Raw genomic sequence first — 142,516 nt, 5'->3', positions numbered from 1 at the left:
TGTCTCTAAACCCCACAGATGACCTTACATTAAATTTCATTAAATGAAAGCTTAATGAACGTGAAAGTTCATGAAATTTCTCAGGTCACTTGTGTTCTGATAGCGTACCACTGCCAAAGCATAAGGAGAAAACCTGTTCTGCCTCAGAGGAAATGGGGAAAGTAAGTCCTTTGTCTATTTATATTGGCCAAGCTGACGTTTGACGACATCCAAGGCCAAATCCTGCCTCCCTGCACATACACAGTTGGATTTCGCATGCAGGAGCGACAGGCAAACTCAATTTCCTGCGCCATCATTGCAAAAAGAAAGTTTACTGGAGACCAAAAGCCTCTCCAAGCTTTGCTAAAGGCAAAGCCATTTTCTCCCGAGCGACTCTGCAGGAATGAATCTTCTTTTTTTCCAGCGTGACACTGCCTGAAGAGCCGCGGACCTGCGACTTCTGCACGCAGCCGGTCTGCTGTCGAGGCACACCGACACACCGTCACAGAGCAACTGCCGACTGTCCCTGCTCCTTAGCCTGCTTTCCTCTGCAGAGCCAACAGAACTATCTCGTTAAATAAGAATTCTGCTGCTATTCACATCTTATCTAAAGAAATGTCAATTCAGGTTGCCTTTCAGAATATTTAATGCTAGTGACAAATGAGCCTGAAAGAACTGTGTGTGATTTTTTGTGTGACCCAGAAATAGTTTAATGTGATTTTCTGATTGCAGGTTGCGTCTTTCAGGTCTAGGAAAAAAGTTGGGGGGAAAAAAAGTCTATTTTTAAATGGGTACATTTGATTTGGATCGGGGAGACAGTAAACCGTAACAGCACTCACACTTTTCAGAGCAGACATACTCTTTAAAGAAGTGTTCACGTGGCTTTCACCTGCTGTTCACAGCTAAAAAGAGACCTCACTTTATTTGCATGGATTTGACTCAACTCAGAATTCTTCTCACTGTTTATTAATAGTTTAACGTAAACCCAGAAGATGGATTTTTCTAAGAATGACTATTAAAATAGCAGTCTGCAATATTACAGTGTGCATTTAATTATTTGATTCAATGGGTAAAATATATTACTGTAGAACCTCATTCATTCACACTTGGACGGGAATACCAAGCACAGATTAACAATAAGTTATGGATTAATAAGGAAGACATCAAACACAATAAAAATAACTGCAATCCTTTGGTCTACTTTGTTCATTTCTTCTGACTAGTGTAAATTATTTGTAAGCATTTATTACACAAGGGAAGCCATTAAAAAGTCAACATTTGTCAACCGCTATCACCCACTTTCCCCAGTTTCTATTCAAGTACTCTTTCCCAATTTTATAACTGATTTAAGAAGTAGTGGGGGGAAGCAAATAAAAAATCTCCAGTAGCATTGTGATAAGTGGAGGCAAATACTGACTTCTTAGGGATGGCTCCCACAAATATTTAAACTACTCTTTTGTTCCCTGCTAAGAACTGGTGGATTTTTAAGTAAGCATTACAAGGTCTTTAGATAAAGAAAATAAAAGAATGAGGTTTACTGCAGAACAACAGACATTGCAGAGCTTAGTTTATAGATTTGGTAGCTGGCATGAATAGTTATGGTCAAGCCCTCATGAGTGTAGAACCCTCAAGAGTCCACTAAAACGCATAATTTTAGCGTATGTCAAAATTATAGACTTACACTGTAGTAAAATAGTCACTGGTAGCAAAAACATCAGCAGAATACCTGAAATTATTATTTTTCATTAAGATGATAATCAGAATTGCTATAACCAGCACGTCCATGCTTGGCCTTTTTATCTGCATCCTCCCTCTTTAATAATTTTGGGTTTCCTTCCTGTAAAACCGTATCTAAAAATGTTTCTAACCACCACATCTTTTGAGGCTCTAACCAAATTCACATTCACCTCGCAATTAGAAGCGGTAACGACTCTGCAAGCTAATGAGCATTCTAGCCCTGCTGCAGCAGTTAAAGCTCCTTTGATGGGCCCAGCATGCCAAGCTGCCAGTCAGACTAACGACTTCCACCCCTTTGCTAACAGGACAATATGTTCCTAACTACTGAACTCTGACAATAATATTTCCAGCTGTGCTGGTGAGATCACAAAAATGGCATTTTTATGAGATGTAATCAAAAATTACTACAATGCAACACCTTTCTCGCTCTGCCTTTGATGGGCGAGCGTGTTCCCCCCCAGTTGAGATGACAATAAAAACAAGGCATGCTTTAATTGTGCTTGAAAATTATCAAGCGTTTTTGAATGCTCATTTTTATGGGACCCAGAACTGATAGCCCAGCAATCACTATAGCCCGCGAGATGCTGAAAGCTGGACAATACTTTGGCAAACCCGAAGCACATCTGTGCTTCTGCTGTTCTGCAATCCACAAGGTACATTCTAACCTTTAAATAAAAAACAGCCTAGTAGTAAGGAGTTCTTCAGACAATATTTATCATGAAAAATTACAAGCAAGACCTGCCAATATGAGCGAGATTTTTTATTTTTTCTTCTGATTTTTCAACCCAGTGATGCCTATTTCCTTGCCACATCTTGAGGAACACAATTCTCACAGACAGAACAACATGGAGAACAAACGCAAAGCTTCCGTTTTGCTGGGATACATACTGTAGAAACGGCATCAGCACAATGCATGAGCGAAGAAGGGGTCTCCTCTTGATTTCTCTTCTGAAACACGCGTTTTGCTGGAATCCATCTTTGATGTTTAAGATATACTGATTATGCCAGGTAACAAACCGAACCTCTTTCAGACCCCGGCAGCTGGCTTCTTCTATCAATCTTACAACAGGCTGTTTCAAGAAAATTAAAACAAAAACATACACATGAAAAACTACATGCTCAAAAATTAACATTTTTGCCACAGACCTCAAAGAATCCCTCTCTCGACTCCCTTTCCCTCTCCTCCCTTTCCCCTGCTCTGAGGCACAAGTACACTTAGACCACTGAAAAATGTTCTGTTACCTGTTTGTAAGAGCTGCCAACAAGGCAGGTTTCACAACTTTCCTACATAATTGGTGCTGGTGCTATCGTATTTTTACACGTCCAATGTTATTCCCAATATCTAACCTAAAACTCCCTTGACACAAATTACTTTTTGTCTTTGCTTGCTGAATGTGAAAAGCAGAACTCTGCTGTAGAACAATCTTTAATATATTAATATATTCTCATCATTTTCTTTCTTTTCTACACTAGAGAAACCCAGTGCTTTTAACTTCTCCTCCCAGGTCAAACATCCTAAACTTCTTGTTATCTGTGGTGCTTTCTTCCAGACTGTCCAGTTCTTTTTTTTTTTTTTTTTTTTCATTTGCAAAGCCCCAGACTGTATACAGTGCTCCCTACCAGGTTTATAAAGTCAGAGTGACACATGAAAAAGATGAACGTGATCTAGTTTACACTGGTGGAGGTATTTCTGGCACTGCCAAAATTGTAAAACGCTGATGAGGTTTTATTCAAAATATTATGTACAGCTCTGGTCAGCCAAAGATGAGCTCTTAACTACCACAGGTATTTACAAGGCTCACTGGAGAGCTTACTTGAAGGAATAGAAGTATTCTGGTTTTGTCTAGCACAATCCTGTTTGACAGTGGCTGTGACTGCTGCGCCTGTCATTGGGGTTAAAGAGTTGGAAGAGAGAAGGCCTATTTAAAACCTGATATAGAAAACTGTGGCTGTTAAAGACCAAAGGGCGGTGGCAAAACTGGAACGAGTGTGCATAAACCATCGGTGAACAGATTTAAACTGGATGTTTAGGAAGAGGTCCCTAAGGAGCAGGGCTGGCAGCTGCAAGCCCGTCCAGCTGCAGCAGTCTGCAGTGCAGCCTCCGAGACAGCAAGGGGACGGGTCCAGCGGCTCTGGAAGCTCACGTCTGCCTTGCGGTATCTTTGGGGCTCAGTAAATAAATTAAAAACTACAAAGCTTAATGGTAGTGGCGTTAAAAAGGCTGCAGAAAGCTGTTCCCCCGACCTTAAAATGAGATTTCTAGGGATTAGAAAGGACTCTGTTGGTACTGACATGGGCCAGTTTGATCTCAGATTTGACAATTTTGTCAGCCTCTGTGTTTCCGATGTTTTCAGGGATAATTCAAGGTGCAGCCCAGCAGAGCAGAGTTCTCCTCTTATTGCTTTTTCAGTTCAACACTGGCCTTCTTGATCATCTTTCTCAACAATAACTCTAAGTATCTTTCCTGAATCAGAGACTCGTAGAATCATAGGATGGTTTGAGTTGGAAGGGACCTTAAAGACCATGTAGTTCCAACCCCCTGCCCTGGGCAGGGACACCTCCTACTAGACCAGGTTGTTTGAAGAGGAAACAGACTGAAAATGTATATATAGTTTATAGTATATACTGTACACAGAGTTTTGGGTTACAACCCAAAAGCAGGATTCTGGAACGTGTTAAATACCTCCGAGTATTCTCTCCAGCCAAAGTGGTCCCTGCAGAAGTATTTCCAGACGGTGTAGTAGTTGGAGCTGGAGCTGGGACAGGAAGGTGTGGACAGACGCCGCATTTGGTCAAACTCAACAGTTTCATATAATTTCATAACATTCAAATCCACCCAAAACTCATGTCCCCTGGAAACAACAAGAAAAACAAAGAATTCTCACCTTTTGTAATCCATTACAAAAAGCATTCAGAGGTAACAAAACAGCTGATCGGAACTACAGTTGGCATAGTCTTCCTCTGACAGACCCTCGCTCTGGCTGTCCTCATGTCACCCAGTGACCATGAGGATGTCCCCTGAGCTTGAATTGGGCACAACACAGGCGCAAGTGCAAAGAGCAAAGGAACTCCTCAAGGGTTTCCACAGACAGTGGTGAAAAAAACACGGTCTTCAGCACAGAAAGCCAACAAACCATACGCAGCAGTCTTCCTAGTCCAGTGGTATTTATTCAGTATGCATGAATGGTACAAAAATCAATATACGTATCCTTGACATTTTGAGCATACTAAGTAAATACAACACACAACCATATTTGATGAAGCAGCCACATACTATTCAAAAGGTTATTCTTGTGAAAGTTAGTGCTTCGGGGAAGAAAAGAAAATGTAAATGGCTCCAGATGAGGAGCATCTGCTGCCAATCCCCCATAGAGTTCGAGTACCTTTCATCACGTGCAGCAGAAGTGAACTAGCATAATATGAAAAGGAAACATGATTTCACAATTATGGAGCCTACACTGAGGAATACTGCCTTTTTTTTTGGAGTAGCTATATTGCTGCTACAAAAATCAGCACCACTATGCATCTTCACGTAAAGCCACTGGCGCTTTCAAAAGGACCTATCAACAACAACAGCAGGGTGCTGCAAAATAAGAACCAGAGTACAGCCTTTATCGAAAGGAGAAAATAAAAGTGCATTTCCCCTACACTTGACAAAGTCATGTTTAACAGTGACTGCGGAATGCCTCAGCAAACGGTTTCTAACGCTGTTTCATTAGGCAGTGTTAAGAGAGAGACATCAATGAAAAACATTCTCAAGTGAAGCACAGAGTTCTAAAGCTCTGCTGATCATTAGACAATCACTGGTTTATTAGCAATCAAGAACTTAAGAAATTCATAGAAATTGGAAGAAATGACAGTAATATTCATTCCCAGCCATTTTTTTATAACCAGGATTAACATATTTCCAAAATAATGCTGTTTACATAATTAGTTTTCTACTTTCATAATCTCTTTACAAGTTGTCAGCTTACTGGTATTCATTAACAGTTACTAATCTTTGGCAACTGGAAATGCAGCTTTTGAGACTATATAAAATATTTTCTTTGAATTCTTAAGAGTAAACATAAATCAAGCTGATACTTCAAATCTACAGTTTATTATTAAAACTTTGGCACATCAATACTGCAGAGATCAAAGTACTGTGTATGCAATTTGCCACATGAAGTGACAGCCATTCTAAACATCTGTATGATTTTATGAATACAGATTTGCTTGAGAATGGCTGCAATTTTGCTAGCTATTTCACACTGACTGGTACGGTTGCTGAAGGTTTTCTTATACTACTTTCACAGAAAACTACTGATGAGTTCCCACTTTGAGAAATGAAGGATCATTCCAGCTGATCGTCATTTTTCAACAGGAGGTACAGGTGCGTACCTGTTCTTAGTGTTTATCATCACCAATTAATTGCATTTGGGTCTGTGAAGTGCTAAGCACCGTTTGAAGTATTAAGCGCTGCCCATCCTGACACAGACAAAAGGACGATGCGTCTGTTCCTATGGACTCGCCATCGGGGGACCTGACCCATTGCTGGTTGGGTAAATTTAGATTGCTCTCTTTGTTTTCAGTAAGTTTTCATATAGACTTAAGATCCAGAATAGTCCCAAAAGTCAAATCAAATGTCTTAAAAATGCAATTCCATGAGCTACTTTTAAAATTCTTTGGACACAAAAGCATTCTTTTTGCAGCCCCCCCAGCCCAAGCCCAACCAGCACAGGTTTTGTCCGACCCATCTTGAGGACAATTCCCCTCAAGGGTGGCTGTCCCTGTCCGCACCAGGGACGGCTCCAGCCAGCTTTCTTCCCCTTCACACTGAGAACTTACTACCCAAAAGGAATGTCTTGCCAGTTCCCTGCACATGGTTCTCTAAAAACTGTCATAGAGCCCCACTAATTAAGACAAAAATTTTGTCAAGACAACATTATCACACCAAACCAGTCGAAGGTTTAACAGTGTGTTCCCTACTTGCGTCACTGGCACACAAAATCACTACGGTTAGAAGACGAGGACAGAAGGAACCCAGCTATTCTGCGTAGGAGGTGTCTTCTAATAACCCGTGTCTTCCCACCATAGCTGCAGCCCACCGCGAGGAGCTGGATACACTAATTAAAGCTGACATTCCACTGCCCACTACTGCTGGTGCAGCAGCATCTGCGCCACTACGGGAAACGCATACCACAACAGCCCGGCAAGACAAACGTCAGATACAAGACAGATGGAGTCAGAAGGAAAAGTAGCACTTACCAAAATAAACGACCAGTACCAAGGGACTGAAATTCAATGTAGGGCTTAAAAAAATATACACACTTTCCGGAGTGAAAAAAACTAATAAGAGATCACCCCACCTTCCTGGTATGTAGTCATTTTGTTCCATAACAACAAGCTACAATCTACTTTATTTGAAAACAATGTGTGAAATCATGAGGAAATCATCTCTCTGAAATACCAAGCTGTGCTATCACTTAAAGTATTTCCAGGCAGCACCAGGAGCATGATTTTTTGAGTGAATTTCTTCATTAATATATTTTTAATGCTGCTTTAGGGACATTTGCTCTTTCTTATCAAAACATAGTCTTACAATTCTGAATTTCAGTGCCTAACAAAGCTGTTATTTTTGAGAAAAGCATGTTTAGTGACTGATATTATTTATAGTATCCTTTTGGAGTGAGGAGTTGTACTCACTGTTTTGGAGTTATGTTGCACGTACAAATCCAAGTCCTGAATCAAGACCCCCAGACATGTGCTGCATATTGTATGAAACAAACACCCAAAAAGACATTTCTCAATACAAAGCCTCACAATTCGAGCGTTCATTCTCCCTTTGATCTCTTTTCAAGTCAAATACTCTAACATGGTTCTCCCTACTCCAAAGATCTGTGACCTCCAAGAAAGTGCAAAGAAATGGAAAACCTTTTCTGTATGAGTAAATTATTTTCTTTTAAAGGTGGTAAACCCCAGAGGATTATTTTCTTTTATTATAACTTTCTATGTTGCATGTGTTACAGTGGAAATTGATAATGCAAAAACATTTGCAGTAGTTCTATGGTAATGCAATACAAAGTAAAGAGGATCTGAAAATCAGGATACTCTCTGAACATGATAAAGATTATCCACTAGCATGCTGAACTCTTTTAAAAGTAATCCCATACTGGTTAATATCCTAAAAAGTTAAAGGTCTGTAAAATTTTGAAGATGGGAAAACAAATTCCACAGGCGCTTGAAATGTGGCTGGCTTCCAATATGTGACTCGGGTATTTCTAATATGGGCTTAACTGCGTTAAAACGCAGCCTCCAACAGCCCCACACGGCTCTGCAGCACCGCAGGGAGAATCAAAGGACCGCAACGGGGGGGGACCCTGTGGAAGGACAAACACTTTCGGAGATGAACACAGTATGAGACTGCTTTGCCTCATGCTCTTCATGCAGAGCAAGCAGACCTTCAGGATGAACTCCTAAACCTCAGGGTTAACAGTGCATATGCAAAAAAGGGTATTTGTGTGTAGTCGTGTTCTAATGCAAAACAGGTGGGGAACAGTAGGGTTTTTACACGGCTTTCTTCTAGTAGTGCTATAACAACATCAAAACTTCACATACAATTCCAGTAAAACAAACTGCGGTAAGTTTTTTCCTACAGCAAACAAAATCTGTGCACGGCTAAGTGTGCATCTACGTTATCTCCTAAGACTCTGTTTGAGATTTATAAGGCTGACAGCTAATGACAGCTTACCATGAAAATAGCTTCTCCGAAAGCTAAACATTTTTCTGCGAAACCTGTATAGAATGTGCCAAATTATTTCTCAGTACTGAAAAATGTAATGATTGTCTGCTGCTTGGAATTTTTTACATTTTTGCAGCTCACTGCTTTTGCCTCTTCTGTATCAGATTCCCCTCCCCTGCAAGCAAACAGAGAAGGACAGGATGGTCACCACTCATTGACTTACGCTGACAATTCGCTGTAACAAGAGCCCAGGCATCACGCACCGAAACAGCTGATTGCCACCCCTTCAAACACTCTTCTTGAAAGCCAATGTATGATACAACACATTAAGTGTTCTTGTTTTCCCATTCCTAAATAGAACTGCTCAGTCTGTCTGATTGTGAAGGTCACAACGTTTCTGAGTGACCCACGTTCGGTGCACACCCATGCCACAGAGCAGAGCTCAACTCCTGCGCAACTACCACCACCTTTCAGCTTGGTTAATACAACTCCATCACTCTTTAGTTCCAAATCCTAGAATCACAGAATGGTTTGGGTTGGATGGAACCCTAAAGCCCATCCAGTGCCACTCCCTGCCCTGGGCAGGGACACCTCCCCCCAGCCCAGGTTGCTCCCAGCCCCGTCCAACCTGACCTTGAACACCTCCAGGGATGGGGCAGCCACAGCTTCTCGGGGCAACCCAGGCCCTCCCAACCCAGGGGCTCACCGCCCACACAAGCAAGAATTTCTTCCCAATGTCTCATCTCAATCTCCCCTCTTTCAGTTTAAAACCGTTCCCCCTCATCCCATGGCTCCCCTCCCTGATCCAGAGCCCCTCCCCAGCTCCCCTGGAGCCCCTTTAGGCACTGGAAGGGGCTCGGAGGTCTCCCCGGAGCCTTCTCTTCTCCAGGCTGTCCCCCCCACCTCTCCCAGCCTGTCCTCCCAGCAGAGGGGCTCCAGCCCTCCCAGCATCTCTGGGGCCTCCTCTGGCCCCGCTCCAACAGCTCCGGGGTCTCCCCAGAGCAGAGCGCAGCAGAGGGGCACAGCCCCCCCTCGCCCTGCTGGCCACGCTGGGGGGATGCAGCCCGGGGTGCCGGGGGCTCGCTGGGCTCCAGCGCACACTGCCGGCTCACGGTGAGCTTCTCACCCCCCAACACCCCCGAGTCCTTCTCCTCAGGGCTGCTCTCCAGCCATTCTCCACTCGGCCTGGATTTGTGTTTGGGATTGCCCCGACCCACATGCAGGACTTGGCCTTGTTGAACTGCATGAGGTTAGCACAAACCCATGTCTGAAGCCTGTCCAGGTCCCTCTGGACGGCATCCCTCCCCTCCAGGGGACAGCAGCTCTGCACAGTCGCTACCTGGGTTTACCTAAAGTTTCTCTCAGAGTAAGCATTGCTGCTCAGAACCCCAAAAAGCTGTCTCTAATTATTTCATGAAGGAAAATGTAGTCGAGATATTTCTTGGTGTGGTATCCTCTATCCATTCCCCTTAGCTGTGAATAGCAAGAGGTTCAGCAGTTTCAGGATGTAACATAGCAGAGTTTTCCCAAAACTCAAACTTCTGTTAAATTGGGGATGCTTTAAAAATGGTATTTTTATTTTTCAACTTTGTAAAGTGTTTGGAATGCTACTTCCCATGAATTTTAATGGAAAATTAAGTGAACAAAATAGATGAACCCCCCAAAATCTACACAACTGTTATTTCTTCCCTGAATACTTTAACTAAAAACTTTTGAACTCCACACACGCTTTCTACCTAACAATAAATTATGTGGAATAACCCTGCATTACTGTATACAGCTGAAAATTTTAGACACATGCATTTAAGTGACCGCATCTGAAAAACACACTGTGTGCCCAAAAGTCTACCTCATCTTTTTTTCCTAATTATAACATTGGGAATAAGGAAAGATACTCTTTCGCAAAACACCTTGATTCACATAAAATATGTATTCCTCCAATGTTCATTCTTTACATTTACATTCTTTAATAGTGTATTTCTCTATTCAGAAGTATGAATTTTTTCAAATTACAACATTTACTGGCTTTTAAGCTCTGAAATCCTAAAATATATTTAGCAGAATTGTTTAATAATAGCTCTTCAGTTAAAGCACTTCCTCTGTATATTAAAAAGCCTATTACCAGCTTACATAATGCAAAGCCATGAAAAAAAATGAATTGTGATTACAGCAAGTGATTGCGTGATTACATTCCTGGCTTCAGCTTTAAGACACCAGTGATGAAAGCAAATGCGACAACTGCACTTCTTGACTGCCCGAGGCCTAAATATAGGCGAAAGACCCCAAATTTAGGGTTCAAGAACAGTATGAATATGAGATGGTCAAGGTTATGTCTGATATGTTCTTCAGCATAACATCACTTTATCTTCAGTACAGCATGATTTACTACTTCTGAGGTACGGTGTATACCATCTAGAGTAAAGGCTACCCTCCATAACGTGTAGATTATGGATAACATAGATTGGGAGAGGGAAAACCCAACAATACAGCAGCAAGGCACACATTGCCTTGGTTTGTGCCCAAAGGGAGGATGAGAGAGCACGTACCACATTCCGGGCACGTGATTGCCCGGCTAACCACCGCTGGGAGATGCTCACATGCAATGGCAATGAAACACTCGGCACTATGATGATGACAGAGGCAGAACAAACACACACAAACACAGCAATTAAAATCCTTTTTTGCGCACAGGGGTGAAACAGAGCCATCCCAACACTTCCTCCCAAAATGAGCTCCATGAATGGCGTCCACCGCTCTTTACACTTTCCTTATGGGGTTTGTGTTAAGGGAAAGGAGAGTTTTGTAGCGAACATGATAAAAACAAATCTAGTGTTGTTACTCATGGACTCTGAAGTCTTTGTCAGGAAATATCCGTCTGGAGAAGAGTGGGAAGGAGGTGATGAAGGCTACAGTTTGTCAGACGTTTGGGAAAGCAGGGAATGTATTCAAATACCTTGGTGGGGCACAGCGTTACTCCCACTGCCTCTCTGCATCATGCAGCAGGAACAGCCTTCAGCACAGCTTGAAACCAGTAATAAAAACAACACTGTTTTCTTCTACAGAAAAAAATTATTCAACCTCTCTGCAAACCTCTCTGCAAACACCACAAATCTTTGCCTCATCTTGCTTCTGAGGTAGAAAATTACTATCCCCATTTTCCCCTGGAAAAACAGATGCAGAGAGAGACTAAAACAGCTTCTACAAAGTCCCACAGAAAATCTGCAACAGAGGTGGGAACAGAGATTTCTTAAGAACTTCTCTTCACCAACTAACCAAATAAAGGTATCTATTTATAAAATAAAGCAGTTCAATGGAAGTATTTGCACTGAAAGAATAAGCATATTGAACTCTCTTAAGAACACAGCACACAACCCCAAATTTGGTGTTGTACAACAGCACAGTTCAAAATAAAATTCCACAAGTGCTCTCAATAGCAGAACCCGGTTCCTTGACTAAGTTACATTTTCTCTGTACCCTAAACATAAAAAAAACCCAAAACACAAAGCCATAATCTCTTCAGGACACTGAAGTGAGAGGGTACTAGCAAGTTACAACATTGAAGTCTTTTGCGAGATGAATGTAGCCTGCTAAAATAAGGGTATTTGTGCTCACTCTTCCTCACATCCTTCTGAAGAGCTTCAGTCTGATGTGTGAACCTTCTGCGCTCTTTCCATTCAGCAAGACAAATGTTTGCTAGATGTTATATGCAAACAGATGACTAGGAGAAATATTTTTTGAAAATGCTGTGAAAACGCATGTGGTTTCGAACTCTTCTCCCAAGTTCAGTTACATGTCATGACTCTTACCACAAACAGGGTTCAGAAAAAAAAGAAACGTAGCGATCAAGAAAGGTCTGTGCAGGAAATGAAACTCGGTTCCCATCAGAACAGCTGTGATACAGAGCAAGACTGAGAATTAAACACCACTTAGATGATGAAACTGTTGATTTTCTCCCTATGACTAAACCAGTTCCTCTCTGCAATAGCAACAACCTGAAAGCTGCTCAGGGGAACAAACGAGCTTAAAAGATCCAAACAGGTACAAAACCCTTTTGTACTTAAAGTTGAAAGATTAGTCAAATCAAACTCAGCTACTGTAGGAGTTATAAGTCAGGCATTACACGTTCTGGTGACCCAAAATCAGCAATATTTCATCATCTTTGTAGCAAACAGTTGTTTGAAGTTGCAGGCTGTAGTCCACCTTTGGGTGAAGGACCAAGTGTTTAAACCCCACCGTATGAACCTGAACTCCACTTAAAAAGAAAGATCTTATTAAGGGGGTGTATTTTAAGCAGAGGTACTGCAATAGGAACATCAGCAACCGAAATCTGCTCCCATCGAAACCAATACCATTTCCATAGGTAGTAACAGCACGGGCCCGAGTAACACTCATGAAGGGACATTCTCCAAACAGCTCTTCACACCACAGCGATAAAAATGCAGCCAAATATAATTGCTGTAATGAGCGTGAAAGAAAAACAGGAACCTTCCCTCACAGAAGCAACACTTTGCATCAGGGCAAGAACAAAAACAAGCTGGTAAACACGATCCCGCAGTCTTGATCGTATCAGTATCGCATCATTCTTAAACTGAAGAGAGGGGCAGCTGGTGACAGGGCAGGAAATTAGTTTCATATTTTACTTAATTTGTTCCCTCATCATGTCACGTTGCTTCTCTCTGCTGCAACCGTAAGCCATGCCAGAGGTGTACAGTGAGAACGACTCAAAAAAGAGAAAGGTGTTACAGAAAGATTTACCTTTACACTGAAAGGCTCCATCATCAGGGAGGAAAAAAAAAAATCAATATAGTAGCTTTACTATAATGCTTTTCCTATAATTTATTTTTTAAAGAAGCTGGAAAGGCAGGTTTTCTTGTCTTTACAATCAATGACTGGGGGTTCTTGAAAAATAATGTTCTGGCCTGACTCACATATTTGTAAATCCGAGACAAGTATTGGGATATTGGTCCAGATATACATACAGCTTAGATCGAATTGCGGCCCCAGATCTTTTCTGGAAAGGAAAAGAAAACAAATAAAACCTCCACCAAGCTGTCTGACACACAGGTAACATCTCTAGATCAGGAAGGCATCAAGGCATGACTGCTGGAAGACAAGAGACTATACGGAGAGGTATGTTTGTTCTGTTCTGCTCCTCCCAAGAAAGCCACCGTTGGCCACTTTTGGACATGAGGTATTGGGTTAAAATGGCCCTTTGGTGTGAAGTACTGTTAAGTTCCAAAAATCTGTAGCAATGAGGATGTCAAACACATTCAAATCTTTCAAGGATTATTGCAAGTACCACATTTCATAACTCAAATCCAAGTTACATCTTCTATTTGCAGTGGAGGACAAACATGGATGTCCTTGTCTGAGGTGGACTGCTGGTTTCAAAGGTCTCCTACCCACACTGGTTGGGGATATGTTTTGCAGAGAGTTTTGTCTGTTAGCTTTAATTTTTATATCGGTAGATGTTCTAGAGAGAGCACAAGCCCAGCTCTGAGTGGCAACAGAGCTGATATAGGACAGGGTTGTCATGTCACGAGAGAGGCATTCGCTTTCACAAAGCTGCAATGGGAACACTTTCCAAAGCGCTTAGATGGATGCCCATTTTCAAAGTCCCATTTTTCAAAAATGTTCTGCAGGCAGGCCTGGTTTGTTTTGTTTTTTTTTAATTCTGTCAAACCTCAGGACTTAAAATACCTCTGAGACTTATGATAAATAATGAAACTGCATCAATTTCATCAATGTTTTACATAAGATGGTCATATACAAGGCTAACACTCACTAGTGACCAATTCTGGATGTTTCAGTTTCTGAACGTTCCATCCAGTGTTTCATGGCACACCCTCCACGTCCAGCTTCCCAAAAAAGGACCTCTTTATACATTTTTCAACAAGTTCCAAATTTTGCAATTATTACTTAGCTCAAATCCCTACTGATTTCAACAAATACGTGTACCAACTAGGAAGGAACTTCACGATCGCTGCTCTTGCTAAGCAAATAATTGCAACAGACTCTTTCTGTTCCTCACCCGTACGGAACTGGGCAGGCAGACAATGCCACACCACTGTGCCTGCTGGATTCCCTGCAAGCAACTCTTCTGAGCAATCTGTTTCACCAATTATAAATCTTTGTTTCAGAACGGTTTTATTGCCGTAACTACACAGGGAACAGACTGACCTCAACCTGAAGCCAGGTGACAGCTGTTTCCAAAACTGTAATCTGTTTATTGACGTGAAACAAGAAAAGGGATATATGAGCGGTTGCCGATTCCTACTGCAGCTCAACATAACACTTCTAACTTCCCTAGATTTGTATAGCTAGAAGCCAATTAGTTTTATTTCATATGTAAATGATACTATAAAGCGGAGCAATAGGAATTCATTGAAGCGTACTATTATAAAGCACAAGGCAAACACTTCTAAAATCACTTCACATGCTTTTTATTTAGAGTCTCTGTCTTGCATTCCTTCTAGCAAGGAATTAAAAGAAGTTCAAAACCACTCAGCTGTGTATATTCACGAAACACCACACACAAAATCGCCAGGCACAGTGAATTTCAGCTGTTTCCTCATCTCCGGTGTTATCAATAACACATGAGTTATCTCACACACTGTGGCAGCTGTGCAGATCAGAAAGATAACTTCCGAAATTTAACTATTCAATTGGTCAGATGACCTGCAGAAGTCCCTGAACGAGTGAAAAGCTTCTGCTGTGCTCTACATGATTTTAAAATTATAGATGCATGTTCTAACAGCATCAGAGAAAGAAGTTATCCCATGAACACAAGAGCGAAGGAAAACTAGTTTCCTTTAAATTTATTTTTGTATTTACCTTTTGTATTTACCTTCCCAGGTGCCTCCATATGCCCACAGGGGAACACACAGTATTTACTCTGACTTCATCCAAGAACCACGTGTGTATACTGAGTAATTAGCTCCCAGGCAGAATATGTGCCATTGGAGGTCCACCTGCTTTTCCCAGACTGGAGCCACTTCATTTTGGCCTCTCTCTTCTAGTTAGAAGGAACCATTTCATAAAACTTACAGAAAGGAAAAAAAAAAAGAAAAAAAAAAAAAGAAAAAAAAAAAAAAGAGATCAAAGCAACTATGAGCGGGTGTTGTTTCATCTGAGTTGGGATATGCCGGGGTACACGCATTTGAACAGACGCTGCAGTTCCCATGGCGCACAGGGGTGTCTCTTTGCCAAGGGAAAAGGTGGAATTTTCAGCCAAGGAGAGGGAACTGATAGGCCAGGAACTGCAGACTGGTTTTTAAACAAATCCTCACTTAATCAGTAATGATGTTGCTTATTTTGAAAAGCAACATATGCATGACTGGACAGGTGTGTGCGTGGGGAAAACCTGCTCGGTTCTGCAGCCAAGTATTTCCCCTTACTAAAGAGCATCTTAAAATATCCCAGCTTGGGTACTCTCATGCTGGAAAGCAGTACTTGGCAGGGCTCTCAAACACTTCGCTGCAAGCTGGAACTTCTCCAGGGCCTCTCCTCACACGTATGAAGAAAAACGAGTGCTTTAAGTATTTTAACCTGCTTAAGTTCACGTTCCCCCATTTGCTTAGAGAGCTTGGTATTTGGCTCTATATACTTGATAGAATTAAGAAAGCAAAAATATAAACAACTTTTTCATAGGTTTGATATTCAGTTTGAGACCAAACTGCAATGAGTGTTGAGGCAGTCATATTACAAAGAAGTAACTAAACAAAGTTCACCACTTCTCCTACTTTAAGATCATGTTCCCTTAGGTGAAAGACAACAACTGAATGTATATTTTACATTACTCATCTCAATAATGTTGAGATGAAGCAAGATTTATATAAATAGCTACTTGAAGAACATCACATTTGAATTTAGAGCTTATTCTCTAATTGAGTCAATAGCCCAACGCTTTCTTGCACAGCCCAACTTTCTTGGAGCAGCACACAAAGGCAATATTATGTACGCAGACTGTAACGATGACTTACTATGCCGTATAAGCTGTGTTTAAAACAAAGGAGAATAAACAACTACCACCCACTGGTTGTCAGGCTGGCTTCTGCAGGGCTTTTCTTGGACATGCAAACTGCTGAACGGACATTTCGCTGTTGTACGCAATCTGTATAGATAGGCCTGTAAAGCTAGTCTGACCACAAGAGATTAATAGCTTTAGCCAAATAATGCGGTAACCATGTGAACGATGAGCTGTTCTAGCATGTTTGCGAGCCTCTCAGCAAGGTTCAACACGCTGCTATCTGCATCTTGTTGCCAGGAGACACAACATCGCCCAGGAACACGAGGGAAGGCAGGTTGCAGTGACCACCAGTGAACTCCATGAAGAGTCACACTGAGTCCAAGCAGTCCACAGCTAAAGGTTCAGCAGGTTCTTCTGATACAAGATGATGTTGCGCAAGAAGAAACTGGTGATGATACCTAGTGAAACCCCATTGCATTTCCCCCGTGCTTCAAAATCTAACTCAAAACCATGTTAAGACTTAGTTTTTCAATGTTTGAAATCAAAAGCTCTGTCTTAAAAGTTTCACCCCTAGGTTCTCACTGGTACTTATCCACAAGCACAAAGCTCTTCCAAGGGATGAAACACACGCAAGAGTTACAGAAACTGCCAATTTGTCATTCCATGGTAAGCATGTATTATAGATTTACAACAGCCATCCAACTTGGCATTGGGGCATGATTTTGTAGCACTGACTGGAGCAAAGATCTTCACGTCTTTTAAGAGAAGGAAGAAGAATACAGGCTATAGAATTAGCAGCTCAAAACAGAATGTAGTTAGAAAATATTGCTATTTAAAATAATTTTAGTCTCAGTAGACTACTTTTACCTGAAGAAAACACTTAGGCAGACACTCACGGGGCAGCCAGTTCAGCTCAGCAAGCTGAAGTCTAGTTTGTATTCAAAGAATCCGCCTCCACTTGAACAGCAGAGTTTCATGCCAACGCAGAACCAGCAGCAGAGCCCTGGCCCAGCACACCTGGGTTTTCTGAGACCACGCTGCGTCTCTGACTTCACTCACGGGAACAGAACGTCACGTGTCTGGCAGCACACCCGCTAAGGTTCTTCCCAACTGGTTCAGACAGACAGAAACTCTGTGTACCGAGAGACCAAAATACCCACCAGACTGGAAACCTGCAAAGTAAGTGTAAAGGCGGACAACGCTATTCAGCCAATTTTGCAGGCTGGAGATGACTAAGCAATTACGAAGCATTGTTTCTTTTAAAATTAATCATTCTTAACGCCATCATTTAGAACACATAGATCATGTGTGTAGCTATGGATTCTGTGATACAGGCTTCAAAAAGAAAACTTTTTGCTCATGTGCCCAGAGCTCAAATTTAAATTACTTGCATGGGCTTGTCTTATTTCTACATTTACTGTTTTGTTTTCAGAAATCATTTAAAATACTTGCAAAAAAATTGAAGTTTCTCTGTTCTAAAGTGCAGAACATTTTATCTGCTACGCAGTTACAAGATTTTATTTTTTTTTTTAATAAAATGGCATATTTTTTCAAGACAATTCTATAAACTGTGATTATTCCCTATTACATATAATTCTTATTTTCCTACTTCCCTTTCATTTTCAGTGTAGGGTATCTATATTCTGGCATTGCCTTTAGTAAAAAGGATGAATCCGTAGGCTGATGGAGCCCGAGTTTTAGTGCCTATTCTGACATCCAGTTAGGTGAAAGTAAAGACTCACATAGACTTCTAAGCATTAGATTGGGTCTCTGGTGCCTAATGAGAAATCTCAGCATAGTAACTGAAAATTAAAACATTAAGGAAGAAGGGATGTACTACTTCAGGAAGTGGAAGGAAGAAGATGGAATGAGAACAAATCCACAAGTGCTCAGATAGTAAAGGCATTTTGAAGTTTTTCCTACGCAACTACAGAAGCATCGCTCTGAACTGACCATTGCAAGAATGACTTGCACTGGGCTCACAGACTATGGCAGGGCAGATAAGATAAGAGAAATGTGCATTGTATGCTTCCTCCAGAAAAAAAAAAAAAAAAAAAAAAAAAAAAGCAGTCTACCCCCTGCACTCATATAAACGTGGACTTTATAGATCCGATGAACTGGTAAACATCAGCACGCCCAACTACTACTCAAAATGGAACCTGCATTATAAAACTTGAAGAAGTTTTCTTTTAGATCTCAGGTTGCAGGATCACGCCTAAATTGATAACATAACCAGGGAAACTTAAAAGCTGTTTTCTAATTTTGGAGGATTAGTAAACATGGCTATGCATAGAGGAAACAATAACTTCTAATAAATAGTTTAACATTTTTAGATGAAAATTTAAATGCATGATCAGCATTTCTGAAGGTATCGCTTAGGTTGTTCATAGTGAATTAGCTGAAACATCACCATATATTAGCAACTATACGAAATTTCCAGTCAAAGGACTTAACAGAGCACCTATCTGATTTTAGTTGCTTAGAGCATAATTATGAAAACTGTGCTTGGAGTGCATACAGTCAATCTGGTTTCACAGCGACAGAGAGCAACAGCTGTATCATTCCTGTTTCAATCGCTGCAAAGACTCATTCATGCTGCCGCTCTTTCTAATACAGAGAAAAGACTAATTAGGAACGTCAAGAACAAGTGCAATGTTACACAACAGTCTCCGTCAACTCTCTGAATTCCTACAGAACTGAAGTTTTCTTATTTCACACGCTTCAAAATCCTTCAGCTTCAAAGAATACTTTCCAAATGATAAACAGTAGTTTTAATAGGTGTGCAAGAATTTTCTGTTGTGGCAAACTTGTTAGGCGACATCATCACAGGGTTTGTAAAACACTCGTATACAAAACATCAGGAAAAAAAGAACGCACATTCCGTTACATTTCTGGACCACTGCTCAGTTAAGCACCCTTACTAGTAAGGGAGTAAATTCAGTTACCTACCGATACTTCACTTTGATCCTATCATTGTCAGGGTTGCAGTAGAGTCTTTCCAGATGCTCCTGGGAATCATTGGTCACACTTTGCCAACTCTGGGTTGCTGTCCTTCTCACTTGCCAATGATAAGGCAAGACTGTGTGATGTTTGGGACAATCGCTGCCATAAACACAAGTGCCCTGGAGAAAATCCACACAGATTTCTATTCCGTCTTCCTGATGGGTGTGATATTGCAGTTGGTTCAAGAGCTCAAATACCAGATCAAGAGAAGCTTCTTCACTTTTATCCTGGAATATCCCAGCACTGAATTTATTGCTTGGGTTCAAGTTGTATTGCATCGGACAGCTATTCTCGTGGAACAAACCAGATGTGTAGCTTTCCAGAATCTTGTCTGGGAACAAAGGACAAGCTGCACCATCACTAGCAGTTGGGTGCAAAGGATGATCCTGGAATGACTCATTGCTATTATCAGCAGCAGTTCCAGGAGTAGTTTCTGGTGAGAAGCCCTGCTCTCCTGACTGGATATCCTCCTCGGGATGCCCAGAAGAAGGACGAGCTACTGGCAATTGATTCTGTGGATCTGGAGCTGTTGGCATCAGCACAGTCACATTACTTTCTGGTTGGGGGCAAGAAGTACCGAGGTCCAGAGTCTTTTTTGCAGCAGATTCACATAAATCACTGTGACCGCCACCTTGGCCTCGGGGTACAAAGACCCTATCCAAGGTCCCAGCCCCCAGCAAACTGGTAAAGATTGGCCGCAAAGCCCGCAGAGTTTCTGTGTCCAGTCTCTTCTGCACTTGCTGCTTCTTCTTGAAGCAAGGCTTCACTGGTGGTATCTTTTCAGACAGCCTTATCTGAGGAGGAAAGTTCTCCGAAGGAGGGCCCTTCATTCCTGGGCAGCGAGCCTGCTGCACAACACACGCTGGCTTTGGTTCGGTGTCCATCAGACCCAGACTTTGCTCTCTCCAAATCACTTTCAAATGTCCCAGAGCCTCACAAGAATCAATCTAGGGCAGAAAGGAAAACAAGACAGTTAATCTCTCTAATTGCTCATGGTTGACACGAACAAGATCACCCCTGGAGAGGATTTTGAGCCAGCAACAGCTAACTCCTCCCCTCTCTGTGACTGCGGGTAGCCCCTAGGCACGTAAAGCATGAAACCAGCTAAACTCAGGCTAATTAATCCCAAACACACACTCATCGTCTTCTCACACATGAAATCTCAGAGACACTCAGGCACGCACGCACAGTCCCCAGAGGGGGGGGCAGGAAAGGGGGGGATGGTCTGATGCCTTTCTCCTCGTGATGATGTTTAATAATAAACAGCACTTTAGTTCATTATATTCCACAAAAGTGAACATTGCATTGTTCATTTTTATGCCTCCCTCACACACAGACCTGAGAACAGAAGCGTTAGCAGAGAGAGCCCTGAACGTTCCCACCACGCTGCAACAACATTCACGCATCATTTCTTCTCCCCCCAGATAAAGGGGCAGATGTACCCATTCCCATTCTGTTCACACGGATCTTCCCTCATACCATCTCGCACATCCAACCCGCAGCATCGCCAGAGAACTGCTGGCTTCACTTAAACAGAGAGCAAACTTCACACTGACTTCAGCGGGGGCCAGGATTTAATGTTTGGTTTCTTAGACACAGGAATTCAAGTGCTTACACCCTGTTCCTCCTGCGAGGCATCTGACAGTGACAGTCTGGGCCGTGTCCAGACACTCCCACCTCGCACACAGCCATCCTCACATGCCCACACACTCCCGCACTGACTCAGACCCACAGGCTGCGCTCCCTCACCCCGCTCTGACACACCAAGCTCATTTGCCTCTCGCTAGGCGAGTCAACAGGAATTAAAACCGGGCAGTGAAGAAAACAAAGGGGTGCTAGTTACTCAGGAATAGGGGGAAAAATAAGTTATTTGCAAGATGAAGATTTTTTTTTTTCTAAAGTACAGACAAATACTATGTCTCATACACCACCAGAAAGCAAACTCTACACCTTTTAATCAGGGATCTTGCAATATTTGATTACATTTAATTAAACCCTCTTCAATCTCCTCGCACGTAGCCTCAAAGCTCAGAGTGGAGCACATTAAGAGTTATTTCCTGGATAAATACATTCCAAGCAAAGTAACCTCCCATTACAAAACAGAACCCCAGAAAACAGATAAAATTTGGCAGTAATTTCTTACTACTGACGATTTGCTCTGGAAAATTTCTCACCGAGTCTTCCTTATTTTGGAACATCCATTTATAAGGCTTTTGCATTACCCTGGGGAACAGCACGTCAGGATTGCCAGGAAAAAGAAAATAAGTTGTACCTCTCCAGTTTCCCAGTTTTAGATTAAGTTTCAAGCAACTGGTATATTTGTTTGCCAGTTAAAACAAACTCCAAAATTATTGGTATCTCTGTTATTCTTCCCCAGACATACCAGGCGATTCTTTTTCTAAACCACCAAGGGTTCCTTAAACCTTCAAGTAACTTCAAAGGTTTTAAAATCCTCAGCTCCGAAAGGAATCCGACGCTTCCCTTCCCTGTGCCCAGGTTTAACAGCGCCGCGATACACAAGGGGATCTGCCAGGGTTCAGGCAGCCCTGCTGTGCCGAGGAGCTAAATAAGTAACTTAGGGTCATTTTTCAGCCATATCTTTCAATACTGGTATTGCTCACTTGATTATCATATAAGTTTCGCTGCTATTTTTGAAGAACTGCCTGACTGCATAGAGTTGAATCCCCCAACAACTCTAAACATAGAAAGCGGTGGGAACGAGGAATATCAGAATTTCGCCGGCATTTCCATTTCAGTGCATTTCAACACCTCCAATCGGTCGCTATTATTTAGAAACAGCATTAACCACCACCAAGAGCAATGCTCTACTGGCGCAATACGTTTCAACAGAGGAAGCTCTCGGTGGGAGATTTCGGTCCCTGAACACCAGCTCTCTCACGCGAACCATTCCGCTACCACCACCACCACCACCTTCTCCTCCTCCCCCTCCCTTGCTGAAGAAAGCAAGCCTAGGGGCCCTAAAATACGTTTTAAAAGACAGAAAACAGAAGCATAAGCCCCCAGCAGCAGCGGGAGCCCGCAGCCCCTGAGGGACCTCCCGCCTCCCCCCGCTGACACCTACCGGCTTCTGCTCCCCTCGAGGCAGATTCCTGCGTTTTGTCCCAATTTAAGAACGCCACGGAAACAAGATTAGCCTTCTGGTGGTGGTGGGGTGGGGGGGTGGGGGGAATAAAAATAATAAGCGAACTGCCTGCCGCAGCCGGCCGCCAGTATTTCCACCTTAAAAACGCAGAGCCGCCTGCCTCTCAGGTCGCAGGTCCCAGGCTGTTTCTGGAGTTGCCTTCGGGGTTACCCAGAGAGGGAGAGGAAGGAAGAAGCAGGAGGAGGAAGGCCGGAGGGAGGGAGGCCGCAGCCGAGCGCCGGCGCCGCGGGAGCTGAGCCGGGCTCACCGCCGCCCTGCCCGCCCAGCGCTGCCCCTCAGGCCGCCCGTCCCATCCCGCCCCTCAGCTCCCTCTGCTCCTCGCATCCTCTCCCCCGCCTGGTTTAAATATCGCTTCCCCGCAGCGTTCGGTGGCGGCGGCGCGGCCCGGGGAGGAGCCGGGCGGGCTCCACCGCCGCCCCCGCCGGCACCCGGCCCGCCCCGCCGCGCCGCCCTGAGGAGACAAAGGCGGCGGCGGGGCTGAAGCGCGGCCCGTCCCGCGCTGGTGACGGCCCTCCGCGGCCTTTCGCCTCGCCAAAGTCCCCGAACCGACGCCAGAGCAAAGTGAAAAGGCGGTGACGAGATCGTTCCCGACAGCAAAGGGATAAGAAGTCCCCTCTCGCGTTTGATTCACCGGGCATTAGGCGTTTCACCTCCGCAAACCGCACGCGTGCCCCGGCCTCTCACCGAGCCGGGTGTCCTCAAACGCCTGAGTTGGGTGTCTTCAGGCTGCCGAGCCGGGTGTCCTCAAAGCCCCGAGCCGGGGCCCAGGCCCGTGCCTGGGCGCGCCGGGAGAAGCGACGCGGAACACGCCAGCGCCTCGGCCCTCACTGCCGGGGGGGTCCTGCCACCACCGGGAACCGACCGTCGGCGGCAAGGCCAAAGGCAGCAGCCTCCACTTCCACACAGCACTGCATTTCACGGTGTAACTCACTCAAAGAACGCTAATTAATGACTAAGAAGCGAACCAGAAGTCCATCCTGGAACAAAGTCACGGTGACTCATTTTGTGTGCCCGCACAGCCGGAGCTCAGCCCCCGGCCCGGCTGCCCCTGACACACTCGGGAAAAGAATGCACAAAGTGCAGCAAATATAATGAATTACAGTAAGTTACTACTTATTCACACAGTGTATTTTATCAGTGGACTTCATTAAGTGCATCGTTAACTTCCTTCTGTCCAAAAGCCCGGCTGCGGGCTGTGCGGGTGACGGCTGGGGACACTCTGGCGAGCCACACGCCCAGATACAGTAGTCCATCTCCACGGGACACGGCCACCAATTCACACCGGCTCCACGCCACCAGAACTCAGTGCGGCTGCATCCCTAACTTGGCCAGAAAAAATAACTTACAAAGAGGTAAATAACTTCAGAAGCTAAAATTTATGTTGATGGAACACCTATTGTACTATTTGTGTTACTGTTTTCTTTTTAAATAAAGCCAGTCTTTCATTCCTTATGCTCAGTGATTTTATGAAATTACATATACAGAAAATACAGGCATCTGGAAAGAAACTGTCATTTTACGATAGCACAAGCTTTGGAGTGCGTTTTGAAAATGCTGCACAGCTGCGTTTATAATGCAGGGAGAATATGCCATTTCTACAAATTACAAAAATGGAGCTTCATGCAGTCGGAGCTGACTTTTTATCAAATGGCACAATGGAGGCTGAGTAAAGAAGGCATCTGTATCTACAGGAGCTGAAAACAAATTATCATCTGTAAATTAATTGAACTCTTGAGTGTGTAAAAGATCAGACAGGCACAGCCTTACACTGTCTGGACTCGACAAAACAAGAGCTTTACCGAGCACGGTGACTGGCAGTGTGTCATATCCTCAATTACCGAGAAAGAACTGGATACACGCTTGCATTTATCTTCTATTACCAGAACAGAAAGTATCTGTTTGGAATAGCTTATTTCACGCATGAGATATAAATAAGTAGCACATATGGCTGAACTACACACTAAGGTACGCACGACTCCCACTGCAGTGGGGTTGTGAGGACGTAACTGAGGTAAGACGGAGGCCCAGAATAACCATCTTTCTCAAAACAAATGTATAATTAAAGGAAATACATCACAGCACACCAGCAGATCATACACCCATTTCTGAGGCTACCCCACACAAATATATAAAGAAACTATGACCACCATGAAAGTATGATCTCATTTTTAAATACACGTTTAAATCTTAGGCAAGAGAAAGAAAGCTTTAATTATTTCTTTCAGATGGTAGACTGGATCAGAGTGAATGCAGTAATTTACAATTCTGACTTGCAAATAATGGAATAATCAGTATGCACACTTCACTTATTTGGTGATGAAAGAGGGGAAATGTCTTTGACTTAAATGTCCACGCTAAAAAAAAAAAGTTCTCAGGCTCCAACACATTTTTTTCTCGTGACAGCAACAAGAGCTCCTTGTCTACCTCAATACTTGCACAATGAACATTCTGAACTTCTTAAAACACATCCCATTACAGGAAGGTTAACTGTCCTTTTCTGACGTTTCATGCTGTGAAGTCAACAAATGGTGGGAACTGGGAGGATGCTGCGGAACAAGGCGGCACACAAAAGGTGTGCTGCATCCCCTCAGCTCCTCTGAAGCCATTACATCCCACGTCTGTCTTGCACAGACTCTTGCTCTCTGTGTTTTCAGTGAGAAGAAGGGAGAGGAACAGTTGCTGCCACAAGCTCTTATTTTAGCTCAATATATTTCTGCCAGATAATTCAGCAGAAAAGAATGCTGTTAGACTCCACATTCTCCGTTTTCTGCAACTTCTCCCCTCCCGACAAGTTTAAGAGCAGTATATCCCACCGTTTTAAAATCCGGCAATGGTAAGAAGGTTCCAATATAACCCAATTAATATAGAGAGCCAGAAATCAAAGTCTATCCTTTTCCATAGTTGTATTTCACACATTCTCAGGATGCCTCTACCTTGCAATCTGCCTCTTTGTGACCTTTGTCAGGCTGCTGTAATGGGGCCCTCCCTTTAAGGTACACATTGTGGAAGAAACAATGGGAAACTACTGTCAACTTACTTTTCAAAGGAAAGTAAAGGTTCCTGAAGGAAAGCTAAAAGAGGGCCATGGTGATGCTAGACGTGCCCAACAAAAACTGCTGGTGGTGGCTAGCAGTGGGTGTGGGGAAGCCCTCTCATTAAAGATTAAGAATTCCTGCAGATGCAGTTTTGAGGATGTGGGCTGACATTTTTTGGGAGCAAAAACAATGCAGCGTATAGACCAACATGTTTTAAAACCTTTTTCTCCTGATTCTTTGTAACCAGGAAAAGAAGTTAACGAAGCTGAAAATACTTCCCTGCCTTCAGGACTTCTTTCTAAACTGCATTATCTAGTTCAGCCAACTGTCCAAAATTTTTAACATGTTTACATTTTCATTTTCTCAATTATGGAGCAGCTGAACATTGAAACTACAGACAAGAAAAGGCAGGGTGTGATGTGGTGTTATGTGGCACACCCCTTAGTGTCTAAGGCAGCCTTTCCAGAAAAAGTGACTGAAGGTCATCAGGCAAAACCACCAGTACTGTGAGACTACTTTTCATTGATACTACAATAATTCATTTAATTGATAGTATGATAATCACAGACCCACTCCTATCACTTCAAGTTCTTGCTACTCAGCACAGAAGTTGCATGACTGAAACTCACGCTTACAGAAAGTTACATTGGTTCAAAGTTAACTTATTTTGAGATTACATGTAACACTGGTCTTCATTGATTTTAAGGCATCAGAAAATTCCTTCTGTGAGGAATCTCAGTGCCTCCAGTTCCCAACATGCCTACACTCTGTATGTCTAAGATAATCTACCTCACTCTACACAGCAAATCAAGAATGAAGCTGACTTCAGTAGTATGAGAGTTTCCTTCAAAAACTTCTCTATCATTTCTCCAATTCAATCAATCACTACATAACATTTTACACTTTTTAAAAAATTGCTTTTTAGCACTGGATTTTCCACTACATACAAGTAAAGAAATCAGTACATATTATTACTAAAATACTGAAATATACAGTTCAAAGCATTTTTTATTAATATCATCATTATTATGTAATGTAATCATATTAATATATTTTCTTAATCTTAATTGTCTGCTATAACAATTAAGCAAAAATACAAAGTGAGACATATCCAAGGTTAAGCAACAAGTCAGTGGCGACTGGAAGAGGACACAGATCCCTTGACTCACACAACAGCACCCGACACAGTGGATCAACCCTGTAGCACTTCAAAGTCAAAGAGAACATACAAATGTATATGCCTCTTTCTTTGCTATGTAGCAGCAGACACGAACGCTGAAAATAAGAAAAAATAAAGAATAAGAAAAAATAAGAAAAAGGAATGCAAGTTGTTATTCTTAAGCTACTGAATCATTATCATTATTTGCAGTTTAGAACAGGCTACAAAGTTATATCACCTTTATTTTAGTAAAAATACTAAACTTCTGACTTTGATTTGGTGGTGCCAATCAGTCTATTAATGTTTTACAGGACTGAACAAAAGATGTACGTTTATTGCAGAAACCAATACGAAACTCAGGAATTCCATTAAGTAGCTAATTTTTACTGTAATGCTTTAAAATTAACCAAAGAGATGGTTCTTTTCCATACCAATGCTTGATGACAAATGCTAATCACTTTCAAATAACGCTGTTCCGCCATGGACACGTGCCACCAAGTCAGGTTAGGTAAGTACCAAGGGAAAAGAAATGTCAATGATGCAGACATTTTGTAAAAGTTAACAGATGGGAAAAGGGCATCTCTGATCTGTTCACCCTGTTCTCAAGATGTGCTAACTCTTCCGTACCTATTAGACTTTTGCAATCATCCATTTTTAATCATATGATATGTCAACAGACTCAACCTATTACATATAGATTTATTTTTTCTCCCTTACAAGTTGCATAAATATAATATCCATAATTTTTATTCTCCTTGCTTATTTCTATCCTCCCTTTTAATACTAAGACTGGTTAATGTTAATTAGTTTGTTGTTGTTTGTTTTTTTTTAAAGTGAAAAAAGTGCTTGCTGTGTTTACATGAAAGTGAACTAATGGAAGCCAGTTTCCCTAATGAAGAGGAGGGCAGGAAAGGTTTAGTCCCCACCTGTATTCGGTAGCCTTCTCTGGAGTGACACCTAGTGGGCTACGTCTCGCTACGGTCTCTCCTGAAGATGAGGAGGAGGGCGGAAATGTCAAGGTCCAAACATGCTGAGATGAAATTTTGTATTAAAAGTCTCCCTCCACTGGAAACACTCAACACTGACTGAACTTTGGCCAGGCTGGTAGGCGTAACTCCAGGTCGGAAGGAGGAACTCCTGGGAGTGGCACATGCTTCATGCCAGAGCCTGGAAAAGAAGTTGGAACCCTACTTTGCTGGGGGCACAGAGAAGGGGCATCTGTGTTGTGTATCTATGTTTTTAAAAACGGCTGACTTCCACACACCGCCAGGATGAACAATTGCTTCTGAAAATTACATTATATTCAGAGCAAGATGATCAGTAAATAAATAATTATAGTAATTACTATTCCTCCTACCGCTATCAGATACAGCTGGGAATCTTAGATAACTCAGCAGCGTTGCCTATCTGACTGGTAGATGCATTTGGCTCTTTGGAGGACAGCAATGACCTAAAACCACAGTGTTTTTAAGAAAAACATAAACACAGATTATATTTCTGGTACCATCCGCAAGCAAGTGAAAAAGCAAACCCTCATCTGCTTACACAATAATCTAGAACTAGTGTAAATGGAAGAAGGTGGCTAGTTTATAGTCTTTAAAATAAAAATCTTCGTGCTAGTTAAACAACATATTCACTGTGTGGTGATGATTTTTTAGTAAAACCTCATATTCTTCTCTTTCACAATGCTCAAAAGAAAAGTACCAAAACCAGAGTAGTTCCAATTCATCAGTATTAGTAAAGGAAACCTTTTGAATACAGACCCAATGTTTACATTTGCAGCCAGCAGCAACAAAAATTAGTCTCAAATTTACCTTCTTTTAGTAACTGGTACTATTAATTAAAGGTTTTAAAAGCACACCATTCTGTTTCTCTTATTTAATAAAACCTGAAAGTTTGGCAAAACCTGCATTTCTCAGAAAAAAAAAATCATCTATTACACATATGAATAGCACCACACTTCTAGTTATTTTGCTGACTATCAGATAATCTTATCGCTGTAAGTGGTTTATGATTCATGTATTTGGACAGAGCATACATGATTCAAAAGCGGGCCTTTTTCCTGGAAAATTTGTTAGAGTTAATAATTTCTGCAGAGATACCTTACTATCCTGGGACTCCAGTCTTCGGGAATGGACCTAGAACTTTGGCCGACTCCTGCAGCAGAACACTTTAATGCTTTTAGCATATCAGTACAGTAACATTATGCAACTTTAGCTGAAGCATTACTAAGAATTCCCATCCATCTTATGAAACAAGAAATAATTTTATCACAAAATAGAAACAGAAAAAAAATGTATCAGTCATACTCAAGTCAACAGTCTCGCAAGAAGTCATCTTTCTAGGTGGAGTTTTCTTCTGCAGCTGTACTACCCAGTGCTGTACCAGTTTGAGAGGAAAATTAATGATGCTTCAAACCTAAAAAAAAAAAAAAAAAAGAATTACAAAACCTTATTCTTAAAATGCAAGTAGTGAGCATTTGCAGGGTATCAGGCATAAATTAGGAACAGGTAACACATTTCACTAAAAAAACTCAGAAGTCTAAATACCATTTTGTGACCGGAGTCTGAAGACAGCCTTTCATCAAGGTGAACGGGACTTCTGGAAACAGCGCCTCTCGTTCAAAATTAAACTGCCTGACTTGCTCACCCGCAAAGTCCCATGTATCCACTCATGTATCCATGACAGACCAGAGAGACGCTCTGGGACATTAAACTGATTAAATCATCCATCCAATTTTAAAGTTCATTTAGATATATGAGTTAATACACAAAATGATAGGAAATACGCCTACAATGGGGACACGTTCATTTGGTTCACATGGGGTTTTGTTGAACTGCTGCACCCTCTTGTGGAAGTCTGGTAAATCAGCGCAAACCATGCAGATTTAGTGAAGGCCAAGGCAACACTTAGCATGCATCCTTAACGAATTCCAGCAATACAGACTGGTTCATATAATACCACGGAACTTTTGAGGTTCTTTTGAAGGTTAATTCTAAAACGCTGATGATTCTGGAACACATGGATCCTGCCACAGGTAAGCAGTATTGTGTGGATGGCAGTGCTTTGTTTTCACTCCTTTAGGATGACTCCTATTTAAACTAACAGAATGGGAATGTTCCTTTATAATACACTGGTGGCCAATAAAATTTAAACAGTTCTAAAGTTAACAGCTAGTTCTAGCTAACACACAGGTAGTTTAGTATCTACATGCAAATAGCATCCAATCTTCAACCGAAAATTCCAACAAATTATAAAGGGACACCTGGAAGGTAACAGTACCATAGTATTTTACATCTGAAAACAGCTAAGAGCTGCTCACTACAGCAAACCTTCATTAGAGCTTTAGTTACCCAGTGAAACACTGATGCTACAAAGACCTGCAACACCCTTGAAAAGTTGAAGATGTGAACGAAGATGTCAGTAGACGCCTCTTGAAAAGGTCAAGTTTATAATATAAAGACAGATATTATAATTTGACTGCCTTTTCTCTGCACGATTCAAACAACAAGGAGGAAAATAGCTGCATTCACATCTTAACAAAAATAAAATAAGTGAATGGAAGAAATTAACACCAAATTCAATAAATCCTTTTTCTTCTAAGATACAGGAGATTAAGAACAAAAATCTGAAGCTGAGGAAATATTGTCAGTGTTCAAATCCTCAAACTTAATTGTGCCTCCTGAAAATGGCAATAATAATGGAAATTATTCAGAAACATATCACATGCATCCAAGGAGCCAGGCATAGTTCCAGATCAGCTGTAGCAACACAGTCAAGTTCTAACCCTGATTAATGATACAAGACCATCTGGAAGAAAATGGGATGAGTCCTTCATTTTGCCTAATATATATATAATCAACCAACTGGAAGAGACACACACATCTCTTTAGAAATCCTGCATGTCTTCTTTTGGTACAGCACGGCATACAGTCTGTCTCAGTGTTGACTCCCAAAGCCTCCCTGCTGTGGATATTGTAAGCAGCTGGATGCATAGTCTGCAGAACACACAAATAAAACCACAGCGTTAGATAATATCATGCAGAAAACAGCAAAATGATTGCTATATCCAGCAGATGTTCTTTGTCTGAAATAGCCTTAAGTGACTAAGAGTAGGAGACATGCTCTTCTCTGCATTTTAGAATGAGTATATGCATAGGAAAGATTATTTCTTTACGGAAGAATTATTGTGTGGGAGTACACTATAAATGCTTTACTTTTAGAATTCAGCAATCTGTGTGTTGCTAAATTCAGCATTACAGAAGGGTATAGGATACTGCCTCACTAAATTAATTCTGTCCATGAAGATTCCTAAGGTTTTTTAAATTAGAGAAAAAAAACATGGAAGATTTTCCTCTAACATATAGGTGCAGGTTGAGTCTAGCCATGACTGGCTAGCTAGAAAACACAAAGCTAATTCTGTTTTCTGTGGATGGATTTACCTCCAGTCTATACCAACATGGCATGAAATAAATGTACCTGAATCAATTCTATCCAGAGTGAGCTCAAATCTGCACTATGCACGAAATCATCACAGCTGCATCGGTATACTGCTGCTAAGAGAGTTCCACACAGCTGTGCTGCAGAAGTTTTGAATTGCTTTCCGATAACACAGCCTTTACATTAAGCTCAGTAGATCCAACCTGGACAAGAACTAGACCAGGGCAGACACCAGAGTGGCTGTCTGTAGTCAGCATGGCTCCTGTCCTACTCTTTAGGTTGAGCTCCGCACCAGGCTCCCCGGATCCCACACTGACGCTGCAGTGCACACCTGCCCATACCTCGACCTTGCTTCCCTGCGAGATACCCTGTGAGGGAGGGCCAGGCTGGACCAGACCGCTGTCCCAGCTAGGAAGTGATGCTCTTCTCAGTGCTAGCACTGCTACACCCAGCCTGACTCTTACAGAATCCTCAGTATTAGTATTAATCGGATTTCCTTTTATCCCCAGACTTTTCATTAAGTATAACTGAGCTCAGCCATTACCTAAAGTTCTAAAGCTGCTGGAAATGATTCCTATGTACTTCATTCTGTAGAGAACATTATAGTGAAAGGGGTATTACCATGATGAGTTCAAATGTTTGCGATGTGCAAGGCTAGTCTGTGTTACATATGATTACAAATAACCATTCAGAAGATGAAGTAGTCAGAAACATCCCCTTCATCCAAACATTCTTCACAGAATACTTCAGTTTCTAGTTCATCCTTCTTACTTTAGATATTAGCATTTTAGGAGCTATCAGCACATGGATGGCCAACTCTTCTGACTACACATTACAAGCTACAATTTTCCTATGGCTAAGATCCAGAAGATGTTTGCTGAACTCAAGGCTGCAGGAATGGGAAACCCCAGCAATAACTCACAGGTAGGAAGTGACACCAAGCACCATGAGGTCCTCCTACACTGCTAAAGGATGGATAGTGGGTGGGCGGGTGCCAGGATGACACATTTCAGACTCTGAAATCCCATCTGGCTGACTTCCTCCCACTAACAGGGATTCAGACTGCTGAACTGGACAGGTATAATCCCACTGCGGATCACCTGATATATCCCTAGTGTGGGGACTACATGTGAACTTCTTATAATCTGCTTGCTGTTCAAGAGACGCAAGCTGACTATCCCACATTTAAATGATTGTTTCTGATTGCCTGGCATCCTTTGTGCCCAAATATATACTCACAGGCAGTAACTAAATGGATGGTTCCAGACTTTGCTATGCAGCCAGCAACAAACCTGGGCCCTACACCAGTGCTTCGCTGCCTCAAGTCACACCCTTAGGTCATTTTGCCATCCTCCTGCCTACCAATTGTCTTGTCTTCCACATACACAAAACACAACGTGGTAGGTCTCCTATTAAAGGCTCATTCATTCAAATTCCTCAGCCTCCCCCAGTGCATTCCCTGTGCTGAAGCATTAATGACACGGCTCCCAAGCTTATTTACACCCCGTATTTCTCCACCGCATCATAAAAGGCCAGTGCAACCTCTAAGAAAACTTGCAGCTCCTCCATGTTAGGTGGCACACTCAGAGCTGCACGTCTAGAAGAGTCCTCCCGAGCAGGGGAAAGTTACAGTTCCCCAGTGGCCTCCACATGACAAACAGCTTGAGCGCCACCCTCGGATCACGGCTGGCTGGAAAGCATACATGTGCAGCGTCAGTCTGCACAAACCTCCACAGGACCCAAAGCAGGTCCTGTGCTTGACCAGAATAAAAAGTGAAAGATATGCAAAAGGATGAAATAAAATACCGTAATTTTGTATTTTCTGCTTTCAGAAGCTTTTATTTAGATTATCTGCAGGATATGCCTTCAGATCTCAAAGCAACCTGGGAACCAGACCTTGACGTTTGAGAAACAGATACCCCAAATATTGATATTAGGTTGACTCTTACCTGTAGAGTTTAGTTATTTTCCAAACATTGCATTTGATATTGCTTTTCAAATGTGTGGTCAGTTTCATGCTCTATCTGGGATAAATGCTGAGCAAGCCAGCCCCCTGAGAATCTATTAATAGACATTACTTCATTCATTTGGTCTACACGCAGAAGAACCTATCAACCAAAACCCTGAAAACGCTAAAGGAGGAAACTGGAGCAGATGAGACCATTTCAAGACAACAAAAACAGGTCACATATGCTACATAGAGCTCCCTTCAGATACAGCAAGTGTCACAGAAATCCAGCAATTTTCAGCTTTTAGAAATTAAAGGTGAGCTTAGCAATCCATTATTTCAATGCAGTGTTCTCAGAAGGTAAAAGAGAACAGCTCGTGAAGCACTGGATAACGCACTCTGCTTTGTTCACCTCAATGATTATTGCAACTATCTCCCCCTTTCCTAACACAGAGAAGGATAACTCGGACATTCTCCTCCCCTTATAGAGTCACAGATTCTTCCCAGATTCACACCCAGATAAGAACGCTATCCTCTCAAAACTGTGTCTGGAAACAACACTGGTTCAAGACAGTGCCGCTCCTTACCAGCCCCCAGACTGCCCCTCCAGCTGTGACAGTTGTGCTCTTTCGGGGGCTACATTCTCAACCAGATCAAGAAACTGATTTGGCTGAAAAATAATATAGCCGGATTATGCCTCCAGTTTTAAAACTCAGACACCACAGAATGCTTCAAAAAAAGCACATCACGCAGAAGAATTGAAAAGCTTCTCGTTCAATTAGTTCACACAAAGATAGCAGAAGCTGCTCAGTTTAGGAGTGTCATGCATGTTTATTCAAAGAAGGTTTTTCTTTTGCACTTCAATAATCCCCAATCAACTGATCCAAAACTCAGAACACTAATCCCTTACTGCATGATAAATTTACAACCATCCAAGTAAACACAGGGATTTCACAGTATTAAAAGAGTTCAATTTTGAACAAAGAGGGGTTTTTCAATCTTAACTATAGTGAAGCTTTTGCTCTGCTCGGATTTAATTCTAGGAAATAGTTTTAGTCCACTGACTCTGGAACGAATGCCATTGAGAAAGTTAGTTTGAATTTAGACTTAGACATGAATGTGAATACCTAGCAGTTTTCAAAACTACGAAATTTATTTCCCAACTAACAAATGTTGGGGAGGAGAGGGAGGATGTAAGAGCAAACACGGAAAGAAATCTGTCCAGATTTCTTCGCACTAGAATGAGAATACACAATAGACAGCTGCAAGATTGTCTTAGTCACAAACATTTCAGACTATATCTACAATACTAGGAAATGTTCTCAATTTCAGTGAATTACTTAATATAAACACCAGAGTAGACAGAGGTCTTCCAAATATGTGAAGTGAAATGGTTCAGCTAGAACAATTAAATAAGGGCGAAAGGAAGCGATCACCCCCAGAGAACTTGGTAGTGAAATGGTTACCAAAAATCAAATAATAGATATTGCTTCTGTGCTTAACAAAAACCCTTTTAGAGAAGCAAACAAAACCAGAATTGTTGGGAAGTAGGCAGCAAAATTAACAGTTGCAAGGTCAGCCAAGTTTATGCTTTACTTTGGATGTAGATTCACAATGTAGTTGCATATGGAATAAAAAAAGGTATTTTCATACGAGTGGGATCATTCCTCTGGCTGTGGTAAGATTTAACCTAAAATCTATATAGTACTATCATATAGATAATGAATTGAAAAAGATGCAAAAGACTGCACAGATGCTTCAACTCCACAGTAAAACATCACATTCAGCGTAAACACTGACACAAGGCCGAAGAAACAAAATGCTTTCTAGACTAACTTAAAAAGAGGAAAATATACCCCCAAGTATAACAGAATATACACCACTGGGACTATAAAAAAAAAAACCAAAACACCATGCACAAGCATCTGGAGACAACATCAAAGAAACGAGACTCTCCTCTTCTGAAAGACAGCTGGACTCATTGCTGTCTTACATTCCATATCCGGCTGAAATAAACAATTTTAAAGTATCAGGTATCTCAAATGTATCTCTGAAGATTTTCTCTGACAAACTAATGTTACAAAAGCAAAGAACAGAGAGGGTGTATCAAAGTCCACATTGAGAACATTTGTTTTGCTACAGAGATATTAAGGGTGTGCACTGTAATTCCACACAGCACACAATGTTCTACATTACTTTTACGAACGTGAATGGTACAAGAACACAGAGATCAGCTATAACCACCACTGGGGTGACACATATTTCAATCAAAAATATTTTCTGTGGGACTCAGAGGAGATTCTTGCCAGTTAGTATTTCCTTTTGATACAACTGTTGCTGTTGGAATGCAATAGCGATCACTATCTTGAAGAAGACACATTTCTGTCTGAAGGTTTTTAAGAATTCTTCTGCTAAACAAGATGTCAGCTACCACAGTAATTAAGGACAGAGCCAATCACTTAGCCGTAAGAAATACTGGAATGTCCTAACATTAACACAAGATGACAGCAAAAACGGTCCCATTTGGTCTGTTCACACACAACGTATTCATCTCAAGGGAGTTTTTTCCACAAGTTTTGCAAGCTAAAAAGCAGTTATCATGGGCCTTTGAATTAGATTAGAAGGACTGCATACATCATAAAGCTGTAAGAGCCTGTAATCTTTTCAGCAGAGCTATGCCAAGAAAGAACTGTAGCTCGAAGAACACAGAATTTCCCATACAGTAGAGAAGTCTTACTCCCCAAAACAATCTCTGTGTGTTCCCAAGGGTTTAGGTAGGCGTAGCTGGGCAAGCGTAATCAGAATCTGACAGAAAGGTCACTGTATGCAACATGAAGAAACACAGCAAATGTAGTTTGGAAGAACTGCTACACAAGGTTCTGTAATATATTAATTCGGAGGAATGCATAAATAAAAAGAGGGAGAGAGAGAAATAAACAGATGTTCAGAAAGTTACTAACCAATGACCAATAATAATCGAGATGTTCAAGACTGTTGGCTGTGTAAGTACAGCTACATAACGTCTGGCATCCACCCCAGGAATGCCCAACTCCTCCCACCCCACACGCAGTCCAGACATCAGTTACATCCTAAGTATTCCTGCACTGACCTGCTGGAGACACACGGGAGAAAAGGAACCGTTGTCTGGTCAGAACACCTCCGTATCACTGTATTGCTCTTTGCTACTGGAGCTACAATGACTCACTGCTCTTCAGTCCCAGGGCAACTATTCCGGTGCTGTTACGATGACAGAAAGAGCCACCACAACAGCTTTCTGGTTCTGTTCTTGACCCACCTGAAGCTGCTCCTTGTCCGTGCTGTCTCACAGGCATTTCCCCTTCTGCACATTTGGAATTCTTTCAGGACTTCAATGCCTAAAGGAAGAGATGGCACAAATTAACCAACTGAAGAATGCCTAGAAATAAGTTATGGACTCATTAGGGGGTTTTTGTTTGGGGTTTGTTGGGTTTTTTTTTGTAAGATAGTCATATTAATGAAAATCATTTTTAGGACATCAAGATTAATATTAGCACAGAAGATGACAGATAAAACTTTGCTGAAGAGCAGACTTATTTACTGTTAACCACCTACTTTGGAGATCCTACTTTTCAATCCAACACAAATGTGGTTTGGAGTCTATACTTCACATGGGTTAAGTGGCAACAATAAAACGGACGAAATATATCCTGCTGGGAAATGCCACTGCCCTCATTTAAAATTTTAAGCTTGGTCTAGCTTAAGAGATTTTGAGAAAAAGCGAGAGCAATAAAGATAATCCATGTATTTCCAGAATATTTATGACTGCTTCTGTGGTTCAGAAAGAAATTTGGTAAGAAACATACTTCGTAAGTTACAAAATAACAGCATTAATATTTCTATTATTAGGAGAACTTGCTTTTGGGTCACAGAGCCATCTTTACTCCGATTTTGATGCCTTATGTTCCCAATGGCTTCTGAATGAGGATTCAGACCAGATGCAGTCAGCACAATGCAGATTTGGGCACTAAAAAAAACTTGAATTATTTTGACAGAAATCGGTGGCCCATTTTACTTTTGGGGAAGCAACTATGACATACTTAAAGTGAGTATGAAGCTTCAGTGACAGTTTCGTTGTATGCACTGCTCTGCTTAAAGCTACAGTTTGCCAGTGCCAGGATTTTTAAAAAAGCAAAGTGCTCATTTGTTTTTTCAAGGAAATCTTTCATCGTATCACCGCCTAAAACAATGTCATACTTCATCTTAATGGAGAGAGAGATGGTCACCCGGAAGATTTTGTTCCAAAATGACAGCATCCTTCCCATGTAAACCCAAACCAAGAGCAAAAAGTTAGGTTTAATGACATTCCACCACAAGACAAAACAAGTTTACCCAGATGAGCAGAAGGAAGAAGTGTGTGCAAAAACACAGTCGATGGCTGCATCTGAATCTTGAAACGATCTTAATTTTTCCTGTGATTTCCAACTACTTTATACAACTCTGACAACGTTCTTTAATCAGAAAATTCTTATGATTGGTAACATTGATCAAATAGTGATGCTACCTACTCCATGTTTTGTTTTAATCAGTTGTACAAAGAAACCAAGACTGTCTCCACTCCTGTTGGGAGTACCATCCCCAGGACAGATTTCAGAATGGCATTTAGTGGGCAAGTGGCGTTTCCTGCCAGTGGAAGCCAGAAACGGCTGAAGCCATTTCAGACCCGGTTGATATAACCCAGAGACGCAGGGTATAAGGAACAGAGACATTAGAAGGAAAAGGTGTCCACGTGTTTCATGTGACAGATACTCATCAAAAAGAAAGAAATCAGTGGAAGTCAGGCACGTTTGAAAGTCCAGTGAAATGCACACATGCATCTCGAGGTGGAATCCCCATCACTGGTACGTGACCTGTGGCATCCCTCCTGACCGCAGGTGGGTACCACTGCCCATGCGATGAGGAGCAGGGGGTGGGTGAGGGGGGAAGGTTGGTTCCCCGGATGCCATCGATCAGTACTCACGGGTGCTTCTGCTGGTAGTCAGAGCTCCTGCACTTCATCAGATCGGCTGATGTGTCAGCTAACCCGGCATGGGAATCCCTGCTGTAGGCGTATTTCCAAGCCAAGAAGGAAGGTCTCACTAGCAGAACCGTAACTCACATAGTTGCCTGTAGATAATATATCAGTGATATCATTCTGCCAGTGCATTACGTACAATACACTTTGCATCATGAAAATCCACTGTTCCGTTTGGTCTTGGAAATTTATTATGAGGTCAAACAGCAGAATCCTCCTGCACTTAAACTTTTTATAGAACTCTATCATAATGAAATAAGACTTTTGATCACATACACTTAACTTCATTTCCAGATCGCATTTCCTCATTGCATGCACCTCGTATCTTTTCTTGCAAGCAAAAAATATTAGTAACTGGGGGGAAATATGTGAGAAGAATTACTTTAATCAAATTTTTAAAAGAAACACACTTTGTTAAACGATGTTTCCTCAAAAATGTTAGAAATATTACGGAAAAAGCGCTGTCCCAAGAGACAAGGAGTGCAACTGTCATGCCAAACCATTGGGGCAACCTCGCTAAAGCTGGATCGCACCAGCGAGCCCTCCACACTTTCAAGCAAGAAACTACTGCCAATTCCCCAAATTTCTGGGGGCTCCCACACGCCATTATCACAAAATGAGGGGGGACCGTTACTAAAAGCTGTGCAGACCCACTGCCGGCGGCTCCCCAAGCTGGCGGGGGGGGGAGGAGATCAGGAAACGCTTCCAAAAGTTAAAACAATAAAGAAATGCTCTTTAGAAGTATAACTAGACTTGAATGCGTTAAAAAAAAAAAAAAAAAAAAAGCGCAACATGCCACCAATTGCACCAACTCTACAGGGGATGGAGTTCGGCGGTTGGGTTTTTGTTTTCCAGATAAGAAAAACACAAGGGGAAACACACCGCTTCCCGGCGGCGCTTCACTGATTCCCCGAGTCACACACCGTTACCGGCAGCCCCGGCGGCAGCGCGTCCCCCGCCGCCGCCCCCCTCCGGGTACTCACTTGCCTCAGCCAGCGGGGCCCGCAGGCCGCGGCCTCCCGGGCGCTGGGCCGCGCCGCCGACCGGCCGGCCTCCCGCGGCAGCCCGGGGCGGGGAGCGGGCGGGCCCCACACCGGGGCGGCCGAGGGACGAGCGGGGAAAGGGGGGGAACGGCCATAACGGCCTTAACGGCCGAGAGAGGCGGCGCCTTCCCGCCCCCGGAAGTGCTGTGGGCCCGCCCCGCCCCGCCCCGCCCCGCCCCGGAAGCAGTGGTGGTGCGCTGACGGTGCCGAGGGCCCGTGTCCCGCCATGGCTCCCAAGGGCGGCCCCGGCGGGCGGCAGCAGTCGGAGGAGGATCTGCTCCTGCAGGACTTCAGCCGCAACCTCTCCGCCAAGTCTTCCGCGCTCTTCTTCGGCAACGCCTTCATCGTCTCCGCCATCCCCATCTGTGAGCGGGGGGGGGGAGGGGGAGCGGTGAGGGGACTGGGGGGGGGGCGGCAGGCCTTGGGGGGGCGGCAGGCCCCGAGGGGGAGCAGGGGCTCCCCACAGCCCGCCTTGGGCTCCCCACAGCCCGCCTTGGGCTCCCCACAGCCCGCCTTGGGCTCCCGGCCCGCTGCCGGGTGCGGGTGGGGGTTCCCGAGCTGCTGGGGCTCGTCTTGCCCCCGGCCTGGCCGCCTTTGAGCCGACCCCGGGAGGGATTGCGTGGGCTGTCTCCGCGCCGGGTGGGATCGGGCCTGGAAGCCGGTGCCGCTTGGAACAGCGGGCGGGGTGGTCGGTCTGTGGTTTGCAAAGATGGACGAGGTTGAACACTGACGTGTCAGCGTCTGGCTGTCTGCGCCGGGCTGCTGCTCAGCCGAGGTTGACGTGGTCCCATAAGGCCCCTTTCAGCCAAAAGCAAAGCGGATTTCTCTGTTCGAAAGTATTTTTTAATGCAGTTCAGAAACCCCCAAGTGATTTTGCAGGAACTGGGTTTGGTCTGGCAGGGCCAGTGCTGAGTTACAGAGCTAGTAAGCGGCGTAGGAGTCCCGTGGGGGCATTTTTCTTGGAGAAAGAAACGACTCAAAATGTCGCTTTTTTTTTTTTTTTTTTTCCTTTTAAGGGCTTTACTGGAGGATATGGCATATGGATCTTGTTCAGTCTGCAGTCCTGTATAGTGTAATGACCCTCATCAGTACCTATCTAGTAGCTTTTGCATATAAGAATGTCAAGTTTGTTCTCAAACACAAGTAAGTTTGGTGGCTATTTGAAGTAGAATTTTTTCTTAAATAATTTAACAAAACCAACACTTACAACTTTTTTTTTTTTTTAATTAATAAGAGTGTCTGAAATGTAATTCCAAAAACTGAAGTATCTCCCAATTGGTTTCTGTCGTTTTTCTTGTAATTATGGAATAGACTAGTCTTGTCAGCTACAGGTACAATGAAATACCAAAACTACCTTCATTCTCAGTGGGCGTTGCCATGAACTATATTTGACTAATACTTTTAGTAATTTGATTGTTATTTGTTGTCCCTTCAACTTGGCAAAACTGTTCAGTGTCCTGGCTAAGTTTTATTCTTCACAGTAAATACAACTTCCTATAACCCCTTTTTTTTATTTTCATTTTTCAACTTCAATGGTGTTTCTTGCAGAGTAGCACAGAAAAGAGAAGACGCTGTTTCCAAAGAAGTTACTCGCAAGCTGTCTGAGGCAGACAATAGGAAGATGTCTCGCAAGGAGAAGGATGAAAGGTAATCCTCTTTGTTCTCTTCTTTCTCTCCCTTGTTGTAATACTGCCTGGTATCTTTAAGGCTCTCGGTAGGCTATTGGGGACTGTTGCTTGGACACTAGGTTTGTTCTGTACTTTAGTAAGTAGAAGCTGTACTGTCAGCTCTCACTTCATCTGCAAAGCCTTTTTGAGGTGTCTTATCAATGAAAGGTCTCAAACATTGAAACCTTTGTCAGTAAGGCCCTATGAGGCAACCTCTCCGTCCTTGAGCTGCAAAGCAAAACAAGGTATTGTACAGGCCTTCTAATAACTCTGTGAAGAGTAGGCATCACAGCTGTCTTCAGAAATTAAAAAAAAGCTCCTTTCCTTAAGGACAGGCTAACGTGGTGTATTTTGCATAGTGACATGGAAGTTCCCTCAGAACAGCATTTCCATATGCTGCTGGACTGCACTGCTAATCACTGGTTGTACTTGTTACCTCTCACGGTTATAACTGGCACGTGTCATTATGCAGAGTTCCAGTTGAATACTCCTACTGATATCCAGGCTATGCCTGGTGAGGGTATCAGGAAGCACTTAGAGTAGATGCCCATTATGTACAAGACCCAAAGACTGTCAGTTCTTTGGAGCAAAAGGCCCCATCTTCCTTTGTAATTCCCAGACACGCATCTAACGGGTACAAACTCACAAAAAGTGTTATTTATAAAGCGCTAGGTGTGATGTGCCTGGTAGGAAAACAAGCGTAAGTCACTCAAGGGTACCAGGCGCGTCGTATATGCGGGGTTTTGTCTTCAGCTGGTGAGTTGACTGGTAGTTCTTGCTGCGCTCTGTCTTGTAGAAGCGGGCTATAACACGAGCAGCAGTATGTGATTTACTACACCTCTGGGTGTATGTCACTTCGTAATGATGGGTGTGTCAGGATCTGCATTATTTTATTTGAAATAATGTCTCTATTTTTTCTTAGAATTCTGTGGAAGAAAAATGAAGTGGCAGACTATGAAGCAACAACTTTCTCCATCTTCTACAACAATACTCTCTTTCTGGTCTTGGTCATCATTGCTTCATTTTTTGTGCTGAAGAACTTCAACCCCACTGTGTATCCTTTATTACCACGCTTGAAACGACCAGAGTCCTATTCCTACTTGTTGTCATTAGTAGCTGTATTTGTCACATGGGTTGTGAGATTACTCTGTCGATATGTGCAGTTCATTGTAGTACCTCAGCTTAGAAACACTTCAACATAAAAATAGAGAGTACAAAAAATTAAAGTCCCAATCACATAAAAGTTTAACATCTGACACAGGATGTTTTCAGGATATCGCTCGGACAATATACAGAAATTTTATGGCTTTGCCATTTCAATTGTAATTGTGGAATGAGAAGGCAGCTCGTGTTGTTACAGAACGCATGTCAGCGGTAGTTGCCACGTGCTCTTATGTTACAGGATTGTTTTGTTTCAGTAGCTTCAGAAGTAACATTTTTTTGTTACTTAAATAAATAAGTACTGCCACTCAGGGTCACATTTGTTAACGAAAAGTCTGCAGTATTTAACAGTATTTATAACTACTTTTAAGAGAACAAGCTAAACTGTATGGGTGTCTTAATTTTGAAGTTAAGTACTTTTCAACATCCTGCTAACAGTCTTGATTGTAAGCTGTATTTCAGGTTATGATGATGCAATTTTAAAAGTCTTACAGAGAAAGACCATTTCAATCCCTTGTTTTTCATAAAACTACTACTAAATGTTCTGTACAAAAGAAGTGGTGTCCTTACAAGTATACGTCCTTAACCTTTTCCCTACAGCAACTATATTCTTTCTATAAGCGCTTCGTCTGGGCTGATTGCTCTGCTATCTACAGGATCCAAGTAGACAAAAAAACGCACAGCAATTTATTTCTGTGAGAGGGTTCAACTGCCATACAAAAGTTCAAGGGTGGAATAGGAATACTTTTTTTTATAGTGTGACTGCTTGAGGGTATGGGGGGCGGGGAGGGTTTGAATCCAAAATGAATGAATTATATTTACTTTTGGTATCTTTACATGGTATTATTCAATAACTGAATTAATCAATTTTTTTACTTAGCAATGAAAGTGACTGCTACAAGAGCCAAACTCGCTGATCATAAAAAGTGACAATCCACCATTATCATTGTAATTTGAAAAGTTTTAATAAAAAGGAGGCTTTTTTTTGTCATTTAGTTAATTGTATTTCCATTCTTAATTTTTAAAAAATGGATATTTTCATGGGCAAGCAGCGTCTATAGGTATGTGAACTCTCTCTGCTTCCAGAAGAGAGGAGTCTTCTACAAGTCAGCATATGTATTGTTTTCATTGGAAATACTCCTCACTTTGCAGTAACTTGGAGTCAGGACGAGACCTAAATCTCCTAGAAAAATGCTTTTGAAGTGGTTTGAACATACTGGATTGGTTGGTTTTGTTTGGGGTTTTTTGTTTTGGTTTTTTTTTTTTTTTTTTTTTTTTCTTCCATTCATCTCAAAAGTCATAAATAAAAAAAACCCCAAAGCCACCTGCCAGTTTTCCTGGCACAGCTTAACAAAAATGCTTTAGCTGGCTTTTTATAATGGGTTTATCAGACAATCCTTTTCCTTTTTTTCATGCTATCAGTAAAGCAGTATCGTGGTTTGGCTTCAGCCAGCAACAGACCCACGCGGCCGCTCGCTCGATTCCCACAGCCATGGGAAAAATCGGCAGAAAAAGGCAAAACTCGTGGGTTGAAATAGCGTAATTTAACAGAACAGCCAAAGGGAAGAAGAAAGAAAAGCAATAACACTGATAAAGGAGTGTAAGAACGTGATTACAGTACCTTCGCGCTGTACACCGACCGGCCGCCCCCGAGTGGCGACTGCCCCCCCCCCCCGCCCCGGCTAGCGCCTCTTATAGCCGGGCATGGGGCACGTGGGATGGGCTACCTGCCTCCCCTGCCGGCTCCGGGGGGAAATTAACCCCATCCCTGCCGGAACCAGGACATTATCCACCCCTTGTTCCATACCATCTATGTCATGCCCAGATCTTACAGTTCCCATAGTCTATGAGCCATCCCTCAAAAATGTCCCTTGAGCTCACTCAGTCCATGAGGGTAGGCTCCAGCGGTGAGAACAGTCTCTCGGGGCACATGAGATGGTGTGTGCTGTATTTGAAGCTCGTCACTGGGGAACCCAATGCAGTCCATGCCCATGGTCCACAGGTTGAAGATGTCAATCTCAAGGAGATTGCTGGACGCCAGCTGCTGAGATCAGTTCTTATTACATCATCACGCACTTTACTCAGTCTCATCAAAGTCCATCTGTCGTTGATTTGGGTGATTCTTCTGTAGTACCATTGATAGCAATAATAATGATAACATACACCAGCAAGGTTATTTAACATTTAACATCATAAAATTATTCATTGGCTATTCTCACCCAAAATCAAATCCCCGTGAGGTACACGTCGGACCTCCCCATCCTCTCGCATCACCCACCAAGTGCACCCGGGTCCTTGTGCAAAAGCAATCCCACGGATGGGTTTGCCTTTGCCTGAGGCAGGGCTGACCCAGACTGTCTTCCCCAACATATTCTTCATGTGCACCACAGGGACTTCATCCCCTTCTACTGTAGGTGGAAGTTTTGATGGGGCAGGGCCAGCTCGATTGGCAGATCCCCTGGTGTTAACTAACCAGGTGGCTTTTGCTAAACGGGCATCCAGTGGTTGAAGGTCCCACCCCCCATGGCTCTCAGGGTAGTCTTTAGCAGTCCGTTGTATCGTTCTATCTTACCCGAGGCTGGTGCGTGATAGGGGATGTGATATCCCCACTCAATGCCATGCTCTTTGGCCCAGGCGTCTATGAGGCTGTTTCGGAAGCGAGTCCCGTTGTCTGACTCAATTCTCTCTGGGGTGCCATGTCGCCGTAAGATTTGCTTTTCAAGGCCCAGGATAGTGTTACAGGCGGTGGCACGGGGTGCAGGACAGCAAAATGATAGTCCTGATCCCTCTCCCTGAGATAACAAACAGCATCACGGGGAGTACATACAGCATATAAGAATTTCCATAACACAGCCCTGCAAACAAACGAAGCAACATTGTAACTGGCGGCTATTTAACTAATAGGAGAAATGCGCACGAGAAATCCGTTTTAACAAGCTCTGGTCAGATCTGTCGTTATTGCAACCCTTCGAGCCCCACGTTGGGCGCCACAAAGGGCTGTCGTGGTTTGGCCTCAGCCAGCGACAAAAAAGCCACGCGGCCGCTCGCTCGACTCCCACAGCCGTGGGAAAAATCGGCAGGAAAAGGCAAAACTCGTGGGTTGAAATAGCGTAATTTAACAGAACAGCCAAAGGGAAGAAGAAAGAAAAACAATAACACTGATAAAGGAGTGTAAGAACGTGATTACAGTACCTTCGCGTCGCGCACCGACCGACCCGTCCCACCGCAGCCCGCCCCCGAGTGGCGACTGCCCCCCCCCGCCCCGGCTAGCGCCTCTTATAGCCGGGCATGGGGCACGTGGGATGGGCTACCTGCCTCCCCTGCCGGCTCCGGGGGGAAATTAACCCCGTCCCTGCCGGAACCAGGACAAGCAGCTGTTACAGTAAACGCTAAACTCTACTGCTGTGGATGGAATTACATTGTGGAAGTTACAGCTACTGCCCTTACAGACTTGGAATCCTAAACAGAAAGAGAAAGCTTATAGTCAGGTTTAATGTAACAGTTACTTGGCTAATCTTTACTTCAATAAGATTCGTATTGTTATGGTTTGAGAGACCCATAACAATTTGTTGTCATTTAGACAATCATTCTATCACCCGATGACCCCTCCCCACCTGGGAAAGGGAAATCGGGAAAAACAAGAAAACCCAAGAGCTGAAGTATAAACAGATTTAATAAAATAAGATTAGATAATTAACATTAACAGCACTAAAGAACTGATATTGATCCCGACACCAATACGGAATATGCAAAGATTATACTCAGCCAATTCTATCAGCAGGAAGCTGTGCACTCCCAGCAGTGGACAGCAAATGTCGGCCACTGTGAGCGCTACGGCTTCAGGAGGAAGGGAAGGCCTCAGGGCTCCGGCACCAGGGCACGAAGTTCTCAGGATGGCAGCCATCAGGGAGAGAGAGACCTTCGCAGCAAACTTTCTAATTTATAATGAGTGTGACGTTGATGGTATGAAATAATCCTGTTGGCAGCTTGGGTCAAGTGCCCGGGTCTCGCTCCTCCTCATCCCTGCACCTGGCGAGCTCGAAAACACTGAGACTTTGAGACCCACACACCACAGCTGGCTGTAAAGTCAATATTTTCACCAATTCAGACACTGGAGTCTTCTGAAAGTGCAGTTTTCCCAAGTGTTAGAAGAGAAATTAGTCCTGTGTCTCTCAAACCAGGACATGTATTTATGTAAAATATGGTAAAAGGAAGATTGTGAAGTGCAGGAGGCGGTGTGTCCGGCATGCCTTAGAGCGTGCTGAGTTTGTAATGGCCCCGTTTCTGACAACTGCAGCCAGGGCCGTCTCACAAAACTATTGCCTAATTGCCCTCTGCCTGCTGCCTACTGCAGCACCTCTCTGCAGCATCCTTTGGCACTGGGGGCGGATGCGGACCCTCAGTCTCAGCTCTCCACTGCCCGATTTACTTTTACTGTGCTTCCCAGTAAAGGTAATACTATTCATGTGCTTACATCGTGAAAATTCCAGTGGGTTTGGTGCACTTTAGAACTGCCGTTGAAATTACTTTTCTAGTCGGTCATTTAACACTCTTCAAATTAACTCGGTTGTTTTCCCTCAAAATAAGTGGATTTTTCTTTATCGCGTCTGCCTGCTCATTCGCTACTGAAAGGAGACTTTTCATACTGCTGGTGCCTGCCTTGCAAAATTTTACTTTCCTTGGTCTGTCGCTTATAATAAAAGACATAATTTGTACGTATTTTAGCCTAAATATTTAGCACACGTTAAACAAACTTCTAACAAACCTCTATAAATGGTCAGAATCAACCAGGAGGCCAAGTTGGCTGCTCTGTCAGCAACGGGACTTGAGCATTGCTGGTTTGCTGTTGATTTGCTCAGCTCCTACCAAAAGTACGCCGTTCTGAAAGTAAGGCACGTGAACAGACAGCACTAATATACCCATTTTCCTTGGCAGCAGCGGTAGGGATAAGACTGCCCCGTCGGGTGCTTTGGAAGGTGGCGGGTGTATTTTCCAGGAAATCTGCCGTCTAGAGAAAAGTGATTTGAAGCAGCGCTTTCTTCTGCTATTACTGTCAGTTCGCCGAGTCTTTTATTAACAGCTTTTTGTCTCACCATAGTTTTCTGGTATTGACGGTTGCTGAGACCCGGCGCATAGCTCGTGGCAGAATTTTTCTGGGGAGAGAACGTTGCAGCATTGACAACCTGAACCAAAAGCGGGTGGGTGGGTTGTTTTCTGCAGAAAGCCTAGTCTTTTCTGTGGGTTTCTTCACAGAAACACACTGGGGGGGTTGTCGGGTTTTTATTATTATTTTTTGTGTGCTTTTCAGGTTGGTTGTTTTTCCCTTTCAATCCCCGCTACAAGCTGCTCCCAATTTCTTCAGTGTAATGCTGCAGTGTAAAGCTAGGCTGCTGCTTGCCACCACGGCCGGGTTGGACGGGGCTTGGGGCAACCTGGGCTGGGGGGAGGTGGCCCTGCCCAGGGCAGGGGGTGGCACTGGATGATCTTCAAGGTCCCTTCCAACCCAACCCATTCTGTGATTCTATGATCCCATTGCCCTCAGAGCGTTAGGCAAACTGGCTTTGAAGACTTTACTCTAAGTAAGGGACAGTGCCATCTCGTTTTCAATTATAAAAAAAAAAAAAAAAACAGTTGGGAATTAATGTATTTTTAACATGTTGTTGGATTCCCATGTGTCTGAGAAGAGAAAACATTAAATTGTACCTCCAGAGGAAATTAAAGAAACTAATCTGCTACTGGGAAAAGAATTACACTGTTAAAATAATAAAGCTATTAACTGTGTAATGGTCAAAGCCTTTGTGCTGCAGATTTTAAAACACCTAAATAGTTAATTTTCACAGCTAATACTGCAAAGCTGGGGGACGTGGGCCAGGGCAGTGAGAGCAGTACCGGGGAGGTGAGAAGCGCTCGGGCGACGGTCTCCGCCTCGGCTCGCTGGGACTGCCGGGGGTCGTTTGGTGGCTGAACTGCAGTGGGATTTCAGTGAACCGCCTGGAGGACGTTCACATTGCGCTTATTTCAGGCCAAAATGTTGTCTGTGTCTGCTGTCTGCCTTAGGAGACCAAGTCCCCGGAGCACCTTCTCCGCGATGCGCAGCCAGCCCAGCCCTTGGCTCCCCGCTGCACCCGCTCCTCCGCCCGAGGTCACTGTCCCTTGCCCCACCTGGCTACTGCTGAAGATCAGTGTTTCCCTCTGGAACCGTATGCATCCATTTTCAACGTAAACCACCGCCGTTTCAAAATCAGTCCCGCGGTTAGTAAGGGGTCTCTTAAGTATAAAATGAGATGCACAAAATGCTTTTATTGCGTCCAAGCGGAAGTCAAAAGTCAGACTGCGTTTCTGGATACACAGCGGCTAAGTTCATTTACACACACCAGAGCTCGTTGGATTAAATACAGGAGAAGACAACCCAAGTGCCGGTACGGGGCCACGCGGCCCGCGGGAGCGCGCGGGCTCTGCAGGCACCCTGCAGTTCGGGGGGCGAGAGTACAAGGGTCCTACCAATGCCGTGCGCAGCCGCACCCCCGGGAAGTCTGTGCCCAGAGCACGCGAGCCGATACCAGTGAGAAACACTTACTGAAGTCATAGGTGCGTTTTACAAAGCAAATTCATGGTAAAATATGGCGTGGTTCTTAAGACGGGCAAATTAATACCTAAGTGCTTACTATCGACTCCTGTCGAGGGATGAAATGCTCCCCAAAAAAAACCCTACCCGTTTAAGACGTGTCTTAAAAATACTATACGTTTACTTATGCCCGATTCCAGAACAAGTTAGAGCAAACGTAGCCCTCCACCAAAGTACGTACCTGATTTTTTTTTCTGGTATTTTTCAGCAGCTATATATTCTATGTATTTAGAAGTATCTATATCCTTAAAAGCTCATAAATAGTGAAATTTGCAATAGCTATGTCTACAAGCAGGCAGAAGTAGAGGCAGGTTTCTGTAGCTGCAAACCCCAGTATTTTATCATGGCTTTCTTGGTTTAAGGTTGATGTAGAATTAGAATTTTGCAAAGAGCCATTGTTCTTATCCAGCTGACATGCGTGTTTGGGTTTCCTAACCGTGCTCTTCTGGCTTGTACTCAGAGATACTTCCCAGGAGCACTCCACAGCGGAAATAATTGTATTTAAGGAGTTGAGCTATCTAATTTCTAACTAATTCTCAGTCTTACATTCTTTATTCAACCACAAACGAAATCTAAAGCATATATTCAGCATAAAAGGGAAAACGGAAAATTGGAGCTTGCCCCTTCTCTCTGTTAACCTGAAGAAACTTTATAGTTGAGATTTCCCAAATGTGGTTTTATTAAAACCTTAAGTTGTATCTGGCTTTTCTTCATTGAAAAAATAGATCTGTACATCCTTCTTTAATTACCAAGTACCTGAAGGTTATAAATTATTTTTTGCTTTACACGTGTTTTTCACAGCACAAGCATGAGGTGCTAAGAGTAAAGTAAAAATCAATGCATTCAGTCGCAGGTAAGAAAATACAAGATTATTCTTGGTTAGAAGAGAGATCAACTGTGCTTTGAAATTTCACTGCAGATTGGTAGCGACAGCACACATCTCGAAGGATCCAGTGACAGTAGACACCGAGCAGCAAGCTGCTGAATGATTCTCATGGCCGGATATTAACTCGGGGCCGTACTTCTGTACAGAGCACTTTTTAAACCATGCAGTCCGGGTAATTCATGCATTGCATTATGATCTGTAGTCCTTCTTGCTGTAGGGCTTATTTCCCAGAATATTATCTATTTCGTTTACAATATGGGATGTCATCTTTGGAAGGACCTAGGGGTAGAAGAAAACCCGTGTTTAATCAAGCTTCCATGAAAGGTTTTTCCAAATTTAAATCTAGATTTTATTAAGTAACGTTTCCTCTGTCTTCTTTTTCCATGACACGTATTTAGACATCCGTCTAATGCCTTTCTCCCTTAAAGGAAGAGCAACTGTAGCATCTTTACCCAGTGAGAGAATCGCAGAAGTGCTCCTCAGCTTTTTGTGCGCGGTGGAAAGCGAGCTGGGGGCAAGAACACGGGAGGAAGCTCTTGTTGTGAAAAGCAGCAGAGAATAATTAAGGGGGGTGCAGGTGCCATGTGCCCTGCGGGAGACTTGGCGCAGAATACATCACAACGTGGCCTGGAATCAGGTCGCTTGCTTTTTCAAGTAAGCTTTTGGAGAAATAGTAGAACTACACGTTAAACCCGCTGATGCCACCCTCCCGTTGGCTGGATATGGCTCCAGCTACTGCAAGTGGTGGGAAGTCATGGTGAGGCACCACAGGTTCGCCTAATTAATGTGCATAACTACAACTGGAAGATGCCTGAAACAAAATACAAAGTATTAAAACTATATTAAGAGGAGGAGGGCGCTAGTGGCAAGGTGTGCTGGTGTCACCCCCAAAGGGAGCCGGGCAGCAGCCAACCCCCCACCTCTGCTGAGGTGCCGCCACCACTTGCACTTGCCTGTATGGCTCCGAGGTTCTCTATCAGCTGCTCTGGGTTGGAAGATCCTAGAAGAACAGAGCTCACTCCCTCGTTTCTCAGGCACCATGCTGGGAACAGAGTCACAAGGTGGTCAGGAACACGGGCTTCGTGACACGGCGTTACTCCAGACCCTAAAGTTTGTCAGAGCTTCTATCTCTACTTGCAAAATAATGACGACGTTATTTGTCAACCTTCACTTTACTCCTCCAGCACTACCAGGAAGAAGGTGCGCAAACCATAGAGCCCCTCTCCAGCGCCCCGTCTGAGCCCGCTCCCCGGCCCAGCAGCGGTCGTTACTGCGGGCTCGGAGCTTTCCCCATCACGAATCGCGGGGATTCACCTCTGGGCTATTTGAACCAGGGATGGTTTTTGTAACAGATGTGTGTGGTAAGTCTCAGCCCTGGCTCAGCGGCAGCACAAAGATAATTATTTTAAAAAAGCCGCAAACCCTCTCTTTTTCAGCCCAATGTGCTGAACAACTGATGGCTTCCACCCGGGCAGAGGGCGTTCAGAGAAACGGGCAGGTGAGGGTTGGACCCCCACGGGTGGCCCAAGACACACCAGCCCTCTTGTCAATCAAAACCCGATGATGATGCTGGACACAATCTTACTTTAAGGAATTTTTAACTTTACTGCTTGAAAAATGAATGTTACTTCGTGTGAGGTTAACAGACCCGGGGTTACCTGAAAAGTGGGCATTTTAAGCCCACGGAGATGCTGGGAGGGCTGGAGCCCCTCTGCTGGGAGGACAGGCTGGGAGAGGTGGGGGGGTCAGCCTGGAGAAGAGAAGGCTCCGGGGAGACCTCAGAGCCCCTTCCAGTGCCTAAAGGGGCTCCAGGAGAGCTGGGGAGGGACTCTGGGTCAGGGAGGGGAGCCGTGGGATGAGGGGGAACGGTTTGACACTGACAGAGGGGAGACTGAGGTGAGGTATTGGGAAGAAATTCTCTCCTGTGGGGGTGCTGAGCCCCTGGGGCAGGGTGCCCCGAGAAGCTGTGGCTGCCCCATCCCTGGAGGTGTTCAAGGCCGGGTTGGACGGGGCTGGGAGCGACCTGGGCTGGGGGGAGGTGGCCCTGCCCGGGGCAGGGGGATGGAATTAGATGATCTTCAAGGTCCCTTCCAACTCAAACCTTTCTGTGATTCTATGAATATCCTACAGCGTGTCTTGTTTTGTTCTTTTACTTTGTTCCTTGAAATGCATTAGCCTTCCCCTAACGTGGTGTCTCGTTGTCCATCTTCAGACTTTCTGTGTTTCTGCCATTTTGCCCCGTAACCCCGCACAGCAAATAGTCATTTGAGTGTTTTAAATAGATCTATAGCTATGGGCAAAGACAAAGCCATCCTTTGAAAGACAACACATCTTTTTCATCATTTACCCAACCATCACTGACACGTCATTGAATGACGGGAGCACTAACACAGTCCCTGTAGCTTTAGGCCTTTGTACAACCTTTCACCCACCCTCAACTCTCAACAACTCATGAGGCACAAACTTTCCGTGCCCGTGGCGCTGCGAGGGTGCGAGCCGGGTGACGCACGTGCGCCGTGAGCGACGGGGGAAGGCGCGGGGACGGCCGTCCCGTCCCCCGCCCCGTCACCTACCGACGGCCAGCTGCGGCAGCGTGCACCCCAGCCGCTCGGCGATGGGCGACAGGTCTTTCAGCTTCACCTGCTGCTTTCTGCCTTCCTCGCTGATGATCTTCTCTTTCAGCCACTGGTAGCACTGCAGAGGAATGACATTGCAATCGACTGTTAGCTTTAACCTCCCAAAATGGCACGTTTAAGGCAATTAGAAACAGCTCTTAAAAAGTCCCAGCCAACCCAGGAGGTAACGGAGGCTGAATAACACAACGCTTTGCTACCCAAAGCAATTACGGCAGGACCAGGATGTCTCCTGCGAGAGCCTACATCTCTATCTCTCTGGCTTTACGCAACCGATGGACTCGGTCTGGAACCTCCAGAGTTTTATTTTTGGACCAGTGTATCCCATCGCAAAGCGGAAAAAAATGAAATATTAGTCAACTTGAGAAGATTTTGACACACAGACAAACCCCCCCCAAAAAAAAAATTTGAGAGCACGTCTGCTCCTGTTCAAGATTTACTATTACCATTCAAGATTAGAAAAGTAATTAAATGGAGCTGAGATTTCAGTTTTCCCAGCTCCAGATTTGAAATGTGATTCTGCTTCACTCGTCAATTTAATTTGGACCCCTCTCTGCAATGCTACCTGCTTAGCTACCCTTTACCAAACATCAATAATGTATTTTATTTGGGGAAAAAAAAAATGACAAATGCAACGAAACACCAAATTTTAAAATGCTGCCCTTTGTAAGCAAGTCAGCATAGACTGCATCTTTCCTTTAAAAAGCAACAAAAACCAGCACGGGCGTTTAGATCAGTCTGCTGGCACCGGTCGGGCGGTGTTGGCTTTTGCCCAGCAGCTCACACAGAGCCTCAAATATCATTTTGGTTGGGTTTTTCTCCAAATCCATGACATTTTTAACCCTCTGCTGTTTTTCACACCGTTAAACAATATGCCTGCCACGGGCACGGTATGGGAGGAGACCCCGTAACACCCAATTAGAATAAAATCGGGATAATTGCGGGAGAAGCTGCGCGTGGTGAAGAGGTTTTGAAGTCACAGCAGCTGTATCGATCGGCCGGGAGCATCGAATGCAACAGAAGCCGCGGGCTGGCGCCTTCCCGAGGACGCCGTGCGGGCGATGGAAGGGTGGTGACAGCAGCCTTGCGCGGAGCCTGGCTCCCGTCACCCGCTGCCCCACCGCCAGCTCGCAGCCATCGCCCCGCTGCAGCGCGGAACCCCGAGCATCTTCCTAACCCCGATTCTCCCCCCCTTCGGAGCGTGGTTGCCAGAGAAACCGAGCTGATCCGTCGATACAGCAGCGCTCGGGCCAGCCTTCTCACGAGGGACCTGGTTCTCCTTTGCTGTTTTCCTGCCCTCACAAAGGCAGTGCACTTACTTTTCTCAAACAGGCAACAACGACAAAAAAAATACCTTTAGTGCAGCCCTTGAGCTTTCAGGGACCCCGTTGCCGTATTTCCCTGAGATGATCCCACAGGCTAGTGGAGACCACGTCATTGCTCCCACCCCTGCAGAGAAAGCAGAGAAGGGGTTTTTAGGGGACGGGGAGAAATCAGAGTTGTATCAAAAATAGGACTTTCAGTTAAAAAAACTAAAAGCAAAACAACTGCTGCTCGTTTCTGTTGCTGTTGGCAGTGGCGTTCACTTAATGATGCATCAGCAGCATCTTCCCGGAGGGCACCAACTGGCTTATTCATCCAAAACCTTATTGCGAGAGCCTCCAGCGCGTCCTGTACCTGAACTCCTGCTTCTCAGCCCAGGCGCCTCCTCCGCCCGTGCTGCCTCCAGTCTCAAAGAGTAAGAAGCAGCCCTGGCAATCAGCACCTTTGCCCCTCAGAGGCAAGGTAAGCCCGCTTTTCCTTTCGGTCGTTAGATAGACACTTGTCTGTCCCCTTCAGATGCCGGGGAGGAGAGTGCTGTTCCCATCTAGGGCCCCGGGGCAGCCGGCTCTGCCTTTCTCTCGGCAAACGAAAGAGCCGAAAGGCACAGCGCTCTCAGTCGTACCTATTTTATGATACAATTCCGGCAGCTGAACCTCCACTTTCTCTCTTTGGAAAAGATGGTACTCGGCTTGTTCACACACGGGTGGTATCATGTTAAACTGCCGGGCCACGGAGTAGGCTTCCTGCAGGGAAGGAATTGGTAGATGAAATACTTCACGAAGTAGAACGTAACCCACCCGCCGGCGCTCCTTGAGCGTGCAGGAGCCCACAAGCTCAAGTTTCGCTGTCCCTTAGCAAGGCCACACACATCCCCGTGAACGCCACCATGCCGGGCAGAAACACAGCCCCATCCCTGGCTGTGCCCGCCGCAGCAGGGCACGTGCCCACCTTCTGCCTCCTCCTGCCCAAAGCTGCTTCAGCGCCACTGCAGTGACAACCCAAACAACTTCTCCTCTACTCCGCTCTGGGGAGACCCCCCCGCAGTGCTGCCTCCGGCTCGGGGGGTCCCCACAGCAGAAGGACCTGGAGCTGTTGGAGCGGGGCCGGAGGAGGCCCCGGAGATGCTGGGAGGGCTGGAGCCCCTCTGCTGGGAGGACAGGCTGGGAGAGTTGGGGGGTCAGCCTGGAGAAGAGAAGGCTCCGGGGAGACCTCCGAGCCCCTTCCAGTGCCTAAAGGGGCTCCAGGAGAGCTGGGGGGGGACTCTGGATCAGGGAGGGGAGCCGTGGGACCAGGGGGAACGGTTTGACACTGACAGAGGGGAGATTGAGGTGAGATATTGGGAAGAAATTCTCTCCTGTGCAGGGGGTGAGCCCCTGTTCCAGGTTGCCCTGAGAAGCTGTGGCTGCCCCATCCCTGGAGGTGCTCAAGGCCGGGTTGGACGGGGCTGGGAGCGACCTGGGCTGGGGGGAGGTGGCCCTGCCCAGGGCAGGGGGGGGCACTGGGGGGGCTTTAAGGTCCCTCCAACCCAAACCATTCTATGATGCTAAGATTCTATAATTCCCAGCTGGGGTGGTTGGTGCTGAGCTTGTTTGTCATGTTTTGACCCTGCCACAAGAAGCAGTCATCATCAGCAGGACGCTCCTGGCATCTTTTAGAATAACAGAATGGTTTGGGTTGGAAGGGACCTTTAAACACCATCTTCTCCCCTGCACAGCGGCCGTTCCCACTGCAGCAGCAGCTCCGATGGTCCTGCAGGTCACGGAGCTGCTGCCAGGAACCATGTCTTAAACAGGGCATCGGTGGCCGCAGGCATGGACGTCCAACAGGCGCTTTGCCAGAAGTCTTAAAGTCAGCCAAAAAAAGCCAAAATGAAACAACACCCAATTAAATGAGCCAAGACACCCAAACCCCCTAGAGCAACCCATCTTCTCCTACTTAATATTGGGCTCATCCCAGAACAGGGTTTAAAATTATTTTAGGTGAAAATATGCTGGTTGGAGTAAAAGGCGAACACCCCCAGCCCAACCCCACGCTTGCGGTCCAGCTCCCAGCGTGGCTTCCAGCAGACCCCGCAGCCTGGAACCAGAATCACCGAGTGTCAACGCTTTCCTAAAAATCCACTTTACCATGATCTCCATAGCGCTCCAGCGCGACGTCCCCCAGTACATCGCCATGCCTTGATTTATGACATGTGTCATCGCTCGGACAATTTCTAAAGGAGGGGATAAAAAAAGCATGAGAACTGCACAGAGGCCAATTTTTCGGCACCAAATCCTCCCGATGACACTTATAAATGCCAAGTCGGCCGCCAAGCCTGAGCAGCTTTGCGTTAAACACTACTTCTGCTGCGTTCTCTTGGGGACGTTCTCCCTGTGCTCTCAAACGTGGATGAAAGAGCACTGACAGTGCGAATGTAAAGCCTTCTAACCTGCAGTTGTTTAAAAACTGCTTTCACCAACTGGCTATTGCCGACCACCACCTCATAACGTTCCTTTTAATATTTAACACAAGAGGGCAGCACAGCCGAAAAATCAACTAAAAGATTAATTAAATTTATTTTAAAATTTGTTTACTCAAAGGGTATAGCTGCTCCTGCTTCTTCATACCGGGAATATGAGGATGCTGGGGATAAAGCTGCAGAAGCGGATGGCTGAAGGCGGCTCCGCCGAGGGCCCCGCCACCCGCGGGAGGAGCGGGTGGCTCCTCTGCAAACCCCCTTGGAGCTCCTTGCCACAGCCGTCCCACGGCCCTCCTTTTCCTTGGGGAAGATGGAAGCCTGCGAGGCTATGTGTGCCGGGACAGGATCTCTGAATTCCACCCACCGCACCTCTGCCGAGCGGCCCTGCCTTCTCGGCGCAGGGGAAAAAAACCCACCGTAAACTTCAGTTTGCCAGAAAAGCAGAAAAAAAAAAATTATCCCTCATGGCCGCCCAGGAGGTTACAGAACCTGGTAGGATGCCTCGCTAGTGCTATAAAGAAAAGAGTCCCTGCTGAACTGTTTGTAATTCATTTTTAAGCCTGATTTCTCCCCGGGAGCAGCCCGCTGTGTGCGCAGCGGGGAGGGGATCCCGGGCAGCGCCTGTCGCATCGCTGCGGCAGAGGAGCCGGGGACCAAGCGGGGTCCCCAGGATGGAGTGGGGTCCCCAGGGCCGAGCGGGGTCCCCAGGACAGGAGGTGCTGGAAACCGGTGGGGTCTGCAGCCCTGGGGTCAGGGTCCCAATGAGCAACCATGAGAGGATAAACAACCGCCCTGGCTGCGGTAATAAATCGGAGGGACTGACAGTCTACAGCCATCTGATGAGTTTCTGACCCATCAAACTACGGTGGAACGACCCCGGTCGGAAGCAGGGCTGCGCGGAGAAGCCCTGTGTGTTTATGACATCCCTTGGCGTCTCCGCTGTCACTTGGACTGTGACTCCGGGCACCGCTGTCTCAAGATCAAGGGCCCTTTATACCATAAGCATTCTCGTCCTATTTATGGAGGAAAAAAAAGAAAAAAAAAAAAAGAGGATCTTGGCAGAGGGGAGATTACACTGCCAATCTTGACGTTATTGTGAGATTTCTTCTGCAGGCAGCGACAGGCAGCTAAAGATGTTGAAGTCTCCGTTTATAACCTTGGAGGGTTGTACAAGAGACACCGTCCCTCATGTGCCGGGTTTCTGCCTTCCCACTGGAAAGGGAGATTTCCTCTCCAGGGGAACATTGGCTTGAGGACTTCTTTCCCCCCAGTGAAGAGTTTATTTTTTTTTCTCCTTTCTTCTTCGTTTTGGCCAAGCCATACTCTTCCCTATTTCTAAGCATTTATTCTCAGGCACGTACTAGTCCAACAAAATGCCCCGTTACCGAGCAGCTGCCCCGCTCCCCGCAGGCGTGCTGTGTGCGACGGGCAGCTCTACGGCAATCCTTCCCTCCCTCCCTCCCTCCCTCCCTCCCTCCTCGGCAGCGCCGCCTTCTCGCTGGGTCTACTTTTCTATTTTTGCTGCGCCACCGTTTAGGAATTTTGATAAGCTTTTCATCATACGCCTCTTACACATTTCGGTCCGTGGTTGTTTTCATTTCTCCCACACCTCTACTCCTTTCAAGAAAAACTGAAGTCAACTCAGAAATAAATAAATAAAATATATATATATATATATATATCTTCTTGTTTACCCGAGCCTGCTCCCATGGGAATGGTGATGGGATGGTTTGTGAAGAGCACGTGTGCCTGGACCGCTCGGGCTGCCAGCTGGGTGGCACAAATGGCACCACTTAAGAAGGAAGAGATTTTTTTTTTTTTTTTTAATATAAATGAATGCTTTAAACCCCAGAAAACAGCCTCCAGCAGCATAATCATGATAATGTTGAAGTAGCTTAAATTTCCCTGATAGGAACCGTGTCACCTCCCGGCCCCGCTTGCCCGGGCTGCGGATCGGGGCTGGCCGTGCAGCGGGCGCCCGGTCCCCCGGCAGAGTGACGACGGGGGGTCTCCCCAGGGGACCCCGGGCACCCTCCCTCCCCGCAGCCGGACTGCCCTGCTCGTCGGCTGGAAAAGCTGCTCGGCATGAAAAAAAGCATCTGCTAGCCCAGCCGGGGGATCGGATCTCCAGCCGGACTAATGAGGCACGAAATGCGCAGAAATTCAGGAGCGAAGCACAGATCCTTCCCGTCACCCGTCTTCTGAGGTCCCCATCGGGGGGGCGCGCGATGGCGGAGCCGCCCGGGCGCCGGGGGCAGGATCGCCCCCAGGGGTGGGTGACCCCAGCGAGGATGGGTAACCCCAGCGAGGGCGGCCCCTCGTCCCGCGTGCCCTGGCAGAGCCGGGAGCGGGTCGGGGGCGAGGAGGGACATGGGTGTCCTGGCCAGGGACCCGCCAGACCTGACTGCAGGCTCCTGCAAAGAGCCGTCTGCGGGGAACTCGTCTTCAGACTTTTCCTGAAGCTAATATCGCATTGCTTTTACGATGAAAACCTTTTTTAATTTGCTCTGAGACTTCTAAGAAAGGTAAATACATTTCTGATCTGTAGACTAAGCAAGCTCTGCCTGCCGCTTTGGGGACCAGAGTCACCTGCAATAAAGAAATCTGTATTAAATGCTCATCTTCTCCTGTGAGATCCCCTCTGCCCACAGCGCGGAAGGCAGCCTGAGCTGGGCCGCGGCCAGCCCGGGGAGCGGGACGGGATTCTGCTCCGGCCAGGGTGGGCCGGGTGAGTATTTCTGAACGGCTGACCCATCACCTGCAGATGCCCAGGGACACACGGAGCACAGCGGGCAGAGGACCCCGAGGGACAGCAGAGAAACCTCACCTACCTGCGTGTGAACGTTCCAAGTTTGTCCTCCGATTTATTTGGTTGTACCACACTCTTTGCTCATGCACGGCCCCTCACATAAGATCACAGAAGGGTTTGGGTTGGAAGGGACCTTTAAAGGCCATCTAGTCCACCCCACCCTTACAGCAAGGACACCTTCAACTAGACCAGAGCCCCGTCCAACCCGACCTGGATGGGGCATCTCCCACCTCTCTGGGCAACCTGGGCCAGTGTCTCACCCCTCTCATGCCACCCTCATGTTGGCACGAGTGGCACAAGCAGGGAACATTCAAGGTTACCTACAAACCTCTCCCATGGGGACGAAAGCTGCACCTTCCCAAGTCACTGCCACGCAGTGACGGCGGCTGCGGAGCAGCTCATGGCATTCCTGCCCTTCCCGAAAGACACCTCCCAACCTTCCAGCCACACTTTTGGCCGCATCCCCTTCCACCCACCCGAGTCCTCTGCAACCGCCACACGGGCAAGACGCTGCCTGCACGGAGTGGGGGAGCAGCTATTTGCTCGCGGGCAAAGCACAGGCACGTAGGGAGACGGAGCGGGGATGGGATGTCTTGTGGAGGTAGCTCAGCGCTTATTGTGCATGCCAGATAGCGCAGAACCGACAGATGGTTCAACAGATGCTCTGGGATGGAAGTGGCTTAGTAGGTGAACCATAAAAAAAGCACGAAGTACATCATAGAAAGAACCAACACCACACCATTCATAACAAAGACGTCCCTTTTTTCACCCTGCTCAAAATCTCACCGAGCACCACGGTTTATACCGTATTGCCAAGCTCCAGCGCTGCCGGCAGTATCCATAGCATCTTAAAAGCTGCAAACGCCCGGGATCAGCTGTGAGGCGTGGGAACGGGAAATATATTCCGCACTGCCTCGTTAGATGACAACTGACTGAGCAGAGAGGTCGTTTCTCCCTCCGAGGTACGACATGTCACGTTCCTTGACCTCATCAGCTACTACAAAATCCGCCCTGGTCCTAACGCCCCGGGCCACTTCCCTGAACCCGCAGCTGCCGGCACCGGTCGGCCGGGGCAGCGGTACCGCCGCCCAGCCACGGTTCGTGCCGGGTCGCGCGGCCCCGCGTTCGTTAAGAAAATAAGCGTCCTGCCAGCTGAAAGCCAAGGCGGGAGCTTCGGAGGGGCCTGTCAAGCTCCAGGTTGGTTTGATTTACATGTACTCATCCGTGACAGCTTCTGCAGCCTGCGAGTCTTTCTTCTTGCTATTTTTTGTTGAGCTGTGAAGCCAATCTTCTGCCACGGTGTGAATGGTTGTGTTAACTCCCGTGGGAAAAGAGAAGGGATGGGAACCGGTGCCCATCAAATAGGGCACTGACCCCAAAACCTATTGATGAAGCTGCCGGGACAACTGGGCCCTACAGCCACGTACCAAACACGAATATATAGTTATCAGCAATGAAATATAAAGTGCTGCACAGAGAGTCACGGATCTTGCAAGTTCCCACATTTGTTCCCCCCAGCTTCACGTAAGAAGGAGCGTTCCCCCCCGGGAGCGGGGGGCTCAGCGGCGGCGGGAGGCTGAGCCGGCCCTGGGCACAGCATCGCCGCTCTCCCTGCGCGGGGGGACCCGCTGCGCCCCGGGGGACCTCGTCCTCGCCCGGCCCCTCGGCCGAGCCCGCCGGAGACACGGCTGGTGCTGCTCGGGGCGCGGAACCCTAAAGTTTGCCAATTGTTTCTCGTTTCTGACCACGCACTGGATCGCGCCCCTGGTTTTAGCGCTGGGAGAAGCGTGCGCTATCCGGCAGCGCAGGGGACAGGGACAAGGACGGGGACGGCAGCGCTGGCACGCTGCCCTCTGTAGAGCTGGCTGCACCGGGGGTAGGGACGTACAGGTTTCATTTGACACAGGGACCTGCCTTAAATGCAAACGCAAATTCACTTTATCTGAAGGAATTGGGAGAAGGAAATAAAAAAGCAAACAACATTAAAGCCACCACTGGGACATAAAGGAAACTTCAATTTCCTTCCCTGAGACTCAAATTCATTTCATTGCAGTGTAACTACACAGAGCTCCAGGATATCACAAATGAGGTATTTCATATTTAAGCTGCCCCACCTGAATACTCGAGAAAATAATGTTTTTCATTTCCTCCCATCATCAGCTTGAGCCTGTAAGCCAGGATCAGCCACGTTAAACCCTTCGTCTCGAGCTTCCACTGACCTTCCATGGGGGTGTTGTTGTCCGGGCGGTTGGCGAAGACGACGTCCACGTACTCCAGCTGCAGCCTCTGGAGAGAAGCCTTTAGCCCTGGAAACGGCAAAGCAGAGACAAGAACCTGCACGGTCAGAGCAAGGCGGGAGTGCGGCGGCACAGAGCTGACAGGTACAAACCGTAATTAGGAAAAATAGAGCTCGTTATATTGATATACATATCTGCTATACATACCCGCAACCACATAGCATGTGAGGAGGACACTGCATAATGTTGTCCCACATCCATGCAGCCACGTTAAGAAAACACCAGTTTGGCTGCACACAAAGTTCTCCTCCCCCCCCCCCCCCCCCCAGCCCTTCCACAACAATTTGTTTGATTTATTTTTGTTTTTAAATTAGGCTGAGATTTGGATTGGAACTGACAGCGGTTTCCCAGCGTGTCCGCGGCCAGCCCGTCAGGAGGCAGCTGCCAGGGACCGGCTTCAGCGCTCCGCTTCTCTTCAGAGTTAATTCAATCAAAGTCATAGAATCGTAGAACCGTTGAGGTCGGAAGGGTTCATCAAGTCAAGATCATCAAGTCCAACCGTGCCCAAGTCGCACGGCAGAGCCCTTCTGTGCAAGCCCAGGGCTCCCATCCCACCTAACGAAGCTCTGCCCCGGGGGGGACCTTCCAGAAACTCCAGCCCGGAGGGGAGGATGGCGGCACTCGGCCAGATACATTACAACGAGCAGATAAAGCGCCGCGGAGGGTTCTGCCCTCTCTGCAGGGTAAAAGCAAGCTGTGCCCCCCACCGCATCGCGCCGGGCTGGAAGGGTCCCGCAGAGCAAGGAACCGCACCGTTCGGTGGCTACCGCCCAGGACTGCCGGGGCGTCAACAGCTTCTCCATGAGGATCTGAGGGGAAACGGCATCAAAAGCCTACATACATATATAGAGAGAGATATATGTGCGTGAGAGAGAGAAGAGGGTTTCTAACACTTATTTTCTATGAATCTTCCCAGGAACAAAATGTTTTTATGAATGTTCACGAAGAAGGAGCCAAAATAGAGCAGTCTGAAAATGTTCGCTGGATTTTGGGATGATAAAAAAAAAAAAAATATGGCTGTTTTTACCAAATCTATTTATAGAAAATAGCTAACATTGACCTTAACATTATTTGCTATGTTTTCTGTGAAGTTATTTCAACTGCTGCCAGTATTTTTCTATCATTTCATGAAGTAGCTCCACGAGAAATGGAAAATGGATGAGTTGGGACCGCCTGTGACACAGCTGCAACTCCCCCGAGCATCTCTGGGTCTAGTGCCCCCAGCGGCCGGGACACCGCCGGGTGGGTTCAATGAATGAAAGTTCAAAAATACAGCTAAAAAACTTTCCCCAGCATCACCTTAACATGAAAGTCACATCTCAGTGTAGCTGAATTCTGCAAATACTAAATAATTAAAACTTTCCAGGATGTACAAGCTGGTTACTATGAGGCAAACCCGCCCACACTCCGGTGATGCTCCTTATCTCTGCGAAATATCTCTGCAGCCCAGGGAGGAGGAGGCTGCCCTGCTCACCCAGTTCATCCCACCTCACCCGCTTGGGACAGTATGAGCCAAGGTGTGGTGCGAGTGGCAGCAGCATCCCAGGCGAGGGGTGGATAATATAAATATAGTAATAGTATTTTCCATTATAATCTATGGTTTAATGTACGCAGAACAAATTCTGGCTGTTGGAAGTTGTGGCGAATGGGCCACCGCAGGTTGTGGTGATAAAACGTGCAGAGGGCCAAATCCCAGAATCCCAGACTGGTGGGGGTTGGAAGGGCCCTCTGGAGCTCCCCCAGTCCCCCCCCCCCGCCAGAGCAGGGGCACCTCCAGCAGTGGCACAGGACACCTCCAGGCGGGTTTGGAATGGCTCCAGAGTGGGAGACACCCCCCCTCTGGGCAGCTGTGCCAGTGCTCTGCCGCCCGCACAGGAGAGAAGTCCCTCCTCAGGTTGAGATGGAACTTCCTGTGCTCAAGTTTGTGCCCGTTCCCTCTTGTGCTGTCACTGGGCACCACTGAACAGAGACTGTTCCCACCCCCCCGGCACCCGCCCTTTAAGGATTGATAAGCATTGATAAGATCCCCCCTCAGTCTTCTTTTCTCTAGATGAAGACGACCCAAGTGCCTCAGCCTTTCCTCATCAGAGAGATGCTCCAGTCCCCTCATCATCTCCGTAGCCCTTTGCTGGACCCTTTCCAGCAGTTCCCTGTCCTTCTTGACCCGGGGAGCCCCGAACTGGACACAGCGCTCCAGATGTGGCCTCCCCGGGGCAGAGCAGAGGGGGAGGATGACCTCCCTCGCCCCGCTGGCCACACTCTGCTTGATGCCCCCCCCAGGATGCCATTGGCCTTCTTGGCCACCAGGGCACATTGCTGGCTCGTGGGCATCCTGTTGTCCACCAGGACTCCGCGGTCCCTTTGCACAGAGCTGCTCTCCAGCAGGTCAGCCCCAACCTGTACTGGTGCAGGGGGTTACTCCTCCCCAGGTGCAGTACCCTACACTTGTCCCTGTTGAATTTCATACGGTTCCTCTCTGCCCGAATGCACGTTAAAGCTGCCATTTCTGGCAGGTAAACCCGCTTTGTTGCAGATGGATGATACCTTCTGGTAAGCCGGGACCAAAGCACACCGCCGCCTGTTCTGCCATGAGAACTCCCAACAGACTGTTTCCCACCACACCATCGAACTACCGACACCACGGCCCGCTAGTAATATAGATGAGCCGGAATTTTTCTCTTCTAATTTGTCTTGGCAGCAAACATTAGCTTAACCAACCACCACTGTAAACAATTAGGGTTCATCTCATCAATCAAAGAGGCGGCTGATTACCCCAGCATCCACAGCACAACGAAGAGAATCGCTTTTCGTTGCTGCAGCAGTCGCGGCGTGCTGGGTTAGGAAGGGTGCTGCTCCCCCGGGTTACCGGCATCACCCAGCGAGGAGCAGCCGCTTGCTGGGCTCCCCCAGGGACCTTGGCACAGCGCGCATCATTTCCCAGGAGCCCGAAGAACACGCTCCGCACATCCCTCAGCGGCGGCAGACACGAGTGGGTCGAACAGCAGCACGAGGCGGGCGGTGGGAACCCCTCTGCGGGGAGCTGCAGCACAGGTACCAAGCCCGATGCTCTCCTCCTGCCCCCCCGCAAGGAGCCAGACACCCCCAGTAACTCCCCTCCGCGCCTTTACGCAGCTTTTCCCCACACCTACGCTATGCGTTCTTGCGATTTATGCAGCAATCGGACCCGAGCCCCCGTGCTGCTGGCTGCTTTTCTGGCTCTAGGACCCGCTCAGGGTCTGCACGAGGGGGGCTGTCAGCCCCAGGGTCCTCCTGGGGGGTTTCGGGGTCTGCTCCAGCCCCCGTTGGGAGCCAGCCCAGGCAGGGACCTCTCGCTGGGACAAGGTGGTGGCTGATCCTTAAAATGACAGAAACACACCTTTTTATGAGCGCTGCTCTATTGGAGTCCTGCACGTAAAGTGCTGTGCAAATTCTAAGTATGGCCATGGTCATCGCGCCTGCGTGCCTGACCCAACACCCAGCTGCCCTCCGGATAGAGCTGGATGGGGTGAAACACACTTGTCCGTATAGAAAAATAAACGTGTTCTCACTCCCTCTCCAACAGTAACGTATCCGAGAGAACACAAAAGCAAGTGGAGGGAAGATGAGGAGCAATGCGTTAGACACAGCAAAGACCCGGCTGAATAAACCCCGATGGATGAGTAAGGTAGCACACGGAATGCGGGACGGGACGCAAGGAGCTGGGCACGGGAACGGGCACGGAAACAGAGCACCTGAGAAGCAGCAGCAGCGAGAGCAAACCGTAGTCGTCCTCCCCCCGAGCCGGTGGCTGGGACCTGGCACCCCTCCAGGGGCTATTTCTGCCGGCTGACATCGTGCCCCACGTCCCCATCCCTCCCTGCTCCACCAAGGAGCCCACGCAGCCACGGCCACCTCTGCCCACCACGCGCTGCCGCCGGGAAAGAGCCGGAGTGTGTGTGTGGGGTGTGTGTGTGCGTCCCCGCTACGTATCGGCAGAGCGGCTCGAGACCACCTGAGCCCTCCTGCCACAGGGACCCCCGCCGACCCCACCGCGGCGCTTGGGACAGGGGCCGTCCTTGAGGACAGCGGTGCAAAGCTGCCGGGAACCCGCGTGAGGCAGCGGGCGATGAAACCCCCACCGCTGCCGGGAACCCGCGTGAGGCAGCGGGCGATGAAACCCCCACCGCTGCCGGGAACCCGCGTGAGGCAGCGGGCGATGAAACCCCCACCGCCGCCGGTAAGAGATAAATCTGCAAGCGACGCACACACGGCCGGCCAAGGACAACGCGCTTGCTTATTGTAGCAAAAACCCCAAAAGGTTATTGCTGGTTATAAAAAAGCGGTTATAGAGGTGTAGAGAAGGCTTTTTGCCCGCAGCGCGTTTGCTCGCGCTTTTTGAGAAAAGGCAGAATAATCCTTCGGTGCGTTTTGGGCATGGCCAGACCACCCTGCCCCGCAACACCTACCTTCAATGATGTGCTTTCTTGAAAGCCCTCTTTCCGTTTCAGCTCTGCAAAGGAAAAAGAGGTACACGGGTATCAGAGGGCTGAGGTGCTAACGATCGGGGAGCGCTGATTTTCTATTCCGGTCTAAACATCCCAAAAATGAAGTTACAACTCCTACAACAGGGAGACCCCGCTGGTCTCTTGGGTTCCCAGCCTCAAAGACAACAGCATCTGGGACGAGCAGTGCCACTGTTAATGCGGTAACAGCCTCGCTACCGGTATTGCCTGAGCCTAAAGCTACCCTCCGGGGGGGGGAAGGGTGCTGGCAGGGCGACGGGGGCCAGGCGGCGCGGGGATGGGGCTCTGTCCCGGCTGACCGCGCTCCGCTGCCATCGTCTGCCATTTCAGAGCAAGGCAGCATCCAGCCCCCTCCCGCCGCGGAGCCGGCGGACTGCAAAGCCGACAAAGCGCTCCTCTCAACACGAGCACACAGGTACAGCCACCGTTACCCCCGAAATCATTAAACACCCCCTCTGCCGGGAGCGGACCTCCTCCAGGCGGGTCACCTTGGCAAGGCAAGGCAACGAGGAACAAGACCCACGCAACCGTGGCCCATCGTTCCCGTATAAAGTAGACTCCGAGGCAAGACGTGGCTTCAGAATTTTTTTTCCGGCTGTTCCGTTCTGTCTGAGTCTCTAACACACCGGGCAGGTCCCGCGCCCGCTGCGAAGCGACGGCACAGTGGAGTGGGAAAGTCACTGTAGACCCACATTACCAAAATTCGTGGCAGTGTCTTAGTTATATCCCGTCTCCCCCAGAGAAGCGGAAGGCAGTGTTGCACCTCAGCTTCAATACACCGTTAAATAACTTTGGTGAAATAGGGGAAAAAAATAACGATAACCATTTGCACATCACCTTTGATGAAAGTCTCCCAGAGACGAGTTTGCAGCCACATTCGTGGCTTGGTGGGGTTTCTCCTCAAACACTCCAGTAGTTTTGAAAAATCCCCATTGATATTTTGTTCTGGGGCCAAAAACCAACCCGTGACGGAGACGAGCTGAAGAAGCTGTGGCTGCCCCATCCCTGGAGGTGCTCAAGGCCGGGTTGGACGGGGCTGGGAGCAACCTGGGCTGGGGGGAGGTGGCCCTGCCCGGGGCAGGGGGGGGCACTGGGGGGGCTTTAGGGTCCCTTCCCACCCAAACCCTTCTGTGGTTCTAAAGGCGCAGGGCTGAACATCAGGGCTGGTTACACCTCCTGCCGGCGGGAGCAGAGCCGGCACAGCACCCCGGCCGCTGCGGGGGGCTGCCGCCTCTGCCAGGCTCCGGCTCCTTAAAAGACTTGGCCAACCGAGGAGAAAGGGAAAGACAGGAAGAAATCCCCCCTCCCAGATGTCGCTAATCTCCACCCGGTTGTACGGCTGTAAAAGGGGAAAAGCGCGCAGCAGCACGCGCCGTGAGGGGCAGCCGTGGGACTTACTTTCCACCCCAGTACAGTTTGGTTGTTATGACCAGGCTGGACCTCCTGCAAACAGAACAGAAAAATTACTATTGTTAAAAAAAAAACGAATAAATAAATCGATAATATGAGTAACCAAGCGGGACGCTGCCCACGGCCGCGCGGTCGGGGTCGGGCTCCCCGCGGCGGCGGCCGTGCCTGGTTTGGCCGCCCTGGGCTCAGAGCAAGCGTTCGCACATGGCTGTCGTCCTTTTTACACCAGGTCTGGAGGTCCCCTCTCCTCCCACGCTCAGGTCCGCTGCGGGCAGGGAGCGACCGTGGGCTGGTGTCCGGGAACCGAAGCTAATTCAAGTGAAGTCACCAAAAAAAAAGACATGTTTTTTCATTAGGGAGTAAGCAGTCTCCAGAGCCCTTAACCACGGGCTCCGGTGCTGTTCCCTCCTGCCGTCCAGGGCCGGTGCTTCTCATTATCACGCAACATTCCCAGAGTTTTTAAAACCCCAGGAGTGATACAGTCACTGAATTAATCTATACGTTCTGATGTGATATTAAATTAAAGGTTTATCATTGGCAAACTACCTTGCTGCATAACTGGATGTGTACATCACCCAATTTCTCCAGCTTTTGCTACATTCAGGGTGGTTTTTTTCTGCCACAGTACCCAGAATATTTCTTACTGAATTATCATCCCCCTAACACAGGGGATACTGATTTTGGTGAGAGCACCACTAGGACCCGCTCTTCACTTGAAGGCTGGATATGACACACACAGGAGGCCTTTCAAGATTATGTAAATGCCCTCAAAGCTACACAACATATGCTAATGTGCATCATTTAAATTAGGTATCATCTCCTACCAGGCTGCCCGAGATGAAGGCCATCACAGCTTTGCATTCTTAATACACAGCCTTATGTACACGGATAAGGATGCTGAGACAGAAATCATCTGCCTCGATACACCGTGTGTGGAGAAGACGCTGGATGTGCTCAGGAGCTGTGTTAACGGCGCTGTGCACAGGGACGATGGGCTCGTGCAAGGGTCGGGGCCGCACCGCGGGCTGATGATCGCAGCTGGTGCGCACTCCCAAAAAACCGGGAGAGCGTTTTTATTTGGCACTTGAAAGGTCTGGCTGCCGCCGGAGCCCTGGCTCCCTGCACGGCCCTCGCGCCCGCGAGCTCCGGCTCCTGGGCCACCATCACCTATTGAGCACCATTTTTAAACGCCAGAAGGTTTCTCCTATGCCCGGGGGTCCCGCGCGGCTGGGGCGGCAGGGAGTGGTACGGTACCTCCAGCCCTTCTTCTTCAGGATGTTTCCCAGGATGACCTCAGCCCTGTGAGAGAGAGAGAGAGAGAGAGAGCGCGAGAGCATCCCGCGTGGGAGGAGGCAGGAGGATGCTCAGCGCCGGGACGCCATCCCGGCTGCCACCTGCCCCGGCTCCCCTGGACGGGGCCACCCCGTCACCAGCCCGCAGCGCTGCTCCCGGCTGTGCAGCTCTCCCTTCCCCGGGTGACAGTGACCCAGGACAGGCTGGGACGGGTCCCCTCCATTGCTACAAAGCACCTTGTCCCCCCCTCCCGTGGGGACAGACCTGCACCCCCATGCCCTACATCTGCTGGAACCTCCTGGGGGAAAGCAGAGCCGCTTCGTCCCCACACCAGGGACGTGATGTCCTGGGCCACCTTTTACACTAAATACAAAGCCTTATAAATCAGCCAAAGTCAAATATATTACGGATGGATATTTCCCCGCCCCGGGTCCTGCAGCAACACTAAGCGCATTGGCTCCGCTGCAGCCGGAGCGGTGCTCCGCGCCAGGAGCTGCCACCAGCACAGGCCATTCATCACCAGTAAGATGCTCACCGACATTTCATTTATTCAGGACATTTTCCTCCTCGTGCCGACAGCAAGTGGCACGGGTGATACATTTCAGGCTCCAGCTGGGTGCAAGGGGGGGTTGGGGTTGATCTTTTAATTTTTTATTTTTTTTTTAATTCTTTTATATTTTTTTTCAAGAGTGCTCCAAAAATAAAGGTTTTTCTGTGCCCCCTTGGGGAGAAGGGGGACTCCCAACCCCCAGCAGAGCCCTTTCCGTCGGGAGGGACTGTGACCCAGGGAGCAGCATAGCGGGGGGGGGGGGGGCGGCGGGGAAGCGGAGCAGGACGCCGGGCACTCACTTGCCGGCGGCATACACCTCGGCCGTGTCGAACAGGTTGACGCCGCTCTCGTAGGCGATGGTCATCAGCTGCTCAGCCACCTCGGGGGAGCAGAAACGGAGAGGTGAGGGGTGGCAGAGCGCATCCCGAGCGTGTCCCAGACAGGGAAAAGCCCCTGAAGGGGCTTCAGCGGGTCTGGGAGGGTGTCAGCATCCCCTGCCCGGGGGGGGCGAGACCCCTCGGCAGGGCACCCAGGGGCGCTCATGCGCTGGCCCAAGCAGCGCCAAAACACAGATTTACATCAACTTCCCTTTGACTCATCCTGGGAAGAATTAATCTCTCTTTCATAGGAACGTCCCAGGCTTTCTAACAGGAAAGCAGCCAAGAATTTAATAGAGTTATAGAAGATACTCTGCAAATCTGTGGAGTTTGATATACAGAAAGGATATTGCCATGAAAAAAGTTTAATTTTTTTTTTTTTCGGCTACCCGACAGGCTGTCCTGCAGCTCTCCAGCAGACTTCAGGGGGTACCTAAACAGCTGAAGGTCATTTCATGCGATCCCCATCAGAGCCCCGAGGGGTTCCGGTGCTCCCGGGGTGGGGGGGGGAATTCTGCACCCAGAGGGGGGTTGGCAGCACCGGGGGCGCGGGTGCCCGGCCACCATCCATAGGGTGGGCAACCCCAAGGACGGGGCTGCATTTCAGCCCTCTTTTTCCATGCGGGAACACTTGGCACTGACTTATCCTAAACGAGGAGGGCAGAAGAGCCAGGGAGCGAATTTATACCCGAAATAAGCGGTCTCGCTTCAGCCTGCGGCGCAAAGAAACAGGAGTGAACTCAGCGATCCGCCCTCGGCAGCGGAAATACCACCAAAGATCAAGAGAATTGAAAAAAGCAAAAAAAAACCAACCAAACAACCTTTAAGTTGAGACTCCTGGGCCGTTTTCCTTCCGCAAAAGTTATTTTGGGGTTTCTGCCATGCAGTAGAGGGAGGGCTGCCGCGGCCCGCGCTGCTTTGGATGGGGAGCATCCGCAGCGTACCTGAGACGGAGGGAAGCCCACGTGCTGCCCAGCGCGCGGGAGGGTTATTAACCGAGATTAAGAGCCATCTGGTACGGGCAGGAGCGCGTAGGAAACCCAAGCTCATTTTCATTTGTTTCATCTTATTATGTAAAAAAGAAATCATCCGGCAGCTCCCTGTAAGCCGAGCCCCTGCCTGTATTTATGACTGTGGCTGATTAGATACACGATGCAAAAATAGTTTCCAATTTCAGCTCCAGGAACAGTACCGCTGCCAACGATAAGGAGGGAATATCGCTCCAAACAGCATGGAAAAGAAGATCGCTTTAAGGGATAGATGGGGGTTTTATTAAAGTTGATCTCTGGAAATGTCAGATTCATTAAGGGTTTTTTTTGCAGCAGAAGCACGAGCTTTGTATTGCTTTGCATAGTAACTCTCTGCCATTTCCTCGTGCAGAAACGGGCTCCTCTGATTTCGGTAGCCATGGTTTCGTTTAAAAATATCCCATACTGGTTTTTACTTCGTGCATTATACTTACACCAATCATTACTTACCTCGTCTGAGATCTGACCTCCGAAAGTGACCCACGTCCCTAGAAAGAACAAAAGAATCCGTTACTACGAGAGGGTTTTGCTTGCAAAAATTCGCTCTACCAAAATTCAGGCTCCTTAGGATTAAACGGGTTTAAAATGGGGTTAACTGGCTCAGAGGCTGCTGCGTCCCCGAGCGAACAGGACCAGGACCGGGGCAGGCGCCGGAGCCCCCTCTCCTGGGGGGGGACAGTGGGGCCGGGGAGCGCGTGCAGACCCCAGACTGGCACATGAACCCGCTCAGGGAAGCGCCGGTAAGATCCTGTGCTGCCAAAATACACAGTGTTATTGAAATCTGAAGCTCTTTGCAAAACTCAGTTCGTTTTCCAAAGCTTCAATTTGACAAATTGGAAAAAATTCACCGTGCTGCTGAAACACGTCATTTGGGGGACAAAACTCTTCCTAAGTTTGTGCTTCAGCATTTAGCATCATACAAGTCAAAATTAGAAAAAAACAAAAACAAACCCAAAAAATAAACTAGAAGTATTTCTGTTGACATGAAGTAATCAAAACCCATCCAAAGTGCCTTTTCCCCAGGAACTTTTCCATCAAGCCCACGTCCGACCCCGTTGCGGCCGCTCTTTCCCCAGCTGGCTCAAAGAGCAGTTCAGTTTCGACGCAGCAGCGGACTCTGGTCTGTTATTAGGAACAACTCGGGGCATTATTTCTTTATGACCGCTGCTTCAAGAAAAAAAAGTGAAAAGATCATATCCTGCGGTGGAAACAGCGTGTGGATTTAACTGGATATTCCTAAGATAGGAATATTATTTCCTATATACATTTTATATGAGCATACGTATAAGGAATACATATTTCCTAAGCCGCTGGAAGAAAGGGACAGCAGCGAGCTGGGGAAGCGCCAGCTCCCATATGGGACACGGACCAGACACCGCTCCTGCCCTACTCCCCCCACCAAACAAAGCGCCCCACGGCAAGCGATGCTCAGACACGGCAGAGGAGGCGGCGACACCCCCCCCCCCCGTGCCTTTTGCCAGCTCGTCACGACGGCACTTTGATTTACAGCACAGCTTTTCCCCGCGCTTTTCCAGAGCCGCACGCCAGCTACGTATAAAATTACATCTTACTCGTTTAACGGATGGGTCAGAGCTCACGTGGCTCACAGAAAATCCTCCAAAATTTAAAATTCTGCCTTCTGTCAACCCCCCCCCATAAGGAGGGCAGAAGGGTTCAGGCCCTGAGCTGGAAAACTGAGTGTGATTTGGGCAGGAGGGAGGAGAGATCACCATGCCAGGGAGGGGTCGGGCTCCGACGCTGTTAAGAGGGATGAAAATGAAGCGCTGCCCGCCTGCCAAGGGCCTGGTGCAATAGATACGGAACCGCTCCCACGACTTCATTAAAAATGAATGGGTTGGCTCATCGCTGCGAGCGAGCGTGCGTGAAGATGAACCTCGAGCAGGAGTCGGAGCGCGAAGCGGGTGCCTGCCGCTCGCGCTCCAGCTGCTTTGATCCATCCCCGGTTCAAAACAAAACAAGAAGAGTCGGCCCCGTCGGGAGAATCTTGCTCCCTTTCCCTCAAGAAAGGTCAATCTGAGGGTTTTTTTATAGAATAGAATCATAGAATCAGTGAGGTTGGAAGGGACCTTTAAGATCATCAAGTCCAACCGTTAACCTACCCTGATAAAAACACCACCACTCCTAAACCATGTCCCTAAGCACCTCATCTACCCTTTTCTTAAACACCTCCAGGGATGGTGAATCCACCACCTCTCTGGGCAGCTTATTCCAATGTTTAATAACCCTTTCAGTGAAAAAATGCTTCCTAATATCCAATCTAAACCTGCCCTGACATAACTTGAACCCGTTTCCTCTCGTCCTATCACTTGTCGCCAGGGAGAAGAGGTCAGCTCCCATCTCTCTAAAACCTCCTTTCAGGTAGTTGTAGAGGGTGATAAGGTCTCCCCTCAGCCTCCTCTTCTCCAGGCTAAACAACCCCAGATCCCTCAGTCGTTCCTCATAAGGTTTGTCCTCCAGACCCCTCAGCAGCTTTGTAGCCCTTCTCCGGACACGCTCCAACACCTCAATGTCCTTCTTGTAGTGAGGGGCCCAAAACTGAACACAGCACTCGCGGTGGGGCCTCACCAGTGCCGAGTACAGGGGGATGATGACTTCCCTAGTCCGGCTCACCACACTACTCCTGATGCAGGCCAGGACAGGTTCCCTGGAGTAGAAATTAAGTTATTTTTAAAGACGCGTGTTTGCTGTGCGCTTAAACTGAAACTCCTCATTTCCCGCAGAATACCCCGAGCGCTGCAAAAGCCAAACTTCCACAGATCGGAAGCGTGCGACACGGCCGATGCCGCTGAAATAAAAGCGAGCGAAGAGCGCACATATTTCTAACTGACTTTGCGTTTCCTTCTGCTCTCCAGAAGGGCCATAACGGGGCGACAGCAGCACCCGCTGAGCCCGAAGCCACCCCCCACCTTGCTGCTTCGGGGCCTCGGGAAAGGGACTTTTTCCTCTCATTAAAATGCTCCGGCCCTGCACAATAAAGATAAAAATGAAAATAGGTTTCAGTGTACCGTTAAGCTTCTTGATGCAGGTGAAAAATAGCCAAACGAAGCCCGATTTCCACGCTAAAGCTTCAGAAGCGTTGTTTTTATAGGAATACGTTAAAATGCGCTTCTACTGAAAAACACGTTGAAACTGTGTATCCCGAAGTGGGGGGTTTTTTGGCTTAAGTATGCGAACAGGCGCCCAGCGCAGGTAAGAAGCAAAGGAATTAAAACAGTGTTTGGGCAGACGGGGAGCAGCCCGAGAGCCGGTGATGGCTCACGTGAGAGCCACGAGCGCTTCACCTCTTTACATATAAGAAGTAAATATATGCAAGAGTGGGTACACCTGCCTGTCCCCCCCTGTGCTCCCAGACCCCGGCCGGGGGGATCGCAGGTGCCTGCGGCCCCTGAACCGTGAGCATCATCGGCACCACAGGGGTGGGGAATCCTTGGGGTATTTTTTTCGCCTTGATGATTGCAAAACCCAGCCAGGGAGGCGAGTTTTTGCTCAGCGCGGTGATCTCTAAAGCGTCAGACGCGGTCAGGAAAGTGAGATGGGGTGTCGGGGTCCCGGCCGGAGCCGGGCGCAGGGAAGGCGGCATGCGAGTCCCCGGGCAGTGGGTGTGGGGAGGGGGGGGGGCACCCGCACCCAAAGCAGCTGGGCAGCCGCCTTTTGAAAAATAAAATAAAGTAAAAAAATCAGTCCAGAAAGTGCAAGGCGCACTTGGCATTTCAAACGACGGCTGAGGATGATTCACAACCTCAGCCAAGGAGACTATTTTGGAAGAAAAATGTACTAGAGAAAGATATATATTTTTTTAATCATTACTTTTCCCCTTAGCAAGTCATCATCTTTCTCTTGTCTACCCCAGTTTGCTGTTTATAAACGCGTGTTCCCCCCCCGACTCAGCCTGGCAGTGGCAGGCGGACCTCCCACTCCTGCTCCTCACCCATCACAGCATTCCAGACTGGTGAGGGTTGGAAGGGCCCTCTGGAGCTCCCCCAGTGCCACCCCCGGCCAGAGCAGGGGCACCTCCAGCGGTGGCACAGGACACCTCCAGGCGGGTTTGGAGCGGCTCCAGAGTGGGAGACTCCATCATATTGTTCCCTCTCACTGGAAAGCGATTTCCCAGCTGGATTATCCTCACCTTCGGCAGAGGAATTTCTGTCTTAAAACTACCTTTGGCTCCATTTCCATCGCCTGCCAGAGCCTGGCACGGTGGGATTGCTGCTGGGTTATTTGCTGATGCAAAATTCGCCACTCGATAATGTCACTGCCAGCAGATGTGCCACCTCTGCGGGGGGGAAAAAAAACCCAAAAAAGAAAGGGTTCCTGGATGCAAGCCAAAGCTTCGCCTCCTGCCAGTACGATTTTATCCCGGGCTTGCTGCTGGCGAGGACGATGCCACATGGAGCTCTGGCACGCGGGTCTGGTCTGGCGCTCGAGCAACCAGTGAACGCTCAGCCCCGCACGCCGCCGGTACTGGGCTGTTACCGAGGCCCCTTCGCCGCCGTCCCGGTCCAGCCCACCTCCGGGGTCGGGTTAATCTCCCGCACCGGGTTTGCGAAAGCTTTTTCCCAGAGCAAAGCACCCAGGGCCGTGGCAGAAGCTGAGCCCTTTCTGCTGACAAAACGACTATTTTTGTACCCGAGTGGGAGCGCGGGGTGTCCCGCCGGTGGCTGGAGGAACCGCTCGGGTTGGAAGGTTTCTTCCGTGCTTTTGTACATTGGATTGGATTTGGGGGGTTGGGACTGCACCCTGTGGCTCGTTTCCTTGCAGTCAGGGCTAAGGACCTTGTTGGAGGCTGTCAACATTTTCTAAAAAAAAAAAAATTAAAAAAATCAACAGGCAGCCTCTACAGGCGGAATTTGCTCTGAATAAACAAGAAAAATCTGACCTTATTTTTTCGCCCTGCATCGCAATCGCACTTCGGAGCCAGCGTCACAGAGAGGGCCTCGCGCCGGCCCAGGGTTGGACTATTCTGATTCCTCATCCAAAGCCTCGCCTGGCGTTGGCTCACCCAAAAGCAGAGGCAACAGCGCAGCCCGGAGCCGGGCTCAGCACCGGGATGCCGCAGGAGCTGCGCCCGGGGCAGCTCAGCCCCGCGGAGCCGTCCCTGCTCCAGCCGGAGAGGAGGAGGTGCGGCAACCCAGGGGTGATGCTCAGCCCCCGTGGCAGCGCCCCTGCCCAAATCCCGCTGCTCGGGAAACACGCTGCTCACGCAGCTGACCTCCTGCGCTCCCTCGACACTTCTCGCACCGCAGGCGGCACCCAGCAAATTAATTAATTAGAGTGCAAGCTGGGAGAAGCAGGACATGATTAAAGGGTGCGCATTGCCTTACGCTGTCTATCTTTGACTTCTGCCCCACTTCACATTTTTCTCCACTTTTTCATACTACAGGACGGAGCACATCCCCACCTTGCTGAGATTTTGGAAGGCCTTTAAGGAAGACCGCTGAGTCGTCAGAAACTTTAGTGAACCTTAAATTAGATTTTCATGCCGCAGAGAGTTTAGGGAAGCACATTTATCTTTTGGGGAACTGCGAAAGAAGCTATTTAGAAAAGTCATACGAGCCGGCGCTCGAAGCAGACACCCGATGGGTCTGCGGTGGGAGGGGAGGTCGAGCTGCGCCGCAGAAGAAATAAGAAATCCCTGTACGTTCAAGAGAAGGCGGCAACTGAATTTCAGGCTTTCCAGTTCTCCCCTCCCCAGCTCCCGCCCGCAGCCCAGGGGCCGTAGGGCTCGCTGCTTCTGGAGCAGGCGGAGGTGCTCGGCTCCGAATGGATGCCCGGCAGCTCTCCCTTGCCCGGAGCAGCCACTTGCTCCCTCCTCAGCCCCCACTCATCCCGCGCAGCTGCGCTCACAAAGGCTCAATATATTTAGATGCTGCTGCAGTTCCACATGCTTGAAATGAAAGAAAAGCTCTGCAAAATGTTTTGGGTTTTGTTTTTTTTTTTCCTGCTGCGACTTCCTTCCCATAGCTTTTCTCCACCACCACAACATTAGCTCTCGGTGAACTCTAAGGATGATAAATAAAACCTCTGAACCAGATAAGAACACAACTCCTTTCAATGCCTGGGTCTATTTTAACCAGAAGAGCTCTTCTTGGTGGAATAGGCCTTATTTATATGACTTGCGATACAGGGTGACTTTCACATTTCGCTCTATTTTAAAATCCAATCTTAAAGAGTGCTGGAAAAAAACGAGCTAACCCCTCGGGCACCTGCCCTGTGAGCACAACCGGCACCAGCCGGGGACGGAACCGGGAGCTGGAAGGGGATGTCCATCCCCGCAGCAGGCACCAAATGCGGGCAGAGCCCTGGTCCTTGCCCACTCCTGCCTTCACCCGCTCCCCCCCGGGGCAGCGGCAGGGGAGGGAGCCCCGCACACCACGCCACCGGCGCCTCCACCTCCCCGTGCCGGCACCCGGGGGAACACGGACCCCCCTTTAACACGGGGCTGGAGGGGCCCCGGCAGAGCGGAGCATCCATCCCTGGGGGGTCTCTGCGCATCCCCGGCGCCTCCCGATGCCCCAGCCTGGCACCGCGGGAAGGGGCTCCCAGCGAGAAAAACAGCCTTTTTTAATATATATGTGTGTACTTTTAAGCATTCTTCACGCGAGCAGTTCAACAGCCATCAAAGAAATTACTCGCGTGAGTAAAGCCGCCAGGAGCTGCCCAGTCCATCGCGCTCGCTCCTCGCCGGCAGCCGAAGGCCAACGGCACCGTGCCGCAGCCGGCGGGAACCGCAGCATCCCCGCAGCACCTGCAGGGCAGCACATAGCTGCCACGGTGCTTATAGACGCTCTTTGGGATAAAACATTGATAAGATAAAATATTGATAAGATATTCTTTAGCTTTCAAGCCAGTACGGAACAGAAATAACAAGGTATACACACTGGATAAAATAAAATAAGAATCTGCCGGCAGCCCAGGCAGATTGCCATCCCCCGAGAGCGGAGCTCTGACACCCAAAGCTCTTGGGGGCATTCACAGACATCTCGGATGCGGTCTCTGCGGGCTGTCCCTCGCGGGGAGCGGGCTGTATTAGAAGGATTTTATGCCACAAACCCTCATCGAGTTCCACCGGGGTGCTATGGGCGGAAAGCATCGCCTCACGCTGCGGGCAAGCGCCTCGGCTGGTGCACGGAGCCGTTATTAACAGACGGAAGGGCCTCTGCCGGGAGCCATCTGCAGGGCCGAGCGGCAGCGGGGGCTCTGAGGGACCACGGGGATTACACACTGCAACACAGGAGCAGCCACCACCACGCCGGGGCGGCGAGTGGCGGCAGCCAGTGCGGCGGCCGCGGAGGTTACTCACCCAGGCCCAGGCACGAGACTCTCAGTCCGGATTTTCCAAGGTTTCTAGGAGGAAAAGAAAATAATTAGAAAGTGTCATTAAGCCCTGAAGGGACACACAATTTCAGTAAGCCCATGGGAAAACAGCAGCCGGAGAAGATGAGTCTCTGCTTTTGTGCAAATCACCCATTCCCCTCCAAAAGGGGGATGTTCGCCCTCACCGGGGACGCCGGCTGCCCAGTTCGGAGAGGGGTGGATGCACCGCCATCATCCGTTCCCTCACCAGGCTGTGGGAGCAGCTCTGAGCGCTCGTGGGGATGGGAATAACCCCAAATACATTCAGATGTATCTCACACCTGATGTCGTTTGGGGTCCCATGAATAAGGCACACACATTCTCTTGACTTTCACAGAATCACAGACTGGTTTGGGTTGGAAGGGACCCTAAATCCCCCCCAGTGCCACCCCCTGACCCAGGCAGGGCCACCTCCCCCCAGCCCAGGTTGCTCCCAGCCCCGTCCAACCCGGCCTTGAGCACCCCCAGGGATGGGGCAGCCACAGCTTCTCGGGGCACCCTGCCCCAGGGGCTCACCACCCTCAGAGTGAAAAATTTCTTCCTCATATCTAGTCTAAATAGATATTTCAGTGTCAAACCGTTCCCTCTCATCCCACGGCTCCCCTCCCTGACCCAGAGTCCCTCCCCAGCTCTCCTGGAGCCCCTTTAGGCACTGGAAGGGGCTCTGAGGTCTCCCTGGAGCCTTCTCTTCTCCAGGCTGACCCCCCCACCTCTCCCAGCCTGTCCTCCCAGCAGAGGGGCTCCAGCCCTCCCAGCATCTCCGGGGCCTCCTCTGGCCCCGCTCCAACAGCTCCGGGTCCTTCTGCTGTGGGGACCCCCCGAGCCGGAGGCAGCACTGGGGGGGTGTCTCCCCAGAGCAGAGCGCAGCAGAGGGGCACAGCCCCCCCTCGCCCTGCTGGCCACGCTGGGGGGATGCAGCCCGGGGTGCCGGGGGCTCGCGGGGCTGCGATTGCGCATTGCCGGCTCACATTGAGCTCGATCATCGTTCATTGTAGTAACACCAATTAAGGTATTTCCTTTATTCACCTCCACTGTTTCTTCTTTTTTTATTCACCCTCACACTTGTCAAAGCGTTCCCATCCACCACAGCAGACCCCTGCTCCGGTTCCTGTTGGGGCTCCCAAGCTCACGGATTCCCCCCAAACAAAACAGCCGCCATTTCCCAGCCCGAGGGGAGGCGGCGGCCCGATCCCTACCACCGGCTGCTTTTCCACATCGCGGAGGTAAAACTGTCACCCTGCTCCCCACCTCCCACAGCCAGGCTGCAGACAAGATAATCGGCCCTGAGGCCATGAAATGTGCCGTACATTAACCCCCTGCCCTAACTCAAACCTATTGCCGCAGTACGAAATACCCTGTTAATTATACCCTCCTGCTTTAACCTTTACGTCACAGCCGGATCTGTGCAATTTTTTTGCCAGATCAAGGTATAATTTCGGGACCTTCTCTCTACCTTCCGCTGCAGAGCGCCGTGAACAGTCACTGCACTTTTCACTATTCCTAATGAATTATTTAAAGCCAAATAATTAAAAAAAGCCCCGCTCCCCCACGGGAAAAGAGGTCAGACAAAACACCCGACATTAGCACAGGTCCTGTACTGCTCTTTCACTCTCTCTCTCTTTTTTTTTTTTTTTTTTTTTTAAACACACTTGATTTTGGGGCCATTTCAGGTATTTGCTCATATGGCACAATGTCCCACGTGGGAGAACGACCAAAGGCACCCTCGGGGGAAGCCAGGGGAGCCCGTGGCACAGGGGTTCCCGTCCTCCCCCCCTCCCCAGGCCCCCGAACACCACCGCCGCACCCAAAATTTAACGCTGCTGAGGGGAATTTAGAATTTTGGGAGAGATGGGAATTAGTCCTCGGGTAGCTATGTGAAACGCTGCAGCTGCATTCCCACATTCCCAGCCCCACAGGCCCCCGGGCTCACCGCACGGTTGGGGCAGGCACTGACCTGATTTTTTTTTTTTCCCTTTTCTCTTTTTCCTTTTTTTTTTTTTTTTTTTTTTTTTTTTTTTTGAGTGAAAGCACAGCTGGGCCCCTGCATAACAAAACCCCTCCGTGCACAGAATAACACAAGCGGTGCCAGTCGTCCCCTGCTCACCAGCACAAAGCACAACCCTCAGAAAGGCAAAAGGCAAATACCCGGCAGCTGCCGGCGGGCTCCAGGCAGAGCCGCGACCCTTCTGGCCGGGCAGGGGAGCCCGGGCTGCGGGACTGGGGTGTCCGCCTTGCTGCTGGGGACAGCCCACCTGCTGTGCGCAATGCTCCTCGGAGAAGCCAAGTGCTCCTGGCTTTGGAGTCCTCAGCACAAGAAGGACCCGGAGCTGTTGGAGCGGGGCCGGAGGAGGCCCCGGAGATGCTGGGAGGGCTGGAGCCCCTCTACTGGGAGGACAGGCTGGGAGAGGTGGGGGGGTCAGCCTGGAGAAGAGAAGGCTCCGGGGAGACCTCCGAGCCCCTTCCAGTGCCTAAAAGGGCTCCAGGAGAGCTGAGGAGGGACTATTTCCAAGGGCACGGAGTGATAGGACAAAGGGGAATGGCCTCAAACTGGAAGAGGGGAGATTTAGATGGGATATTAGGAAGAAACTTCTCACTCTGAGGGCGGTGAGCCCCTGGGGCAGGGTACCCCCAGAAGCTGTGGCTGCCCCATCCCTGGAGGTGTTCAAGGCCGGGTTGGACGGGGCTGGGAGCAACCTGGGCTGGGGGGAGGTGGCCCTGCCCGGGGCAGGGGGGGTGGACTAGATGGCCTTTAAAGGTCCCTTCCAACCCAAACCATTCTATGATTTCCAAACAGTTTACATTTATTTTGTAGAAGAGGTTGGGTTTTTAAGCCGTCGTCCTCGCCAAGCTATTCTTTGCCTTTCAAAGTCTGGCTCTGTCTCGGCACAGGCACACGGCTGCGATGGCACAGCTTGGCCCTGGAGCTCTACCCCTCTCCCTGCATTGATATAATTATATATACACACCCCTATACCCTTTTTACATGTGTATGCATACACGCACCCTTTATATATAACTCTTTTTGTATATATCCATATATAAATGCATACCTATATACCCATATACATATGGAAGTGAAACGCTCTGGTGTTGGCACACGTTTCCAGGGCTCACCACCCCCCCAGCAGCGGGCTCTGCCGCAGGGTCTCAGCCCAGGTACCGGCTGCTTGTCCCCGTCCCACAAAGCCACGCCAGGACTCGTCCCCCCGTACGCTGGGGATTCGGGGGGTAAAGCACACACGCACAGGAACCAGGCTTCGCCCCGGAGAGCGACAACCAGCTCTTTGCAGAGTCTGGTCCACCAACAAATCTGGGCAGAGATATTGTGTTTGTATTTCCAAAGCTGTCTTTGCCATTTACTTAGCACACGTGACCTGGGTACTTGGAAAATTTTATGTCTATAGTAAAGAGCCGACGCTGAAAATGCCAAATCTTTGCAGTGCAAGATCCATCCTGCAAAACGAGCTCAGAAGCCGCTCGGGAGGAGGTTCCCCGTGCCCGCGGTCCTGCCTGGAGAGCACCGCCGGCTGGCAGCCCCCAGCTACTCCCATCCTTTCCAGCCCTCCTCTGCCTGCGAGCGCTGCCCTCAACTGCACGCTCTAATTAGCGGGTGGGCAGCGTGAGCGCAAAGCGGCCACACCAACGCACGGAGCCACAAAACAGCTAAAAACTCGTCCCGCTGGGGACGGCTCGCCTCCCAGCACGGACCGCAGGCTGCTTAAAAGCCGATTTGACTCCTGGTCCTGCAGCAGAGCAGTGATTTGTCTGAAATAGCAACAGTTCTCAAGACCCGGTTCTCCACCAGCCCCCTAAAAAGAACACCACCAAGCAAAAAAAAAAAAAAAAAAAAAAAGTATACATTTACACCTATTTTGCAGCTTCCAGGTGTATGTATATGTATAGATATATATTACACATACATATATATGTACACAGACACACACGCCCAGAATCTGAAAATTGCCATGTAAAATCAACGGTCGGTTTCTAAGTAACCAGACAGCGAAAGCTCTTTGTGCTTCCATTGCACTAATTCCCAAGTCCGAGACAATGACCCATCTCCGTCCCAGCGCTGCACTGGCAGCAGCCTGCGCGAACCCCCGAGGATGGCTGTGCCGGGACGCCAAGACCAGCAAACCCCGAGGAAGCCCAAGGTGCCCGGTCGGCATCGGCTGCGTGGGCTGAGCATCCTCCCTGGGCAAAGCTACGAGAGCGCCTGCGCCCATGGGTACCGGGGCACAGCACCGCCGGACGGCCGCGGGTCCCTTCCATGGGGATCCCTGTGGGGGAGACAGTGTGGGATCAGCCGGGGAAGTGTGGGGAGGTTCTCTCATCACCCTCCCGAGCGGTCATGGACTGCTTGGGATTTTCTGGCCCAGCGGTGGGAGCTCTCAGCAACATTTTCAAGGCCAGAAATGATCTTTTTATGCGTTGTACGAGTTGGCACTCGGCTATTGCCGAGCTGACCCTCGCCTGCTCTCCCTGGGGGGTGCTGTAGGGAGGCCGTTGCCCCCGCAACCCACAGCCCATCTCCCACTGCCCCTCTCAGGCCCGATCCAGCGCGGCGCCCTGCACGCCCCCGCAGGCTTCGCTGCCGGTGGTGGGCAAAGCCAGGTCCCACCGCCGTGCTCAGCTCCAGGAGGAAAGGGAAAGGTGGCGTTTCACACGTTATTTTGTGAGTAATTATCGGTCAGTTTAGCGGCGTTATTGCCCTGGTCGCCCATCTTCACTTGACACTTGCTAACGCCAGGCGGGGAGGAGACGGCGTTCCCCCATGGACAGCCACGAGCATCCATGAGCAGTGGTACCCACCGTCCTGCTCGCACCGCAGCCAGCGCCAGCAGGGCTATTTGCTGCCGTTAAAGTCCCGAGTGTGCCACTCCATCTCTGAGCTCTGACCGGGCAGCCCAGCCCGCTGCCACTGCCACTCCTGGGGGCTTATGCCATTGCTATTTAATCACTCTTTCACGAAAAAAAAAAAAAAAAGCTCTTTTTAAATAGGAAGGAGGATGCTGCAGGAGCCTCCAGTTTCAGGATCCCTTTGCCTATCCTAGAAGCAGCTCATTAAAAAAAAAATCAACTCTCTTCTATGCGGTTTGTGGTTTTGTTTCTCTGTTTTCCTCATTAGCACAGCTACCTCGCTTCTCCTCTCGCTGGTATTCAGCGTCCCTTGCACCACGCACAACCAGAACTGGACTAGATGACCTCTGAATCATAGAATCGTTATGGCTGGAAAAGACCTTTAAGATCAAGTCCAACCGTTATCTAACTCTACCGGGCTCACTTCTAAACCACGTCCCTGAGCACCTTATCTAGACGGCTTTTAAATGCATCCAGGGTCCCTTCCAAGCCCTACCATTCTCCGATGCAGCGAACGGGAGCAATTGCACCGCTCCCCGCAGATCACCGCCCCACCTCACCGCGTGCCGAGAAGCGCTGAGAGTGTTACCTGCTGCGGTTCCCGCCTGCCCGCGGCTGCGCACCCCGGCACGGCCGGACCCCGGGCCCCGTCCCTGCAGCTCCAGCCGCCCCTTCCAAACTGCGCCTCGTTGCCAGTCTGAAACCGCCTTCATTTTCTTTATCCCAAACTCGCACCACGAGCAAGACCCAAAGGTGTTTAACGCCTCCCCCCTGAATTTATTTTAAAACCAAATCCTGAAGCCGAGCGCTACCGTGCCGGCGTGCTTCCCAAGCCTGGGACGCGGAAGAGCAGAGCTAAAGGCACTGGAGAACCCCCCGCGGGGAGGGGATGGGGAAAGGTGCAGCGGAGAGGGGGCAGCCCCGCTCGCCCTGCCCGCAGCGGCAGCCCTGCAAACCTCACGGAGAGCACCCGGGGCACCAAAACATTTAATAAAGGACGTTTGTAGCCAAACTCAACACACTGAAGACCTTATTTTGTGAAGGGAAGGGACGCACCGCACCGCTTCTGCTCTTTGTAGCTCTAAGAAAGATGTATTTTAAGTTTAATTTTAAATCTTTCCCGTTCCCTTCCCCAGGGAGCAGGTGTTGCCCTGTCCCAGCGCCGGGGGCCAGCGGAAGGCGTGGGGACGCAAAGCGCCCGAGCGCTTGCGCGCCGGTTCAGCCCAGCTCTCCTTTCCTGCCGTAAACCAAAGGTGACATTTTTCCCCTGCCTGCGCAGCCGGGAGTTTGAGCTAACACAACCGTCCCCGCAGCACCGGCGGCTTCGCCAGATTGCGCTGGGTTAACGAGCGCGGGAGATGAATGCCTGATTCATTGAAAACACAGCTTGCAACTCGGAGATGTTGTTAAAAATACACCGAGGTACCAAAACAGCGCGCGGGGAGGGACGACATTTCCCTTGACTAGGCTTTTCCAAGCAGAAGGCATATCCATTTCCCGCGGAAGCGCAGGTTCTGGGCCGCGTCTGCTGGGCAGTGACGTGGGAGCACCGCTCCCAGACGCCGGCACCCGCGGCAGCGCCCGCCGCCAAACCCCAGCCAACAGCAGGCAGCGCACGTGAACGGCCCCGGCGGGGAAAAGGCTGGGAAGGAGGCGTCAGCCGGGGAATGGCACCTTCCCGCTGGCAAGGAGCGTCTCCAGCAGCAGGACCTGGGTGTAAAAGAAAGAAGCAATTGTAACAGAAATAAGCTTTTCAGTGATTTAAGTAACTTAGGCCTTGCTAGATTTTTTTTTAGCTATATTTTGAGAATAATCGTGGAACGGTTGAAGAACACATGTACTTGTATAATGTTGATTAATAGAATGCGGGTGCTTGAAGACAGCATGACCATTGAGCTGCAACTTCAGGAGAGGAACTGGAACGGAACGATAAGAGTCAGCTGAAAATTAATGAACTTTTGGAACTACTGAAGAATGAAGAACTGGGAGACTTTAAAGAAACACTTAAGAGCTCGCCAGACAGAAATATCAATTATGTAATGTTGTGTAGAATCATGTCTATAGAAGATGCATTTTGTCAGCCACTCGCCGCTCGCTGAGGTGACGGCCCAACTCTGAGCTCTTCATAAAGCAAAACTAGAGGTACCCACAGTCTGGCGAAATTCTTTAACACCGCGCTGCTGGTTACCAACCCCTCTGCCGCTTGGCGGGGCTCCACCAAGAAAAACCAAGTTCTCGTTTTCTCTTGCCAGCGGAGAGAGTTGCACGTACGCCGCGCCTGCTCCTCCGTCGTCCTCCTCCATCATCGCCAGGCTCAGAGCCGCAGTCCCGGTGCTGGAGGGATTTTGCCCAGGACGGGGTTTTTTTGCCCGGCGGCGTGGCAGGCGGCGCCGTGGCTGCGCGGGCGTCAGGGCCGCAGGTGAAGGCTTCGTTCAGCTGCGCGGAGACCTGGAAAAGTCTGTGCTCAACTGCTCGCGCCTCTTGCCAGCAAAGAGCAGAGCCTCTGCCCGGGCAGCGATTAAGGGTCCCTCTGACTGCAGGGCACAAGCGCTCTCAGATTCGCTTCGGTGCCTAATTCCCATTTGCCTTGTTTCCAGCAGACGCACCGCTCCGCATCTGCGGCTCCAGCCCCGGCTGGGTGCTGGGGAGCAAGCGGGGCTCCCTGCGTCCCACCGCAGCTGCTCATTTAGAAACGCAGAGAAAACACGCAACCAAAACCCGGCTTAAAAACAGCTCAGTTTTTAAGCATGGGAGAAACTATACTCAGAAAAGATAGTTCGGTTCTGGACCTAACTGCGATGCTGAATAAGCCCAAGCTAATTATTTTGCTAGAAACAAGTGGTTAACCAAGACAGGTGCTCTCGGGATGACACCAGTCCGTGCAGGGACATGGAGACCAGCCGCCACGAGCACAGATCCAGCCCTAGGTACATGCTTGGGGCTGCAAATACCCTCAGTTCCCCAAGGTTGGAGGGGAAGAAAAAAACCAAAACAACCCCATTTTGCTCGTTAGCCACTTTGCTGTAAGCAAAGTGATGGGTAAAACCAAGGGAAATGCTAGAGAGATGTATCGGGTTTGAACGATGGGCAAGGAGAGCTTGTTACGTGGCCGAGGAGTCAGGGTTCGAGGCGCACAAGAAAAGCCGAGGCGGCAGCTTTTGACTTCAAGGGCTCTTTGGTTCAGCATCAGGAAGTCAAAAAGTGACACAAAGGGAAAAGAGGGGACTAACGCCTTCTGCAGAACCACAGAGGGGTGATGAGGGCAACGAGAGGCATCCGGAATAAAGCCTGACTGTAAAAACGCGGGGAAAATATTACTGTTTGTCAAGTCTCGGGAACAAAGGAGGGGGAAATCCATTCCCATGGGATTTTTCCTTGTAATGTGGCTCTGTAGAAAGATTAGGTTGTGGCCAAAACATTAATTTTCATTAAAAAGACAAGAACCCGAGGTTTAAAATTGAGATGAACATATGGCAGTGAAAAGGGAGAGTAATTCGACTGTGCAGCAATTCTGAAGCCATTTAACTCCTTCTCAGGAAGGGTATTTGATGGGAACAACATCCCAGAGCACTGCTGGCTACCTGCAAGTCGGAAATCATTCATCTGATGACAAAGAAAAAAAACTTACAAGTCTGTTAGAATGTCTTCCCCTCGTTGCCAGTTTTTCTTCTAAAAGCATTATTCAGGCTACCCCGCAACCTTCCCAACCGTCCCACGCGGCAGCAGCGCCCCGGGGCACGCGTGGGTACCGCTCCATCAACGTAAATCTGCATATAACAGCATAATACAGGTAAGTGTTAATAGAGAATATAAAAACTAAACTTGGAACTTGCTGCAGGTCGGGGTTTCACGGGCTCTCCCCGGGCTTGCAGAGCCGGGCACGGGGTGGCTCTGCCTGAGCGTGAAAGAGCCACAACAGCCTAATGGTGGGGTTCATTCCCGTTTTCTAACGCGTAAGAGCTAGACCCACCTTCCAAAACCCAGCCCGGCAGAGACTGGGGTGCGACCCAGGGTGCCGTTCCCCTGCCGCAGGGACAGCCCTCGCCGGCCCTGCGGTGATTGCCGGGCTCACCGGAGCCGCCAGCTCCCCTTTGAGACGTGCCCCGCTCTTTCCTCCTATTAGGAGGTTTCCGCAGTATTTAACCGACGCTTTTTATTTCCTCTATGCCACTCCAGTACGCCGCTAGGAAAGCCTTTTCACTGCAACAGCTATTTGCAAGCCTCTTCCCCATCTCCTCTGCTTAAGCAGCTTTTTAAGTAACACTAAACCATTTCTCACTGAAAAGCCCGTCTTTCCCGGTGATGCTGCTGTCCCAATTAGCTCACAGGGCAGGTGGGGGGTGGCCAATTATAATCCCACAGTCGTTAAGGGCTCGGCTCACCCCAGCTGAGAAACACCTTTTCAAGCGGAATCACACACGGGTAAGCAGAGCACAGCCCTTGCCTTAAACCACCAGCGCCCAGTCCAGCCTCCACCTAAACCCCATTTAACACAGGTAGAGCGGAGAGGATTGCTGAAAAATTCCTGGGTCCTCATTTTGCCTCCTGCGCTCACCCAATGCCTCTTTAATGGCTTTTATGGTAACTTTCCGTTTAATTATTTCCTCAGAAGGGTAAGTGCTGATAGCGCAGTCAGAGCTGACCGTGGCCAAAATGAATATACAGTTCTCATATACATCTCATCTCGCGGGCAGTGAGACCCGAGCCAGCCGGCGGGAGCCCGCGCAGCCCTGCGCCGTGCCCTCCTGCTGCTCCTCCGAGCCGGGCTCCGGGCGGCATCCCGGGGCTGAGCCGGCTGTCCCCGCGGCAGAGCCCCCCGACCCCCCTGGGGAAGAGCAGAGTTCTAGGGGGGACGCGAACAGGGGGCGGGTGGGACGAGCCCGGAGCAGACAGCTCCCAGGAGGAGTGGGAACGGGGATCCCGGGAAGCCGAGAGGGAAACCAGAGAGCAGCAGGGCCGTGGGGGGCCTAGGGAGGATGAGGCTTGGCTCCGGCAGAAGGTATCCAGACAGAGGATTTGGGGGGGAATAATAAAAAATGTCACCATGGTTTTTTGTTTGCCTCAGGCTGAGAGAGTTGGGGGTGTTCAGCCTGGAGAAGGGAAGGCACCAGGGAGACCTCCGAGCCCCTTCCAGTGCCTAAAGGGGCTCCAGGAGAGCTGTGGGATGAAGGGGAACGGTTTGACACTGAAAAAGGGGAGATTGAGATGAGATATTAAGCAGAACTTCTCGGCTGTGCGGGCGGTGAGCCCCTGGGGCAGGGTGCCCCGAGAAGCTGTGGCTGCCCCATCCCTGGGGGTGTTCAAGGCCGGGTTGGACGGGGCTGGGAGCACCCTGGGCTGGGGGGAGGTGTCCCTGCCCGGGGCAGGGGGTGGCACTGGATGATCTTCAAGGTCCCTTCCAACCCAAACCAGTCTGCGATTTCATGACTAGCCACTGATGAGGCAACGCACAACAGCGCAGCTCTGCACCCCCCGCGACACCCTCAGGCCTCACACCCCTCCAGCACAGCACCTCGGCGGGAAAGGTCCCCATTTCATGGCCGAGCACCTCAGTCTCCCCCAGGATGGGCAGTAGCTGAACGCCGCTGCTCCGACCCGGTCTCGGTGCACCCAGGCAGCTGCAGGACAGGGCTTTAATTAAGCGCCTAACGCAGCTCCTGCATTTGCAGCCCCACATTCGCACAGGTGCCGGGTACCTCCCACAGGCATTGGGGTAGAAGGGGCCCCCAAAACCACACACAGAGACACCCACGTCCTCCCACACCGCTGGCAGGGCTTCCATCCCCAGCACCAAAGCATCACCGTGGGGCACGGCCAGGTCTGCCACCAGCACCGCACGGGCGATGTCGTGGCACACCAGTGCCCAGTCGGGTCTGGGGCATTTTCAGAGCCGACAGTCTTTAATTAAGAGAAAAGGGGGAGAAGGCGGGGGAGAAAACATGTCTACGAAGCAGCCTGTGCCATATGGCAGGAATGGTATCTGTCTCCTGTGGCACAGGGCAGAAAGTGATTGTAATTATTCACTTTTAATTAATTCCGGTGTAGGGGAATGGGTAAGAGAGCCCATCGACGGCAGCAGACGCTGCAGCGCTGGAGGTGGCCGTGACACCGGGCTGCAGGGAACCACGATCAGCCACCGAGCGCGGTCCCCACACCCTGCCAGCACCGAGCAGCCCTCGGTCACCGCTGGCAGGGGCTTCCCCCATCCCTCCACAGCCACGTCCAGCAAAGGGGGGGGGGGGGGGAGGGGGAGGGCAAAAACCACACAGAGGCAGCTCCCCAGGTACCCCAACCTGCCCCAGCACCCAGCCCTGGTGCAGAGCAAACCCCTTTCCCCCTCACACTTCAACGAGCAGAAGAGTAAATCCCTTCTTTAAGACAACCTTCACCATCAACCTTCCAGCCCCATCACAGCAGAGCATCAGCCGGGTTCCAGGCACCTCCCGTCACAGGCAGCTGGAAGAGGAGGAGGAGGAAGAAGAGCAGCTCGAGCCCCATCACAAGCCCCCCCGTGCCCTCCCGGCGGGCATTTATGCTCTGAGCCACCTGCGCTGCTTAAGCAACTCGTTAACCTACAAGTGGTCCCTCCTGTTGTTAAGGGACAAAGCAATTATTAGAAAATACACCCTGGTTATCCAGGTGGGAGATTTGCTTCATTGCTGCCCTTCGTTGTTCACAGGGGGAAGAGTTTGGGTTTGATCACTTCGATTAACACGCACCCAAATCAGCCCAAACCTTCCGTTTCTGACGCCAGACAGGGCCGCCACACCATCAGGTGTCTGAACCTGCATCGGCCTCTGCCCCCGTAACCCCACCGGGTCCCCGCTGGTTTGCAGAAGGGGAGGTGGCTCCTGTTCAACCCAAATCTATCATCTGCCTCCATGTACAGGGTAAACTTCACCGGGTGTCTGACACCGGGCTGAGCTTATGTCCTGCACCATAGATGCTCACCTCCCGCGTCTCTGCAACCCAACCGGGACCCCAGCCCGGACCAGCTCTGGGTGCTGACAGTTGCCGCCACCCTGGAAACATCTCCAAACCAGCCTGGTGTTTGATGAAGGCTAAAAACAATTTTAAAGCGGTAAGCGATGGTTGGGCCGCCTGGAAGATGAAGCTGCTGAGCAGCTTTGCTTCAGTCTGAGGTGCGCTGAGCAAACCCTGCTCTAAGCTTACCTACGTCCAGTAGTCCCGTCTGTACAATGGGAGCAGGATCACCATCCTGTCTGCCTGTCTATCCACCCATCTCTCTATCCGTCCATCTATCTGTCTATCCACTGATCTATCTATCCTTCTATCCATCCATCTATCCACCCATCCATCTATACATCCATCTGTCTGTCTGTCCATCCATCTGTCTATCCATCTGACCACCCGGCTATCCATCCATCTATCGGGAATGAGAGAGAGAAAGAGTGAGAGTTTTTTCTGAGGAAAAACAAAAGTTTTAAATAAAATCTCTGCAATAACACATACAATGACTAAAACATTTTCGACTCCACACCCACAGAAGAATCATCAGGCTTAGAAGAGCTCGGCAGAAATCAGATAATGCTGTTTTTCGCTTGTTCCAACCCCAGTTTCATTGCTCTGTGTTGGTGGTTTTGCCCACAGAGGCCAACCTCTACCAGAAATACAAAACTGCGGGGACGGATCCTGCGCGGGTCGATCCTACCCAAGCAGCCCCGGTGGCAGGTGACCCCCCAGGACCCCATTTCACAAACCCCCGGGGGCTGCCAGGGAGGGAGGGGGAGTGGGGGTCCCCGGTCCGTGGGGGCCCCGCCGGCTGCCGGCACCCACACCGCGGTGCCCACGGCCACGGCGCGAGGGAGGTGTACGGGGGAGGCAAAACCCGGTGCTCCCCAGGCATTCCTAAGTATTCCGGTGTGTGAAAAACACACAGAGAGCAATAGGAGGGGGGGAGGAGGCGGGAGGGGAGAGAGGGGCTTCCAGCGGAGCAGGGGGAACGGGGAAGGGCCCAAAGGGAGAGCCATCAGCATCTTCAGGCGCAAGACCTGCCCACAGGTGTCTTCGTGGACGTTCTCCACCTCCACCACCAGAAAGGAGGGACTGGGGCAGCCCCAGCAGGGCGCAGCCCCCCCGGCACGCACCCTGCTGGGTGGGAGGGTGAGCCCCAAGGCGGTGATACAGTACCCCCCTGAACCGATTAAGCAAAACTGGGGAAACCGTGACACGGTTTTTCCTGATATGAACTGCCGACGGTTTGGCTTACTGCTAGAAAAATGTAAAAGAAAAGTCGCTGTTCCCCAAGCTGGCGGTGGGAAAACAACGTTGCTTAGAAACACCCCCATTAGTGCTCCAGAACCGTTCCTTTCTGCACAGAAAATGAATAAAATATGTAATTTGTTCCCTGAAAAAAAAAAAAAAGAAAAAGAAAAAAAAAAAAAAAGAGGCTGTTTCAAGTGACAACAAAAAACCTGACAAAAGTAGAGACCCTTTCCAACTGCCCTCTCCCGCTGTGGCACCTCCCACGTCCTTCGCCTGCGACCTGCAGAGTGGCAAACAAGAACGTGGGGTGCCGGGCTGCGGGGCTGGGCTTGGCCCCGGCACCGCACCAAACCCTCCGCTGGGCTGCTTCCCGGCAGGATGAACCCCCTTACCACCCCTCACTTCCCTCCCCCTTCAAATGCCAGCGAGAGCCACCCTGCACCCCCTGAGCAAGGCTGCTGGTGGCCACTGCAGACCCCCACCCATCCCCTGCACTAAAATGGGCCGTGAGGGGCCCGAAATTTCCCCGCTTGCAACCGGCAAGGTGGGGTGGGACCCACCATCCCTGTCCCGCGGGGAAGGGGCTGTCCCTCACCCCCGGAGAAGGTCTGCGGGGTCCCCGGGGATGCCCTGTGCAAACCGGCGCGACGTGGCCGGGAGGGGAAGGGACAGGCAGGAGAGGGGTCAGCCCCCTCCCGCCCAGTCAAGCCCTCCTCTCCACCATCACCCCAGCGTTTCTCCAGCCTTCCTGGCGCAAAACTCTTGGAATGTGGGGGTGACGTGTCTCTCGGGCGCGGTGACGCTGGAGACACCCACCCCTCCAGTACCGACCACATCTGCAGGGCTTTTGCCCCTCCGAACTTCTCCCAAGACGCACGGGCAGACATCTCCTCAGCCTGGCAATGCCAAACCAGAGAGCTGAGAGGATACGGAGCAAAGACACTCCGTATTTCCAAGCGCTCTGGGAAAACACACCATCTCCGCGTCTCCTCACAAGTTGCTAAGGTGACCTGTCAGCAGCTGCTGGGGCTCCGGAGCTCCCTGCCTCCCCAGGGGAAGATGCAAACTCCTTCACCAAAGGGTGCTCAGCTCTTCCCAACGTTTCGAAGCCTAACATTTCGTGTAACTGCTATTTGTCACGATTCGTGGGGCTGCAACAGCCCCCAGCGCCGCTTAGTCTTGCCGTGAAGGGAGGGTGAGGCACCACGGAGGTGTTAATTCTCTTCTTTAATTAACTTGGGTGGTCTCCTGCTTTGAAGGCTGGATCTCGTTCCGCCTCATCAGCTCGAAAAGTCCTGCAGGTTTCAGACCAGCAGTAGCGGCCCCTCAGCGCGCTCCCGTGGCAGGAGGTTGTCGCTAAGTGGTGTGGGTGGGAAAAGAGAAAAATAATGGTTTCTGTCTCCCATTTTGCGAACAAAACACTTCACAACACGCACAGCAGTTTCCGCTAAATTACCGCCCGTAGCAGCCGTAATTGCAGTGATGCAGAATTGCAGCTTTCCGCTGTTTTATGTGTTTTAAACTCCTTTACTGGAGCAGAGAAAGCGGAGGGCGGGAGGTCTGTGTGCCGCTGGGGCACCTGCGCGTCCTCGGCACGCTGTGGTCACGGGCAGGTGCAGAGCGCCGCACCCCGCTTCATTTCGGGTAATGCCACAAAAATCAGCGCGTTCGCTGCTTTCCGTTGCTGCTTTCAGCCGCCTGTCGGGTCAGCATCGCGCTCTACCCAGAACATGGTTTGTCACAGGATGGGGTTTAACACCTTAGTCCTTGGAAAGCAAGAACGGTCATTTTTAACCAGAGTCCTACCGAGTATCTCTCCTTACTCTAACCCAAACTGCCTTCCTGTTTGTCCCGCAGAAATACTCCCCGTTTCTAAATGGAAATTGTTTGGCCCTGATGCAAGTTGAAAGACCACCCGAGCTGCCCCATACGGGCACGTCGGGGAAGCACGGAGGCTCCTGGTGGCACTTCTGCATCCCGATGGTGGTCAAGGGGGATGGGGCAGCTTTGGGGGTTCCTCTGGGAACAGCACCGTGCGTGGTGCTGGGCAGGCTGCGGGCAAGCCCAGCCCGGCCGGCACAGCCGGGGCACGCCAGGCGCCGGTGCCGGAGACACCCGCCGGAGACACCCCCGGCCGAGAGGGACCCGCGGTGGCCGGCTGTGCCCCAGTGCCCGGCTGTCCCCTGCCCAACAGCCCATGGCCGTGGGACCTGCGGATGCTCAAACTGAGGCACTGCATCTGAGCAAAGGCTCTATGCGTGGGCAGGAGACACGGACAGCTTCAAGCCATAAAGCCGGAGCGCAGGCAGAGATACTCCCAGCTCTAATGAATCATAGAATCACAGAAGGGTTTGGGTTGGAAGGGACCCTAAAGCCCCCCCAGTGCCACCCCCTGCCCTGGGCAGGGACACCTCCCCCCAGCCCAGGCTGCTCCCAGCCCCATCCAACCCGGCCTTGAACACCCCCAGGGATGGGGCAGCCACAGCTTCTCGGGGCACCCTGCCCCAGGGGCTCACCGCCCCCACAGCCGAGAAGTTCTTCCTCAGATCTCATCTAAATCTCCCTTCTTCCAGTTTGAAGCCATTCCCCCTCATCCTATCACTCCAGGCCCTTGTCAAAAGTCCCTCCCCAGCTCTCCTGGAGCCCCTTTAGGCACTGGAAGGGGCTCGGAGGTCTCCCCGGAGCCTTCTCTTCTCCAGGCTGACCCCCCCACCTCTCCCAGCCTGTCCTCCCAGCAGAGGGGCTCCAGCCAAGTACCATCGTGGAGTACCGGCATTTAAGCAAAGCACCTAGTCACAGGAAATTTTTAACTCTGTTTTCAAATGACAAGCAGCAGAGACGAACGTGCAAAGCTGTAGCAGAAGCCGGACCAGCGGAGATGGCCCAGCAGATACTTGAGTGAGCTGAAAACACAGATTTATTTCCCTGGTTGAGCACGTGCATTCTTAAATTTGCTTTAACTCTCAATCTTACACTTGCAGTGTTTTGATTGTGCTTATGTTTGCTGCTTTGCAAACTGCTTTGTAATCTCTTCTACCTGAGATGTTATAGAGATAAAATGGGACTTGATTTTAATCACGTGCGTCCGCCGTAGCGTGGTGAAGGTGCACCTGGAGCAGCGCTGCTTTTCTAAGCTATTTCAGAGTGGCAGTGGATGGACGACAGAGTCCCACGTGCTCTTCTGAGCATCTCCCTTCCCGTCCGGGTTTCTGCAGCGACGTGGCAGTCGGTGGCTGCTCTCCGGTCCCCACCGCAGTAAAACGGGGTTTGGGGGAGTTGGCGACAATCCCCACTGCTGCAGCGGTGATGTTGAGTATTAGGTCAATGACACAAAATAGGAAAAAAAAAAAACGTCACTAGCGGAATAGCTGCAGAAGCGAACCAGAAGAGTATTGATCAGCTGGAAAACAAGAGCAGCGGAGTCAGGAGGTGGGTCCCGGGCCATGGACAGCCCGGCTCGGCGGCAGGAGGGGCGGCCAGCCCAGGCACGGATGGCACGAGGGGACAAGCAGGTGCCTACATGGCATCTGGCCCCTGTTTTTTGGCTCTCTTCACACTTTCCAACTCATCTCCCGTACTCGTAGGGCCACCGGGTGCGTAGGTGGTCGCTTCAGCTGAAATTCCCCAGGATTTTTATTTTTTTTCCTTTTTTTTTTTTGGCTGCATCCTCCAAAAAGTTGCGGATGACGCACCGACATGTAGATAAGGTGAAATAGATGGGCCGCAGCCAAGCGCAGGGGCTGCCGCGCGTGGCTCTGGCAGACGTGCCGGCGCGCTCAGCCTCCCCGCGCGGGATCCGTGCCATGAATGAGGCTCTCCCGCGTGCGACGCTCTTTCCCACGCCATCCCTCCCGCCCCGGCTCCCGGCCAGCCTGGCCCAGAGCAGAGATGGTTGCGGAAGATCGCTGCGGCGGCAGCAGCTGCCATCTCTGTTCCCAGAGCTGTCCCGGGGAGGGGGAGCGCGGGGTGGGGATGCCGGAGCGGGGGAAGCGCTGGCACTGGTGTTCCCAGGGGAATAGCTCTGCTGGAGGGGGGGCGGGGAGGGGAACATGATTCCATCAACCGCATCCTAGAACGATGCACAGCCCACGGCTCTCCTGCCCCCACCGCGTTTCGTCAGCCGTGGGACCCAAGGATGAAAGAGCGGAAAAGAAAAAATATTTGTCATTCTGCAGTGATGCTTTTAAAGTGCGGAATTTCAAATAATTTCAAATGTCTGAGGGAATTACGTTACCCTTGTTAAAAAAAAAAAAAAAAAACAACCAAACCAACAAACCACAAACTTGCAGTTCCTAAAGGATTTGAATGAATCAACTTATTTCCAGAAATAAGAGAGGATCAGGCAGCTCTCCATCGCACCTGTGCTCTCCCTCACACCTCTGCACGGGTTAATCCGCAGCTTCCCCATCACCCTTCAGTGGTACCCGACCCCACGGTGCTACAGATCTCAGACCCGGCAAAGACCCGGCAAACCTGGGACATGTGCCCGAGCCTGTTACAATGCCCAGGTCGATTCCGCTTTATTCATGTAGGGAATTAGTAAGCAAATCATACCCCTGCGCAGGGTGCTGACTGTGCTGTCACCAGTCAACACATCCCATAGGGCTGTAAATAATAGATGCCATTTTCTCTCATTTCGGTACTACTCCAGACTGAAAGAGGCAAAATAAAAAATTTAAAACCCCGTCACCGGTTTTTCCTTCCCCATCCCTTGACCCACCTTGGAAAGTATTAGTCACTAAGCTGAAGTGATTGAATAAGCTGAAACTGGAAAACACACGTTTCCTCCACAGGCAGGAGAGGCTCATTCCGGCAGAGCCGTGAGCGGGTCTGCCCCGGCGGCTGCAGCCGGCAGCATCCACAGCGGGGTCACCCCGGGAAGGGGGACCTTTCGCTTTGGAGGGGCAAGTTATTCCCGCATCAATATTTAGGTAAAAGCTATTTGCATGAACTATTCTAAAAATAAGCAGGGTCAGGCAGGGAGACCACCGTGAAAAATAACTGAATTTTTGTTTTAATTTCTGCACGGGACTTTGACCCTTTCAGAGAGAAGGGACATTGTAGATAGATTTTAAGTACTTGTGAAATTAAGTTGCAGCAGTTTTCGCAGCCACTGCAGCCGATGCTGTGACCAGGCGGCGCTCGGCTTTTTCTGGCAAACGTAGGAAAATACAGGTATGAACACGCCAGGAAAGTTTTATAACTTCCTACCCAAAGCATGTCTAAAGCAGCTCGTTTACATACAGGGCACACGTTTTACGGTGACTTACACAACCCCTTCGCGAGCGGCGTGCAAGCTGGGCGTACGAGCAGGCAACCCCAACAGCCTCAGCCCCGCTGCCTCCTCCCTCCTGCCCGGTCCCTGCAAGGAGGCCGTCGCCTCCTCTCTGGAACCCGAGGGTCTCCGGATGCGTTGCATCCAGCTGAACTGAAGCTGCGGGCAGGGCCTGCAACAGACTCGCAGGCTGCTGTTGCACGCCGTAAAAAAAAACCAGGCATCAAACACGCGCCAGCTTTCCTCTTTGGGAGCTGCTGGAGGCAAGGCACCAGGATCTCGTTGGGGTTCCACGTACAAAGGGCTTCCAGGAGCTTCGGGACCTTATTTTTCAATGCGCGGCTTCTGCTTCTCAGGCCCTGTGTCCCGTCGGTTCTTTCTCTTTGTTCCCCGAGCAGAGCTTTGCCAGAAAATACCTCCCGAAACTCTTTAGCGTGGAGCCTGCGGAGCCCTGACCGGGCGCCCCGCCGCCCCGAGCAAGGCATCTCGGGGACCAGGCGCTGCTCCCCGCTCCCTCCTGCCTGCCAGGAGGTCTTCTCCTGCTGCAAAAATAGTTCGGGAAACATTTCTAATACGTTGGGACACCATGAGGAGCGAGTCTCGATTTGCTGAAGGGACGATGCTGCATCTCCCGCAGGGGATGCTGCTGTGGGGAGCAGCGGGGACATCGCGGTGGGACGGCGGGGCGGCGGGTGCCACCAGCCACCGGAGCGAGCCCAGCGCACGGCAGACAGGGCCCAGCCTGCCCCGAAAAGCTGCCATCTCTCCTACGTGCCCAGGACCACCGCGCTGTCACAGGGGCTCCTTCACCCTCTCTGCCTCCTCCGCAGCGGTGTGCAGTGAGCACAGCAGGGGCGGGCGTGGAGAGCTTCTGACCGACTTCTAAAAGGGGTTTGTTCAGGAGCAAACACCTTCGAACACCTCCAGAGGCTCCCACCAAACACTGCTCTCACTGCTGCGGTGGTGGGAAGCATCGCCTGGAGCACCCCAAGGAACAGGGCCAGGGTAAGGGACACGGTAGCCAAATCCCTCTTTGCATGAGCAAGATCCATCCGAACCATCCGCTGACTTTCCATCAGGTATGTACCCACCAGGAAGCGCCACCAGATTTGGGGCTGGTGGGTGTTTTCCAAATACTGGAATGCATGGGAGCTTTGCTGGGGCTGTCCCTCCCCTGCCACCCTGCCCAGCACGGGCTGAACCCCAGGCACGGGGGAGACGTCCACTGACTTGTAGCGGGGAACGCATCACCCCGGCTTTAACCTCTGGGCTCACACCAACTCTCACGCAGAGCGTTTTTCTCTTCCTTGCTCAGAATCAATTTCTTAACAAACATCTTCTACAGATGGAGGTTTATAACGTTAGTCTAAAATAAAAATAAGCGTGCTCAAAATTCAAATTGGATTTTGCCAAAGCAGCCATGCTAAAATAATACATTTTAAATATCTTAAACTGTGCGCTTCGCAAGTAATTAAATTAGCAGTGTTTCTGCATTACATCTTTTCTTCCATCCATTTAAGCATTAGATGAACGTTGTCATGCAGATTTCTAAATGGAAAATACCACGCTGCGGGGAACGGGGTGGGACGAGCGGAGCGGAGCAGGACCGGGGTTTGGCAGCCGGTGGGTCGGTCAGGAACCAGTGTCAGCCACCGCCGCCAGCCAGGAGCTGCCCCACGCCGCCCCGTGCCAGGGGCCACTGCCCCGGCAGAGCCCACCCCAGTGGCGGGTGGCACAGGGAGCAGCGGTGCGGTGACAGCCACCCACCGGTGACGGGGACGGCCGCCCGGGCTGCTCCCGTGCCCCCGCGCCCCTGCCCTGCGCCCTGCACAGCTCGTCACCGGAGCACAGTTGCATTATTTAAATGCTTCCTTAGAACATCATCATTTTGCTTCTGCTTAACACGCCCGACGTGAAAAGCGTGCTCTTTGAAACACCGTTTGTCCTTGAATTCAATCTTGTTCTCCTTAGCTCATCGTTTTCACTTGGGATTAAAGCGGGGGGGGCTGGAATCGGTGGCAGACCAAGCCCTGCCTTGTTGCTGTGTCCCCCCAGTGCCACCAGCACCGCAGGACAGCGTTCCTGTCCCCAGCAGGACACAGGCACCGGGACAGGCAATCCGGCATCCCCAGACCTCGCTCCGCCGGGTCCAGGACACCGCACTGGGGGATGAGAAGGAGCTGGCGTGCCACGCTGGCCGGGGAAGCGGGGACTCTCCCGGCGTAGCTGGGCAGAGGTGATGTCTGATGCTGACACGCGTCCGCTGTACAGCCGGCCCCCACACGAGCCAGCACCACTCTCACCGGTTTCTCCGTGAGCTAGACCTCACTGGAGGATATATAATTAAGCTGGTGGACAGATGTTTCCAAAATCCCTAATAAATTAGAAACGCTTTTACAAAGAATCTTAGGAATCATAGAAACATAGAATGGTTTAGGTTGGAAGGGACTTTGAAGACCATCTAGTTCCACCCCCTGCTACGGGCAGGGACACCTCCCACTAGACCAGGTTGCTCAAAGCCCCATCCAGAGTCAGAATCTTCTAGACTGGAAAAGCCCTGTAAGATCATCTAGTCCAATCCTTAACCTCACACTGCCAAGCCCACCACTAAACCATGTCCCTGAGCACCATATCTACACGACCCTTAATACCTCCAGGGATGGGGACTCCACCACTGCCCTGAGTAACGCGTTCCAAGCTGTTCCATCCAACCTGGCCTTGAATACCTCCAGGGTAGTCAACAGCTCTGTGGACAACCTGGGCCAGTGCCTTACCACCCTTAAAGTGAAAAATTTCTTCCTAATATTTAAACTAAATCTCCCTCTTCCAGTTTAAAGCCGTTCCCCCTCGTGCTATCAGTACACGCCCTAGTAAAAATAACATGAAAAATCCATTTGTCAATGAACTCAAGTTGCTGTAGGAGGTTCTTGGCCTGGTTGGCTCTCTGGGGAAGAAGGAGAAACCCTGAGCTGAAGAAATCCCTCGGCTGCGTGCAGGGGAGCGGGGCAGAGCCCGCAGTCCCCGCAGCGCTGGGCATCGCTCCTCCGGTGGCAAAGCCACGGGGGGGGCACGGGGGAGCAGCCGTGCTCAGCCGGGCAGGCACCACCTGGGCCGACTGCTTCGAAAACAGGGGACGACTTTGCTTTATCCGAAACCTGGAAGAGGAGATACATTTTCAGCGCTGACACTCAGCCCAGCCACCTGCAAAGTCTTCATTGACTGAAGAGGCGAAAGCCCGGGAGCGAACACGCCTTTGGCAAACTCCCGGCGCTGTCATTTCGTTCGAGGTCACGCGGTCAGTAAATGCGTATTCAAATCCAGAGCTCACCTTCTCTGCGCTGGTTTTAACACTGCCGTGTCAAACGTGGCTTTTGCATCAAGGTAATGAGATGAGAAAAATCCGGACCCCCCCGATCCCGCAGCCGTACCTACCAGCTACAGACTCCAGGGGAGGCATTAGGAATCTGAGAGCAGCGCAAATCCGCGCAGATTTTGTTTACTCAACTGGTTCCTTTTTCTCCCTCTTTGAGTTATTCCTCCCTTCTTTGTAGCCATTATAAGCTACAGTCCTGGGGGAAACGCGTTGTGAATTCAGCCTAAATCCATTCTGTTCACTGGATTGGGCTTCATTTCCAGCAATAAAATGAAGATCAGATGATGAGCCATAAAAATCAACCCGATATGGAGAGCTACTGAAATAATATGTAATTTTATATCAAAATAATTGTGCCATCCATTTGCGTGTGAGTGCTTAAAACTACTCATAATTGCAGCAAGACTTAAATAAACCATGGATTCCTAAATATATAAGGTAGTTATTACGGCTCATGGTTGTAGTACGATGCAAGGAAAAAGAAGACACAAGTCCCGAAATACTGCTAAGAAATACCTGCTTTCACCGGCACCCCTCGAAAAGCGTTAAGAGCTTTACCTTCTGTTTCCGAACTAGTTTTGCAGCCCAAACCGACCTGGGTGCGTTTCCAAACCTTGGCGGCTTGCAAGTTTGGTTCTGACTGCTGCCAGCCCAGGCTCCCACCGGCGGCCCAGCCGGCCGCCTTGCGCGCAGAGCGCGCCCCTCCCTCCGTGCGATTCTAGCGTTAATAATACCACGCTTCTACCTAAGAAATCCGCGCTTTCAGAAAAGCATTGCAATTTTTGCTTCTAGCCCACGGGTCACCCAGGGTATGTTCAACGGAGTGGAAGAAACCGCCGGCGGTCACGGAGGCGAAAAGTCATTTTCCTGATGGTAATCACAGGTCTCAGATGCGGCTCTGGGGCTTTGCAGGGCTCCGGCCCCCACCGGCAGCGGTTCCTCCTCCTCTCAAGCGCTCAGCAGCTGCGCTGGGAACCTCTCGGGGAGGGGGAACGGCTGTGGGATGTTTTCCCGGAGCAGGTTTGCTCTTCTCCCCCCTCCACTGAGCCCGGGAGGGATGATGCTCCAGAGCATCGCTCCCCTCCGGGCTGGGACCTGCCAGCCCACAACACGGGGAAGCTTTGAGTTAACCATAGGACTGAGAGTTTTATGTTTGTTACGTACCTTAATTACATTTGACAGAGGATATTTATTTAGGTAGAAAAGAGGGATGGGGAATTCTTTGTGCTGTAGTATTTTTGTTGTGCCTTTTAATGTCTGTAATTGGTGTGCAGAGCCAACGGAGCGCCGCTCTGATCCCGGCAAAGTCAAGCCCACGGCCACCTTGCCGGGAGGGGGAAGAGAGACGTCCCACCGGAGCCACCGGAGCAGCACACCCACCGCTGTGATGCAGCGCATCAATGACATTTTAGTAACGTGCTTTAAGAACCCACAATTTGAGGTATAGGGTGAAAAAAAAAATGCCTGCCAGCTGCCGATGCATTTTTAGCCGGCAGGATGTAATGACCTCAGCTGGAGCGTGGCCAGGGCACGGCCTCGGTGCCACCGGGGACACTGGAAGGTCCCCCAGCCTGCAGCCTGGCAAGCGGCAGCACCCAGGCGACGGGCCAGAAAAAAATCCCGAGTAAGACAAGGATTGAGCAGACCACCCTGCACCGGGCTGGCTGTAAGCGCAGGCGCCCACGAGTCCGGGACGTGCCCGTTCCTCCGGGAAAAGGGAGCAGACAGGCAGCAGCACCGTGTCCTGACAGTATGGTCTCCTCCAGACCCTTCGTGAGCGCTCGGCTTCGTGCCGGTGCTTTGCCCTCCAGAGCAGTGGCTAGCTGAGCACTGCGGCACCGGGGAGAGCTTGGGAAAGGTCTTTGGTTGCTAAAGCCGCCCCAGACCCTGCAAAACGCGACAGGCAATCCTTGCGCGCCCACTGCTCGCCGACTGCAAGAAGCCCTATCTGCCCTCCAGCGCCCGCAGCAGCAGGACAGGTCCCCTCGCAGCCCTGACCCGGCAGGGACGAGGTTCCCACGCTGGTCTCCCCACACTTGAATTACCGCTGCCCGTCCTCAGAGACCCCCCGCGGCGCAGGCAGGAGGTGGTGGCACGGGCATGGTGGCCACGAGTGGCTCATGAGACAGGGCTGGGCATCCCGCATCGCATGGGGCATCCCCGCCGGGGGACATTTCCCAGCCTCTCCGCACCTTGCCCCGGGCTCTGCAGGACCAGCACGGACTATTAACTCCACCAGCTTGCCTTTGCAGTTAATTTTTTTTTTTGTTTAGGCTCGCGCTGGAGCTAATGGTCAAAAGCTGCCACCATCAATTATTTATGAACACAAATAGATAGTTGAGCTTCATAAATTGGGTCCCTCGTGCCCGTGTGCGGGCAGAGCTCTCATAAAGGGCTATTTTTGAACTGCTGACGGCCCCGAATCGGCAGCGCAGCGGCTGGAGCCGGAGCTGAGCCCCGAGTCCTCTGCGGCTGAGCTCCCCGCCACGTCCTGGGCACGGAGCAGGCTCGCGGGGAGCCAGGGTGCTGCGGGGCGAGGATTAGCCCTGCGGCATGCGCGATGGCAAGGATGCCAGGACAAGCACGGGGAGCCTGGTACAAGTCTCGGCTTGAGAAGTTGTTCTCTGTGGTAGCCACAGCACATCCCAAATTGCCCCGTGCGCCAAGATCAGGGCTGGATCCACCTTCCTGGCAGCTTGGATCGGGCTGGCAATAAATTTTTTAAAAAATATGGCAAATTAGGAGGGAGAAGAAGCCAGGCTGTGACCTTCTGATGGTCCAAAGCCTGCCAGCCCTCCTCCCATGCTGCGCATCAGAGGGATGCAAAAATCCATCCTTTGTTTCCAGCAGCGGTGCGGCAGGCTGCAATTCTCCAAGCCAAGCACCGCAACTACATCATTTTCAAGGAAAGACTCGAAGTGATCCCAAACGTTCTCCCCAAGCATCTGGGCAGGCTCATCAGTGGGACCGAACCGGAGCGTTAAAAGGGACAAGAGGGAACGGCCCCTCTCCCCATTGCCTTCTGCGCGCGGGAGGCAGCCGAGGCCGTCCCCGGCGGTGACAGCAGAGGTGATGGCTGGGGAGGTCCCACCCGACGGATGCCACGATCGGACGGGGGAGGCAGCGACACGGGATTTGGCGAACGCAGAGCAGAGGTTTGCTCACGCGAACGCGGCGGGAGCGCACCTGAGTCCTAACATTTGCAGATGTTCCCCGGCGAACGCGCGTTTTTTTTCCCACAAACTCAGTCTTTTACATTCCAATTCAGGCTCTGGGCTGGAGCGGGGCCAGAAACATGTCATCGGATGAAAAGCCCCCCCACCTCCCAGCCCCGAGCTGGATCCTCTCCCGCCCCCACCCCTGTCACAGGCATAGTCGCCGTCTCTCTTTTTTACATAATCCCAGTGGCACCAGGAGCGCCCGGCAGCCGGCGTCGGCCGCGTCGGGGTCGGGCAGGATGGGGGGAGCCCGGCCGGGGGGCGGCAGCAGCGCCGAGGCTCGAATGGAGGGGACAGCTATCCCTACGCACAGCGTGAAACAAGGGGCAGCTTCCCCAGCACGTCATCTTAAGCGGCACACGCGGTGTCGCTTAGCATCAGGGACACAATTCAAGCAGAAAATGAATTGGGAAGGACCTCGGCTTCAAATGTAGGGGAGCTGAGGACTTTGCAGGATTATTGCTGCAGCCACTGGGAAAAGCCTTTGGCTTCTCCGGCTACTGGGTTTCCCTCAGACTGAGGAACCCGGCGCAGAGATGAACACGAAATATCAGCTCCGTCGCCGTTGGTAGGCGTCTTCCCTAACTAAAGGTTATCTCGATTCAGCAGCATCGCAGCTGAGCCTGGAGGTTTAGTCAGCTCTTCCTCCAAATTCCCCTTCGCTTCTTCTCTTGGGGGAGAAATCGGCTCTAGATATGGAGAGATTTGGGAGCAGAAACAGGGATTAGTCATAAAGATAAATTATCAGCCTTGTCACAAACGAGATGCTATTCCTGATGCAATTCCCCGGGTCTCGGGCAGCCGAAGCCGGGGGAGCCGTCAGGGCCGTGCTGAACACCCGCGGGAGGACTCAGCCCTCCGCATTGAAACCTTATCTAGAAATAAGCCAGAAAGGATTTACAAAGGCCCAACTTTGGAGGCTGCAGGAGCGTTTGTGTCATGCGGGCAGCAAAGAATTGCAATTACCCGGCGCGTCGGTACACGGAGAGCGCCGGGAGCCCGCGGGAAATCAGCAGAGATAACTTCTGACAATTAGTACACAGCGTCCGTCAGCCTAACGAGCAGAAGGCACAACTTGGTAACAGGCCACGTCTCGGAATGACGTGATCAAAGACACGGTTCCCTCAGATGTGCTGACGGGGGAAACTGAGGCAGGGAGGCACAGTGGCTTGGAGAGGGCTGCAGGAGGGGAGAGGGGGCACAGGGAGCCCCCGGCTGCCACCGCTCCACCGGCCCCTATGCCACTGGGAGGGCTGCGGGCATCAGATTAAAAGACAAGTTATATTGATTTGGAGAGCTGCCTCTCTTCGGGCAGGACCCTCCCCACAGCTGGGGACAGCCAGGAGAGGGGACTGTCACCACCCCCACCTCCCCCGGGAACCCCCCCAGCACCCCTCCGGCTGGGAACTGGCCCCGGGAGATATTAATCAGCATTTCTGCTCTCGCCGCAAGCCCCGCCAGCACCGCTTCTGCTGCCGACACCGTGCCGGGGAGCAAACGGCGGGAGCGTGCAACGCTCCTGCTAAAAGTTGGTCATGGCCGAAGGGCAGGAACGAGCAGTGGGAAAGGCCGGGCTTCCGCGCGGGCAAAGCCTCCGCGTTATTTATCAACCCTTCAAGCAACTCACAGCAAATTGCGGCTGAGCATCCCGTTCACGCTGCTTCCACGCGCCCCGTCTATGCAGTTCCCGGAGAGTTAATATTGACATTTTCAGAACTGCAGGATCGCCTAAACCAAGCCCTGCGCTGAGCCACACACACGCCTGAATGCCGTGTGACGGTGCCAAAGCCAGCCTGGCTTTGCATCAGCCCTGATGACCGTAAAATCAGTGTAACGGCAAAACCGCATCCCAGCCCCGCGCCGCTCCCCTGGAGCAGGTACGGCTGGCTCCGCAGGAGCATCGGCCATGATTCCACGGGCTGGGAAGAAGCACGGCTAAAGTTGCCCGGAGCCCTGCACCTCTCATTGCCCTCCCCGTGACCACGGAGACCCCCTCGCTCCGGCTGCCGGGATGCTCACGGGGACAGAGCATCCCCAGGCTGTTCCCTTCTCCCAGTCCCAATAACATCACCCATTAGTGGCTGAAAAGGGACATCCTGAACAGGCAAAAACCAACCGCCAAAGTCATAGAAATCCTTCTCGTTTTCAGCTGAAGGCATGACAGAGAAGCTTATCAGCTGCCCACACCGAGCGCTTCAGACTGAAGTCACAGCCGTTCATTATTTTCCTGCCTAGGTTAGGAGGAATAAAAACCCGTAAGATGCATGAGGCATTTTACAAGAATGCCTGTGATTATTATTTTTTTCTGCATTTCACCTAAAATTGGCTTTGATCTCATCTTCACAGAGTGAGCCAGGTGAAAAGTCAGTAAGTGATCACCATGATGAAATGGTACCCAAGGCAAATCCTTTTTTTCACTCCGTACAACATCCTGCAAATGAACTTTTCCTGTCCAGCCTCAGACATGCTTTGCTAATTGATTTTTCTGCTCATTAGCACCAATATAAGTTATACTGAGCACTTAATAGAAACCATCTTAACACCACTGTCACCAATTCACAACGTTGCACTATATTCTACCCAGGCAAGTGGTTTTTTGGTATAAAATCACGAATACATATGCCTGCAAAAATATTCACACCCAAATGCGATTCAGTTATGCACGAGTTCAAAAATCTATTAATAACCTTAGTAGAGAGCTCCTCTGCAAAATCAGATGCATCCAGGCAGGCAATTCTTTAGAGGCAAAGTAAAGAGCTATTACACTGCAACGTAACAAAGACCGATACCGTGACCATACCTATATTTCATGCCCGTTTGCTTTGCGGTGGATTCTTTTAATGAAATGTGGTGCTGGGGGGTAAATGTCCCCAAACTGCGAGCAATAATAGCCACTGTCCGAAATTTTGCCCGGGCTGCATTCACTACGTTCGGGGTAGTGGTGTTCTGCTTGCTGATGAGTCTGTCTTCACCATTTCGACTCTTCAAGTTGTGCTCTGTGCAGGCGATGGACACTTGCATCGCGCCCCCGGTGCTCCTTCAGCCACCGTCCGGAGCCCCCCCGGCGCTCCTTCAGCCACCGTCCGGAGCCCCCCCGGCCGCCCCCCCGCAGGCTGCCCAGCAGCGCGGGGCTCGGTCCCAAAGGCTGCCGGGGAAAGCCGCCGACCTTGAGCTGGGGGGGAAGTCGCCGAGGCAGCGGGGGTCTCCGGGAGAGCCGGGCTGCCTCCCTGCGACGCCGGGGGGAGAGAAGCCCCGAACTTGACGAAGCAATCGCAAGCGCGGCTCTCAGCTCGCTCCCAGCTCTCCCCTTGCGACGTTTGCCGCTGCTCAGGCACGAGCGGCCATCCGGTCAGGTGCTTTCAGTAACACAGAGCCGTTCCTTCATGCTGAACCGTCGGCAGCCGCCGCCGCCGCCGCCGCCGCCGCCGCGCTGGCTTGCTGCGGGCTTGCTGCCTGCGAGCCGGCTTTAAATCAAGGCAGGCATGCCGCAAGCCTTGGCTCCCGCGCCCGCTGGCCCGCCAACTGCTGAGCAGGCAGCCTCGCCGGCCGAGGGACCCTCCGCTCGCCAGCCGGTGCCTAAGGACCAGCCATAGCCACGGGTTCTCCTCCGCCCGGCTGCGGCAGCCCGCCGCCTGCCCGCGCCGGGGCCGGCTCCGCGGCCGCTCCCGGGATGGCCCCGGCGGGAGCTGCGGGAAGGCGGGGAGCGGGCCTCCTTTGTGCTCAGGGGGAAGGCAGGCGCTTCAGGAGGATGCCTCCCGCGAAAATAGCCGCCGGCATGGCCAAGCGGGGAGAGGACCTCCTATAAGCGGGGAGAGGACCGCTTGTAAGGAGGGAGAGGTCCTCTTATAAGCGGGGAACAATTCGATGTTAAAATGGGCTAATTGGCGGGGGGGGAGGGGGAAGGAAAAGAAAAGAAAAGGGGGGGGGGGGGGGAGGGGGAGCAAAATGGCTCTGCTACAGCGTGCCAGTGAGTTAACGCCTTAATCCCGTGCCTCCGGCACCCGGAGCCGCCGCCGGCAGCCCCGCGCCGGCAGCAGTGCCGGGGTTAATCCCCTCTCCCCCCCCCCCCCCCAGCCCCGCCAGCCCGATAAACCGCCGCGCGAAGTCTGCGTGAAGCGAACCGGCCCCGGCCCCGGCCCCGGCCGCCGCGGGGGCTGCGGCGGGAGCAGGGACCCCGGCTCCCAGCCCCCGGTCCCACCGCCCTGTGCCGCCTCTCCCGGGGCGCTGGCTGTGGGCACCGGGGGCAGGGGCGGCCCGGGGGGTCCTGGGCTGGTCAGCTGCTCCCCGGAGCGGTGGCGGGGACCCGGGGGGGATGGGGGCGGTTTGGAGTCACCCCCAGGACCCCTGTCCCTCACTGCCACCCAGCAGAGCAGCCCTGGGGGGGCACGGGCGGTGAGCAGTGGTTTGGGTACGCCCCGAGGCGCAGACCCACAGGAGAGGGGGCACATGGGGTGTTCACGGGTGGCAGCGCAGAGCGGGGGGGCGGGCGAGGGCTGGGGTCACCCGCTGTCCCTTCCCCCGCCTGGCACGGGGCCGGTGGGAAATGGTCCGCAGGGGTTCCCCACACCCCACTCCTGAATCAGCCCTCCGACTCCCAGGAGGGCTGGGGTGAGGGTGGGAACAGCTTCGGGGGTCCTGCCGCCCACCCCCTGCCCATGGCCCAGGCTGCCCAGGACCCCCTCCCCTTGGGGGTGCGAGTATCTCCGGGGCTGGAGACCCCCCAGCCTCCTGCCGGGCTCTCTCCCGCTCATGGCACGCCAAGGTGGAGCAGGTGCGGTGCGAGGAGAGAAGCTGGAGGTGCTGGTGTGCCGATGAGGACCTGTGTTGAACTCAGGATGACAAACCTCCAATTTCCTCCCCTGCAGCGGGGGCACACCACCGTTTTCTCCATCCCCCCCTTCCCCATCCCGCTGAGGAGGGGGAGTGCGAGAGCGGCTGGGTGGGCGGCCGGCAGCCAGCCAAGGCCACCCACCACCCAGGGTGGCAGGGTGAATAGCTTCTGACGATCTCTCTGCAATTCGTTTATCTAATGGCTCATTAAGGCTTATGCAGCACGTGTCTTTGAGGCTGATCTGGGGGGGTGGAAGTCAGAAAATTAAGTAGTAACTAGCTGAACGAACTGCTTCACGGCGGCGTCTCAGACACAAGATTTAGTTTTGAGAGAGCTTCCAGACATCGAATCAGTGAGTTGGTATTACAGATCACCAATAAATGCTGTTAAACACCCAGAAAAGAGTATGTCATTGGGAGGCACAGGCCATGGGGTCACTGACACCACGGTGGGGCCTCATCCAGGACATCCTGCGTGTCTCCCTGGGACTGGGGGATGCGGCTGGCGCGTCGGTGGTGGCTCCCACAGGGCTCTGCTGCGACAGTGTGGCCAGCCCAACAAGGACTAAGCACCTGCTCGGCTTTGGGAGCCCAGCCTTGCCTTTCAGAGACCAAAGCAAGACTGACAAAACTGGGATAATTTCTCTCTCTGGTGGACATGCAGCATCCTCTTGCTGCGCACGGATATTTCAAGAAATAAGACCTATTTTTACATCTTGCTTTATACACGTCTGAAGAGTTCCCGTCGCAGCCAGCAGCTGGCTCTGCCCGCACTGCCGAGCAGTGTGACTCGCTCCTGGGGACCTCCCCGGGCACCATCACCCATGTCCCAGTCACTGTCCCCGCTGCCACTGCTGCCTATGCCATCGGGTGTCCACCCCGGGGAGGGACGGAAAGGGACAGTCACGTTCTGCGCTGGCACATCCCACAGCACATATTAACTCAAGCCGCTTAGCTTCAGAGGGGTTACAGTCTCTGCCAAAGAAATATGTATTTAAATATGGGATTTATTTCATTTCCATGAACAAGATAATCACTTCTAGACTAAAACGTTAGAATAACGTAATTTTGTAGCATGGAAATCCTGAGCTTATAGAACAAGAGGTACGTGACAGCCTCAGCGGAGGACGGTGCTGGGGTGCGGTGGCAGCTCAGGCTGAGCCACGAGCCTCTGGCCAGGCTCTCCGTGCCGCTTCGGTGCCACCAAACCGCCACAGACGCGGCTGTCCGCCAAGGCGTACGTATGCCTTTCCCCCCTTGAGGAAGATGGCAATTGCTCATTAAACAACTTGCTCAAAATGCTTCATCAAACAAATCTGTTTTAACAGAGATGCTCGCGACCACGTTGGCTTTGCCTTTCCCGTGATCCCCCTTAACCCCTGCCCCAGGAGCCGCTGCATCCCTCCCGGGGCTCAAAATACAGACAAGAGCCAAACCCAGACGAGCAGGATGCTCTCGGCAAGCGCAGAAGCCAGGAGATGTTTTGCTCCCACACAAACACACATCCCGGCACCCTGGACGGTCTGTCTCTTTGCCCAGGGCCTTGCAGGGGTGGGATGACGAGCACTGCTGTGGCGAGCAGAATGGAAACCTCCAAAAAGGAAAAAATACTTGATTCAGACCCGGTCTGACGCGGGCGATGGACGAGCCCTTCCCGGTGCTCCCGCAGGCAGGGCTGGCAGCGCCGCGGCACAGCGGCTCTCCGCTCCCGGGGCCGGGCGGCAGCACGGCTCTCAGACGAAGGAGTGGGGAAGAGGTGCTCCTGCAGCCCAAAACATAAAAATAAACCCAGGTCCTTCAGTCTGGGTTGGATCAAACATTTCAAGCTGATGCAGATCCGACCCTCTGGCACGGCTCAAGCTGAACACAGTTTCCTTCGTTCTTTCTTGTTTGTTTGATGGTTTTTTTTTTTTTAAATTTCACCTTTTGGTGAAGCATCTTTGAAACTTTATGCCAAGTCTGGCTCGAGACTTTGCCTCCTGATGGCTGCAGTCACGGGCTGCATACACTAATTACTCTGCCGTGCCGTTCTACCAAGCAGAGCATTTCGCTGGACAAATATCCATCAGCATCTCATTCATTTCATTAAATTTAAGCGGATCGCCAGCTAAACCTGTATTCTCGGTAACATCAATATGCTGCGTATAAATTCTGGCGGGCTCTGTCAATCCTTTAAGATGGCAGGTCTTGATTTCATGCCCCTCTGGTGCTCAGACCTAAGCAGCGGGCGGTACTTGCGATAGCCATGGATGTTAATTAAACAATACGTGCTGCACAGGCAACGAGGCCACGGCAGCCGGTAAGCATCAAGGCCAACCATTACCATGCCCTGACAAAACCGCTTCTAAACCACGTCCCCAAGTACCACCTCTGCCCTTTTTTTAAACACCCCCAGGGAGGGGGAATCCACCCCCTCCCTGGGCAGCCTCTTCCAATGTTTGATAACCCTTTCTGTGAAAAAGCGTTCCCTAATATCCAGTCTAAACCTCCCCGACATAACTTGAACCCATTTCCTCTCCTCCTGTCACCTGTCACCAGGGAGAAGAGGTCACCCCCACCTCTCTACCCCCTCCTTTCAGGTACTTGTAGGGGGTGATAAGGTCTCCCCTCAGCCTCCTCTTCTCCGGGCTGAACACCCCCAGGTCCCTCAGCCGCTCCTCACAGGACCTGTGCTCCAGACCCCTCAGCAGCTTTGTAGCCCTTCTCCGGACCCACTCCAACACCTCAATGTCCTTCTTGTAGTGAGGGGCCCAAAACTGAACACAGCACTCGCGGTGGGGCCTCACCAGTGCCGAGTACAGGGGGATGGTCACTGCCCCAGTCCTGCTGGCCACACCGTTCCTGATACGGGCCAGGGTGCCGTTGGCCTTCTTGGCCACCCGGGCACACTGCCGGCTCATGTTCAGCCGGCCGTCCACCAACACCCCCAGGGCCTTCTCTGCCGGGCAGCTTTCCAGCCCCTCCGCCCCAGGCCTGCAGCGCCCATGGGGTTGGTGTGACCATAAAGAACCTGAGTATTTCTCAGTCTTAACCTTAGTTTCTTACAACATTGGCTTATAAACTTTGAGTGCTGCTAAAATGAACCTGAAGAGCTGATAAAACAAATCCATCCCAGTTATCTCCTGGGTCGCGGCAGCACGGCTCCACGCCCCAGCGGGGAGCGCCCGGGAAAGCTGCCCCGCTCTCTGCGCCCCCCTCGCCACCGCGGGGACCTCGGCAGCTACCCGGCTCCCCTTTAATCCCCTTTTCACTTCTGAAAGGAGTGGGATTGGCACATCTGCAAGGACACGTGGGGGCCGTGAGCCGGGTGGTGACCCCGGGATGTTCTCAATGAATCATAACATAAATAGGGCATGTTTTCACCTTATTTCGCTCAGAGGCTCATGCACCGTGGAAGACACCCCGTGGTGTTCGGCTGCAGGTCACGGCACGGAGGAGAGCTGGACACCAACCACAGGCAGCCAGTTACATAAACCCACAGCCCTGCGCGCTCACCAGCAATCCAGGTCACCAATAATGATGCCATCTCAGCCGGTTTAAGCTCTTTAACTGAAATTATTCAACGTCAACAGAAGACAGCAACCTAATACAGCAGCGAACGTCGCACCCGTCAGCGGCAATGTCAGCCGAGCCCCTCGGCAAAGTTTCTTTGCTAGACGCCGGCCTTTTTAGCAACGTGTCGTGGTTTAACCCCAGCCAGCAACTGGGACCACGCAGCCGTTGTATCTGTGTATACACCGTATACTGGGAGGGGGGAATGGTTAAGGACAGTTCCCTTGCGGAACAGTCCCTTTGCCAGCCTCTCGCGGGGCTCGTGGAGGGACTTTGCCAAGCCCCATGGGCGGGCTGGTGTCCCCGTGGGCGGGCTGGTGTCCCCGTGGGCAGGCTGGTGTCCCCGCGGGCGGGCTGGTGTCCCCGCGGGCGGGCTGGTGTCCCCGCGGGTGGGCTGGTGTCCCCGCGGGCGGGCTGGTGTCCCCGCTGGGCGCTGGGGACAGGCTCAAACTGCTTTTTTTCCGCCGCCACCGCAACGCTGTGTGGAAGAAGTCCATGGTTATCATTGCTCACTATGGCAGTGCAAACGATCGGTGCTGCATCACCACTGCATAATTACATGCAACATTAAATGCAAAGTCTGGAGCCTTTTCCCTGTGCCGCAGGAGCAGCCTCTCCCCGCCGGCGGCCGCCCCAGCCGGGCTGACACCAGCTCAACTTACGGGACCTCTGCCGAGCATCTCACCAGCGCCCTGCACACCAGCAAAACCAGCACCTAACCTGCCTCTTGGCTGCAAAATGCAGCACAGTACGGGCTGCTGCATCCCCCAGTAGCCGCCCCTACCCCCGCGGCTTTCCCTCTGCTCCCTACGGGGAAGGGACCTCTGCACCCGTGGCCAGAGCAGCACCGGGGACTGGTGAGACGCACCAGGGCAGAATAAGTCACCACTTCCAGGCTAGAGGCTCATAAAAAATATGGGTTCAGCTTTCACGATGGAGTTTTAATCACGTTGGACATTTTGACAGGTGCCCAGCGGGACTTTGCATGCGACGTAATGGGATCAGCGAAACTTCAGAAAGCTGCATGGAAGCAGCAAAAATTCATCGGGCAGTGCCACGATGGCAGGATCCTGCTCCAGAAGCGGGACCTGGGAAATGCAGAGTTCTGCCCATGGAGCTTTTCCATCCAAAAAATGCCCTTCTTTATTTTGTCTAACAGACCAGACCTGGCTACTGCAGGCAGCGGCTGTCCACAGCCGCCTTTCCAAACCCAGAGCAGATGTCCGAGGCGGTAGTCTCCAAGACCGGCTTTCATGAGAATTATCTTAATACACTGTCACAAATCCTTGATTTTCAGACTTCCGCATGATAACTCTTCCGCCGCGCAGTGGGACGCACTCGGGGAAATTCTGTGTTATGTCCCAATAAAAGTTTCATTGGGCCATAAAAGCTCTGATTATAAATACAGCCCGCGCGCATCTCTCAGCCGTTTCGCTCCATCTCAATAGCTGTTTGAAAACAGGTTTCCTGCTGGGCTAATTACTTATGACGGCAGCAGTTCTGTTACATCTCCCTAAATTGGGCTGATACGGACACCGGTGAGATAACGAGCGCCGCCACCCAGGAGAGCGGGGAGACGAGCCCAGGAGTGAGCTGGCGTTAGCACGCGTCTCCCAAAGGGGCTTCCGTGGCCTTAATTTCAATTAACAGCCGCGGCCCTGCCGCAGCGGGATGCTCACCCGCTCAGCTGAGGAGCGGTCCCGCCTGAAGCCGCAGCGACGAACCCCGCCGCGATCTGTCGCTCTTGCAGGGCGTATCTAAGCCCACGAGGAACGCTTATTTTTTGGTAAGGAAGCTGGAGCTTGGCAAGGAAATGAGCTGCGGAACAAGAAGCGCTGTGCTTTTCTAGCAAACAGCCGTCATATTTTCACCGGTTTCACATGAAAAACTTAATTTGCATTTGTAAATGCACTTGAGGAAGACTGATCAAAATTCCCACTGAATGTTTTTTAGTTCGAACGCGTCGTTCCGGCGGGTTGCCAGACGGCACACGAGATCAGTTGTCAGCTCCAGCCCCGTGCCCGCTGCCGGGCTCCGAGGGCCCCATCCTCCCAGCAGGGACCGAAACCGGGAGCGTAGCGGCGCGGGCAAACGGGTCAGGCTGGTGGCCCTGCTGACACGTGCAATGCGTTAAGGCCGGGGTACAAAGGCGGCAGCATCGCCCAGCCCCGGGGAGAGATGCCGTGCGAAGCTGCAGACGCTGCCCTGCTCTTGCGCAGGGATAATCCCCGCGTTCGCGTTCACAGGTTCTTCGGGATGTGATGAAACGATAACGGAATCAAAACCGGCATGAAAAATAGACTAGCTTTGCTTAATTCTAATTGGAATCGAGGCAGACGCCAGCAGGGTGATAAATGGGTGAGATGGCTTTCCCGCGGGCAGCGCTGCCGGCGGGTTCTGCTCTGCCCGGGGGGAACTGAGCCCCCCGAGCGGAGACCCTCGGCTGCGGCCTCGCCAGGGCTGCGCCAGGCACCCTGCAGAAACGGGGGCTTAAAAATAACCAGCACCGAAGGAGAAAATTCGCCTGTTCCGACCTCCAAAACCCACCTGGTTTCAGAGACCTCCTCTTTTTTGGGTTTGTTTTTTTTTTGCATGCCTTTCTGTATGATGTACACAATCTGTACAATAGAGATTCGCCCACGATGAACCCGTGAACAAAGTCCCACCTATTTTTCAAGCTCCCCTGGGTATCCAAGGTGCCCTCTTGCCAGCCCTGCTCGTCGGCTGCACCATGAGCACCCACCGAGACCCCACAGCAGCCCCGGCACAGCCGCAGGGCACCGAGGGAGCCGCCTGCCACCAAAGAGCTCTGCAATAGTTACCCAGCTCCACGCAATATTAAATAAATTGTGGCTTAATATAATGTGAAAGAATCAATACTGAAACGGAGACCCAGAGCTTTCCGTGTCTTACAAAGGGGACGTAACCTACCGGGCGCCCAATTCAATTAATCGCTCACTTCTCCCTGCAGAAGGGAAGCATCCACCAGCATATCGCCTACCGCCCTATTAGCTGCACTACCCCCCGCCCCAACCAGGTAATTTAATTTTTCCATGTTATCTGTTTCATTTCTCAGATGACTGAAAGCCAGTGCCTTACAAGACGGGCTCCAGAAACTACCGTTATATTAATGTATTGTAATGCACCGAACATGATTAAACATGATTAAAGCACTTAGAGCTGCACAAAGCTCCACTGCACAGTACAAGAGGTTTTCTTGCTTTATTTCCCCCTCTCTAGGTGAGGCTGGAGCCATGACACAGATATCCCAGTTACTGAGCAATGCTCCCGGGCCCGGAGGAGAGGAGCATCCCCAGCAGCAGCGTGGTCCCGGGGAGCCCGGAATATCCTTCGGATTTGCCTGCCAGGCTCAGGGATGGCAGACAGCGCGTGGCCGCAGGTTGCTCACCACTTTTCTCACTTCTGTTGTATTCGAGCGGTTTTTCGAGGGAGGCGGATCAGGCCCCGCACATCCTCTCTCTCCCGGGGCCGCGCGGCGCGGCAGAGCCCGGTCCAGGGGCACCGAAGGAAGCGATGTCGGCCCCAACGCCTGCCCCGAGCACAGCCCACGGCTGCCAGCCGCAAAGCAGCCTCCCTGCCGCGGGGGTTAAACGACAACCGAACGTTTTCAACTACAGCCGGTATTTCTACTATGAGCATCTAAAATAGCTAAAGGAAGGGGAAGAGTTAGAGACACGCGCTGAGGTTGGCAGCTCGTGGCAAACAAGCGGGTTTCCATTTGGCTGTACTCGGATTCTAGACCACATGTACAGAAGGGGAAGATAGATAGAAAATGATCCGAAAATGACAGGATGAGGGGGAATGGCTTCAAACTGGAAGAAGGGAGATTGAGATGAGATATTGGGAAGAACTTCTCGGCTGTGGGGGCGGTGAGCCCCTGGGGCAGGGTGCCCCGAGAAGCTGTGGCTGCCCCATCCCTGGAGGTGCTCAAGGCCGGGTTGGACGGGGCTGGGAGCAGCCTGGGCTGGGGGGGGGTGGCCCTGCCCAGGGCAGGGGGTGGCACTGGGGGGGCTTTAAGGGCCCGTCCAACCCAAACCATTCTGTGGTTCTATGATCTTTCCCAGGTCAACCTGACTGATAAATTTATTCCAAATAAAGGTCAGCCCAAGTTCTTCCAACTTGTCTGTGCTTATTGAATAGCAGATTTTAGGCAATTATGGATATTATTCTGTTATCTATATATGTCAAATATCACCCAAATATCACCATTACATACTTAAAACTCTCAATTAGCTTATTTGGAACAATATGTTGCTGAGGCCTTGGTCTTGGATGCTGAATAATACACAACTCCATTCTGCCCTTTTCCCGGACGCGCTATAGCAGATGGATGACTAATTACCGTGCAATAACTTCTGACTCTTTGAGATGAGCTGGCAGAGGGTCAGAATAAAGCCGAGCTACCGGAGACTGTGTTTTCTGCAAAACTTTCTTCCAACGGAGAGCCCTTCAGCAAACGTCCCACTCTCCCGGGAGCCCTCAGCTTTCACTTGAGCTGCGTCCTTCTCCAGCCAGCGTGGGGACCAGCACTCCTTCCTCAGCAAACTTAATGAAAGCTGAGTGTCTCCATCAGTGATTATCTCATATAAACCAATACTGAATAAGAAGCGCTATTAAAATATCGCCTTGCCAAACAGTATTTTTCAAAAAAGAATTTTAATTCTTCTCCTGAGATTCTCTTTTTCAGCTGCAACAACATTTCTAATTGTTAAAGCGAGCGGCACAGGGTGAGAATCCCGTCAGCTACATCCAGCAAAACTGGCACGAGGCCTCCCTGCCTGCATCGGAGAGAAAACTCGTCACATTGACCAGCGCTCCCAAAATAATGAGGCATCTGTTGGAATTAGTCATTGAGGAGAATTACCGCATCACCCAGAACAATGTCATTTGCTGAAATGCAGAAGATTACAAAGAAGCGATCTCCAGTGCAATTAATTTTATCATTGCCTTTTCACACTGCCAGGCTCCTCTTCGGGGAACGTGATACAGCAAAAACTGTTGCGTCAGCACTTCCTCCGCAGCTAAGTTACTAGCCTGCATCGCTAGTTAAAAAAATCATCATTTCAGGTCTGCTGGAATCTGCTTTTTACCTGAACAGGGCGGCTTTTCTCCCCGGGAGGTCTTGCAGAGCTGGCTTTGGGACCTTTTTGTGTTTGCCCAGGGGTGAAGGCAGAGCGCTCTGCCGCCGGGAAAAACCCAGGGACCGCGGGAACTCTTGAGCTCCCTAATTTTCCCTCCACTCCCTTCGGACTAAGGGGGAAAATATTGCTCTTTTCACCTCCAGAACCCTCTGCGAAGACTTTTAAACTTTTATTTTTGCACTGGAGGCAGGAGCACAATGTACCTCAGAGTGACATAATGTTGTTTTAGTAAATTAAATACAAGGTGCTGTCAAGTCTGCAGGTGATCTCCAAGCACTGCCAAGCGCTTCCGAGCCAAGGATCCGCTGTGCTGCCCAGGGCCAGTGCTGGCCGGGCAAGTAGTCCCTGCTCTCCGAGCGCATCCCAAACAGTATCGACCAACCACTTTCATACTGGAATGGCGCCCATTTAATTAACAAAAGGATTTGCAAGAGGATTGTTACTTATTGCCAGATGCATAACCACTCATTAGGTCCTCGGGGGAAAAGAGTAATTATGCGTGCCATCTATGGGGTGTCTTTTTCTGCAGTGAAAAAAATGTGCATTTCATCACCCCCGCTGGGATGGGCAACCGAGGGCTGTCGGGGGGACCTGCTTACCCCTCCTGTGGCTGGACAGCCAGGACTAGCAGTTCCCCCCGACAGCCTCACCGTGCCTTTTTGGACACACTAAGGACCCCCATGTACTTCACAAACACCCTGGGAAATAATAGTGACCGCGCTCCTGGATTCACAGGAACACCGTGCTGTCTTCTGGAGTCTTTCTGGCACGGGGATGAAGCCAAGTAGCTATGAAAATGCACGCTGAAAACAAGGAAAAAAAAAAAAAAAAGCAGCTTATCAGGCAGCAGCAGGTCTGCAGCACCAGTTTAGCCATGGGAAAAGCTGCCTTTCAAGTCGGCCCCCCCGGAGCAGCAGCGCAGAGCGGAGCCGGGGGGGGCCCGGCTGCCCCCCGCAGTGCCACCGGGGGGCTCTGCCTGGCGGGGAGACGCCGAAAGAGAAAGGTGGTCACCTCGGTGTGGGGAAAAACACAGAATAATAAAAATGCTTTTTTTTTTCAGTTGCTCATTTCGGCTTGGTTAAACTGTAAAATAAACAACTTTTGATTTAAAGCCCGGTGCAGAGAATCACCCTGCTGAGCTCCATCGCTTGCTGAGCGTGCGGGGCTGCTGCTGGTCCTCCCAGAGCACACGTAACGCATTCCTACTCGCAGCAGCGCGACAGAGCGCCCAGAGGAGAGTCCCTGATTGAAGGAGCATCCTGAATTACTGCAGTGACACCAACTGCTTCACAGCAGACAGCACTAGGAAGTATACCTAGGAGTTTCGAGAGCAGAAGCCCCAGGAGCTCTCCACCCCAGCTCTGTCCCGTGGGAGATTTGTCACTCCCGTGTTATTTCCTGGAGTTGGTCCTGGGATGCGGCCGCAGGCTGGGGCCCTGCCGTGGGGCAGCCCCGCAGGGGGGGCTGGCACCCCCTCCTCCAGGGCTGGCATCAACCGTAACCTCAACCTCCGTCCGCTTCCCTGAGCTGGCAACGATTTCCCAATGCTGGAGTAATTCTGAGGAAGAGGAGAAAACTGCAATCCGCTGATGAGGGGTCCCTGAGCCCGACAGCTCCGTGTTAAAATTAAGTTTGGTTGGAATCATTTTGCAGCTTCGCCTCCTCTCAGACACTTACCCACTCTTTGGTCCTGCTAAATTCTCCCCGATATCCCCAGGTCCCAGAAGGGCACTTTGTATCCTAAATGTTTTTTTGCCTTTGCAATCTGCTGGACCGGACAAAGTATCGCATTTCCAGAAAAGTTTCCTCTTTACATTACCCCAGGCTTGCGTGCCCTGCAAATTCTGAATGCAATGAAAAGTCCCTAATAATAACCCCTAGTGTACAAACTGGGATTAATAACCAAGAGGGAAAATCAAGGGAATTCTCTGAGCACAGACTGGGCCATCCACCTGCGCTGCCGGGGCTGAAAAGGGGCTTTTTCTGCTCATAGCGGAAGACGTGCAGAGGGAGGGATGGGGATGGGGCAGGAGGAACCGCAGGGAGGGAGAAAGGTGTTGGAAGAGCAGCTGCCTTCGCGTTTGCTTATTTACTTCAATTAAGCGAAGCAAAAAGGTTGTGATTCCATCAGTATTGGATTTGTATTGAAGACCGAAATCCATTTTTATTCCAGCTGAACCGTGGCCATCAGCGATGCCGGGCGCAGGGTCGGCGTCGCCGGAGCGCACCCCACGGCTGCTGAGGCAGGGTCCCGCTCTCAGCCTGCCGTCGGAGCCAGCCTCTTCAAAGCCTGCCCAGAACCTGGGGTTATGATCATTTCCGAAAGGATGGAGCCTTGAAACAAACCAGCAACAGCTGCCAGAGGAGGTTCAGCCGGGATTTTCCTAAACTCAGCCCCTCTCCCACCCACCGTGCAGCAGCTTGCGTCAGCGCGACGTACGGCGAGGTCCCGATCTCAGCAGCTCCCAAAATCAGCCCGAAGGTTCCCAGATAAAACCTGGTTAAACCAAGACCGCACGGACTGAGTTTCATCCCAGGGCACGCGCACAGACTGCGGATTTCAAAGCCGGATATAAATATACTCGTGAATATCCCAAAATTTCCAGCCAGCCCCCTGGAGAGGTGCTGGATGCGCTCCGCGGGGCTGATGGCGCGGTGCGGGGCGGTGAGCAGGCGCAGCAGGCAGCGCGCTGCCCTCGGAGCTCCGGGGTTGCTCAGCATCCGGTGGCGCCGGCTTTCAAGCTGGAGTTTGACGGGAGCAGAAGGTGCGCGAAAAGCAGTCGCAGGCGTGCAAGTTCCTGCCGGGCAGCCCCAGGAGCTGCGGGGCGGCTGGGGTTGACTGCTGGGGGGGTGAGCTGGCGGGGGGCGAGGGGGGAGAAATTTGGTTTGTCTTCCTCCTGCGGCACGGGGAGCATCCTACGGGAAGGTGTGAGTACCTGTCACCGTTGGTGAGCGCCTCACACTGCCATAGGAAGCGTGTGTGCACGTGTGCGTGTGTACATGTGTGTTGGCACACACGTGTGCGCGTACACGCGTGTTTCTTGCGGGCGATGGTGGAAAGCAGCAGTGCCGGGAGCCGGCACCGTTCGAGCAGCTAAAGAGCTCCTCCTGCTGAAACCCCGCCGGGGAGATGGGGCTCACGCCGCACACATGCGTCTCCCGTCTCCCCAAGGAGTACAATGGCGTTTCTGACTTCAGGGGGGAAACACCGCGCCACAAACACCGTAGGCACGTAGGGATACCCTGTGCGCGTCCTCACACACGTCCCCTGTTCGCATCCCGTCCTCCCCGCTCCGTGCACGGGGGAACCCTACAAAGAACGGCAGTGAGAACCCTACAAAAATCACACAAACGACAAGCAGCAAGTGGAAACGGAAATAATTTGGAAAAAGGGTAGTCGTGGGAGTATCTGCCATCACCATCGTACTAGATAGCAGGCGCTGTGGTTTGAAGAGAAACAAAAACCCACTTATGGAAAAATTACACTGGCTATCAGAAAAAGGACACAGCTGAAGGCGGCTCCATAGATCAATCTGCGCAGGAAATAGGGGATACATTAACGCTGTAAGCTATATCCCAATAAATACAATGCAACTGTGCTCTGAATCGAGCAGATTAGGACGGGATTACAGCGCAGGATTATAGGTCCCCACCGAGTGCTTTCATATATTTTCCCATCTGAAGATTAGATATTTTAAAGCTTCCATGCATGAAATGAGCCTGACCAAGGGAGCCTGGAAAAGCAGCTATGGCAAACCATCCCTCCCAAATCCCCCGCTCTGTAGCAGCCCCGTGGGGGTATAAAAGTGACCCCAGAAGAAGAGACGAGGGCCGAACGGTGTGACCTGCCCGCTCAGCCCCTGCACGTTGACCCCTCTCCTCCCGCGCAGCAAAGCATCCCCGACAGTGCCCGGGAGCGGGTGCTGAGAAAAGATTATAAAGGAACTGAATGAAAATACAGTAACGCCGTTCCCGACACATCGCCGCGGCTTTCCGCCATCTGCCATTTAAAAACTCGCTGTGCGAGAGGGTAAACCCGCCCCTTTGTATCTGAGAGCCCTGGGTGGCCCCGCCTGGTACCTCGTAGTATTTTGAACACGCTCACACTTCCAGCGGCCCAAACATCCCCTGGCAGTGAGATCCCCAGTTTCATTAGACGACGCAGGGAAAGCGTTCTCTGCGTTTTAAACCCGCTGTCCAGACATTTCGTTTGCATTCCCCCCTGGTTCCCGCGTTACGGGAGACAGTGAGTTACTCGCTACAGGCTGATTTTAAACCCATCTGCTGTAATCCCTGTCAATCATTTTTTTCCTAAGCTAAAAGCCCGTTTAATCACCCGCTGCAGGCACAATCCCGTCCCTCAGAGCCCCCTGTTTTCTGCAGCCCAGCTTACTGTGTCCCTTTGCGATGGCACGGCCGGCACTGACTGCAGGATTTGAATTGTCAGCTGCCAGAAATTTATTTTTAAAATTGGTATTTTGCTGTTTTGCATGTTACATTTCCTAACACGGTGTTTGCCTTTGTGTCTACCACGAGTTGACCTAATGGGGGGGGGACACGACGTTTCAGCAATAGTTCTTCTGCCGGAGTATTTGACGGTTTTGCCTGTGCTGGTCAGTGCCTCCAGTGGTCAGCACAAAGTCCGGGTACTCCCCAAAAGCCTTTTGCCATTTCAGGATTTGATCCTGTTACCCCACGTGCCACGATGGCCTCAGTGAGGTTACCAAACCGGAGCGCCTTGCTAGTAAGTTCAGCATGTTTGACCTCCAGTAACACTTAGAAAGCAAGTAACGATGGAGTTGAACGACATTCATGCCGGCGCTGCAACCGCGTATTTCACTCCTTTATTGCTTTTCCTGACACAGACTTGTACCACCATATGACACACACCAAATTAGACATACAAATCACAGCCCTTTTGCCAGCAGCTTGTCCCTAGAGCTCTCTGGTATTTCCTTTCGCTGTACTCAGCCACAATAAGTATTTTCATTTTTCAGAATTAAGAGATATTGGCTAGCTGGTCATGGCAATATTTTTATTACCAGCCCGAGCCACCACCTCCTTGTCCTCCTTGCACATCAAAGGAGGCCACAAGTGATTTGGGGAAAAAGAAAAGGCTGAGCGAGGGTGGGTTTACCACCAGTTTGGCGATTTGCAGGTGCCCCCTCCTCCCCGCAGTCACCGTGCCCAACTCCTGCTGCGCCGGCTGAGCGCTCGCTCGGCGCTGGTGCCGTTTCCCATTGATAGCAGAAAAGGGGAAAAAAAAAAAGCAGCCCATCCCGCAAAGGGCTACCCCCTGGCCAGTCTTCCTACAAGAGCTTCTGCATAACAACCCTAAATTTCAAGTTTTTATTTAGCTTAACCAACAAAAGCAATATAAACAGGGTAGAGCATCCCAGAGCTTTCTCGGGGCGCAGGAGCTCCCACCTCGGGGGCTCGCTCCAAACCAAGGAAGTTTGCCGGGGGCTTGTGCGCTGCGGGAAGAACCCACCCTCCCCGAACAAAACCTCAACCAAATATAAAATAGATAAAATCCAAATAGAAAAACGATACCCCCAGCTCGGAAGGCTGCTGCGTGGCTTAATCCAGCAGCGCCTCGGGACGCCGGGACCTCCGCGAATACTTTCCACATAGAACGTTTGCCAACAGCCTGCTTTCCAGAAGTTGCCTGGGTGCTTTCGCAGCCGTGTACATCTAACGTTTCACCTCCGGGCTCCCAAACTGCAGCTGCCCAAGCCCAGAGACGCGATTTTAACCATGCACGAGCAGAACGTCGAGAGGTTTTGCAGCCACGGCTCCCCGGCCGCGAGGACAGACCCGGCCCTCGGGGTCCCGTCTTGAACAGCTCCAACCCCAGCGCAGCGCGCACGGAAGGAAGCCGTGCAACGCACACCTCGTTGGAGAATAAGACGCCAAATTGGCTTTGCAAATGGCGTTTCATCTGAGAGAAATACTATTGTCGACAGAAACAAACTAAGCTCATGCACTGCTGCACTTTGGGTTACTCAGTAATAGGCTGAACTAAGCTGTATTTGCTAAAGCAATGAAAGGAAAATGAACTAATCATCCTATAAATAAAACAGCTTACGAGTCTTTAGTAAGTGTTTCTTTTTAACAATTCATTACTTTCCACACATAATTAAATAGCTTCTAATAAAAAAGGAGTTTTTTACTGGGCTGTCTTTAGACTAGACCTACGGATGTCTGAAGAAAGGTCTGGAAGGCAACACAAGCCACGCTGGAAAGTGAAACCTTCAAGCTCACAACAGGGCTAGAAGAGCCCCTGTACTTCTAAAGCCAGAAGAGCAAAAACTTGCGGAGAGCAGCAAGCGATGGCCGCTGGAGAATCCCTCCCGCCCTGCGGCAGAGCCCCGCGCACAGCCCCGTCTCCTGCAGAAGTCTTCCTCCCCCCGGCTGCGGCAGCGGTGGAACGCAATACGTTATAGCTGTTTCTGTCAACTGTGAAAAATGCACCTACTTAAAATTAAGCATATGCTCGAATCCATCAGCTTCAACAGAAATTAAGTGCGGGCTTTATTTAACAGCGACTAAAGGCTCTGATGAATGAGGACCACTCCGTTTTTGACGCGGAGAAGGGTGTGAAGCCGTTTGCGTGGAGCCCCGTGCGGGGGCTGAGCGGGCACCCACGGCCCTCGGCAGCGGGAAGAGCCTGACGCCCCGCACCAACTGCTCCCGGAGCACAAGGCGGTCCCAGAATAGCTCCTTAATTACATTTTTCTGTGACAGCAGCTTTGGGGATTGAGGTGGGGTTTTAATTTGACCGGTGCCTTCTTGGCTCCGCCGCAGCCGGGTTCAGTACCGGGGCGGCCTCTGCACATCAGGGCCCTCTGCGGGATAACCTCCTGCGGAGGAAACCTCAGACACCAGATCGCAACTGCCGTATGGGAGCACTGTGTGACTCCGACATCACTCGTGCTTCTCAGCGAGGGCAGGGTAAGCGTTAAACTACGTCTGGAGTGGACCAACACCATAGAAAGTGCAGAATTAGCAGAGCGATAAGACAAATGGAAATTTTCCTGTGTGTACTAACACCGACTGTCTCAAACACAGCTGCCACGTGGGATTAGGCTCATCAGAAGGGGAGCAAAAGAATTTCTCCTTAGAAGGGAGGCAAGCGTCCAGATCCGAAAACCCCAGTTAATCAGAGTGTCTCGCTCGGGGACAGCATCACTCCTGCTAACCCAGAGCGACGCCAGGGATTACTTCTATCATCGCTCCGCTCGGAGCATGGCATCCCTGGGATGCCGTTCCGTTGCCTTTGGACGTTTTCCCTTTCCGTCACTTGAACACTGTGGGCTCAGTTCTCTACTTATTTACATGGGCTTTCAAGGCTGCGTAACCCCAACCTGCTCCAAGGTTGGCCAGCCGGCGCGGGCAGAGCAGAGGTACGAAGCCCTTTGCCGTTTCCTCCGATGCCGGCTCCAAAGCACTTCCCTCACGCACTCGGTTCTCCCCGGACAGGGTCTCCAAACAACAACAAATTTCCCCAGCCGGCAGCTAAAGCTGCGACACAACTCTGCTGTTTCCGTAAAAATAGTAAAGGAGTTGTCTTATTTCAGTATTTAACTCAGACTGGCCGTGGGCAAAAGTCAACCTCTTGGGAAAGCAAACATTTTTGAAGAAAAGTTTCTTTTATTAGAAGCACAGAGAATGTATCTACTTTTCGTGGGGAACGTTATCCCTAAAATGAATCTCTTTTGCAACAAGACAAGATGACAACCGATAGACTAAGCACACCGATGTCTTCTTCGCCCATCGTCCCCCAGCCTACAGCCTCTTTCCCCAGGCTCTCCCAGCTCCCGGCATGGATGGGCCCCTCTCCCTTGGACGCTCTTTCTAACCCACGAGCCACGTATTTCACAGCCTGAGCCCAGCCAGGCTCTGGTTCTTGGGCTTTCAGTCCAGTTGCCCCAGTTTTAGGGCAGAGTGGGGACAGACATTACATCGAAGCACCAGCCACCATCAGAACACCTCTATTCATGTTTTCCGTTTCACCGGTCAGCCGTTATCCTTCTAATGCACATAAATAAATGAGTTTTCATTAAAACCTGGGAAAGAGTAAATATTTCCACTGAAGGTGAAAGAGGCAGTTCAGCGGACAGACACAGACACCTAACGGTGGAAGAGAAAGATCAAATTCAACGTTTTGAGCGAATAGGTCACCTGCATTTAGCTTTGCTCAAAGCGGTGCTAATTCTTATGGTGCTCAGAAAACTTAGAGAAGAAAAGTTGCTAAAGCAGACGACGTCTTCAGATTTTGTAAGCCTGCCCGAAGGTGCGCGCGGACGGGCGCAGGCTGACCACGGTGTCGGACGGTTGCTCGCTCAGGTTCCCCATAGTTTTAGCCGTTTGCCGACAAACAGCCAGCCACCGAGTCCCCCAGCAAGGGCCACGCAGAAGTACCTGTACTTCATCCCCGTCTCGGCTCGGACGGTCTCTTGCAGCGACAGCCCATGGAGGTGCAGGAACTTCTCCAGCTGCTTCAGCTGGGCGGCTCGGCTCGCCTGCCCCGGCCAGCCCGCCGCGGGAGGGCCGGCTCTGGGAACCACGCTTTGCTTTTTACCTTTCAGGAGCGCTTCGCTCGGCTTCTGCAGGCTTGGCTTGTGGGGTGGGATGTCCGCACAGCTGGGCTTGTACAAATGCATGGTCCACACGTTGCAGAGACCCTCAATGCCCAGCAGATACTGGAGTGTGGGGTCCTCAAGAGCTTCCACCCTACAGTCTGCCGAGAGGAGAGCCCAGTGCCATCACACTCCCACCAGTACAAGACGGTATGAGCTGGGTTGTGTTGCCCAAGAAGACCACAGGACTACGGAGCGGTATTTTTCTCCCAGCCATTCTTTATATTAATTGATGCCCAGGACGGATTCTGGCCAAGATCAGCAATCTTGTTCAGCTGCTGAGACCTATAATGGTCAAGTACTCCGAGGGATAAGGACTGCCAGTGGGAATAGAGCACCGACCCCGTTTCCCAGGTCTTATATTTAGATAATGAGAAATATTTGCTTGGGATTCAATCCAAGGCCAATAAACGTAAAACAAATATTCTCACAGGGTTTATTTCAGGCCTTGGCCTGGACAGATGACTGCTGCAAGCATCTCTTATGCAAGTCATTAAAACATTTTGTTTTCTCATAATCCATTGTGAACTCTCACAGCTCAGGTTACGCGGTCTGTAAACTCCCCCGGTATCTGCAGCCTCCCGGGGCTTCGACAAGTAATTAGAAAACAAAGGCTATGGAGCAGTCAAACCCCGAGAAGAAAAGAAAATAGCCTAAAAACAAACAGACAAGGGAAATACTCGAGAAAGGAACAAGCTACAGGCATCGGAGCCAGGGCAGAGAATGAGCACCAGATTTCGGGAGGCTGTGCGCTCCCTCAGGAGCCCGGACAGAGAGGGGCTGTGGGAGAGGAGCTGGCAAAGCCCCTGAGATGCCACCAGCCACTACAAAACCTCCAGCTCCACAGAACCTGCTGCTTCTTGGCACGGGGCAGCAGGTGAGGACACCGGTACATAAATAAAAAATAAATGTACCAAACCGACAAACAGTTATCTCACCACTGCTAAATAGCAAACAAAAAGTCTCAGTTCTCAGGGTCTTCATCCCTGAGGAGTAACGGGAGCAGCAGCACAAGTTTCACAGCGTCACCAAAGCCAGCGCCCGAGGGCACCCAACATCCAGGAGGACCGCAGTAGCCTTTTCCGGCCACCACCAGCCCACAGCAAACAAATCGTGACAATGTCTGAGAGACACCATGGAGGCAGATTTCTGAGACTCTTCTATTTTAAAAACTCAACCCATTTTCTGACTGTCACTTCAATCCCAAACACATAGGAAAAATAAGTTAAATAATCAAGTGATGGATATATCATGAACTCAACTAATCCTTAAATCTTTCAAAGCAGATAAACAAGGACTGATCCCAAACCCAGAACATATTTTAAAAGATTATAATTCAATGTCACAGAGGGGAGTTTGGCGTGGACGTTTGGATTACCCAGTGATTCTTTCTCTGCAACTGTTGTGTCAGGGTCCTGAGGGCACCGGTGGACCCCGAGGTGCCGGGCTGGGGCGGTGGGAGGGTCCTGCCCTGCCGGCCCGGGGCCCCTGTGGTACCCTGCCGCACTGCTGCCCGAAGATGGGGGATCCCCTTCTCATGGCGCTGACCGGGCCCGGCCATCGATGGTGGGGTGCAAGTGACGCTTTCAAGCTCTGCTCTTCGCGATGCAAGCGCGCTCAAGGGAGTAAAGCACGCTGCGTGACTGCAGCCATGCCTCGGAGGAACCGTATTTTTCCCTCCCAGCAGCGTAACACCAGTGGCTGTAGCTGTGGTCTCCCCTGCAGCTGCCTCACGGAAAGCGTGGACAGGTCTGCGGCGACACGCTTTACCTGAGCACGGTTTGTCCGGATAGGACTCCTGACTTCTCCCTTTATTCGCTCTCCACGTCTCCTAAAATAAATTCCCCCTTTTGTTTTACCTCCTGCCAGATCCAGCTCTCTCCTCATCTGAAACGCAAGGGGAAGCAGTGGCAAAGAAACCTGCCCACAAGCTCTTCTGCGTTTTTTTTTAGACAGAAGAGTTTCACTGGTTTGGCGTTTTGAGGGCTTGAACGGATCAGCATCATTAGAAATTTAGTTCTCCCCAAAGTTATTCCCCAGTGCTTTGCTTTTATAGGGCCGCTGAACACCGCTGACCACTCAGCCTGTTTCTAATTTTTCTTCTAATTATGTTTTTATTAATTTTTAACCCCAACGTATCCGCAAGATCTCGGTTTGTGCCAGCCACTTCGGGCACCCCCCTTCTGTCCGGGATTAGGGAAGATTTCACCCGACCTCTCAGCTGAAATCCCCGCTGTTACCGGTGCATTTGCGTATCGCTGGGCAACACGCCGAACCCCCTTTGGCCGCAGCGTTGTCCCTCGAGGTGAGTGAAACCCGCACCCTCCCTCCGCCGGTCCCCGAAGCCGCCCTGAGCGAGCACGGCCGCCCTGTCCCCGCGATGCCGCAGTTCGGGGGCGGCGGGGCTGAGCCCGCAGCGCCAGGCAATTCCTATTTAGGTTCCTATTTCATTAAGGGTCTGATACAGCACAGGAGATTAGAGAGTCGCACGTCTAATTTCCACTAATACCGAGATGCCCTTATATTTTTTTTAAAGGAGCGAGATCAGTTTCTGCAGGCTGCGACATTTAAGATCGCTGGCTTTCGGAATTCAGCAGCTGCGGGTTTCCCCTCCGGAGCGGCTTCTTCGCCGCTGCCCAGGTACGGGGAGGGAAGGGGGGAACGGGGACCCAGCACCCAGTAAAGGCTTTCCTGCCCCTTTCTCCCCTCACCCACGCAGTCCCTGCAGAACAGCAACGACTTTTCAACTAAATTCGCATGAAACTTGGAGAAAACAGCCTGCGAGAAATAAGGCTGAATAACCACAGGCGGTTTGTGCCGAAGAAGTTACAGAAACTAAGCAACAACTTTGCAGTATTTTCATCTCTGTAACGTGCATCCGTCGTGGCGCAGCGAAAAAAATAACCACCTGAATAATCAGAGAAGTCAACTCGTAAAGCCCAAAAGCTTTCTGTTATTATTATCACCATGGTTCTGGTTACTACTGGCGTGCAGACTGCTACTGCCCGAGCAGCCGGCGGGGTACGTACCTGTGGGGCATCCCGGTGGTGTAGGCGATGGTGTACTCGTGGGAGAGCTCGCAGACCCGCAGGTACCAGTTCATCTCCAGCTCCCGCAGCAGCGCCAGCCGCCGGGCACGCTGCTGGGGCTGCCCGCCCCGGCCCCGGCCCTCCTTCCCGCTTTCCGAGGAGCTCTTCAGGGCTCTCTCCCTGCTCCCCAGGGAAAGCACCGACTGCTTCCTCAGCTTCAGCGCTTCCTCGGCATTTTTATTCCCCACGGTCCCCGTGCGTGCCGCCAGCATTTCGCCTCCCGCCCCGGCGCGAAGGCAGCACCCCCCGCACTAAGTCGCTGCCCTCAAATCATGTAAACTGATTTTCAGCGCGCACTTTCCTCCCGCTATAACCTTATGCCGGCCACAAAGCTGTAATTAGATATGTGTCGGCAGAGCTTAACCAGAAAGAAGAGCTGCAACCTTCTCATGGAAACATCTGTAGCAGCCTCCCGCTGGCCAGTGGGCTTCGTTTTGCCACGAATAGGGAGGGCAGTTCTTAAAAAACAAAATATAACCGCGTGCAAAGCGGCACACCTGAACTGGACTTGTACAAAAGAAGGTACGTAGGTGGATGGTAGCGGGAAAAGAAGGTGCAGGTCACTGAAGCTGTGAGGATCGGAGGTCTCCAGCCGGCGGAGGTGAAGTCAGGAGCGTGCTCCCTCGACGGCAAACCCGCGGCCACGTGGGCTCGTCCGAGCAAACCGCAGCGCGGTTCCTGCCGGATGCGGCCTCACAGCATCTGTGTCGGAGCTGAGCCGGCTGCTCCATCCCTCCTCCTCCTCCTCCTCCCACGTGCAGTGCTCCAGCTCCTCGGATCGCCCGGTCCAGCAGGAGCTTCCATCTTCCAAAGGAGTCGTAGAAATTCAGGGATTTGATCACCCTTAAGATGAGAACAAAGTTAGGACTTTCCCCGATTCATTTACTTGCTGAGCAAAGAGTGTTTGGGGAAAATATATGAAAGGAGCAGACACTAGAATTGAATTAATTTCCCTCTCTGGTTTGAAATGTAAAAGCTGATACGGAGATTACAGCACTAATCACAGCAGCCACTTTAGAAGCACAAACATACCCTTGTTTGGAGAGAGAGGCAGGCAAAGAGGGAGAAAAGCCCTCTAAAGACGAGCGGGATTTTAAAGCCATCGCATTGAAGGGAAGGGTAATGGCCCACCCGTGCCCTGCGTGGAGGGTGCGTGTGGCTCGCAGGGGCAGGCAACTGGCAAGCAGTTGCAGAGGGACCGGGAGCTGCACAAAGAACTTCATGGAATCAGGGAAAGGGACCTCTGGAGATCCCCGGCCCCACGTCCCTCTCACAGCAGGTCTGTCACCAGCACTAGATGAGTTTTCCCACCCAACCCTTGCAGACCCCCAAGGCTGGAGAACCCCCCCAGCCCTCCGGGCAGCCTCTGCCCATGCTGCACCAAAAAAAGCTCTTCCCAAGGTCCATCCAGAAGCTCCAAAGCCGTGGCCAGTGTCCCCTGCCTGACCACCCCTCATTATCCAGGACAATCTGGGTCCACCACCTTCCTCCTCCCCTCTGGGCACTCCCAGACCTCTGCTGGGTCCCCTCTTGGCCATCCAGGACCAACCCAACTCTTGTCCCCCTCCTGGACCTGGGTCCCTCCAGCCTCTGGCCACCCGGGTGGCCTCCACCGGGTCCCTGCAGCCTTCGGGAGGCAGGGGCCTCCTGAGCCGGGCACGGTCTGCTGGCCACGCTCCCCTGAGGAGCCCAGCGCGGGGACCGTCCTGCTGGCAGCGCCTGCACTCTGCCGGCTCGCTGCGTTCCGGCATGTGCCGCACTTAAAAAAAAAAAAAAGCTCTTTTTAGGTGCTTTTTAAGAAAGCCGTTCCATTTCCTTTAGGAAGAAGTCCTATAAGATTTACCTTGCACAGAAACTGGTGTTATCCAACCTATTCAGCAGAGATGGCACTGAAATGTTCTCTGGAAATTTTGCAAAACTCTACAAAAATGACTCAAAATTTGAGCTCTTAACAAATTCTAGTGCTGACCCTGTTCTAAAGTGTTACCTGATTTGTCATTAAGCTTTCTATTCTAGCACTTCCCAAAAAGGAAAGGGCTTCCAGCAACTCCAGAAGCCGTTAACTCAACCCTGAGCAGCTGAAGTAATACATACTTATTTCACAGAGACATAACTTTCCAGGCTTATAAGATTCTCCAAGTTCTTTCACCTGGAAGTTGGCGAGCAAAAGCAAAATGCGGTTCTTAAACAGCCGTATAAAAGGCATATTGTGTTTACTCAGCCTTCCGTGTTTATCATCTCCTTAACCACAGAAACACCCTGTTGTTCCCAAAGACCTTAAAAGGTATCAGTCACCTTAAAAGTAAACTACTTTAAAAGCAGATGCTGACAATTTGTTCCTCTCTAAATGGAGCATTGTTGGTCGTGCAGCCGGCTATTGTGAGGGGAGATGTTCCCGTAACGTCCCATTTAGGTAGGTAACGCTATCGGATATTGTCTCTTGGATGATTATATATTCTGGCAGGTAAGGAGACCCCGGCTCACCTTATGAAAAATGCAGAAAGATTGCTTTCCTGAGAGCAACGCTACCCAGCTGGCTTTAAATATTGATACCGCGTTTCCGCGGCTGTATTGAGGCGCCGGGCTGCCTCAGCGGCTCCCTGAGCGAGGTGACGCCGAGCCGGCGCAGCACCCACGTCCAGCCGGGCGCTCCGGGGGCATCTCCCAGCGGGGACCGGCCCTCTGCCCCCCCGAGCATCTCCCCCAGCCCTCCGCAGCACCCAAAATCCTCTCCCATTCACATGCCAACATCCCACTCGTGACCGTTGCTAGACGGCGAGTCGGCCCCTATATTATTTCCCAGCTGAGGGCTGGTGATTAATCACTAACCGGTTTTCCATGAGCTCCCCGTCCGCAGGGAAAGGGGGAGATGGCAGTTGCAGGGGGATGTCTCACCCCGCACCCACCCTGGGGGCAGGCGGCCGGGGGCTACGGGACGAGGGCATAGTGCCGGGGCCAGTGAAGCTGCAAACTAGTCCCTGCTGGGGGCCGGGGGCACCACCTTCCTTTTCTACGGCTTTTTCTAGGCAAGCTAAAGTTATTGGTAAAGTCATTGTTGTCATTGCAACTGTTGTAAAGTAATTGGTAAAGTTATTGGTTAAAGTAATAAGCCATTCTTATTACAATTATTTATTTCTAACTTATTGTACACTGTATAAATTTATAAAACATGTTTATGAGCTCTGTACTTGCAACGTATTACAAGTTATAACTTATTATAAGGTCTGTCCGGGGAGACCTGAGAGCCCCTTCCAGTGCCTAAAGGGGCTCCAGGAGAGCTGGGGAGGGACTCTGGGTCAGGGAGGGGAACTGTGGGACCAGGGGGAACGGTTTGACACTGACAGAGGGGAGACTGAGGTGAGGTATTGGGAAGAAATTCTCTCCTGTGCGGGCGGTGAGCCCCTGGCCCGGGTTGCCCCGAGAAGCTGTGGCTGCCCCATCCCTGGAGGGGTTCAAGGCCGGGTTGGACGGGGCTGGGAGCGACCTGGGCTGGGGGGAGGTGGCCCTGCCCAGGGCAGGGGGTGGCACTGGGGGGGCTTTAGGGTCCCTTCCCACCCAAACCATTCTACAATTCTATGATTATTAACACTCTTACTCCAGGCTTTGAGAATGCCTATAGTTCTTCTTAAAACGCTCTATAAAATTTGATTTTTCTTCCAGCTGCTGTCCCTACACACGATATGGAAACCATCTCCGTGCCGTTCTCCGCAGAAGCACCCCCACCCACCGGTGGGGTCCCCCCATGCCCACCCCCGGCACGGCAGGTCCTGGCTGGTGGCCCCAGGGCTGAGCTGGCCCCCGCCGAGTCCCCGACTGCCCCGCAGGGTGGGTTAATCTCCCGCTGCCCAGCGTAATGCCCTGCACTTATCTGTATTAAACGCACAATCCGGGGCTGTCTGGCGCGAAGGGAGGTTACAGCAATAACAAGAAGCGCAGAGGTACAGAGCAGCCATTAAAAAAAAACCAAACCAAACAGTATTGTTCACATTGCCAGTTTTGAAGCAGAATGTTCCCGTAATACCCGACCTCACCACCTCCGGGATCAGGACATGGGTTTAATATGTTGTCCTCTGGATCAGACATCGTTTTAGTCACACCTCCTATTTTTCAGATGTAAATAAGAGAAACAACTCTAAAATCCTCCAGTAGATGTTTTCTGCTCAGAAAAGCATTAGGTCCCCATGATGAATTACTACGCCTCATACAGTTCGCATTTTTAATGTTTTTTTTTTTTTTTCAAAATCTCTTAGGCAGTTTTCCATCAGGATGTGCCATTTGAGTTAAATCTGTGTGCTGGACGACGAGTGCCTCGCACCGTTACACAAGGAAAGTCTGTCCCGATTTTCTTCACAGCACATTTATTTTGCCTCATTCCAAACTAAAGGAATGAGGGATGCTAATTCTGATCCAGCAGTTCCACTAAAACGCATTTAAAATTCATCCTCTTTTAAAACGACCTTAAAACCCACCCTAGCTTTCCAGATCCCACACAAGCCTCTTAATAAGCGTTCCCCAAATTTTTTCAGCTCCGTATACAGACATCTAAAACCCGTTTGCGTACACAGGCATAGCTCGTCTCAAGCAGGATAAATTAGCAGCAGTTAACAACCTGGAAGGTTATTTAGAGGGTTTTAAGCAGAAAAATGTGAGCCTTCCGCAGGTACGGAGTGAGCCGGAAAATATCTGTAAGAGATATCTCAGTAAACATATAGATTTCACCCCACTGAAGCACGGTGATTTCCAAATGCACGATCCAATTAGCGAGAGTCTAAACGATAGCCTTTAGGCTAGCAGCACTCCTGCTCCGTACTGTCTTCTACTTAAGGTAATTGGAACTCCAGCAGGGAAAGATTCATCAAGGTACTTAATTGGTTTTCAGTGGTTCACCCTGCTCTGACAGATGCAGGGCAGGACGAGGGGACAACCTCGACGCCCTCCCGCGCGGCTCGGCCAGCAGCGACCGGCGTCGCTCCCAGGACCGATGCTTTGTGCCCTGCGCCGTGCGCGGAATCCCGCCCGTGCCGGGCAGGGGACGCTCGGGCACCCTCAGCAAACCTCTTTCCCTGCAGCACCCGCAAAGACAGCCCGAGGGACGCCTCCGGCTCCTCTCCTCATCCACCCTCACATTTCTTAACTTCTGGAAGCGCGCCAGAGCAGCCCCTGAGCCCCGGTCGACACCGCCATCCCCGAACGCCAGGGGAAGGATCCCAAATCAGCCATTTCAGCGTGCTTCCAAATATAGGCAAGCTCTCCGAAAAATCTGGCGTAGCAGGTCAAGCGTTCCCTGCTGTTTTCATCCTCCCTTGGAACAAGCTGGAAAGGGATCCGGTGTCCCCTCAGCCCTCACCGGCTGGAGGAGCAGTCCTCCCTCCATCGTTCCTCTGTTCACGGCACGCAGGCACGACCTGGGAAACAAAGAACGGGTCCAAAATGATGTTTAAAAAACCACTATATGTATCTGCAGCAGGTTTAATTTAGTTTTTAAGACTATTCCTTGGCTCCCCGCTCGGCACTGTGGTTCCCTCGCCGTGCCAGCTCTGCAGGTTGTCCTCCTCTGCGGGTCACACCCCCCGCCCCCAAAAAATCCTGAAATAAGCAGCAGACGGGGCCCAGGACCCTCCCGGCTGCCGGGGAGCGGAGCCCAACAGTGACGTGAAATACATTTCTAAGGCAGCAGCGGTGCCTGCCCGGCAGCACACGCTCCCCCTCCGGCCCTTTCCCATGAGGAGCGTTGGAGGGGCACCGCGCCGCCCCGACACGGTCCCCGCGGGCGAGGAGCCGGGCACGGTGACAGGAACAGCGTTTGGGAGGGAAATGGGTGAAAAGAGCTGAACTACAGGCAGTGCTGGGTAACCAAGAGTTAGATATAACTATATACTTCAGGTCTTAAAGAGAAATCTCAACATCCGATACACCAGAAATTGGTGTTAGTGTGTTTCCACGTACCCAGCCATCTCCTGGCAGGGAACACAAAGGGCATTTCATCTCCTGGCTTGTGGGACAGCCCCAGGTTTTGATGACCTGGTCCCATCCAAGAAGGCCAACGGCACCCTGGCCTGTATCAGGAACAGTGTGGCCAGCAGGACTGGGGCAGTGACCATCCCCCTGTACTCGGCACTGGTGAGGCCCCACCACGAGTACTGTGTTCAGTTTTGGGCCCCTCACGACAAGAAGGACATTGAGGTGTTGGAGCGTGTCCAGAGAAGGGCAGCAGAGCTGTGAGGGGTCTGGAGCACAGGTCCTGGGAGGAGCGGCTGAGGAACCTGGGGGTGTTCAGCCTGGAGAAGAGAGGCTGAGGGGAGACCTTCTCGCTCTCCACAGCTCCCCGGAGAGGGTAGCAAGGGGGGGTCGGGCTCTGCTCCCAAGGAACAGGCGATGGGATAAGAGGGAACGGCCCCAAGTTACTCCAGGAGAAGTTTAGGATGGATATTAGGAGAAATTTCTCCACAGAAAGGGCTGTCAAGCACCGGCAGAGGCTGCCCGGGGCAGTGGTGGAGTCGCCATCCCTGGAGGTGTTTAAAGCCGGGCAGCCATGGTGCTGAGGGACGGGGGTCAGTGGTGGGTTTGGCAGTGTTGGGTCAGCGGTTGGACTCGATGATCTTAAATGTCCCTTCCAACCCAGACGATTCTACGATTCTACCCAGGAGCAGACCATTACAGCTGTTTCTCCTGGGGAAGGGGCGTCTGGTTCCTCCGTGTTTCCCAGACCTGCTGGCAAACCTTCCCTGGCAGGTGGGGGAAGCGGAGGCGAACTGTGTCCCCTTGGATTTATCGCAGGGGACAGAAGCCCGGTGCCGTTAGCAGAGCCGGGGACGGGCACCGCCGCGCGGGCAGAGCCAGCCCAACTCCTGCAACGGACCCTGCGCCGACTGATTGAAACACCACTGCAATTAGAAGTGACAGGCAGTAAAAAGCACTGTATTTCTTCCTGAAAGAGAGGTGGAGCACTTGCGTGTGGAAGTGTGCTCCCTAAATCCCGCAGGCAGCCCGGTGGAAAGCTCCCAGCCACCCCCTTTTGAAGGGCGTAAGGGAGTTGGGCAGCTCGGAGGGCGCTGAGTAATGTTCAGCTTCAAGTGAGTCAATCTGTTGAAATTAAAAAAAAAACTGAAGTGGAAGTTGGCTCCCTTCAGCCTTTTTTTTATCTCCTCAAATAATTTTTGGCTGTAATCTTGGAGCCAAAATACCAGCTCTATCACACCCAAGCAAAAAGAAAAATTCCAGGGTATGTTAATTAACATATTTTTTCCTCCTTGCCGAGTCTTCAGCGAGATCACTAACGAGTGGCTTTTCTGGGGGTGCTCTGGATTGTACCGAGAGCAACTGGTGATGAAGCCGTCCATGATGAGAAAGGGGAAGATGTTCCAAGGTCAGGGGGAATTCCGATGCCCAGACCTTTGGGGAGGTGAGCGGCTGCCCAGGGCGGGCGAGGGAGGCGGTGGCTGGCTCTGCTCTTGGACACGTGCAGCAGCCTTTGAAGGCTGACGATCCCCCCAACGCTCAGCATCTGCTTTCAAACAGTACGAAGAGGTGCAGAACCACCCACATTGTTCTTTACTTTTCTGCATAAATTTCAGGCAAAAAGGCTGATCCGCTTGAGTCGACAAGGTTTTGAGCGGTTAATTCCCTGCTGAGCAGCTTTAATGCTCCAAGGATGCATTTAAAATTCTTCCTGGACAGGTCTGTGGGCTTTGGAGGATTGTGTTGGGTTTCCAGCAGTGGCGAGCCCCTGCCGGGGGCGGCAGCGAGCCCCAGCTCTGACCGTGAGCCGAGTCCATGGGATGGACCAGACGTGGGACATTGAGCTGCCACCTCCCCCCAAAGCCATGGCCAGGGGCCCTGTCCTCACCTCTGCTCCTCGTGGTCCGGTGCTGCCGGAGCAGCACAACCAGCACATCCTTTGGAGAACCTGTGTGATGCCGTGGTGTTACCATGGCAATCAGCGCTACAGAAGGGACTAAAAATAAACACCGGCTCTGCAAAGCACAAAAGAACGTCCTGAATCCAAACCCTGACTCAGCCACCTTCAAACCCGGGCGTGCACGGTGCCGGGTCCCTGCCAGGCTGCCACCTCCCCCTTTGCACCGCGGGGACGGTCCCCCTGGTCCGCTGCGCGATGCAGCGCGGGGCGGCGAACTCCCTGCTGCACAGGTACGGGGATTGCCTCAGCCCTGGTCCACCACGGAGCCACCGAGACTCTCTCGACCTCCACGGGAGCAGGTGCACAACTCTTCAGACCCTCATGGGGCTGTGGTCAGCAAGGAAACCTCAGGTTTTTTCTCTAAAACCCCTAAAAACCCACCGATTCCCGATGTGTTCCCAACGTCCTGCGCAGCATCCCACCTCCACACCAAGAAACCCGGACAGCTGGGCAAGCCCCGGGCAGATCAGACATGGAAAGAGAAGCTGGGCACTTCGTTGTCACACGTCACCTTGCCCAAACCGTAACAAAAAAACCCACAAACAATGGAGCAAACTGCAGTAGCAGCCCTGAATCACCAGGGTACACCTTAAAGCGGACCCAAAGGATAAAAGCTGCACAAGAAGGTAAATCCTGGGTGTAAAACCCGACGTGTGAGCGCTGCGTGAACAAGAGCCAAGCATCACCTCAGGCAGAGGCGCAGGACCGGGAGGCCACGGTGCCGAAACCCGCTGAGCCCCCTTTGCCCCTCCGGCACCGCAGGTTCCACCGGGGCAATAACAGCGCAGGGATTCCGGTGTCCGTGGCCGGGTCACGATCCCCGCGAGCCCACGGTTGGATGGCAGCCCACGTCAGGGCATGCTAAATAATGCACGGCAGCTTTGAATTATTTCTTCTTCATTAAGGAAAGTGTGCGCACAAACACGCTGACAAACACCTTCTTCTGCAGAGGGTGAGCCTGGACCCCCTGGCATCAGCAGGGCCCGCAGCTCACTCCGGGGCAGCCAGTAGGACACGCGTAGGGGGACCGTCCCCAACCCACCCCAGACGTGGACCCTCAGCTCTGTCACCCGCTACCGCACCCTGTAAGGAGCAGAAAGTGTTTCTCTTTAATTAGCGTTTCTTTTTAATTAACACACGATTCAAACTCAGGCTGTCCACAAAACTTAGACTTACCCCAGAACATTTTCCCATGTGTTTTTCACCCTAAATAAAACATTAAAAAAGGAAGACGTCCTGCAGGCAGCTTTATATTGGCTTTTGTGTCCCAAACCGCTCTGGGGAACGGTCAACAAGAAAAATACCCCAGCTCAAAGGGGGCACCCGAGCACCCATTTAAATCAATTACACCCATAAAAAAGGCACCTGTGGCAGTAACGGGGCACAACGCGCAGCCGCAGCCCGAAGCGAGGATGCTCGCCGAGCCCCGCGGTGGCGCGGGAAGCGCTTAACGCGCGCCCTGCCTCCCCACGGCCGCGCCAGCGCCGGGGCCCTCCGCCACGCTTACAGGAACACGATCAACGTGGCGGCGTGCGGTCACGCGCCCCGCTGCGGGCTGGGTCGGTTCGGGGCTTTTTTCGTCTGGCCGACCTTGGCGCGGTCAGGGTGCCATCTGCCAGGACTGCCTTTGCTCTCTTCAAAACCGTAAGGGAATCAACAGCGCGAGAGCCAGCCGCCTCATTCAGACGTTAAAGCTATTCGATTTCATAATGAAGTAATTAAGTTCCAGCAACGGTTCAGTTTTCTGCAGTTCATGTTCAGGCAATTAAAGAAACAGGAATAATCCACTCGCCCTGATGAGATGGGATTCGCTTCCCGGGAAGCGGTTGTCCTTGGGACAGCGAGAGCGCTTTGTCTCCAGTTCTTGTCGCTGATGAGTTGCAAGGAATCCAATGGGAAATTAAATTTGAGAAGGAAGAGTCCTGAGGGACTCTGGATCCGGTCTTTTGGCTGAGGCATGGAACCGGTCTGGCAGAGACACTGTGCTTCCCCATCCCACTCTACTCCTTTACTTACAGGTTTCTTCACGTGTACGTGTCAGACATGCGGGTTAATGGCCTGAATCTCATCAAAGCCGCTTGCAAACAGCTATGACGTCATCACACAACAGTCTCTTTGCAATCTGCTTCTAATGGGGCACGGAAACCGGCCAGGCACGGGAGCAGCCCCGCAGCAAGCGCTGGGGACCGCAGGGGCCGCGCCAGCCGGGGCGATGCCCGACGGCCGAGCTGCCGCCCGCACCGACCTCCGCTTCGGGCAGGGACCTCGCTTCGGGCAGGGACCTCGCTTCGGGCAGGGACCTCGCTTCGGAGCTGCGCGCCCTCTAAACCGCAGCTGAAATGTTATAAGAGAGAAGATTTTTGTTCTATTAGAAAAATCATTACTGGACTAAGGTGAAGCGAGCGAGCGAGAGAAGCTGGTGGCCCCAGCACTGGGCAAGAAGAGCGGCCCCAGCAATAGGCGCCCCGCTGTTTAAAGTAACTTAACTGACACAACATCGCTGGAAAACTAAAACTGAAGAAATGAAACAGACCAACATGACCCAGAGGGTACCGTGCTGCAGCACGCAGGATGGCGGGAACAGCCTGTGCTGAAAAGCTAAACAAACTTCTCCCAAATCTACAACAAAAAACACCCAGTAATCCAAACTCCTCCTCATTTTGTGAAGTTTCTGGAAAAAAAAATAACAAAACCAAAAAAACTTTTGTGGAAAACTACAATTGTGCAAAAAACATTCTGGCTTCATTTCCACAATTGTTCTTTCCCTGGCGGCTTGCACGCTGCGAGGGGCTGCTCCCACGAACGCGTTCATCCCTGTAACGGGGACCCCGAGCACATTCCCGCTCCCTGGGCCGACCTGGGGCTGCACCCGGAGCCGGTGGGATGTGCTGGTGGCACCACTGGCCCTGCTGCCGGGGACCGGGAGGAGAGAGAGCCCAGGAGCATCCCTGCTCCTGCCACCCGGAGCCCCCCAAGGAACCCGACTGCGCAGCCGTGGCCTTGCTCGGGACCACCCCTGCCCCATCCCTGGCTCCCGGAGTGCTTCGGGGTGATGCTCAGTCAAGACCTGCGTGCCTTCCCTACCACGGGTCCTTCCTGCTGCTTCTCCCCACCATCCCTTAACGCTCTCCTGAAAGGCTGGAAACTGCCGAGGGTTTTGCCCCAGAGACTCCATCGCTACTGTGCTATGGAAGAAAAACATGTGAGATGAGACATTTGTTTGGAAGATTCCCTAGAGGAAAACAATCCCTCCAAAAAAAGCAAAGCCCTGCAGCCTCTGCGAGGTCCGTGGATCCCGAGCGTGGGGCGGCTGCTGCAGCTCCAGCTGCCGAGGCACAACGGGAGATGGAGCAGAGGGGTGCCGGCAGCGCCACCCCCACTCGGAAACACTGCCGGGGGGACTGGAGGAGAAGAACTGGCTCTTGCGCTCTTTAGGGGATAAGGGCTCATTCCCACCATGGATCGGGGAGCAGGCGGGCAGCAGCGGCTCCATCAAATCCCGCTCCCACGGTGGCCCCGAGCCCCCGGCACAGGCGCTGCCCACCACGCGAGAACTGCTGTGGCGCTGGGGGCCAAGTCATTCATACCGAAATCACGGCTGGCACGTTTACTTTGATTACAGAGTGTAGCAAGAAAGGATCTTTAAGCAAGATAAACGACCGCTGCCCACTCACGCACTCTCCTGCCCACAACGGCAACTCCTTATGGCTGCACATGAAGGTTTTGTTCTTAACTATGATCTCGGCCGCCTTTTTCTTTTTAAAGGGGAAATTTGCACGCGGTCTTGAAACCGGGACCTACCGCTATGAACAACTAAGCGCCAGCACCAGAGGGCCGCCACAAAACCAACCGCAACCCCAACGCGAGGAGGTGCGGGAGGAGTTTCCCACCAGGAAATGGTGTGCCATAGTGTATCACGGTATAAAAGCACACATGGGGCAAGCACCAGAGCGTCCTGTTACTCCGCAGCGGGATGTCCTGCGCTGTGACGTGGCCAGGGACAGCCATGCCCTGGCAGGGACATCTCCCGCCCTGACAGGACAGCCTGCAGCCAGAAAGCACGACTGCAACAAAACGGCTTTTTCAACCCAAAATGGACAGTCCATTTATACCGTAGTTTCTACATGTAAGCCCTAAAATAAATAAGTCACACCAGTGTTCAAACATATTATTTTTATTTGTGGATAAAAATTAAGGCTCACAGTACTTTATCATTTCACAAGCAGAAAAATGTTAAAAATTGAGAATGATGGGGAATGCCCCCAATACAAATTCCTCTAACTGCTGACATGTTTTACTGAAGACTCGAGGTGAACAATTGTACAGGGCAGCTACAGTTATTAGTTTGTAAACTAGGTGCTAAATATAATTTTTTTTTTTTTTTTTTTAAAGAAATGTGAACAGAGTATTGTGTTTCTCTCCACTTCGGGCTGTCCGATACACACGGATTCCATAAAAACACGCAAGAACCGCTGGGATGATAACACCGACCTTCCTAAGAACAACCCCACCACGTCTACAATGCATGGCACAGGTGTCACGCGGGGAAAGAGAGCTAAAGGTCACAAATTTCATTTCGGTAAGACATTTTGATTATAGTGCAATAGTTTACGCCTAAGATTTTCAATATTCAATTTTCTGGCTTAAAAAAACCAAACAAACAACCAAAACCAAAGTACGTTCCTTAAGAGCGCAGGAATTGCTGCCAAACTCCGTTTCATTACGGAGACGAAAGCAATCCAGGTGACTCAAAGATGGTAAAAGCCTATGTCAAACTTCAGTATACACATAGCGTACAGGTAAACCTCACGCCTCCAGTTAAGATGCAACTCCAAGAAGGACTTGCAAGCGCGCAACAGGCAGCGAGTAACAGATGTACCTCTGGACCACGAACTCGCAGCGTAGCTGGACAGACGATAGTCACTGCGAGCCCCAACCCAACGGGCACCGCCAGCGCCACGCAAGATTTCTTGTGAGTTACATCACAACTATGGGGCGATACACTGCAGATCTATTTACACGGAAACCATCTAAGCGCCTAAGTCGAAACTGAGCAAGGTTTGGGTTTAAGAGGTGCTCTATATTCTTTGCATTACTTTTTAGTAATTCCTTCTGTTTCGCCTATTTGCTGTCACGGCAACGCAAGAGCCAGGCTACTACAACAAGCAACCACTGCCACAGCATTGCAAGGCTGAAGGATTTCTGTGTCACACAAAAAAGACTCATTTCTTGTCACTGCACCCTTTACATCCGAGATGCCAACACAGCCATGAGAACAACCAGCCGCAGCTTCTTCTGACAAAAAGTTAAAGTGTACTCTAAGGCCGTAACTTCATTTGGGAACTTTCTTTTGAGATACGCTACAAAGATAATTTGTTCTCAACAGAACCCACCCTATAACAGGTTCTGCCACAGCAAACACCAGTTTACACTGGTTTTCACCAACAGCTCTTACAGGTCACAATCCAGTAATAAAAGAACATTTGTGTTGATAATACTTCTCTTACATCACAAAAAGCTCATCCAAAGGGCTCAGAGAGGTTATGACGGATGTGGGTGAGAATTACTACCCCCAGTTTATAAAGGCGGCAACCGAGATACCGATTAAGATCGGTTCGCCCCAGCTACGAAGCCTGCCAGGAGCAGTGCTGCGAGGGGGGGGCAGCGCTCCCGACTCCGCATCACACCGGCCGCTGGTCCACCGCTCTCCTGCGCACCCTGTCCCCAAAGGGCGGCAACGAGCAGAGGGCTGTAACGTGCCGCCGCCTCCCCCAGGCGAAAACCCACCACTCAGTGACACAGGCAAAAGAATAAATTTGCACATTAGCCATTTCCTATAAGCACAAATTAATCTAAACTTCCATAACGCGTAGGCAGTAAATGTAAGACCAGGAAAATGTGTGCAATCAAAAGAATATAGAACAACACTTTCCGCCATTCATTCCAGTTCACAAACCTCGGCAAGTGGAAATACAAGCCAGGAAATACTCCGTGTTATTGAACGGATTAAAACAAGTATTTTACTCCATAATACTATGGTGATCTTGCAGCTGAATGAAACGCAACCGCTCAAATTAAGAAAAGGTGTCAGGGGGATGAGGCTGGGTACACGGTTAGGGCTCCGCCGGCGGAGGCACCGGCAGGCTCCCCGCACGCCGCTCAGGTCAAGCTTAACTGCTGCTTTCAGCCAGCAACGGCGGGACACGCTCAGAGTTCTCGGGGGGGTGGAAAGAGCTTTGCCTCAATACATCAGAAAAGCACAGGTGTCCAAAGTAACCATCTCTCAACTTACTGCTTACTTCACTACATAAACAGCAGAATACGAATGCCAGAAGGGACCTACACGCATTGGGCAGGTCACCTCCGATACCAGGACTCCACACTAACGACTAAAATGATCTTAAAGATCAAGCTAAGTACAATACATACAGGAAAAAAAAAAAAAAAAAAAAAAAAAAAAAAGAGATTCCTGTAAAAGCAAATGCGTAGCAAACAAACTGTCATCGCGTGTGAGGAAAGCACAGGGGCAGCAGGCTGCGGAGGGGCTGTCGCGCAAGCGCCGGAGGACAGAAACGGGATTGGCGGATCCAGTAGCTCTGGTGCGACAGCGTTCCAAACTGCACTCCCAGGGTCACGCTGCTCTCCGAGTCCCCGGGAGCACGCAAAGGGACTGCAGCGTCTGGAGCCTGACACACGCATACATGCGGCAAGCGTGTACCAAAGGTGAGCCG

At 50.8% G+C, this 142,516-nt stretch overlaps 3 protein-coding genes and 1 long non-coding RNA gene across 9 annotated transcripts in view; 1 reads left to right on the top strand and 3 right to left on the bottom strand.

Annotated features, from left to right (window-relative positions):
* TIPARP (TCDD inducible poly(ADP-ribose) polymerase) overlaps positions 1-22,833 on the bottom strand; it is a 26,256-nt gene extending 3,423 nt beyond the window's left edge. The window contains exons 1-4 of one of the 2 annotated variants that reach the window (XM_082486806.1): positions 22,492-22,833; positions 19,356-20,356; positions 4,400-4,568; positions 2,605-2,786 (exon numbers count right to left, since the gene is read on the bottom strand). In XM_082486806.1, the coding sequence (XP_082342932.1) occupies positions 2,605-2,786; positions 4,400-4,568; positions 19,356-20,293 (1,289 nt within the window). In that variant the 5' untranslated portion in view covers positions 20,294-20,356; positions 22,492-22,833. The remainder of the gene's footprint in view (positions 1-2,604; positions 2,787-4,399; positions 4,569-19,355; positions 20,357-22,491) is intronic. The other variant, XM_082486807.1, reaches the window with a different exon arrangement.
* Positions 22,834-26,038: 3,205 nt separating this feature from the next.
* Positions 26,039-29,134, bottom strand: LOC309675169. 2 transcript variants are annotated; one of them, XR_014269460.1, is made up of 3 exons: positions 29,076-29,134; positions 27,693-27,933; positions 26,039-26,882 (listed from the first exon to the last, which is right to left on the bottom strand). It is a non-coding gene; the product is annotated as an uncharacterized lncRNA (long non-coding RNA). The 2 variants fall into 2 exon arrangements; XR_014269461.1 differs by lacking the exon at positions 29,076-29,134 and adding an exon at positions 28,124-28,215.
* Positions 29,135-39,425: 10,291 nt separating this feature from the next.
* On the top strand, positions 39,426-43,070 carry SSR3 (signal sequence receptor subunit 3). The gene is made up of 5 exons (XM_082487049.1): positions 39,426-39,612; positions 40,264-40,390; positions 40,796-40,894; positions 41,837-41,968; positions 42,676-43,070. The coding sequence occupies exons 1-5, from the start codon at positions 39,474-39,476 to the stop codon at positions 42,740-42,742; spliced, it is 564 nt and encodes a 187-aa protein (XP_082343175.1). The 5' UTR covers positions 39,426-39,473; the 3' UTR covers positions 42,743-43,070.
* Positions 43,071-49,775: 6,705 nt separating this feature from the next.
* On the bottom strand, positions 49,776-128,079 carry KCNAB1 (potassium voltage-gated channel subfamily A regulatory beta subunit 1; the record flags this gene model as incomplete). Of its 4 annotated transcripts, none has more annotated exons than XM_082487357.1 (14): positions 49,776-49,865; positions 50,540-50,628; positions 52,160-52,280; positions 53,574-53,668; positions 54,165-54,285; positions 55,669-55,754; positions 61,029-61,115; positions 65,552-65,595; positions 67,007-67,051; positions 68,273-68,317; positions 69,161-69,240; positions 70,717-70,754; positions 77,588-77,631; positions 127,808-128,079. In XM_082487357.1, the coding sequence occupies 14 exons, from the start codon at positions 128,077-128,079 to the stop codon at positions 49,776-49,778; spliced, it is 1,257 nt and encodes a 418-aa protein (XP_082343483.1). The 4 variants fall into 4 exon arrangements, with proteins under 4 accessions (XP_082343483.1, XP_082343484.1, XP_082343485.1 ...); XM_082487358.1 differs by lacking the exon at positions 127,808-128,079 and adding an exon at positions 124,561-124,979; XM_082487359.1 differs by lacking the exon at positions 127,808-128,079 and adding an exon at positions 105,393-105,613.
* Positions 128,080-142,516: the final 14,437 nt, after the last annotated feature.

The sequence above is a fragment of the Vanellus vanellus genome (genome assembly GCF_965231255.1).
Source record: "Vanellus vanellus genome assembly, chromosome: 8".
NCBI lineage: Eukaryota > Metazoa > Chordata > Aves > Charadriiformes > Charadriidae > Vanellus > Vanellus vanellus.
Note: the sequence above shows the minus strand (reverse complement) of the source record. Positions and strands in the feature narration are given on the sequence as shown.

Excerpts from the sequence above, each read along its gene's own strand:
- SSR3 (XM_082487049.1), top strand. The coding sequence starts at position 39,474 with ATGGCTCCCAAGGGCGGCCCCGGCGGGCGGCAGCAGTCGGAGGAGGAT. Across the intron at positions 39,613-40,263 it reads CGTCTCCGCCATCCCCATCT|GGCTTTACTGGAGGATATGG; the intron begins GTGAGCGGGGGG and ends TTTCCTTTTAAG. Across the intron at positions 41,969-42,675 it reads AAGAACTTCAACCCCACTGT|CAACTATATTCTTTCTATAA; the intron begins GTATCCTTTATT and ends TTTTCCCTACAG.